Below are 136,440 nucleotides of genomic sequence, written 5' to 3'. Positions count from 1 at the left end.
AGGACGTTCGCCAGGAGGAGGAGTCCAACAAGCCACCTCCATGCCGACCTGCCTCCAGCCTTGTCCATACATCAGCGCATCACACGGTCCCTGTGCACCGAGAGCCACCAACCTCAGACTCATCCTGCAGGTCACAGCTACCCAGTGCATCGGAAAACCATAAAGGCTCCATTTTTCCAGGCAAACCCCATTTTTTTCCCTCTAGCGGCCCCGGTGAGCTCTGCTGCCGGCACCCATGGGGCTGCGGGCCCGCGGGAGGGGCGATGCGGAGCCCGGGGCAGCGGGACGCGGGGTGAGGGATGGAGAAAGGGATGTGTCGGCACTGGAGGCCGCTGTTGCTCCGCCTGAGCTGGTGCCGGAGCCTATCCCTCAGCTGGAGCTCGCAGCTGGAGGGAGCCGCGGCTGGGGCAGGCGGGAAGCGGCGCGGAGGGATGCGGGGGCTGCCCCTTCCAGCCCTGCAGCGATCCAAGAGCCGCTGCGAAGGGTTAGCGGAGGTGCTCAACTCAAACCCAGCCTGGGACAGAGCGGCCGGGACTGGGGGTTGAACACTGTTGGGGTCCCCATGAATTACAGCCCTCAAGTAAATGGCTATTCATGCTTTCGAACAAACCAAATCCTTAGCAAATGCTGAACTTCGCTGTGGTTAGAAAGATGTGTTTGAGTTCTCTTTATGTTCCTTGAAGAAGGGGCTGAAACACATAAGCCTGCGGGATCAGCCTGAGAGAAAGCTCTAGCGCTCGCTTGAAATTTCAAATGCAACCAGCTGCAGCGGGGAGGGAGGGCAGCACCGGCTCCACATCCCAGATCTGCCAACAAGTCTGGCTGCGGTCGAGGGAGAGAGGAAAAACGACTCACTTTGCCCATATGTAAAATTAATGCACTGAAGGTGGTAGCCCCAAATAGGCTTGAGACTGTAAATTGCCTTAACATCTTTGCATAAAGGGGATCCTGGAAGTATGCCTCCCGCAGCTGGGATATTTCTGATTCTGCTGCGTCATGAGAAACAGAGCATAGCTTTTAGCTGGAGAGGTCTCTGCAAGTGGGGCTGGCAGGAGGGGAGGCTGAGCATCCTCACACTGTTTGCTCACTGCTTTTGGACTTTGTGGCATGGCTAAACCCAGCTTAGCTCCAAACTCATCCAAGTTGGCTTCTTCCACTCAAAACACTGAAGAGAATGCACCGAGGCCAGCTTATGCCAAGCAAAACATCTTTCCTGTCTGTGCCATTTCTGGAAAACATCACCCTGCATTAGCCAAGAATATTTCTTTGATGAAGCAAGGTGCTGACCAAGCTTGCAAAGCAGCAGGTTGGTCACGTCAGTTGGATGGTTGAATGCAGACTGTATCTCCCCAGGCACTGCTCTGACAGAACTAGCATTCCTGCTAAATGTCAACCACATCCATTTAGCAGCAAGGTCCACATCAGGCTTGAGATTATGGGAGGCACCAGGTCAAGGGCCACCCTATAGTTACCACACAGCTGGGATGAATGAGGCAGAATCAGCAGCAGGTTTCCTGGAGAGTACAATTGCTGTCCATATTCCAGTTTTGGCTTGACCAAGTGCAAACCTGAGGAAGTTTTAACGGGTGCAAAGATGTTTTACCAACCCCTAGACCAGGTATAGTTTTATTTATAAGAGACTCATCCTCAAAAGCCAGTCTTCTGCCCCCATAAAGATTCTTCCCTGAAGCCAAGGAGAGAAGCACTTCATCTCAGCTGCTCTTCCACCATCTGATCACCAGCAGAGCCTGGAGCCATCCTGCTGGCAGCCAACATGACTTTTCTGAGACACCAGCTTGCTTCCCTGTACCTCCTGATGCTGTTCCCAGTGCTGGTGAGTTGACAGGGATAGAGCAAAAGGGAGAGTGACAGGAGGAAGGGTAACAGTTTCAGTTCTTTTCTTCATCTGTCTAAATAGCTGCAGCCTTTCAGGCCACGTTCCAAGGGCAGCACTTCTGGCAGTGGGTGTTTGGGAGAGCCATGAACACATTTCAAATGATGCAACTGGGGAAAAACAGGACTCACCAAAACACAGGAAGAGCTCAGCCATCCGCCTCCGTCCTCCTTCCCTTCTGGTTGCTGCCAGAGGGCTGACCCAGGCCAGTGGGAAAGGCCAAGGGGGTCACAGCCACACAGTGGATGAGAAGAACCCCAAAGGATGGTACTAACAGGAGGGTGTCAGCATTTATTGGCTGGGAAAGCGAGGGCACGGAGCAATGCAGCGTCAGCCCCACCACCACATTGCTCAGAATAACAACTGCTTGAATGGCAAAGTGGGAAAAACCAAAAATAACCATGCTGGTTGCAGCAACCGGGAATTCATGGAGCAAGATACTCATATGGCCTAGCCCCACACCAGCTCCCTGCCTGCCTGCCCTGGGGAGCACCAGCACATCTATGTAGAGGAGGAGCAGGTGGTTTGCACAAGCAATGCATCTCTTCCTCCTGCCATCCAGGGAACATCTCTCCAGCACTCCTTTGCCAGGATTTGTTGTTCAGGTGGAAGCTTTTCAAAGCAAGGTCACATCCTGCTCAATGCCTCTAAAGCAGCCCTGGATGCTGCCAAGCCTCAGGAATGTCACAAGAGTGATGAAAACCAGACAGCAAGGACAGATGGCCCAGGGGAGCATTTCCTGATCACAAAACCATGTTTCTTTAGAATTGAGACTTTTCTGCTGGTAAAAATTGCTGTGAAATTCAGCCAGGGAAATTCTTCCCCCTCTGCCTCCTGGAACACTCAACTGAAGCTCCTGTCTGGGAAGGAACATCTATGTCCGTTGAGGTGTATTTTGATTTGATAACGTCATGATAGCAAACTGAAGTCAGGATTAGAACTGGGCCAAGGGACCTTAGTGACATGCAAGGCCACAGCTAAGAAGCATCTCTGCATTTCTGATAGTTTTAAAACACTCCGATTTTCAGTCCTGTTTGGAAGAGGCAGCATTCGCACTTCCTTCACCCACTGCAGCCTTCCCTGACTTTTCTCCACTAAGAAAGCTTATATTTTAGCCACATTTTCAACATGAGGTTTGTTTTTCTAGTCTGAGAATAAGCAGAGGCTTCCTCAGATGTGCTGCAGTTGCCAGAGGGTACTTTCCATGGGCTGTGTCCAGTTCCAGGAGGCTTTTTTGGGAGGGAGGTGCATTAAGCCCAGTTTGGCCAGTTGGAAAAGAGGACTTCACACTGCAGACACCCTATGGGAACCTGTCAGTGAAAGGCTCTGTGTGTGCTGTCACGCACCACCTCCTGGATCTGGCCTTTTGCAAAGGGTACAGATAGCAGCATCCCCATGCCCAAAGCAGAGGTTCTGCTCTCCTTTGTGGCTCAGGTCTGCACAGACCTACCTAATCACTTCAGCTGCTGCTGTTGCCACAGCCTCAACTGAAGATGTCAGGAATGTCAGCAGACACAGTTTTGTCATTGTGGAGAGATGGCTGCCTGTCACAGTGCAGCAACACTGCTATGTGAGAGTGTTATGCTGCTGAGCTTGAGACCAGAGAAGGAAATACTAACTTGCTCCACCTGAGTAGGAAATGATGGTGTTAACTCTCTGCAAAGCAAAAGTCTCACCAAAATGGAAGGATGCTTTTAAACTGCAAATTTCCTTTCATCTAAACCACAGCTTAGGCTTCCGAGGTGAAAAGCTGTTCTTGATAAATGTATGGGAATGAGCTGGAAGTGGCTCTGTACCTATACAAACTGTCCATGGGGCTTAATATGGCTGTAGCAGCAGCATCACTAAAGAGTGGACACTTCTCACTGGTGGGCTGAAAACACCACAATTACCACAGACAACCACAGCCACAACTAGAGCTGCAAGTCTGAAGGAAGATCTCAGCCTGTCTCTCTGAGCTGTTACAGACAAATCAAATGACAGTAATAGTTTGTATTTTTATCAAAAGACAGCAAGCTTCCAGGAATGATGAGCATCTAAAGTGCTCTGCAACCAGTGCAGACATCAAGGCAGCCCTGCTAATGTTTCCACACCAGTTTTCTGGCCTTCATCCTGCATCAAGCACACTCCACTTACACCAGGGGACAGAGGGGCTGGAAGTGCCAGGTCCGCAGGGTGCTGGCACATGCAGCTGGATTCCTCACACTCTGCACACTGTCAGAGACCTCCCAGCACTGCAGTTGGCATTAGCACTGTGGGTAGATTCAATGCTGAGAAGTTCTGCTTCCTTCCATCTAAGCACAACTCCTGGAAAGCTCCCAGGCAGAGCTCCTGTCCTTCACTTATGCCAGAACAATAACCTGTTGTAGCATGGCTCAGCAGGGGCACATGGAAGGCTCTTCCCAAAAACTTGAGCACTTTGCTAGCCACAAAATGATGACACAAATAGAAAATCATGTGTGCAGTTTAAACCCCTATAGGGATTGCTGGCCCCTGGGAGAAGGTCACATCCTTCCTGTCCCATCCTGGCACAGAGCATGTGAAAATCCACCCCCACTCCTGCTCTGCAGGGTGCTGGGAAGCTCTCCTTTCCTGGCAGATGGTGCTAATGTGGCTTGAAGCCACAAAGACATTAGGTCAGTGCAAGTGTCCAGCTTGCAGGTGGACACTTTCAGGACACCAAGATGAGATGCATTAATCAGAGACCCCCTATCAGCTCTCTCTTCTGAGGTCAGTATACATACAGGGAAACATCAGCCTTCCCTATGCACCCTATCACACACTCTCGGGCACTCTGTCCCCCACCAATGCCCTCAAGGGCACAGACTCTGTTTAACTCCAGTGGTAGGATGCCAAATCCTGAAATCAAAAGCCAGGACACCACCAGCTGGGTTTATCAGGGGCTGGAACACAGTGGGGACTGAAGCAGTAGACAAGGCATGGCAGGAGAGAAGGACATTCCACACCCCTTGCACCGATGATCATGTGCTGGTTCGACAGCAGGGGATGAGTTAAATGGGGATTGAAAGGGGATGAGAAAGGGGCTGGCCAGATGTGACTCTCCCAGCCTCTGCAGGCCTTCCTCACTGGTCCAGGACACTGCATCTGCATCACTGCCAGCCAGCAGCAATGCAGCAAAACATCTGAACTAGGGCTCAGCTCCTCTCCTCCAACTGCCAGCAGAACCTAAGAGGATGTAGTGCAGGGCAGGAGGAAAGCATAGGTCTTGGCCTGCCATTGTGGACAGGATGAGAATGGTGCACACATTCACCCTATTTGGAAGGCTCCAGGGAGCATGAAAGACTGGACTATAATGTCATAAAGCAAACCAAGTTAAAACAGGCAGAGAGAGAGCCACTGCATTTCTGCCCTCTAAGCCTTCCCTGACTGCCCTAGTGCTGTTTGCTCAGCCACCCAATTCAACAAGAGCTTCTAATTTTGGTGCCTAGAAACAATCACTAACATGCCTGAGCTTTCCAGTCTGTCTGACAGTGCAAAAGAGATGAATATAGCAAATAAACTACGAATTCCAGGTCAAGGTGTTCTGGAAAAATTGTCTGAAAGATTAAGCATAAACTGATTCAGTCATAATGAGTGCTCTATTGTTTCTGCTGTTCCTTCTTACTTCAGAGCCACAAATATCCCCAAGTTCTTGGCAAAGGAAAGAAGCTATCTGGTTACGATTAGCTTCCCCAAAAGCCATTAAGAAAAATTCAGATCACCTCTGTAGACATCAGGGCAGACAAGTGTCTTCTGGTTCCAGCTCTGGCACATTTCCTATCCCAATCCAACTGCTTTTAGAAATAATTCCTGGAGTCAGCTATTGTCTGCAAAGGCATGGCCATGCTTTTCCAGGCAAAGTGCAGGCTTTGGCCTAAATAGGACATCTGGACAAGGAAACATATATTTAGAGCTGCATACTTGAACTGCCACTCTCGGAAATAAGGCTCATGAGAGCATAGTCACCCCCAGTAGCCAGCTCTGCCAGCAGAAGCCCTTTCCCATGCAAACAAGTTCCTGTTAACGGGGGCAGTAGATGGTATGTACAGCCTCCACAAGTGATGCAAGATGGCTTTTCAGGACCTTGCAGCTAATCTAGGTCCATGATTCTCACTTGCTCCTGGAAAACAGCGCTGGAAGGACCCACTAAAATATAAACAAAGGAAATGAGCTCCAGAGCTGGGTCTTCAAAGATTGCAGCTGGAGAATGCACATGCTGGAGACAGTGTGGTTACAATTCTGAAACCCATGAAGGCTTCTTCATCCAAAACCCTGACCCATATATATAATGCCTTCTAATAAACATGTAATGGCCAGAAAGGTCCTAATCAAAGTGGAAGATGGAAAATAGCACTTTTGTCACGTTATCCTCAGGTAGCCCTGCAAACCTGCTGCCATACACCTGCAGGTCATCATACCTGCTTCCACGCTCCTTTTCTGCTGCTGCTATTCAAAGCATTGAGCTCGAAGAATCCCTTGAGAGAGCCTTGGCTCCTGCTCACCAGCCTGACACCCACACTTTGTACAAAAGGGTCAGCACAACTCTGTGTCCCCACTTGCTTTGCACACATTTGACTGCACCACGAGAAACAACCCAGAAATCAGACCAGAGCACAGAGAGCAGACACACAGGCTGTTTTGTTTCAGCCAAGATAAGGCTGGAGACAAAAATGAACCTCAGAGAAAAACTAAAAATATCACTGCAAACTCGTAGCCTGGCAATACGCCTAATTGGGCATTGCCTGTATCAGGAGGAGATATTCCTGTGAAAACCTGATACTGGGAAACTCACTGGCCAGCCTGTAGATGGGATCTTGTGCTAACACCTGCCTCTGGAAAGCCAGGAGGGGAAATATAACAGGAAGCGGCAGGAGGTGTATAAATGTAATTTTCTCTTTCTCAGATGGAGCATGTTGAAGAATAGCTTGCCCATGTCAAGACAGAGTGTGAAAACCTCCTTGTCAATAGATAGAACTCATGAGGATGTTGCGCCAGTCAGGGCAAGAGGCTTTATTTCTAGACCACCAAGGGAGAAATAATTCTTTAGAAAAATCAATGAAATTTAAATGAGTACATAGGAATGGCTGTTCTAGCCCCAGAGGTCCATCTAGTCAAGTGCTATACTTCCAGCACGGTATGTCTTTCACCACAAGAACATACTTGTACAGTTCCCAGGGGCACCATGAACATGAAGAGACGTGTAGATATGTGAACTGCCACACAAGGGACTGCCATCCACTCTTATCTTCCCAGTCCCCTCTTAACGCCCCCACCATCTGACCTCAAAATTGGGCTGTTTGGGTAGATTTGCTGGCAGGTCTGGCAGCCTGGCAGTCCACTGTGTAGCTCCGGTCCCTGGCCAAGCTTGGTCCCTGTCCAAGGACTCAGACTACGTCCCCATCAGCAGAGTCAGGCAAGGAGTTAGGTTGGCAAGGAGCTGCTCCTTGAAGGAGGGGGTCCCATCCCCATCTCATGGCTGGGTACAGAGGATCTTAAACTGTCCCCAGAGACCATGTGGGTAATGTCAGCTGGGCTGGAGGCCTTGGTCACAATCTGCCACCCCTCCTTGAACCAGAAGTCACAAAAAACTGCATATGCCCGGCCACGTTGAAACCAGTGAAGTGTCTGGTTTCCCACGCATTTACAAGCAAGCTAATTAAATACTAGGAGATGCTTTTCTCTGTTCACAGCTTCCATCTGCTACTCAGCACTCAGCCACCAAGGTCTGTGGTCTCAGCTCAAGACTTTCCCCTCAGAGCTGGTTCTGGCAGTGTCCAACTCTGCAGCTTTGGAGTTGAATTTCTCTAACTTCATGGTGATAACCACATATTGATGCACTCATGAAAAATAAAGCTTGAAGAAGCCTAAAGGAGCTCAAATCACAACCAGATGTATCACGTGCCTTTCCAATTTCTTTTTTAAGACTTTCAATGACGGCTTTCTATAACTTTCTCAAGAAATCGTTTCCCAGATCTGTGTCTTTCGGGTTTGGCTTATGCTCATGGCATCTTCCCCTAGCCATGACAGAGAAAAAAGCCTTTTCTTTCTCTTTTCTGTAGCTTTCACACATTTGAAGTGCTTCTCATTTATTCTGTTTTGCTTCAGTCTTCAGTAAACAATTTTATTTCCATCTCTCCTGCTAGGTGAGATTTTCTCTCCTTCTCCCTGTTCCTACTGCTGTCTTCTATTCTTACCCTAATCCAAACCTGAAATCTATGGCTGATGCTAAGGGTAAGATCCACTGAGCCCTTTCTACCAGCCTTCCCACAGGAGTTATTGACCTGCAAAGACCATTCATTATTCAGGGCAGTTCTTTGGCATTTCTGCTTCACTGGCACACACAACACAACACTGATCATTTCACCTTTATAGCTCCCAGCAAAGCCTGTTAAACCTCAGCCCTGCTCACAACTACTACTTTAACATCCTGAAAGCATCCAGAGCTCCTCAAAGCCTTATGTTGAGACTGGTGACTTCTTGCTCATCCGGCCCTAACTATGTACGCTTCAACTTTTAAGACTAACAACATCGCTGCAAAGGAGAGGTGAGAATTTGCTTGCCCTCCTGCTCTTTAATTGCTGTCCTTTCCCCCTGCAGGTCTGTGAAGCCTCCATCCATCACAAAACCCTGCATTTCTCATGCCTGTAGATATTTTCTTAAATTATATTTTCTTCTAAAGACTTCAAAAACTGGGACAAAAAGAACAAGTGGGATATTTAAGAATCAGATCTGCCTTTGGCTTTTTTTGATCAAGGCAGCTTTTAATGGGCTCAGCTGTCAACATCAGGACAAACTTAATAATAAATGTCTGACATTTCAGTCATTCAGAGTTTTCATCCTTTCCCTCCCTCCAGTGCCTGTCTGTTTAAAGATTCATTCGTGCTGGTGTTGCCATTGTGGGCACAGGAGCTGAAACAGGCGCAAAGCTCCTTGTAAACACCCAGCAGCCTCTCCCAGTCAAGTCACTCATGAAGGTCAGATGGCAGCAAGTACAGAGGAGAAGAGGATGTCCAGGAAGGGCAGTGCTATGGGAACCTGCTAATAAACCCAGTGCAGCAATCATGGCTTGCTAAAGCCTGGGCTGGCTGCCACATGAGGATTAGTGCTAGCATGGTGCTCTATGGGAGGGTAAAGCGACAAGCTAGGCTTTGCTGGTGCAAGACCATTTGGATTTCTTCACTCTTTTGAGTTCCTACTTCACTGCACAGGCTGTTTACTGCTTCTTTTGGGCCTAAGGAGTGAGCCTGCTCTGCTGACAATCTCAAGCTCAAGAGCCATCTGGGGTTTAGCAGAGCCTGTCAGGGCCAGGGACCTGCAGGGACCTGCAACATCACTCCAGAGTGAGATAAGACAAGCAGGAGGGGACTGCTGCAGCCCCAGCACCTCTGCACCGTGAGTTATACCTGGAGGTGTCAAACCACAGGGACAGCCAGCACTAGGCCATTAGCTTTTATAAAGCACATAATAAATGTTCAGGTTGTTTAAACTTTCCTCTCTTACTAATAAGGTCCTGGCTCAATGCATTCTGTATTTTGGGGTTTTTTTTTCATGTTGTATATGGCAGCCTAATTACAGTCATTACATTGCCTCAAACTATTTAAAAGTAGTTGCTACATATAATTATGTGCATGTGAGAATAATGTCATGTCTAACACTGCGGGACTCCATCTACACTGGAAGAAGCAGTCCATGCTCTCCCCACAAGATACCTAAGAAACTTAATATCACAGCTTGCACCCAGGGCACAATGCAAGCTTCCAGCAGCATACCAGACCAGTTTGTCCATCATCTCCACTCCACGATACATGTGTCATGCCCTAGGTATTATTTGCTCTATTTAATAAAACTAAACTAAATGTCCCTGCAGGCAGTGCTAGCACATAATCACCCACCCCACCGGAGCCACTGCAGGCCAATCGCCAGCAAACCTGCACTGTGCATGTTATCCATTCAAGAGACGGTGAAGCGCTAAATTCCTGGAAGTGTTTATTTCAATTGGCTCATCTTGTCAATTCCACCATAGCCTAAACAGGATACCACCTTTTCTAATGAAAAGAAAATTAAGTTGCATGTTGGTGTAGCTCCCATCCGCTGCTTCCCAGGGGAGCCCACGTGGCTGGCAGCACCAGGCATTTGCAGAGACACGTTTCCCTAGGTTAGGCTGTCACAGCTAGCTCGCTGTAACTTCAGCTTATTTGGCTGATCGAGATCTGAAAACACCACATCAGGCTCTGGGTGTTCTTCAGTAATTACAGCACCACATCACACACCCAGGGCAGATACGGGTTTTCAGAAGGGGGTGCACAGCTTGCTTAAGGATGAGGATGATTGCATGCCCAGATCCATACATTTACTTCTGTGACCAAGATCTTTCTATGATGGAGACTTAAGCACCAAGGTCAGATCCTATTTTCACGGTCACGAGCACAGCCCCATCACCTTTTCACTCGGCTTCTCCATGTGGTCAACCAGCTGTGGCAGGGACTCACCACCTCCTCAGCTGGTCTGTTGCTGTTTGCCCTTCTGAAACTCTACCCTGTTTTGTTATGCAAAAGATTGTACAAAGAGTCCCTTCCATGCAGCAGCAACACAAACATTTCTAAATGAGACCAGCCAAACCCAGAGGCAGATACTGGTTCAGTCTATAGGGAGATGCAAATTCTTCCACCACATGCTTGACTGCCAGGAGTTTTGCAAATGCTTTAATGAAGCCTGGACTGCACTAAGGCAAGGATGTCAGAAATTAATTCCTGATGGTTTCCAGTACTGAAGAGGTTCTTCATCTCTTTTTCCACCCAACTTGTTTTGTTTTGCTTCTTTTCTCTTTAGGAAATAAGTGAATAAGTAATTACATGGACAGAAATAAAACCAGTAAAAAGTATGAGAGAAAATGCCTTCAGTCGACTGGTGGAAATTGAGGCAAGCAACTGCTGTAAGGAGGCAGCTGCCTCGCACAGCCAGGACTCCCAGGGCAGAGTTTGGACACTTAGAGCTTTACCACAGCAGACTGACTTAAAAATACATAAACCAGCTGGCCCTGAAACGTGTGTTCCGTATCTACCCGCTGCTGACAAACACCAGCCATTTTTACATAGCCTTAGGAAAGCTCATTCTCTGCAAATCATTAGTTTATGCAATTATGGTTTTCTCTGTTGAATGTCACATGTGCAAAGGTCATTGCTGGAGATAGGAAAGGCGCTTCTCTTCCTAGGCCAAATTCCACATTTGACCAGAATAGGAGATATGCTTGTCCTTTGGCTGGCAGAACACGTGTTCTCCCACACATCACCTGCCTTTGGCTGTCTGCTTTGCTGTGGCCCCTCTCCCAACAGCCATATGTTCTCCCGCTGGGGCTCACACTGGGACTTCAAGTGAGAAATGTGATTCTGTTAATAAAAGCTGCTAGCACGACTTATTCACATGCCTGGAAGGTGTGAATGGCATCTCAGCTCTAGTGGCCCAAGCATTAAGTAGCAGTCACTGAAAATGAGCAGGTCTCCCAGAACCTTAGGGGTCTTGGTAGCCTACTTTGGGACCAAAGGGTGAATGTACCTCCTCCAGCTCTATCAATAAGATACTTACACCAGACTGGGATTTAAATGTTTGAAAAATTAGGACAAAGGTCCTGCTCTGGAAAAAACACCAAAATCAACCAAGCAGTCAAAGATAAAAGCATAAGGACCACTCTTTGGGATCCTGTTTCTCTAGTTCATGGAAGGGCAGGTGAGAACGTGGCTGGACTCTAGGCTCAGAACACAGTGCCGAATCTTTCATCAATGTGGGACACTGAACAGGGTGAAGACCAAGATCAAGACCAACAGCCAAAGAAGAACTGAGCAGATACAGCTCCTTTAAAAGCTTTACCCAGTAAAATCTGGTGCTGGCCCATTCCTTGATGGTGTGTCCCACCCAGGCCATACCCCTTTTTTCTCTCATTTAGCACTGCCAATGCACAACAAACCAAGTAAACATCTTCCCGCACTGAGTGGTTTAAACAAGCTGTGCCTAATAGATCATCTATCTCATTGCTATTTGTTTTGGCATCTTTGACTATTTTAAATCCTACTTAAAGCTGTCTAACAACCAAGATTACACCAGTCACAACTTCCATACAAACATTTCTGTTGCTGTCTGTACACTGGGAACACCATGGGTTTTTTTCTCCTTTACTTTTGCTAGTACAACACCAGCAGCAAATCACACCAAGGTAGGAGGGTGGGGTGTGATGATAATTATGATGACAGAATCCACGGTACGACACCAACATCGCCTGCTGGTACCAGACACCGTGGAAGCCTGTGTAGGCTTGTAACACACAGGCATACTGAGTAGGATCCACAGGTATCCAGTTTAATAGCTATCGCTCAGCACTGCCATCCAATTCCCCTCTGAATAATCAGACAGGCTTGGCTGGTGCCAGGCATAACAGACATCGCCTCTCACATCAGACCCTGCTGAGAGCAGCTCCAGAGGCACCTGGCCTTCTATGGAAGGACAGGATTTGAGCTATGAAGCAAAGTGCCCAAAAGGATTTTGACAAAGTGACATTTAAATAAAGGTTGAAAATCCACCCAACCATGTTTCCTGGTTGCTGCCGGTCTCCAGCTGTTTCCAGTCTCCTGGATGCACAAACAAAGCTACCCCCAATCTCCAAAAAGAGCAAGGAGGGTTTTTGTGATGCAAAATTTAGGGCCGTGAGCCACGTGAGTTCGGTTGACATGTGTCAATGAAATCATCTCCTTGCAAGCATTCCTCTGCCTGCCTCACGCAGCCCTTCCCAGCAACTCCCCAGCTGCACAGCTTTTCACAGGAAAGGCTGCTCTGCAAAACAGAGGTTTTGTATAGAAATGCTTTGATTTTGATGAAATCTCCAGTTTATTTCTTCAGAAGTTTGTTTGTAAAAAATGAATTTCCCCCATCAGTTTTCCATTTCAAAATTATTCTGCCATGTATTTTACTAATCTTATAAATGAAAAGATTTAGCTTAGATTTAGATTAAAAGATTTATTTTTTTTTAAAAAGACCAAAAAAAAAACCACCACCAAAACTTCCCAGATTTCATTAAAGGAAGTAGCTCCTTTGAATCAGCATCTAGGATTTCTTTTTTAAAGAATTCCTAGGAAACTCTAAAATGGGACATTTCCTGCCATTTCACATCAGGCACACTTTGACCTCCCAGACTTCCAACCAGAAAGTGCTCCGGCCCCTCCCCTGTTTTACCACAATACAGTCCTCACAATTGCTCTGTTTCAAACTGTTTCAGGACACTCAAAGCATTTGCTCTGCATATGTGCGAATGCACAGAGATGCCTTGCAGAAAATTGCCAGCAGCCATCACATAAATGTCCCTACCTCCAGGCTGACATCCTCCTATGTGAAGGAACTCGGGGGACCACTGAAGAAGAGACTGGGGAAGGAGATGCACCCAAGGCTGCCCCTAGAGCATACATAGCAGCTGCCAGATACTCGCTTCCCAGCTTTTGCCACCAGCATCTGGCCTACAGCATATAGTTTTCCCAGGAACATGTGAATGTGGCCCAAAAACCCTCAAAATCACCACGTAAGGTCTTGTTAGCTTTGCCTTTACCAACAGCACAAGTCCAGACCTCAGGAGCCAGCATGTGGCTTACCGCACACCCAGGGCCCTTTTTTCCTTTTGAAAAGTTCCATCTCTTTGTGTCTCAACTTGGTTGCTTTGCTTTGTGATTGGGGTTTTTTTTCCCACCCAAAGTCAGGACAGAAATTCTATCAATCTCCCAGCAGTTTGCTTGGTACAAAATACAGAAGGAAACATTTATTTTTCCAAACTAGTACAGCACAAAACACCTTCTCAGTTTTACAGCAGACACAGCATGAGGTCAGGTTGGTTTAGACCCCTCCTTGTTCCTGGGGACAAGGACCAAATGTCGCAAATTCCCCCTGCCTGACAAATCCAGGCAGAAGCTGCCAGAACCTGCACAGTCACTTAGAAGCATTGAATCACAGAATAGTTAGGGTTGGAAAAGACTTTAAGATCATCCAGTTCCAACCCCCCTGCCATGGGCAGGGACACCTCACACTAAACCATATCACCCAAGGCTCTGTCCAGCCTGGCCTTGAACACTGCCAGGGATGGAGCATTCACAACTTCCCTGGGCAACCCATTCCAGTGCCTCACCACCCTAACAGTAAAGAATTTCTTCCTCATATCCAATCTAAACTTCCCCTGTTTAAGTTTTAACCTGTTACCCCTTGTCCTGTCACTACAGTCCCTAATGAAGAGTCCCTCCCCACCATCCCTGTAGGCCCCCTTCAGATACTGGAAGGCTGTTATGAGGTCTCCATGCAGCCTTCCCTTCTCCAGGCTGAAGAGCCCCAACTTTCTCAGCCTGTCTTCATACAGAAGGTGCTCCAGTCCCCTGAGAGCACTTCCCTGGTACAAGAACGGTTTGGGATGTAGAGGGTTAGTAATAAGGTCTGCACCACCCCAGTCAGCTGGAAAATGCAGCCCCTAGACACAGGATGAGGGCAACGTGGCTTGCCAGGAAGCACAGAAGCCCTCTCTGTGTTTCCAAATTAAGCCCATCTCTTCCAGGCACTGATGCAGTGTTTGATGAGCTATATGTGACTTCACCACCCGAAAAAAACACTGCTGTCCAAGAGCAGTTGGGAAGTAATATTGGGAATAATGAGCGGTCATGTCCATCACATTCAGGAGCGCTGTGCTGTCACCAGCAAACTATGTGCCAGGAGCATGGTCGTATCTCAAAGAATGTTTCCCCTTGAGCCCCCTGAGGAAGAACTCAGCTTTTCTCTAGAAAGTGAAGTTACCCCAATGCTCCTAGCCCTGCTGTCACAGGAAAGAAGTTTATTCTGTGTTAGTCTTAGATGTGACTAAATCCCTGCCCAGAGGCACACTCCTCTTTGCAAACCTCCCTTGGACCCTGAGATACACACCCGCCATTTGAAACCACTCACACCCCAGGGAGATGTTGCAACTGAAACAACACTGTGATCTCCCGGCCAGCTCGCAGGGACCAGAGTACCAGTCCTGTTGTATAGGTGCCTGCCACCCACCCTGCTCCATACACACAAATAGGACGCTATTCAGCCTCCAGCACAGACCAGTAGCATCACTTAGGTTAAGAGAGCGAGAGCAGGTTTCCCGGCCCACCTTCCTCACTTGTAATATCCATCAATGTCATGACTGCAGCTCAATCAGCAAAGAGCAGCTCACCAGCCTCACACCTACATCTTGCTGCAGCTTATTACCGCAGAGGCCTCTGGTGTTCATCTTACCCTCCTCTACTTCCCTGTTGTGGTTTAAACCCAGCCCACCCCTAGCACATATCCAAAGCCACAAAAACACTGCAGCAAACACTGTGGCCTATGCTCAAAAGCTCTTTCTTTTTTATGTATAGGGAGACTACGCCTCTCAGCTCAAGACACACGCAGAACAAAACCCTGCTTTGCAGTGACTGTCCAGGGCTGTGGGAGGGACAGGTTTTATTACTTTTCCCAGCTGTAGACGTTTGGTTTCTTTCCATAAGATGTTTCAATGAAGCATCTCTCAAAGCTCTCTCCCTCACAAGAATCCCACCTGCTCCTTGCTTTTATTTCTGTTAAGAAGGAAACAAGACCTGCTAACACAATCACTGTGCTTACTTGCTTTGACATCCACAGAATCAGAGGACATATGCCTGCACACAATGCCAGCACTACGCAAGAGCCATTTCCAAGTCATCTGCTTGGGTGCATATTCCAAAGTATGTTTGGTTTGGGGTTGGTTTTTTTTTTGAGGGGGCTTAGAGTACAGATGCTTTCAAAATATGCCCATGAATCCCTGTGGAGAAGGCTGCAGAGCAGGTTGTTCAGACACATTATAGAAACTGTAATCAAAGGTGTGGAAGAAAAGAGCCAGAATTAGGATCCTCAAGCCAAGAAATAGCAGAACCCCGTGGCACTGCTGCCTCAGTCTCTGCAAAGTCTTTACAACCCACCTCGTCCTACAGTGCAGTGAATGATGCTCATCATGCTGCTGTAAGGAGCCTATCTAATGCTGCAGCTCAGGCCAGCTCACACACAGGAAACCCAGTGTCTGTAAACAGAGCATTAGGATGAAGAGTACAGCACAAGATGCTCAAACACAAGGGCTGGAGCATCACAGCATATTTCTGATGACATGACCTCTGGACCAGGATCAGGGGAACCCAGGCCTTGCCATGGCAGATGGCTGAGGCATAGATGTTGAACAGTGATGAGCCCCTGAGCACCTCCTCTGCACAGCATCCGGCACCCCTGTGTCTTCACGGTCAGGATCTTTGGCCAATAAAAGGTTAAAAATCGACTTAAAAACCCCAAATGCCACAAGACAGTGAAAGTCTTGATGCACAACCCTCTTGTGCAAGAAGTACTCAAGGTTGAAAAACCTGAGGAAGAACCAAACCACAAAACAAACTACAGCAAAGCTTTCTTTTGTTTTTTTTTCATGAGCCTCTTCAAACATTCTTATCACAGTTTCTTTTGCCCATATATTTTGAGGAAACAACTTGTTGATTCTCTCACAAGCAGGAAAGGTCCCAACAGCAGGGGTAAGCAGCTCTTCAAAGCTGCATTTTTGACTATTAAACTGCCAGGCTAGGCTTACTCTCAGCAGCACACCTCAACCCCGTCCAGGCAGAAGCAGATCCTGCACTGAGATCCCTGCCAGACCTGCTGCAAAAAAAAAAGCCAAGAGAAAAATGTAATTTTGCAGCTGGGACTCTTGACTGTCTCCCAAAGCAGCATTAATCCACCTTACCTTCCTAAACTCCACTAGGAAATAGCTGTGAGGAAAGGGGAGGAGAAGGAAAGAGAACCACTTATGAAGCATCAGCTGCAGTCTAATTGGAGCTATTAGCAAGCTCTTAGTGGTGTTTATTAGCCTTTACCCAACGTTGCTGAATGAAGCAATCCTGACATCAGCCTTCTGGCTTGGAAAGCTGTGTTCCAACCTCAGCTCGAGGAAAAGAAGCATTCAGAAAGGTCAAACTGGTTATAATCACAGCTGTAGCTCTTCTAGCCAGCTCTGAGCTTGTTATGAGTTCACAGAAACCAATGTCCCATATACGGGGAACCACCCTGCATTGGGGAGGAACAGGATCTTCCAGTCAGAAGTCCATTATGGTACTTGTCAAGATGGAGGTCTCTTGCTCTGAGTTATGGCTATTGAGTCATTTTGAGTTGATGGCATCATGCTGCCTTTGTTCTTTTGGGAGCTGGGGATTGCCAACCACCTGCCCTGGTGATGGGGGTGAGATGCACTCAGAAGACAAGGTAGTAGCAAGCCATAAGCCTGGTTCATGGCAAGCTGGCCATGAGTCGAACAGGATTAAAATGAGATTTCCATCTTCTGATGCACAAAACACTCATCACTGGCTGCTGTTGGATGTCTTCAGCCTGCGAACAGTTTGTCTAACATGAGGTGTTTCTTAAACATGTCATGCCTTTCAAAGGACATGCAGTCAAAAGCTGCATGCCTCAAGCAGGGCTTATCTCCCTGGTGTCTCTTATAGTAACATATTTCAAAGAAGCTTATCATATAGAAGGGACATTCAAAAATATATGAATGCATGCTATAAATCAGCTGGGAAGGAGCAGGAGGGAGAAACCTGTGGGATTTAAGAAAACCTTAGAAATAATTCAATGTGAAGCAAATTTTTGTGGAGGAATCTTAGCTATGGGTTTGCCACAGCTAGTAATGTTTAGTATGAGTGGGGCCAAAAACCACACAATAATGAAAGCACTTGGTGAGTTTAGAACATCCTTAACCAGAGGAAAAACTGAACTCCTATATATCTTTCTTAAGTGCATACATAGTCAGGTAAGATATTCCATATCACTGTGCTGGATAAGCTTCCTTGCTTTTGTGGCCTAGCTACCACAATTCACAATGTATACAACCACGTCATTTCCAGATAAGCAGAAGCAGGTCTTTGTCATCTCTATAGATGGGTCTGTCTGACATGCCACAGATGGAGGAAACCCAACAGAAAGTCTTAACTCACCCAACATAAAGCCTTAACTTTTAGGGCTGACTGCCAGATCCATACTTGAAAAGCTGAGCTCTGACTCATTCCCAATGTGTGTAACAAACAACTACTCTGGTCACAAGGTTTTGTAAGACAAAGATGTAGTCTTCAAAGTTTGTAGCTACAAAGAATTGCAGTTTGCTTTTGCAATTGGTTTGCAGAATGGCGTTGGTGGAAGCTACCTCTGGGACCTGGCTGATGTGACCACCTACTGCAGGCTGTTGGCTGACTCATGCCTCAGCCACCCAAAACAACAAAACTTGCAGTGTTAGCAGCACAATTTCCCCTCTTGACAAGCAAACGTTGTGCACCATGAAGGTGTTGCCACGATCACAGCAACCTACAAGCAGCAGCAGCTCTTTTGGAAGACAGAATGTGGTGGAAGGAAACTTTGATTTTATCTTCCTCACAGCTCAGACTCATGGCTGTCAAAAAACAGTCATGTTCAGCAGAGAAAGTCTGTGTCCAAGCTTTGCTCTCACCATTTCCTTGCACATCCTTCAGGCTGCAGATGCTGTTATACATCAGGACACAGTGCTGGAAGGCGGATCCAGCCTGCTGGCTTATGCTCACCAAGCAGCCCTGCCAAGGACTGGTGGGAGGGAGAACCTGATACAACACTCCTGACCATGGCCCTTCTGCTGATCCACCCTGAGCATCTTGGAAGGGAGATGCCATATTCCCCACTTCAGGACCAAACATCACAGAGGTGCTGGGGAGGGTGATCCACCAGGAAGGAAAACGAGTTGTGAGGAAATCTTGCTCCCACCACCACCTCAGGTACCACTGCAGAGGCCTCAGACCACATCATCTCATCCAGCCCTGGGCACAGCAGCTCTCTGCCTGTTAACACTCCAGCCCTGTGCAAACCACCCTGCCCTGCAAGGAAGCACTGCTTGGTATCAAGGATGCCTGCAGGTGATGATGTGAAATGTGAATAAGGAAAGTAGTTTATGCAGAAAAGTAATGATCCCTTCGGGATCTTCCCAGTTTATATGCAATTATACCAAGCAGCTAAAAGGAGGAGTGCTCAGCAGAGAAGAGAGGCGGATAACCTGCTGGTGTAAAGCCCCGCAGCTCCCTGAAGCAGTAAGCAATGTAAACCAGAGCTGACATTTGAGGATGCACATGATCTTCTAGTTTCCGTGTGTCAGGACATCTGCTACCATGACCTCATACAGCTAAAACTATCTATCTTCACCTGCGGCTGCTGCTGGGTGTAGTGTAGAGTAACTCATTGAGCTGAGCCTCACGCAGGGGATTCCGCTCCTTCATGCCAATTTATAGCCAATTCAGGATTTAAGCAACTATTATTTATCACCAGGGCTCCCTGCTAACCGTTACCACATCAGTGAGGATTTACTCAATATGAGTTTCCAAATTAGCAACTCTGCATTCATTTCTTTTATGTTCGTTTCAGTTTATAAGGAATGTCAGCAAATCACAGGATCCCACTCAGGGTAAATTACCTGGGGATTTTATGCATGACGGTTCTGCTGAGCTGCAAAGGCGGTGTGGCAGCAAGCTTGTCATGCTCACAGTGCCTATGCCACCAGGGAGAAGGAGCCCAACTGCTTCCAAAGGATGAACAGGTTGGAAAGATGCTTAAAACATCTTGCAAGTATTGATGAGGCTTCCCCATGCAGACTAGATCATGCCCAGGCCATGCATCCATGTCCCAACTCCTGCAAGCAATTCCCCTCTTCCCAAATTTATCAGTACTGAACGAGAAAGGAAACAAGAGCCCACTGTCTTTCTGTCTGACTTTATTCTCCGAGACAGGAGCTTTTCTCCCTGGCAGAAAGCAAACTATGGTTTGTTTTGTTTAGAAGTGAAGAAATAGCAGGTCTTGACTCCATAGATTTCTGGCAACAGTTATGCCTTGGAAAAACACTTGTATTGGCAGAAAAGTGAAAGACTCCTGTCTGCTGCAGCAGCCTTTGGCCTCTGTGGATGTTTCTTCTGATCCCAGGCAGATGGAACAGATCTTCTACTCTGCACCACTCCATCAGTTTCTGCTTCTGGATCCCTGTGCCAAGTCACACTGGCCTCAGCAATGGGGCAAGAGTCAAAGCCACCAGTTCCCACGAAGAGAGCTGGGAACAGGAGCTAATGTGCAGGCAGCAGAGTCAAAGATGACAAGGGATGTCACTTCTCCTTGGAGAGGCGGAGGAACAGGATGGCCAAGATGTGATGACAAGGACCAGCTGCTCCATCATATCAGAGTGGCAGCACAACCATCAGGTTTCTCAGGATGCAGCTTGAAGGTGGTGGTCCCATGCAACAGCATGGGATATTTTCAAACTGGCCTTTGAAGGACAAGGGCTGTCTGGTAAGGTGGGAGACAATGCAGAAACACAAGGCAGAAAGACCAGAACTAGATGTTTGCTCCAGGTGACAAAGGTTAAAATGAAATTGTCCCTGGCCATGCCCAAAGCTGTAGATGAGGACATGGGACGGATGGAGCACCTCTCTGCTTTTCTTGCAGTCCTGGCTGGGATGTGATTTAGACTCCAGTCCAGAATGACAAGTGTCTCGCTGGTCATGAGCAGCCAGCCAGGACCTAACAAGTAGCTGAACTGGGCATTGCACAGCAGGGCACAAGCAGCTGCCCTGTAACAGCTTCCGCAGAAGAGGAGCCAGCATAGACACAGCCAGTGGGATGGATTTGGATGTAGGGAGGGAGGACAGTGCTGCTGGAAGAGCTCTGCAGCCCTCATCCTTCCCAAGGCAGAGATACTAATGATCTGGGTAGGACACAGCTCCAAATACCAAGACTGGCCTTCCCAAAACTCTGGTGGTTTTTGACAAAAGCTTTGGCCTTTCTTTTTTTCATTCCTTTTATTCTTTTTTCTTTCTTGTCATGTAGCCAACTAAACATACCCGTCCAGCTGCCTTCAGCCTTGTGTTACCATTCCTTCCCTAATGAATCTTTTGGGACACACAAGCCCCAAATCCTGCACAACTCTCATGCTCCCTTTCTGCCCTGCAAGATGGCTACAGCCAGTTTTTATGTTAGATTTCCCAGCTTGGAAACTCAGCAGCATGAGGAAGGGCAGGTGACATTTCTTTCCATATCCACCTTCAATGTAAAAGCAGGGCAAATCTTGCCGAGGGGCCGGAGTGGAACAGCCACCACGCTGAGGCTCTGAACATCGCTCAGTACATGGCTGTGCCCCAGAAACAGAAGAGTGCTGGAGACAAAAATAAATCACTAGGACTATTTCTCATCTTGATCCTTGGGAATGAGGAATTTTGTTCCCTGTGGTCCTTATTCCACCCTTGCGCTGCTGCTGGGGCCCTCAGTCCCAGCCCAACACCATGCTGTTGGCTGCACTCCTGATGGACTCTGTGTTCCTAAGTATAAAACCAGCTGCTTGGTGAGTCTGGAGACTTGTACACAGATGGCTTGGAGTCTCCTTTGGTGGTTTTGCACCTTTGATCTCTGGAACATGTATTTCAAGAGCAGAGAGGGATTTTGTGCTGGCCAAGGAAATCACTACATAAAAGGACAGAGAGAGCTGATAAGGAATGGGGTAAAAGGATTGCGCTGCAAAGGAAAAAGGCAGCCTACTCCCATGCCTCGAAACGCCCAAGACATAAAGTGAGAACTGGCAAGGGTCAGGCTGAATTGGCTTTTTCAGAGGATGGCAATAACAAGAGAAGTTTTAGCCATCTACATCAGAGGAAAAGGGAAGGAGAAATGAAGGTGCTGTACAGAAAGGATGGTGTATAGATCAAAGTTAGTCCAAGCATGATCCAAAACTAATTCATCCTTCTAATGTCCTGTTACTGTGCAGAGGACACAAGGATAACAGGAACAAGGAAATGGGCATGGAAATATCACATCCCTCCAGACAAAGAATCAGAGGGCTGCAGGCTCATGTCACAGGCACGGCTGGTTCCTATCCCCAAGTACTGAGCACCTGACACTGAAATCTCCCCATCAAAATATCCACAAAGCATAGGGAAAGAAGAGCAGAAAATTACTTAAAAGAGGGAAAAATGCCACTGCACCAACTACAGACCATTCAGGTGTCCTATGCCACATGACAGGCATAGAGCAAAGTCCAAGGAAAGGGGGAATTGGAGCTCAGAACATATCACCCTGTTTTCCACTCCCCCAAGGGTGCCAGATAGCCTGATAACACTCACAGACAAAATATTGCCACTGTAAATGGGAGAAATGGAGATCTAATCTATTTCAACAGCGTTTGCTATAGCACCACACCACTAAGTCCCCAAGAGCCTGGGGGAACAGGAACTAGGCTATGGGCTGTGGGATACCAGCACCCAGCTCCTGGATCAGGCTTGGACAGGTTTATGGATGATGTCAACCCAAGATCAAGTGGGCTTATGGTGTTTAGAGGCCTGAAATATCTCAGGTAAATGGAGAACCAGAAGCAAGAGTCTTCAAGCATTGATGTGGGAGTACCCCAGCTTCAGGACTTGGGACCACTTTTGGTCCTAACCAAAAATGCTTGGAGCAATGTCTCATTCTGTTCAACTCCTGCCTGCCTGCAGCATACACGTGAGTACTAATTCTCCTTCCCATAACTGAAGCACTTGACTTGCCACCTGATTTCTAGACATTTCTAGGAAAACCCCAGCTCTGCTAAGCAGAAAGTCGCAACTGCAATGTGCCTAATCAGAAATGCTAATCTAATGCTGCCGTGCAGAGCCAGCACACATAGCTCCCATTGCTAGAAGGCTCTTGCTGTATAGCCCAGCAGCAGCATCAGTTTGTTTATTTGGAGTGATTTACCCATGAATTTTTCACCCTCCTTCCAAGAAGGGGCACCCCCAAACACGAATTGCCCCACTGCACCTACCAGTGCCTCTCCAGGCTTTGGAGAGGGCTGGGAATCAGGCTGGGTGCGGGAGACTCAGCTTGCAGAGGGCCGCAGGGGAGTACTGGAACAACAGCAGCTCTAATTCAATTTCTACCCATTTTCCATTTTGCCTTCACTTCATTATAGATTATTATTTTGAAACTGAAGCAAACAGAGTCGATTCTGCTTCCAACTGAATTGCCCACAGGCTGGCTCCTCTTCTCCATCCAGCTGATAGAATCTTTACAGCAAGCTTCTTCTCAATGGACCTGCAGTCTTCAGGGAGCAATGCTTTGGTTGGGGACAATCTCACGTCTTTTACAGAAAGCAGCATTTCATTTCCAGTTACTGGCTGTTTCATGCAGCTTTTCAACCAGATAAAAAATGGCTTCCATGCACAGACTTAAAAGAGAGTAATTCCCAGCTTGAACTGGGACGAAAAGTTGGGATCTCCACATTCTTTGCAAGCAAGGGGGGTCGTTTCCTTTCTGTTTCCAGCCTTTTCTACAGCCCAGCATAATTGTTATGCTGCAGATGAGCACAAATTTCTAAATAAGTTGTTTCAAAGCAAAACCCAAACCATTCTCCTGCGAGAAGTGTCAATGTGAGACTTCACAAAGATTTCTAAATATAGATACTTCAAAAGAATAAGTGCAATAAGAAGCCTGGTCAAAACGTATCATTTTCTGCACAGACTGGCAGCTTTGAAGAACTTGTGCTTTCTGACTAAAAGATACTAAACTGCAAATGTTCCCTGGGCACGTGCACAACCCCAGCTCACCCACTGAGGCTGTTCATCCCAGCACAGGGGACTGTGCTTGTCCTGTCCCTCCACCAAGCAATGATGATGACAACCTGACAGCCTTTACCAGGCCCATCACTGTTCTCTTCCACTTTCTTCACTACCTGACTCACAGTTTGGGGTCCCACTGTGGAGTACATATAGGTTGGAACAAGGGGAGTGCTGAGCAAGTGCAGGACTTGGCTCAGCCGCCCGGCCAGGACCTCTTACAATTGCTCCATCCCTTGTTCCATCTCTTGTATAACCTAAACTCGATGGATCTTCCCAAAGGGCAGCAGACCACAGCTCTGATCCCATCACCTCCTGGAAGGCTGCAATGTTACTTTAGGTTCCCTTAAATCTCATCTGCTGCATCCCTTTGGACATCCCACATGGCACCTGTGAGAGCCCTGCAGGCAGGGTATCAGTGCCTGGGCAGCAGTCGGCAATGGGGACAGTCCTGCCTTTCCCAAGCAAGTCCAGTTGAATCTCACTAAAAGATTTATGAGTGGTTTTGTACTGATTTGAGCTGTTCAGGAGCACTCCCTGCAGACTCCAGCCAGGTTTCTTTGGAGGACATACTCTTCTGAGATGTTTCCTATTTTTGTCAGCATGTTGAGCATAGCCCCTAAATTAAAATCTTCTATTTCAAGTCTATTTTGATCAACTCCACTTCCTTCAGTTTAAAAGATACAATAAGAATAGATGAGCTCTTACAAATTAAAAGCCTCTCTTGCTTAACAAATTGTATCTTTGCAATAATTAATTGTCTGGAGAGAGATTCCAGCCCTACGTTTCTGGCCTCATTCCAGGCTCTGTAAGGGGAAAGAGAAAAAAAACATATATTTGGGAATCTGTTGCCTCACCATGCCTGCTCTCATGCTTCCCATAGAAAGCAGTATGGGTCTGACCAGTCCACATGGGATGAGCCCATCCTGGGCACAACAGTGTCTGCTCTCCTCCATCAGCACGGCTGTCACCAAGTGCCTGTCACAAGCCTCAGCTTGTGGTTTGCAAGGAGGAGGCTTCAGGCTCATTTCACTGCCTGCTTTGGTTTTTTTCCATAGGTGATTATTAAGACAGCGGGTTTTCTGCTGTGAGGTACTGCTGCTGTTCCCAAATTGATGGCTCCCAGAAGCTGATGGTGTGTAGGAGTTGTATATATGGAAGATGTGAAAGCAATGCATGGGTTCTGCAGTGGCTGCTGCTAGTGATGCCTCCTGCCAGCTGCTCCAGGACTCTGGGACTTTGTCTAACCTAAACTTCCTTAAGAAATTCCTTCCAGTGCATGAATATCCTTATGATAAGGAGGTCTAAACTAATCTTAGTTTTTGCAGGCTAAGTGTTCAGCTGCTATTTCTCCTGCCATAGGGAAGAGAGCTTCTACCTTCCTTCCCTATGGCAAAACTGGAAATACATGCAGGTTATGACATCTGATCCTTCAAAATCTTTTCAGTCTTTTCCCACAGGACCCGTCCTCCAGGCACCTATCTTGTGTCCTCCTCACCCTTGGAGCTTTTCAGCTAGAAAAGCCTCCCTGAAGAGGAAGGCTGTAGTTGGCTTTGCTCACCCTGACAAATGCTCCAGGTCCTCCTACACACAGGAGACAAGGGGGAAGCTGGTATCAGCCAGGACTGTAAGAAGTCCCACCTGCAGCAGAGGACCTTCACACTGTGGGTCAGGACAGGAAGATCCTCTATTTCTTTACCCCATTCCACATGCAGCTGCCAGGGAGCAGCATCCTACAGCCACAGCTCCCATTTTTATTTACCTGCAGTGGGACATGAGATGGAGATTGCAGCAGTCTGGCACAGAGCAGGGCAGGTTGCAGGCAGGGTGCCACAGTCTCTGTCCTGGCCTGGCTGGGCTTGCCCACACCACTGCAATGCTGCTCCCTCCCCAGGTGCCCTCACTGTCAGGATCTGCATGCAGGGACATGCTGGTGACATGCATCCACACTGGTGCCCAGGTCTTCATCTCGTGCTGGGAGCAGCTCAGCACTGCACTGGCTTCAAAGAATCATAGAATGTTTGGGCTGGAAGGGACCTCATCCAGTTCCATGCCAGGGACACCTTTCACTAGACCAGGCTGCTCAAATCCCCATCCAACCTGGGCTTGCACACTACCAGTGATGGGGCAGCCACTTCATGGTCCCATTTGTAACTCTTGGTCTTTGCAGGTCCTCCCCGTGCCCCGTCTGCCCACACTGGCAGGTCAGGCAGGATCCCAGCAGGGTCAGCTCAGGGCCTGGGCAGGGTGTGAGCTGGCAGCAGCAGCTAGCAGCCTGCCTGGGCAATGTCCATGTCCAGTCCATGCTCCGAGCTTTATGCTCCTTGCCAGCCCCATGGCGGTCCCGCTGCAGGGGAGCGTTTTGCTAATCCTTTCATTCCTGCCCCATGCCCAGCAGCACAGCCTCCTGCCAGCTTTGCAGGGAAATGCTTCAGAAGCACCTGGGGCTCAAGCAGGCAAACCTCCCTGTGAAGCAAAGGGGCAGGAGCTGGCTTCCAGCCCTCAGAAGTCCTAAACCACTGAACCAACATCAGAGCAGGAGCTTATATATGCAGACCAGAATCCACTGGCCCCAAGCTAAAACCTGACAGCTCATTCCTGCAAGCACTGGCAGACCTTCCTGACACAGGGCCAAAAAATGCCAGGAGGGGTGTGAGCAGAGCTGCATCCCAAGCATCCCATCTTCCCACTCTGCCCCTGGACTAAGAGTAACCCACGGCTCAGCCTCCTCCACACCCGGAGGGGGCATCAGCTTTAACCAGCCCCAGATTAACCTGCTGCCACAAGATACCACCCAGGCCACGATCCCAGCAGCATTTGGAAAAGGATTAAATATTTATCTGGAAAACAAGGACATGTACAATTGCATTTGGCAGGATTAGTGCTAAAGCCCATAAAAGACCCACTTATCGGAGCCATAACTGGTTGCTCCCTTCCTGGGGACACCTCATGCACACCAGTGGGTACATGCTACGCCAAGGTCCCCACTGCCCTCCCTGCCTCATGGCCTGGGGAGGATGGTTGTCACCTCTTCCCACAGACCTCAACCTTTCCTTTTTCCCCTTACGGTGCATCAGGGAGATGAAATCTCCTGCACTGGTGTTATACAAACTGCTCTCTCCCTATTCTAGGAGTTCCAATGAATTTAGTACCCTCCTTGGCCCTTGGACACGTTAGAAAACATGTGAATCCTCAACTGCCTGAAGCAGCAACGTGAGAGTGTGAAGCCAGCCAGCACCCTCCAGTCCTCGTTAGAGCTTGGAGAGCTTTGTACAGCAGAGATAGACTGACAACCTGGAAACAAACCTCTAACATCCTCCCTCTGCACTAGGAGAAGCTTAAGAAATATATGACAGACTGTGTCTATAGTCTAACACTGTATCACAGCAGATGGGGTCCTACTAAGCCTCCTTGGGATCAGCACTGCAGCAAACAGAGGAGTGGGAAAGGCCCAAGCCTCCTTTCCTTCTCCAGTACATGTGCCCCTGCCTTTGGAAAGAAACATTCCTAGAATAGCCAGGGTTTATGGCATGCCAAAAATACACACACAAGCAGGATGTTGCTCTGGACCTCAGCCACAGCACAGCGAGGGTCTCACATCACTGTGCGGAGCTGCTCAGTCTGCAGGCAGGAGTAGCTCCTTGCACGGTGCCAGGCTCCCATGTTGGACTCACTGGAGCTGTTTTACAGGTCCTTCCCTTGCAATATTTATTTCCCACAAGTGTGCTCTGGCTTACACAGCCCCGACAGGGAATGTCAGAGATTTCTGTCAGAATTCACCATTTGTCCAGGACAAGATTTCACTGGAAAGTATTTGTTTAAAAAAGAAGCAGCAGGTTAACACATTGGGAAGGTCATTTCCACCATGTATATAATCCACTGGAAATCAAAGCCTTCAGGTGATTTCAGTAAGATACTGGCCTCTCCCACCTGGCCAGAAAGGGCAGCAGTATTTCCATGGCTTTTTAGGTTGGATTTTTCCAGAAGAAACAACTCAGCACAGGTCCCAAAACCCAACCCTGGATCCTCTGCCAGAGTTCACATAAATGTCTCTGAAACCCAATGGGACACGTTGCCAGTGCCACTCAGCCTGCACTGCCCCAGGAGCAGCTCCACACCCAGGGGCTCTGTGTTTCAGGTACTTTCTGCTCCTCTTCCCCCTCCTCCTTTGGCCTTTCCAAACCCAGCCCCAAGCTGAAGAGAGCAGCACAGAGCACCTCCAAGGCCTGCTCAGAGCTGAACTGCCATATGTGATCTCCCAGGTCGGCCTTCACCTTCCAGGCATAACTTCCCCATCTGAAGCTTTTCAGGAGCTCCCATGTTTGCTAGATCTTGCATCCCTGTTCTAGGAGTCCTGGAATTTCCCTGTATGCTCTTGTACTTCCCCACCTTCCAGCATTGCTAAAGCCTTCAATAACTGCTGCTTCACACACACATAGGACATAGAAGACCTTCCCTTGCCATTTCCTGACTCCAGTTAACTGGAGTTACTCACTCCATGGCTCAGCACAGCCTGCCTGGGGAATTTCCCAGTTACAAGTGTCTGGTTGCTGCCCACTCCATGCAGCCCAGCAAGCCTGGCCAAGGTGGCCACACTGCCAGGGCATGCACTGTGATTTGGCCATCAGGGTTGATGGGTCTCAAGTGCCTCCTTCCTTTTGGAACCTGCCACCACCCACACTGTCCAGCCACAGCATACACAGGTATTACATCTGTCACTTCCCAGGTTGCTTCTGCAGATGTGCAGAGCAGAGTGGTCTGTGCCAGCAGGAATACTCTCACACAGCTCCTCTTGGCTCTAGGTCCAGGTGCTTTCCTGCACCTCACTGTGTGATCTATGCAGGCTGTCCTTCTCACACCTCCAGTGCTATGTTCTCCAGTTAACTCAGATCTAGCACACCAGGCCATACAGCCCCTCAGCAGCTCCACAGCCACCCAGCCATTGCACAAGGTCAGAGCCTGAGGACCTCCTGTGCTCAGGGGTTTCCAGAAGTGTTGGGTTCCCCCATGACCCAGACACCCCTGCATGCCTGAGGCTGCTATGTCACTGCACCCCCAGCACCCTGCATGCAGCATCCTTCTGCAGAGCTGGGACTAAGGATCCAGCCTGGGGACAGGCAACAGCAGCCTGGCCCCAGCACCAGCAACATCTCCAGCACCTTGGGGAGGCAGCAGGGACCTTTCAGTGGGAGGGATTAGGGCAAGGAGGCTGGAGAGAGGATCCTGCCCCAATAACCAGAGACCTTTATCCCTACAAGGCACTTCCCATCCTGACACTTCCAAACGTAAGATTGTTCCTAGAGTCAGAGCCAAGCAAGGGCGCCTGGAATAAATCAGCACCCCAGCAACTTGAGCTGACGCAGACATTCCTGAGCAGATTTCAGTCTTGTTTTGCACAAGGGATCCCTCTGCGGCCACACACTGCACACACCAGCCACTTAAGAAGCTCCCAGCAGCCAGTCCCCAGCTCTGGTACCCAGACACATCACAGGCTGCTGATCAAGGGGAAAACTCTCCAGCTCCAGCACATCATAAGCTTATTAAAGATAGATCCATGCTTTGGTCTGCAGAGATAAATACATCAAAAGCATTTTGGTCTGTGTGCCAGTGCCACCAGTATCCCCGTTTGGAAGAGACAGAGGCTGGGATATGCTTTCCATTCCCAGCATAGGGCCCTGGGGAAGCTCAGCCCAGCTAGCAGCGGAGCAGCAGGACCTGTCTCCTTCCAGTTTGAGGAGCCCAGGGCCACATCCAGGCAGTAATAATTCAGTCCCTCGCTATTTACTCTGAGGACACAGAAGTGGCTGGTGGGGACTGAAGCACCTCTCTCACAGTGCATCACTGTCAGCGCTGTTGTCCCCAGGCCATGCAGAGCCAGAGGGGTGGCTAAGCTTCGCTGGAGTTCTGCTGGCAGCCTGGGACCTGCTCGGCTCGAGGCAGAGAGCTAAAAGGGAAAGCAGGTCCTCACACAGCTGGCCCAGCAGCTGATATTCACACAGTGCTTTGAAACCTACAGATGAAAGATTTGAGAGACATGAAAGGCTGTCACTGCCTGTTTGTCATTTGGTTTCTTCCCTCCCTGCCATCACACACATTCAGGGGACAGTTTTCAGCAAAAGGAAATGCAAACATGTGGGAAAGATGCCCAGCCAGGAGCATCCCTGCCACTGATCCACCACAAGCTTCTCCCCACCGTGGCACAGAACCCCTGGCATGTTGGCATGGGCTCCTCCTGCCACCCTGAGTTGCACAAGAAACAAATTTACACAACTGCATTGACTGGGCTCCAGTTTCGTCCTTCTTTGCAGTTACACCCCCTTTTTCTTTCTCTCTCCCCAGTGCAACTCAGGAGCCTCAGTCCCCCCTGTGGCCTCTCAGCCATTTCCAAAGGTTTGGCTTTCTTGCTCTCAGGGTGCTCACATCAAATGCAAAGTCAGGTTTGCATTAGGAGCAAGTGATGGCATCAGGCCTCTGGCAGCAGGGAAGTTTGTGAGTCTGTACCTGCAGCCACACAGGAGGGAGGCTTTGCACACGGTAAAAGGGCCCTGAGACCTTAATGTTAGAGAGGAAGGTGATGGGCATCACCCAGGGAAGCAGCAGCGGGAGGCAGCAGGCATTCCCCCTGCTCTGTGCCTGGCACAGCGCAGTGGAGCCCGACACACTGCACACCCCGAGCACGGCTCACTTCCAGCATTTCAAATTTGCCGGATGATAACCTCAGTGTCTGAGTTCACAGCTCTGATCCCACCCACTTGTGGTCTGACTCATGTTGCAGTCACCGCGCTGCCTGGATATTGGTGAGAGGAGGGAGGGAGGAGGGAGGAGAGGAGAGGGAAGGAGGCAGCATCCCGCAGCACACGCTTCTGCCTTCACAAACTGAGCCACACACACCGGGGGAAAGTTGGAGGCAGCGCAGCCACCGAGGGCTCCACCGGCTCAGAGTGGTGGGGAAGCAGCATCTCTCCCAGGTAAATCTTTTGCCTTACTTTTCACTTGGTTGTTACAGTGGTAAATCACTTTCTAGGTGAGATCTCAGAGGGGTTGGTGGGTCCTCGCTGAGGTTGGGGTGTGCAATGGGACAGCCGGGTCAGAGCAAGAGGGTGTTGCTCATTGGACCCCTGTGCTACCATCATTCTGCTGTGCCTGGAGCAGAGCCCATTTTGGGGGCTTTTGCTGGCTGCTGCTGATGGGATCTCTGGAGCAGAGAACACCAGGGTCAGAGAGAGGACACGGGTGCAGTGTGCCCAGGCCCTGCCCTGTCCCAGCATCCATCAGTGTGCAGCATCCCTGCCGGAGCTGCCTCCCCACGAGGTTTACCGCTAAGACAACTTCTTACACAGAGCTGCCCAAGCCCTTTCTCTGGGCACCCCAGCCCCTCCATCCAGCCCTGCACACCCTGGCAGTTGGTGGGAATCTGCTGGAGCAGGGGTTGTCCTGTCCATGGGCAAGGCTGGCTCTGTGGGACAGGGTATCCCCAGGGCAGGGTACCCCCAAGCTGGGCTGTAACACAGGCACAGAGGGGTGGATAATCCTCAGGGGTGTGCAGTGCTCACCATTCCCTGGTCAGAATAAGCTTCAGCAGAGGCTGAACCCTGGGACTTCTGCTGGGAACTTGTGCAGCTCCAAGCACATCCATGAGCCCAGCACCTCTGTTTTCAGTTCTTATCTTTTCCAGGCACTCAGAGGGTGCCTGGAAAAGATAAAGTGCTCTCTGCAGATCAAACTTCCAAAATGCTGACTGCTCTGCTGGTTTCTACATACCCCTTCAGGTTTTCTGCTTTCAGGAGCCCCAGACTCCCTCTGACCCACTGTCCTGAGGAGCCCTTTTTCTCCTGGGAGAACAATGGAGGGTTGGTGGCTATGTTGGGAATTGTGCCCTGCCTCCCCCAGCCCCTCTGCTCATGTCAGAGACAGTAACTGGTGCCGTGTATCAGCCAGGGTTCAGGCTGGGATGGGGCAGGCAGAGCACCAGGCTCCAGCAGAGACCAAGGAATAGGGAGAAAAGTGGGGATGAAGCCAGGCAGGGCCCCCCTGTCCCCCCACAGTCCCAGAGGTGCAGAAAGGTTGCAAAAGGGGTCTGCAAATATGAGACTGCAACTGCCTGTGTGTACCTGTACGATCACAGGGTAAACTGTCTACAGACATGAATGAGGGCACAGGGTACCTTGAATGTGTGAGCATCCAGGAGCAGCACATCCAACAGCCCTGCCCCAGGGAGTGGAGGGCAGATGAGCAATTGCAAGAAAGATATGGAAACAAGGGAGCAAAAGCCTTCAAGCACAGAGACAGAGGCATGCTGAGGGATGCTGTGGGGTGAAGCACTACATGGGACGCATGGGGAGGAGCACAGCCCCTCCAGAAGGGCTGCTCTTAAGTAGAAATAACGCCACAACCTCACCAAAGCCCTCCACAGACAGCAGAGCAAGCTAGTTACCACATCACTCTCACGTTTGTCCCCTCTCACATTGCCTTCAAGCCCCAACTCTGGCAAATGCCGTCTTGTCCCATTGTGAGGCAGAGGATCAAGTCTGCCCTTTGCCAGGGTCCCTGCAGCTCCCGGTCCTGCCCGCTCCCCGCCAACGAACCCCAAACATCCTCTTTCAGACCAGGAGAAACCCCCACCCTCCTGCCCATCTCAGCCTTGCCTGAAGTACATCTCGCAGCATGCCCGGATGGTTAATCTCAGGAAGCACTTGGATATAATTTTAGTAAGGGCCATGATGCTCTGCTGCGAGCTCTGCAGGGCCAGGGAACGTGCTTCTCTCCTAAGTGACTCCTGCGAGCTCTTTGCTCAGAAAGAAGCTAAAGCAGAAGGCAAAGAAACACTTCAGGTCTGCCTGAGAGAACCATCCTGGACAGGCTTCATGCAGAGCCTCTCCTTAACCCACAACCATTGCTCTTGGTGCCCTTTAGGGAAGCAGGAAATGCTTTCCAAAGACAGGCTGCCACGTTCAGACACTTGCCGAGTGCTCCTTTCTGCCTATGTACCATGCTGATGTACCTAGGCTTTTAACACATTTTAAGCAACCCTATTTATTATAGAACCAGAACTAGAAGCACATGAATGGAGAGCAGCACATGTATTACCTGCGCTGCCAGAGCGGGTGCTGCATCCACAAAACGCACAAAGGGCTGAAATAAACAATGCTGGAGGAAAGGATGCTGAAAGATGAGGAGGAGGAATAAAAGGCTAAAATGCAACAGAAACATCCCATGGATAAATCACAGCCCCCTCCCCAGAGGAGATAATTGCCATTTCAAAAGGGAACACAGTGGATCAAATGTAACATGGGCTGCAACAGAGCAGAAAATGTCTACTCAGACAGGAGAAGGCAGGAATTACTATGAGAGTTATAAGGAGGCTAATGGGGAGACAATAGTATATTAAAATGGGAAGATCGTTAATGCTCTGAAGAAGGTTATTAACAGAGTTCTTTAAAAATCAGCCTAGAGATAAATTTTATTTAATGGTTTTTATTGGTGATCTTGGCTCAGAAAATGGGAGTTTCTCTAAGAAAATGCTTTGGTGGGAAACCTGGGAGAAGTTTTGAACAGGACAAGGGACTAAGTACTATAGGAGAAGAACCAGAGGATCCAAACAGCAACAGAAACACAACGGACTGGCATGAGTTCATATGCTTAGGGACTAAGAACAAAAATTGCTACTCTAAGCAGCTGAAAACACCATAGGAAAAAATATTTGGCTTTTAGGGAACCCCAGGATAACTGCAACAAAACAAATGCAACCTGACAAGTCCTCACAGCAGAGATAGCATCCATCAGAGCACCAGTGCTGTGGGAAAAAGCACTGGAAGATGACCCTGAAGCAACACCCTGCTCTGGTCCCCCAGTGCCAGGAGGGTGATTCTGAACCAGGAACAGGTCCAAGCTGTGATAATGAGGATAATCAGGTAAATGTAAAGGCTGCCTGGTGAGACAGGGCTAGAAGGATATCACTTATTCAGGCTATTGCCAGAAATCCTGCCATGGGAAACAGCTGCTCTGCTCATAGGAGCAGCTCATCAAGGAGGAAATGAACTTGCTCTGCCAAAATGCAACAGGAGCAGAGGGCACAGGACCTGGTATTAAACATGGTGACCTGGGCAGAAAACCAGGGGCAGATGTGGAGTCCGAGAGGGCTGATGCTCCAAGCAAGAGCCCCAAGCTGAGTGCATTGCTGCAGGGACTGTGCTCTGATGTCAGTGGGCTGAGCCACAGCCCCTGGCTACACCAGCCCTCCAGCCTACAAACCCATGTCCAGAGGCTCTGATCATTTAGGGGAATGCTTCCATAATTTCCCAAGGGACACAGGAAAGTGTCTCATACCCCCGCCACAGCTTGGGTTGCAACATCCCACATCCGGACTGGCAGCTCCAGCCCTGTCCCATGGAGGAGCAAAGTCCCAAGGGTTTGCAGGCAGCTAAGCTCTGAAGCCCACATTGTGCCTTGACAGCCAGTCCTCTGCAGGAATGGGGACACCTCTGTCCCCTTCATTTAGGAATCACTGCTCCTTCCTTCCACAGCTCAGCCCAGTGGCTCTGTATCTCACTCAGGAATGCTTTTTACTCCCTGCCCTGAATGGGGGAAGAAGTGCCCATTCCTTGCCCTGAGCTAACTAGAAAAAGTAGTAAGAAAGCTCTTTCTGGCCAGGTGCATGGCATAGGGCTGCCTCATAGCACTGCCTGCACCATGGCAGTGCCAGGTGTGCCGATGCATTCAGAGGTGGGAGCCACCAACAGAGCCCGGGCTGAGCTCTGGCATGTGAGCTGTGAGAGCCCATGTGAGCTGCAAGAGCTGGTGGCAGGAGCAGGTTGTTGATGTGTGGTGAAGCAGCCACGTAGGAGGCTGTGATCCACCCACAGCATTTTCTAAGTGTGCTACTCCCCCCTATAATTTATCCTGCCATTTCCACATGTTGGGAGCAACGAAAAAACATCCCTTTCACTTGGAAATACCGTTCTCCAAGAACAACCTGTTCTCAGCGTTGCCGTCAGTGGGCAGGCAGCACTCAGCTTGTTCCACACTGCTTTTGTGCAACGAACAAAGAGCTTTCCATGGCAAGAGCCTGCTCTGCAGCAGGAGGTGAGGAACTGCTCCGCATGCTGCTGCTGCAGCTGAAAGTATCACAGCCCTCTCCCAACAGCCTTTATCCCAGCACCCAAATTCAGAGGACACCCCCTGTCTGGTAATGAATTTGCTCTGCTCAGCAGAATGCTTCTCATGGGCCAATTCATCAATTGTCATTCACTTTCAGTTCCTTTAGAATCAGCAGGGTTGCAGGTATCATCTTTAATCTCACAGGTCCTCATCTCTCCACCACATGGCTCCTGGCAGTTGGTAGTTATTTACTCATGCAGTCTCCCTGGTATACTCTCTCCCTTGGCCCCCATGCCTTTAACCTTGAATCAAAGACATAAATCACCTGTTCCACATCCTTATCTTGTTCTTGCAAGGTGAGTTTCACTTTAAAATCTCACCCTGCCCTCTGCCAAGACTGGACCTATTCCTTCTTCTGTTTGCTCCACCGTTGTACCTTGTTGCACACTGTAGGGAATCAGTTCCACCTTCCTGCACAAGCCTGTGCACCACCACAGAGAGCTTCACCACCGCTCCATGGGCTATAGGAGCCTCAGGAGGGGGTCCTGCATCACCCATGGGGACCAGCACATCTCTTCCCCACCAGCACAGCAGGGAGGATGAGAAGGACCCATCCCCTTGACTAGGAGATCACAGCTGCAGCACGGGCAGCTCCATGGGGGTCCCAGCACAAGCAGTTGGACTCCTTCCTCAGCCTGCTCCCAGCCACTATTCCTCTTGTCCCTTCAGCTGCAAGGAACAGGACCTATGAAGCTGTTGGAGCTCTTTCCAGCCACCTCCTTCCCAGGACATTGCACCACTGACAAATGGGTTTCTTTTACCTCCAGGGACCTGAGGAGAGTGAGGATTTCCTCTCTGCGCTGCAGGAGCCAGCACAGTTGCTGATGGTAGGGACCAGCACAAGGCATGGACTGCTGCAAAGTGCAGATGCAAAAGCAAAGTTTAGCAAGGCTTACAGCCACACTTCAGGAATTACACAGTTGTGACTAACTTTGCTAGATTGCATAATAAAAGCACACTGCTTTCTCAGGAAAACTCTTTCTTCATCCTCCCAGTCTTCATTTTTGTCATAAGCTCGTAGAATCTTGGTGCCTCTAGAATCCCTGCATCCAAGGGAGGTGCAGGCATCCTATTACTAGAGGGGGTTGAGGGAGAGCTCAAATAACCTTCACCCACTGCAGCTCTATGTTGGTGCTTTCTTTGCAGGTTGTCCTCAGGAGGTGCCAAAGCTCTGTCCCTGCTGGAGCACTGTAGACCACTGCCACCAACCAAGCATGCAGAGCACATGAGACCCCTTGGTTGCTCAGAGGAAAGGAGAAGGCAGCAGAGGAAAAGGGAGCAGTTGAGACCCACCAGCAGCTGCCATGGGGGATTGACTCCAACATTGACCTCACAGATGGGGCCAACAAGCAAGTCATAGGGCCACATCTTCCCCTGAGTCATGTCACTCCTAGCATACAAGGAGCAACACTGAACATGTGAAGTGACTCTGCAATGTTCTACAAGGTCACTGTAGGCCCAAGGTCACTTTGGAAAGGGCTCCAGAACTGCCTTGTAGAGGCTCACACCAAGAAGCTTTGGAGCCAGTGAGAGCAGGACTGCTCCATCCATGCAACTGCACTATGGATCCTTGTTACAACCATACAAGCTCTCAAAAAAGGATGGACTTCCCCCTGCAGCTGCTGGTTGGGTCCTGCCTCACCATCCTCATCGTGATTACTCTCTGTGGTAACATCATCGTCTGCCTGGCCGTCACCCTGGACCGCCGGCTCCGCAGCCTGACGAACTGTATCATTGTCTCCTTGGCCATCACTGACCTGCTGCTGGGCCTCCTGGTGCTGCCGTTCTCTGCCTTCTATGAACTTGCCAAAGAATGGCCCTTCGGCAGCACCTTGTGCAACATCTACACCAGCCTGGATGTCATGCTGTGCACGGCTTCCATCCTCAACCTCTTCATGATCAGCCTGGATCGCTACTTTGCCGTCACCACCCCACTCCGCTACAGCCAGCTCGTCACTCCCTCCCGGGTGGCTGTGGGCTTGGCTGTTATTTGGACGGTTTCACTGATGGTTTCCTTCCTACCCATTCACCTGGGCTGGAACACCAATGGCACAGCAGTCCAAAACACAGTCCCCAACTGCAACAGGGAGTGCACGCTGGAGGTGAACCCCGTGTATGGGCTAGTGGATGCGTTGCTCACCTTCTACATCCCTCTGGTCATTATGTGCATTACCTACTACCGGATATTCAAGATAGCAAGGGAGCAAGCCAAGAGGATAAACCACACATGGTGCTGCAGCAGCAACACCCACATGCCGCCCATGGTGAGGGAGCACAAAGCCACCGTGACACTAGCAGTGGTGATGGGAGCATTCATCGTGTGTTGGTTCCCCTATTTTACAGTGTTCACATACCGGGGGATGTGGGGGGACAGCAGGGTGAAAGGCACACCCATGTCCATTGTCCTCTGGCTGGGCTACGCCAACTCAGCCCTGAACCCCATCCTCTATGGGACACTCAGCAGGGATTTCCGGGCGGCTTACCAGCACTTGCTGCACTGCTGGAGGACTGGGGGCCCCAGGAGCTCCGACCTGCCTCCCTCCCAGAAGGCCCATTCCAGGGGCAGGAACTGCAGGCAGAGCCAGGGCAGGCAGGAGGGTAAACCCCTGAGACTGGAGATGAGGAACGGGAAGGGGATCTTGCTGACCGATGGAGCCCTCAAGAGGTAAGAGCCTTCTCACATGCAGGGCTTTGAGGGCAGAGAGGAAGGCAGAGGTGGGGACCGCACATTGTCCATGAGCTTTTAAGCAACAAGCTGATGCCCCAGCAGGAAAACCCTTGCTCAGGCAGCTCTTGCTCTTTGCAGTCACTCAGAAATTCATCTAAGCATCATCATTCAGCACATCCCTCCATGCTGGCAGCACAGCTCCAGCTACTCCAGCTTCACATGTGGCTGGCTACTCCTGTGATCGTCACCCATTCACAAGGAACACAAAATGTCCCTGGCTTTGTTGGGTAATGAGGACAGTTTTGCCATCAGAATTAGCTCTACAGACTGGCCACAGCCATTAGCTGCATCTGCTCCCAAAAACTGGACAGGTCCCACTCTCTGCTGGTAGGCAGCCAGCAAAGCCTGGGCACACAGCAGAGCTTGGGAAAGTGACCGCCTGTCACAGGGGACCCACAGGGTGTTAGCCATAGGGCATAGGCTGCAAGTCCCTGCAGGAGCCAAGATCTGGGTCTTCAGCTCCCTGCTGAGCAGCTCAGCGGTTCCCTTCCCAGCAGAGCCACACACCCTTAGCATTTCGGCTGTCAGTTTGCATCAGCAGCATATTCAGCCAACAGCAAGTTCCATTCCCATCTCTGGAAAGGGGCAGAAACAGCCAAAATTAGGTTGGCAAATGATCTAAGAAATACAAATACCCATGTAAAGTTAGAGCCAAAAATTCCCTCAGCATCATCCCAAGCATGTCACAGGGGTCACAACCCGCAAGGCGGGTAAGCTCTGTGCCAGGCGGTAGCACCAGTGCCCTCCATGGGCACGTATGTCCCCATGGGGCTGAGCCACCCGCACACTACCTTGCTCAGGAGCATTCACCCATCTGAGCATAAGGAGCACAGAGGAGCCTGCCATCTGCCACAGTGCAAACTGCTGCTCCTGAGACTTTAATCGAACTCTGAGGGAGTGCCTGACAAGCAGCCCTGAAACTTTCCATCCATTGATAAGGAGCCCTTTGACTCCCTGTTTCCCATATACCAACAAAGGAGCCGTGCTTGTGCTCTCCTGCAGCACGTGCTCTTGATCTTGTCCCAGAAACACAGTCTCCAGCCACCGAAAGGAGAACGTAGGGAGGTGAACCAAAGGGCAGAGCCATCCAAAAGGCTCAGCCGGCATCATGCCTCCCCTGGGGCTCAGATTTGACTTTACCCAGGGCAGACAGGCAGCTTTAGATAGGGGAGTCTGCCCCAGGAGACACAGAGGGATGGATGAGTGTGAACAAATACAATAACACAGCTTCTGCAGCTGCCTCTTCAGTTTCTGGGAAACTAACAAAGGGTGGAAAGGTTTCGCATTTGGTAAATGTGGTAGCAGGTTGTATATAAAACATATGGAGAGCACGTGCCTGGCATGGTAGAGATACTTCTGCAGACAGAGACAAAGGAGGAGCTGTGCTGTCTACTCACACAGAAGTAGACACTCACACTCTCATGCATTGCTGCTCTGCAGCCAGCCAGGGAGAACTGCAATGGGGAATGGGGCAGTGGGACTTCCCTACACAGCCGTCAGGGACAAGAGAAGGGAAACATCAGTGACTTCTCAAAGAGCTGCCTTGCTACGATGGGAGAATATGAGACAGAAAGAAAGAAAAGGGGAAGAAAAATGGGTTTCCTCTTCCCCAGGTAGAGGTCAGGGTCACCTCCTCCAGGCTTTCCCAGTTAGACAAGGTGCCTGGTTCCCCAGAACCCTGGTTCCCCACAGGGCCTGATCCTGCTACAAAACTTGTATTCAAGGCTCATGCTGAGGTCAGCAGCAGCCATGGGACCTCCATCCCCAAGCTCTGAGCATGCAGTGCCTGGTGCCAGCAGAGCAAAACCCCCAGGGTAGAGACCCAGCATGTGGTTCCAGCCTGTCCTCACCCTGCAGGTGAAGCTCCCCCACTGCTCAACTCAGCCCCAATGAGCCTCCCAGCTGGGAGGAGATGCAGGAGGCTGGAGGGATGATGGTGAGCGGCAGCCAGAACCGCAAAGGTGCAGATACCCGAGGGATAGGGACCACAGGGAAGCGAAAGAGGAAGACCCAAGCATGGGGATGTTTTTTGACTGTTCTAAATCCAGAGATCTCCTTCCTGTCCCCAGCACCACTGCTGTGGTTTCTGCTCACAATCAGATTAAGAGTTGTTTGAGCACTGAATGATCAGTTACTGCTTTTAATTTATCTACTTCTCTTCTTAACCTGCTCACTTGCACAGAACTGATGCACAAAGGATCACATGGGGCCCTTTCCAACCCTTTTTTTCCATAGTCATATATACAAACATCTCCTGTTGGCAGATGATCTAGATCAACTAATACCATAGAAGACAGGTGGGCACAGGATTTACCTGTACACCAAAAGCCTGGCAGCCAGTTTCATCCCAAGCACAAAACAAGCTGGTTCCTCTCCCCCCTTTCCTTCTGCACAGTCTTTCCAGTCATCTGCTCTGGACGTGTTAACAGCAAAAGATGAAAATTAATCACTTCACAAACTCATAACCCCCCAGATAAGAAGGGCCAGAGTTAAGAAGAGCTCTACTCAGAGCAGCTACACAGGATCATTCAGTGGAAAGCACAACCAGCAGTATTTGAACCATTGCCCATAATAACAATGTTCTTCCCTGTTATGAGGCATAGAGAAAAGATCAGCAATCAGGAGTGGGAATACTGAAGAGCTGCAGCCAGTCTCAGGGGCATCAGGAGCAGAAGTAGAGTGAGAGTCATCACTGCTTTGGAAATCAAAAGGCCACAGGAGCACCACAGCCATTAAGGGGCTGGAGGCATTTCCATGGGTGAGAACCAAGCAGGGGTGCAAGAGAAAACAGCTGCTCCTATCTCCCCACCAGGCACTAAAAAATGCAAGGCAATTCACCTTACCCAAAACCAGTAAAGGAAAGCACTTCTTGCACACACACCACCTGATGGACCTCAAGAACCTGCTTCACTGCAGTGGGCCTGGACTCTGAGGAGGATGCTGAGCACTGGGCAGGACTGCAAGATGTGAGACCAGTCCCCAAGGTCCAGAGAGATCAAACGCCTGAAGGAAGGAGCATGCAGCACAAACAGGGAGGTATCAGGCAGAAAACACCAGAGCTGAGCAAGTGGCTCTGGATCACCCTCTTGCACATATCAACTGTGCTCAGGGGCAGGACAGTGCCCACAGTGAGAGATGGCAGTTTCCACAGGGAAGGACCAGTGTCCCAGCTGCAGCGTGCCTGCCCGGCCTGCCTGCTGGCCTCAGGGGGTCAGACATGAGGCAGGCAGTAGCTGGTGCTCCACAGAGCAAAGCCCGGCTCGACCAGGCTGGCACTGACCAACTGATCTCTTCTTTTTCTCTCTTTTCTTTCTGTCCCCATGTGGAATTTAACCCTTTCCAGTGCCAGAGTTTTCCCGTGATCCTTAGCCAGCCCCCTGCCCTGGGACCCACATCTCCCAGCCTTCAACTCCTGGCTGCCCTCTTCCAAAGTCCCATGAGGTTGAAAGGACAACACTAAGTTTTCCTCAGGGAGCAGCTCACAGCAGAAGCAAGAGCTGCAGGGTGAGTATGGGGCCGGGGTCACTGCATGCAAAGAAGGGGAAGAGGCAGCTCTCCCTGCTGTGGCACCCATTGCATTTTCCCTGATCCAGCCATCCCATTGCAACGGTACTTGACACAGAGGGTGATACCATCAGAGGTGCATCTTCACTCCTCATTCCAGCATCATTTGCTCTACAAGCCCAGCCGCAAGCCCAGGGTAGGTGCACAGGGCTGTGGAGGTGTGGGCTTACACAGCCACCCTGTGATGCCCTGGTAGATACCTGCACCCTGCCTGTCCCCCAACACACTGCAGAGCAGCTGTGTTCAGACCATGGATTTCCAGCACACTTCATTTTCATGCAAGCCTACATCAGCTCCACATAAATTGCAGCAGCTTTCACGGGGATGCTGGCAGAGCTCCCATGGTGAGGGGCTGATGCTGCTGCTCTCTCCCAGTGGTGCTGGGCTGGAGGATATGGCTGCTATGCATGGAGATGCCTCTCAGCTCCAGAGAGCCACTTAGTGCAGCTCTTCTCAGGGAAGAGCCAGGCAAGGTCACCCTGACCTCCATATCCTCTCCCTCCAGTGCTGCATGCTGATAACCTGGGCTCTCCTGTATTGACTGTGCCTTGGAGGGGGAAAATACAGCCACTCACGTGCTGAAAGCTAGGTACACTTGTCCTTGCTGCACACTGAGCACTTCTGACCTTATCCAAGGTCACGGTGATGGCGAGAGCTGATGCTGCCTGCCTGCACGTGCAGATGGGGCTGCAGCAGGAGAGCACAGGGTCCCCTGCCCTGGGGCACAGCATCAGCCTGCACCTCTCAGAGGGTCTCCCCATTAATTACCCTGGAAATGCCATCATCCGTCAATAGGAGAACCAGGGACTTAAGAGAGCAAGGAGCAGGGCAGCGAGATCTCCATGGCCCCATTAGGCCCTGCTAGGCTGCAAGTCCCACAGTGCCACATACCAAGGCACAAGCATCACTCAGCAGTGCAGTGGCTGCTCCCCAGGGTGGCATCAAGAAGGAGCAGTGTGAAACCACAAGCCTGGAGGGCACAGCAGCTCATAGAGAACCTGCCAGGCGGCAGACACGGTGCTCACCCCCCCAGCAGCGTATACACAAGGCAGAGTCATCTCTATTTGCTGTCATTTCCCAACAGCAGGGGCGGAGGGGATGCCAATTCCAGCTCTTCTGCTTCATGCTTTCCCTCTCTGTGCCGCACATATGTTCCGAAACACATTTAGTTTCTGCGAGGCAAAGGCAAAATACCAGCCATCCCCTGAGAGGCTGCTAATCTAATCAGCAGAGTAAAGCAAAGGCGGTCTAGGGGAGAGGTTTGCAGGAGATCTGAGGTCCCGGTGTGACCACAGATTTCCTCTCTGCACCACAGGGGTGGGGACAGGAAATGTCACCTTGCACAGGGCACCAGCCTGAAAAAGTCCCCAGCCCATCTACAGGGGCAGGGAGAAGGGCCATGAGGAAAGGAGCACCCAGGAGCACAGCACCAACCCCAGGACATCTACTTCTGTCAAGCTATTTGCAGAGCAAAAAAACCCCACCACAGCTGGGTGGCCCAAGCAGATGACAAAGAAAGCCACAAGGAAAAGTGATGTTACTCAGAGGGATGCCATTCAGTGGGTCCTGGAGTGACATGAGCCTGCTGAGCACTGCCCAAATGTCAGCACTTGGCATACGACTGTGCTCCGAGAACATCCTCACAGCATCGCACCACAGTCCCTCCCAGGCACAGAGTTCTTAATGCAGCATCCCTTATGGTGGGGAGCAGGAAAGAAGAGGGCAGGGAGAAGGACCCAACTGCACCCTGCGAAGCTATTGAACCCCCTCTCTGTTCCCTTGCAGGGTCCCTGCTCTGGCAAACAACATTTGCCCTGTCCCCAAACACTGCTGAAGAGCCTTCACCTGCCAAGGGGTTGTGCTTGAAGAGCTCTTGGAGGAGCTGCAGGAGACCCTCTCTCCTGCCCCCCTGGGGCCGTGACACCTCCAGTATCAAGCCCCATGCCAGCAGGCAGTGGTGCCCAAGGAGCTGGGTCAGCAGCCAACACATATCCGCAGCAGGGCTGGGCTGGGGGTGCCCTCCACAGACTCAAGGGCAGTGGGTCAGGCTGAGAGGGCACAGGAATGGGAAAGGGGCTGTGGTCTGTGATCAAGGTCCTGGTGTCAGAGACACCAACCTAGGACGGAGAAGGGGAGCACAGACACTGCCTTCCCGGGTACCTTGTCCAAGGGACAGACCCATCCCTCAGAGCAGACAGAGGTTCTGGCAGAAGTGGGGATGATGTAGCAGGAGGGCTAAGCGTGGTGAATGTCGGTAGCTGTGAGTACTGGATGTCCTGCAGCATCCATACTGGGGCAAGACTGCCCCCCATGCTGGGGAGGTTTTGACATGATTGGTGCTATTCCTGCTCTCTGTGACTGCTTTACACCCGCTGTTCCAGCCCCACTTCAAGAAGAGTGGCCCTGGAGCCTGCTGGGAGACATTAAGCAGCCAGGGTTTGTCCCTAGGCTTTAGCTTCCCCAGCACATCCAAACCAGGATGTTTCTGCACCGAGCCTGTGCAGAAGTAAGCAATGCCATAAAAATCTATTTAACACAGAGAGAAAATGGGAAAATTGATTTCTTTGGGCATGTTTTGTCCTGGGAAGATCTTGCCCACCTCTACCCCACTGTGCCACCTCCATCCCTCTGCTGAGAGAGCCTGGACACAGAGCACAAACTCCCAGGACACAGGTTGCAGCTGCCCCGGGAATGGCTGGCGCGCACACACACACACACACAGCATCTTGCCCTGTGGGACCAGTGAGAACACCCCCCACACACACCCATATACACACAAACCCCAATCCGTGAGCTCCTAGGAAGAAGGAGGCAACCGGCAGCGAGGACTGGGTAGGACTTGAACAAACAACGACGCACTGCTGTGCTGTAAGAGCTTTCCTCCTGGACCTGACCCACTCACCCCCAGGCACAGTGTGCTCGCTCCGCACCGCATGGCATCCCCAGAGCGCAGCGGGGGACACGCAGAGCCCTGTTTGCAGGGTGCCCCGGGAAGGGAGGCTGCTGACCCGGGGGGCGCAGGAAGGGGCTCCCTGCACGGCGCCAGGCAGGAACGGTCCCCGCTCCCTGAGTGTCCGGACCCGGATCCCCCCGCACCTCCCGGAGCGGCGCTCAGGGCTCGGCGCTGCGGCAGCGCAGGCTCGGAGCTCCCCCTGCTTGCTGCCGGGGACAAGCCTGCCCGCCCGGCCCGGGCACGGCGGAGCGGGGCCCCGAAGCACCCCAGGCTGGGGCACGGTTGCTCCCGAGCGCCGCTGCGGTCCCGCTCCCCTCCCCGAGCCCCAGCAGCAACCACAGCGTCCGGGTTCAGCGCCGAACAGGGATGCCCGGGAGCAAGGCGATGCAGTAGCAGGACACATCCCCTCCCCAGTACCCCCCATATGACCTCAGGTCAGGTTGCTACGAGTTCCCTGGGGAGAGGACCCCATCGCAGAAAGAGACATCACCTCATCAGCACTTTCCATTGCAAAAAGGCAGGAAACAAGTCGCTGCAGCAAAGCAGGCAGAGGACTCCTCTTCCCCAACCCAACCAGACAGGCACAGGCCCTGGCATCGCCTGTAGCATCCACGTTTCATTTCAGCTCAGGGAAGAAGAACTGGCAAACACACACCCAAACCCCTGCTACCTATGATAACAATTAGAGACTTATCTAATTGCAAAAATAATTGCAATTGAAGTGTTTAATTACCATAGTGAGCAGGAAGAGCCGCTCCTGACTGTTCCAGTAGCACTCCTGATCCATCAAACAAGGTTTGGGGCTTGTTTGGGTGTTGGGGTTTTTTTTGATTATTAGATTGCAGCCGTGGGGGATGAAGAGATTTGCTAATTAGGGTCTTGGAGAACAGCTACCAATTCACAAACACTTGCTTTTAATTTCAATACTAATGAGGCTGGAAAGGGGAGAAATCCAAAATGCAGAACATCTGTGGCAGTTGCTGTCTGCTGTCAGTGCCCCCAAGCCCCTCATGGGGCTGGCAGAGACCTGACACTGCTCAGTGAATGCACCAGTCTGGAGGCCATGGGGATGGGTTGGATCAGTGCTAGCACAGGCAGGGTGAAGCTGCTGCTCCAGGTCGATGCTGTCACTGCAGTCACCGTACAGGCTAATCCCAGCATTGATCATCTGTCTGATCCCCCCAGGGACCATCAACCACAGTAGCTTTCTCAGTGATGTGCTAATCCCCATCCTGGGGCAGCAGTTCCAGCCCCTGGGGGTGCAGCAGCAGGAACTTCTCCAGGTGACATTTGGTTTTGTTCTCCCTTAAACCAACAACAAAAGCGAATTTATTTTTCTCTCCAAGCAGCAGTTCTGGGAGGGAACAGAAACTGCTTAGGAAGCTCCTACCCAACATCTGCTTTCTCAGATAGGAAATATCCCCCTGCTAGCAGTGGGAGCACATACAGGGACAGCTGCCAAGAGCAAGGGAACATCCCATCCCCCTGTCCCTGCAGGGCACAACAGGAGCTCGCACTGTCCTGATATACAGGATCCCATCCTCACCCAGCTCCACCAGCCGCCCCAGGGAACCGCAGTGCCTGGCTGACCTTCTCTCACCAAACCACCTTTCCCGTCCTTGCCGCAGCTCTGGGTAGGGTCCAAAAACATGCAGAGAGGAGACACAAGGAAGGGGAGAGGCACATTTGAGACAGGAGCAGCCGCAGGGCATCCAGGTATCCCTTCCCAGCGGAGAGCAGCTGAGGAGCGGTGGCTGCTGTGGGCTGGAGGCAAAGGAGGGGTTTATTTATTTTAGATAAAAGGGAAACATCAGTAGAATGAGAAAAGTGTGTTGGGTTTTTTTCAGGCTGCCGTGTGTTTAACACAGAGCAGACAGGCAGCGGACAGCCCTGAGCAGTCAAAAAATGAGAAACTTTGTGTTAGAAAACTCAAGGTTTCATTTTTGGGATAAAATTAATTCTGGAGTCACTCACACAACAGTTTTAGAGGAGGATCCAAGCCTCTGGAAAAGGTTTTGGAATATCCACTGCCTCCCCCCAGATATAAATCTTTCCATGCCAAACCACCTTGAAATCAAGGAGAAGTACTCCCAGCCTGAGGAAGATGACCATGAAGACAACATCACATGGTGCCAAGGTGCCCTCCTGGCTGGTCCAAGTCCTTCTTGCCCATCACTGTCACCACCCATGAATGTCAAGGCTGACCCTGGCCACTGTGCGATGGTGGCCATGGGACAGGCGAGGGGACAAAGCCACTAAAGGGCAGAAGTATGATAGAAACAGCTCCTACATCAAGGGACTTCCTGCCCCTCCATGGCAGCAGTTCCAGTGGTCCCCAGAATCCCCCATCACCCCCCATCTCCAAAAAGCCCACCCTTAGCTTAGGGCCTGCTGGCCCAGGGCCCAGTGTCCCCCAGTGTCCCAACTGGGGCTGCACCTGGACACGGAGACATGTCCAGAGAGCATCATCCCAGACAGCCCAAGCCCCACAGCCCTGGATGATGGCAGCCCATGCTGCATGCAGGCCGTGCCTTCAGCATGGGGCACCCACCCAGCACCAGCCTGACCCTGCACACCAGCCAGCACCTTCTCACACCCAGAAAACAGACCCTCTCCCCACCAGCAACTCACTTTCTCCTGGTGGCCCAAGGCCCATTGCACAGGGCTGGCTGCAGAGCCAGGTCCCTCTGGCCAGGCAGTGAGATGCAGGTCCTGCAAAGGAGCATTTGGCCACCACCAAGAGCCATGTCCAACATCCTTCTGTCCTTTTCCTTTCTCCCCCAGAGCATCCTTCAGACAGGCACTCCCGTCCCTGTGCCTGAGGCGCTCCCATCCCTGTGCCTGCAGCCGTCACCACTTACATTAATGCTCCACCACCAAACCAAACACCATTTGTCAGACACATGCCAGAGCCAGCTCTGCTGGAACAGATGCCCCTGTGTGTCCCACATCAAACAAACATTGCAACATCCACCTTCCCAGTGTGTCGCACAGACACATGTGCACACATTGATGCTGCCAGTGGGGGATTGCTGTCCACAGTGCAGGATGGGGCACTTGATCACAGGCCACCATCTCCTAGGCTCTAGTCCTGCTCCCAGCCAAATGGGCACCCTGGGACTCCCCTGTGGGTGTCTGAGCTGCCCTCAGCACCAGGGTTGCCCTGTCACATCCCTGCCACCATCCCCAAGCAGGGCTAGCAAGGTGCTGCTGCCCCAGTAGTGTTTGTGCAGCTTGACTTCCAGCCTGATCTGCTCTCCCTGCTCCCAGCTCCCATTCCAACAACAGCAATAGATCTCCCTGTCGGCAGGAGCCCAGAGCCACTGGAGGCAGAGGCAGCAATGCCCTCTGACCCCAGGCACACAGGGGCTGATGCCGATTATATTCAATGCTGGCACTCATAATTAATTTCTCGGAGGATGAATTGCTCAGGAAAGCTCCAGAGCAAATGCTGTTCTTCCTACCACACTCTTCTCCTCTACTTGGGTTTATTAAAAACTCCCAGGAAAGGGGGAGGAAAGAGCATCCCCCAGTGAACACCCTACCTAGGCTTAGGGTGTCTGCCGGGGTCAGGATCTCTGCTGGAGCTGCTCCCTGGGGCCATGCAGATGCAGGCAGAGCAAGAGGATGCACTGGCACTGCCTGTGTCCCAGCACTCAGGAGACACCCAGCACCAGCTATAGTCATTGACCAAACCCCCTCCAGCAGCTCCGTATGCCTATGACTCAGCCCACATCATGGGGATCCCAATCTCCCTGTGGGACCTCCCATCAGACCATTGGGATCTGCCCACCACCCATAGGGTGGGTGAGGGATGCGGCTGTGGGGACAGAAGCTTGTCCCCTCCAGCCCCATCTATTACAGCAGCATGCGGCACATCTCCTCTGGGTGCTGGCACAAGGCTGAGTTGGATGCAAATTCAGAGTGAGAAACCCCTGCAGACAGCACTATTATGCAGGGCTCTCCATCCCTTTTGCTTAATGGGAGGTATTTTTCTGTTTCATTTCCCTTACCCTCGGAGCTGAAACAGCCTTTCTGCAGCAAAATGCGCCAAGCCAAAGAAATCCTTCTCTCTTTCCAGCTCAGAAACTCTCCTCCCTTCCTCCTCCACCAGCAGAAATGCCCAGCCCACAGGCCACCCCCTCCTTGGTGTATGTCACATTGCCAGAGGGATGAATGGTCCCCATCCTGTGTCCTCCTGTTGGCACCACATCCCCGGGCTGTATTTGAGTTATTCATCCTCATTCCCCAAGCTGAGATGTGCATCCATCCTGTTCTGCAGGAGAGCCAGATCCCCGGAACCCCACAAGCACAGCGGCGGGGCCAGAGTCCCTTTCCCCAAGCAAGGACCCATGAGCAGGATGATGGTGAGGATGCAGGACAGAGGTACCAAGGGGGCTGTGGGGTTTTGTTCTTTCCATGTATTAATCTTGCAGGTATTTGCATACACCACAGAATGCAAAGCATGCCCTCAGCTCACCTCCCCAGTCCCTCCCGCAGCACGCTTCACTTGCTTGGCCTGCTTCAAGGCTCAGCTAAGTCCACCATTCTTTACTGGGTAATTAAGCTCTTAATTAATAGCCCGGTTTCCCCTCAGAGCTCTGCCAGCATCCCTTGGTCCCTCTGGCAGTCACTCCCCGACAGGCCGGATGCTGTGGGGCTGGGGATGGCTCCCAGGCGTTTCTCCCACCTCCTCTGCACTCTTCCCCTGACAGCCTGGCCCTGGGGCACCACGACCCAGCCTGGAGGCAGGAGCCTGCTCTGAAAGTCGCCCGGGGCACAAGCGAGGCTGACACATGTCTGGGCTCAATGTGATACCCTGGAAGACAGTGGCAAACAGGGGTGAGACATTACAAACCTTTCCAACCTTGACTATTCTGTGGTTCCCACCACGAGTGATGCTAAAGCCTGGAAACTCCAAGACCGGAAAACATCCCAGCTTATAAAGGTTTTTAAAAAAATCAGTATTCAAGATGTTTCTGCCTAAAGGAAAATATTTCTCAGTAGCCTTTGCTACCAGCAGGTCCCCTCAGCCCTATTCCCCCTGCTCTGGGACTGAGCAGGGAGGGGAGGCAGCACTGCTGTGCCCCAAACCCAAGCTGGCTGAACCATTGGGGATGACACAGTGACCCTGCCCCAGGCTCCCCACCAGGCTCCCCAGCACAGAGAACCACAGCAAACCAGCAGTGATGAGCCCCTGTCCTTGGTGGTATGGCAGGGGTTGCCCTGCAGCACTCCAGCTTCTATGTGTTCATTACATGTCCCCTTAACCATGAAGAGAGGGTGATCCTCCTGCCGAGGCAGAGCTGCTGTCCCATCCATCCCAGAGGGGCTGGGGATGCAGGAGGATGGCACCAAGCAGTCCCTATCCCACCGCCAGGCCAGGGTGCCTGGGTGGATGGGGAGAGGCAATTTTGGTTTAATCCAAGTAGAAGCTAATTGTGTTTCATTGAGGTTTTATCTCTGCAACTGGCAATGTGCTCCTCCAGGAGATTTAGTGGGAAGTTGTCTGGTCCCTGCCAAGAAGGCTGATTTTTATTTTTTTTTCCCCAGAAAGCACATTATGCATCAAAGTTGAAATTCAAATCCCTTTTCCTCCATTCCCAGAGTATGTTTATGAAGCTCCAGATATTCCTCGGTGTGTTGTGGTTTGCAGGAAGCCCCCAGCCGCTGCAGAGCCCGGAACCAGCTCAAAGAGCTGCTCAACTTTTGTCGCTTTATGATTTTCCCATTTTTGCTTAAATTGTTGCTGGGTGAGTTGCTGGGGATCAGGGGCTGGCAGGGAAGAAGCTGCTGCCTGTACATGGCTCCCAGGCTGTGAACAGCCCCAGCAGCTCTCCCAGGGTTTTCCCACCTGGAGCTGCTTCTCTCCATCCCAGTACTGCTGCACTTTACACATCCCCCAGATCCCAAAGTCCCCCCATCCCCTAAACCAGCTGCAGCCTGGTGTCTGCTGTCACATCCTGGATAGGGTTGGCAGCAAATCCAGTGCTTTTCCCTGCAGATGTTCTGGTTCTGCTCCCTTTGGGGGGGGGTTCAGCAGGTTTCAAGAGCAGCCACGTCAGGAAGTGAATCAGCCCAGTCTGGAGCCTGCAACCCTGGGCAGGGATGGGCAAGGGGGGGGGAGGGCACCTGCAGGAGTGAAGAGGAGCAAGGCAGGACTGAAGCCTTCTCTCAGCCAGATCCCTTGGGATGTGCACCCACCCAGTTTGCTGCAGGCAGGTCAGGAGTGGAGGATATGGGAGGTTCCTTCTTCCCCCCTCTGAGATCCCATTTCAGTTCACCAGGACAGGCCCAGCATCTGCAGTGGCTGGAAAATCACACTCGGTTTCCAAAAGGGAATGTAAAGTGTAAATCTCTGCCTCTCAGACACCCATTTGCTTCTCTGCAGTGAGAAAAGTGGCGAAGCTTTAATTTCTGAGCTGGGAGGGAGAGAGACAATGATCCATCAGCAACAGAGGAGGAAAACAGCAATTCTGGGATTACACCAGCAGCCACCGAGATCTCTCCCTCCCTGGCAGAAACGCCGCAGGTTTCCCTGCCGGCCCCGCAGCTCTTACCTCCGCGCTGTGCTTGTGGGCAATTCGGAAGCCTTCACGGTGATGAGGATGGTTGTCGCAGGAGTGTTTGCCCGGAAGTGCTGGGCTGGGGGGGAGGCAGTGATTCCCCCCCTCCGGCTGGATTTCGCATGCAGAGCGGGCCGGCAGTGGCGCTCTGCTCTCCCCAGAGGTTCCTTTCATAAGAGGGAGTAAATTCCACTTATCTATCCAGGGAGATTTGCATTTTAAATATCCCAACTCCAAATGTCACCCAGTTTGATCCCCTAAGCTGAACAAATGCAATGGAGCAGGGAGGGGGCCGGAGGCGGCTCACTGCCATGGGCTGCCGGGAAGAAAGGAAAAACCCAAGGTTAAAAGCATGCATGGATGTTTAATTTGGGCTGAGGCTGAGGATGGGAGCAAACATAGCAGTGACCCTCCCTCTCTCTTTCTTCCAGCTTCTGTTGGGCAGGACACATGGGAACAGGTATCGGAGGTTTCAACCATTGAGGATTAGGGATTTCGTGTTTGAGATTTTGTTTACACAATAAGACTTCAGACTGCATGGAGTGTAGGTGGATTCTCCCTGATGCCTGCAGAGGGATTAGTGCCTATAAGGCAGCCAGAATGAGCTAAAAATTGGAGAGATCAAAGTGCGGAAAGAGGAATCCCACATTCTCAGTGATGGGAGCGGAGAAAGAGGCCAGAGACAATTGTGAAGCTGGCCCCGGGGAGCATAGGGAAAGGCACAGAGCGTCCCTCACCCTGCAGCCACAGGGATGCCAGGAGGCATCTCAGGGAGCAGATGGAGCCCGGGTGGTTTTCATCCACTTCTTGGGGCTGCAAAACCTCCTTCTCCAGCTCTAGCCCACAGGAGAGGCTTGACCCCAGCCCTTCCCGAGGTCCCCACTGCCATGGGACCATCTCGGCACAGCAGAAGAGGGATGTCCAGCCTGGACGCAACGCTGCAGTGCTGGGGCACAGAGGGAAACTCATCACCATGCCCTGCAGGGAGAGGGCCACCTACCAGGTTCCCTATAGCCCCCATGTCACACAAGGAGGGGATATGCTTGCCTGGATCCTGGAGGCTCTGCCAAAGCCCTGGACCCATAGTGCCCAATCAGCTCTCCTGCCTGCCTCCACTGCCCAGCCTAGTAAATGAGCCTTCTCTTCTTATTAAAGCCATGAGCTGATCCAATTAAAGCAGGGCACCAACCCTCATCCCCAGAAGGCAAATGGGATGAATGTTTAAGGCATGAAGTTTTCTTGTCCCCAGGGCCTTATTAGCCATTCCAGCGCCCTGCACACAGGGCACTGCACCCTCCCAGCTCCCTGCCATGAGCAGTAGCTGCCTGCAGCTGAGGACAGGTACATTCACCCAGGGTGCAAGGAGGATGTATCAGCCAGCCCTGCACAACTGCATCTTCACTCCAGGGACCAGGAGCTTCAGGGGTCTCTGGCCATAGCAGCCCACAGCAGCAGAGCTCACGTATCTGCAGGCAGCCCCTTTTCCTCCTTGGCATCTGCAATGACTGAGTTTGCTCCATCACTGTTTTCTGAGAGGCAGAAGGTGCGTGCACACATTCTGCATCCCTGAGCTTCTCCTGCACTCAGGCATGGGACACAAGTTTTACCCTCATTCCCATCTCAAAACCCACAGGCAGGCTGGCGCTCCTTCACTGCAAATGAGTCTGAAACGGTTCAGAGAAGGACTAATTCCCTCCCTCCTTAATGCACGGAAGCTTCTTACGCTAAATCTATACAGACACAATTAGCATTATTCATATTCCATATGCTCCGGTCCCTTGTGATGAATATTAATCTGTTCCCGCTCCCAGGCATTAGAGATAACGGCGTTGCACCATGCTGCGCTGCGGTGCAGAGGTGGTCTGAAAGAGGGGTGCTGCAGGTGAAGACAGTTTTATTCCCACATTGGGAAGGGGAGGCTTTGCCTCTTTTGTGAGTGGCTGGTTTATGGGGCTGAAGCAGGGCATCCTTTCTGCTCACACTCCAGGCTGAACTGATCCCCACTGGGGCTGCACCAGTCTTCCCTGGGCACATGGTGGGGCCAAACAACATGAAGCCCCAACTCTCATTGCACCTTCCAGCTCTCAACAGGTTTTGGAGGTGGGACAGGACTCAGCCAGACTGTCCTGCCTCTGCCAGGTCACATTCTGCAGACTTTCTGTGGCCGAGAAGTGGTCACGGGTGTTGCAGGATCTAAACCGCTCCTCTTGGTGTTCCCAAGAGCACAAGCAGCTCTGCCAGCAGCCCAGGGCATCCCTGTTGCAGCACCCTGGTCCCTGCCCCAGCCCTGCTCCCACCTCTCTGCACATCTCCCTTAGAAAAGGGTCACAGGGCAGCAACACTCACCAGTGCTGCAAAAGGAGCACTAGAAGAGGGGCAGAGGAGATGATGCAGGGAATGCAGCTCACCCATGCAGCCACTGCTATTTTGCAGGGACACATAGAGGGGGTAGAAATCGAGGAGCTTTTGCAAAGCAGGGGCCAACCTGCAGGCAGGCAGGGCTGCATGGACCATCGCCAGCCCCGTGTCCATCTGTCCATCCTTGCCCTTCACATGTGGCTCCAGGCCAGGCCGGGGGATGCTGTGAATTGAAATGCCATACGTGTGATGGGGGTGGAAAGGATACAGGCCAAGAGGCACTGCGTCGCTATACATCTATTTGCATGCTTAATCCGCTGCTGGGGAGTATAGCGTCAGGTCCCCCATCTGCTCCGCAGCTCGCATCATTAGCTGGCTGGTTTCCGAGGCGGCTCTGAGCAGAGGTAGGAGTGGAGCAGAGAGGGGAGAAGAGAGGCTGGTCCCAGTCCCACGCATTATCAGATGTTGGCAGCCTGGGGGGAACCGGCCCCTTGTTGAAGCTGGTGGGCAGCACATGGGGGCAAGGAGGGCTGTAAGTGGAGGGGGGTTGATTCCTATGGCTTCCGGGGTGTGGCTGGGCTCCAAGCTCCCCTGTGGGCAATGTGAAGGGGCAAAGCTTCTCCTCGCCTCTCATGGGTGCTGCCCACATTCCAGCTTTGCCCAGAGGGGTGCCCAGGGCAGCAGCAGTCCCCATGTCTGGTCCCTATCCAAAAGCAAGCCAGGCAACACCCACAGCCACCAGCCCACACACAAAGGAGAGCTCAGCTCCACCGCACGGATCCATCCACATCAACCATCCCCACCAACCTGGGGCGAGGACACTGGGACACAGCCCCTTTAAATCCATGCACTCACAGACCAGGCAGGACACTGTAAAGGGAAAAATAAGGGAAAAATTATTTTCTTCTCCCCGGCAAGCCTGGATTGCTGCCCGTTCCCGGCAGCACGCTGCCAGCACTCCCACACACCGCGTGGCACAGGACTGCAGAGGGCAGCGTGGGATGGGGGATGCCAGGGGGACCAGGGCGCAGAGAGTGCTCCCCATGCCGGACATCCCTGCTGGGATACCAGGGGTGTGGCAGGACCCACGGGGCCCCTCTCACCCTGGGGTTCACTGCACAGCCCTCTGCTCCATCACCTGCCCCATCTGCCCCATTCTCCAGTGCAATTCCCATCTCCGAGCTCTAAAAGGGCTCAAACTCAACCAAAATCCCTGCTCAGCTCCCCAGGCTGGGGCTGCAAGGAGCCAGTTGTGCTGAGCAAATTGGGGTTTCTCAGCAAGCAGCAATGAAGAGGGGGTCAGAGGGATGGAGGGGCTGGGGGTGGAAAGCCTTGCACCCCCCCAAAGCCACTCTCTGCCTCCGCTTTTACGCCTGGCTGGGTTCCTTCATTACTTACCCAAGCTGTAAATTGTCTCATTTGGAGCACACCATTTATCCCTGATGTGCACTTGAGCAGCCAGATTTTGTTTTCAGGTGTGTAATTAATTTTTTTAACGTGATTTCTCTCCTAGGAAACTGCAAACAAACAGTTCCGGCTTCCAGGGCTGGGCAGCTGGGGTGAGCGGCAGGGCAGGGAGCAGGCAGGCAAGGAGCTGAAGCAAGATCCTGCACGATGTGAGGAGCTGGGGTTTTGCGGAAGCTCCCCATGCTCTCTCTTTCCAGCTGGAGCCTCATCCTTCTGCACAGCCCTCTGCTTCCTCCATCACCACCACCCTGCCCGTGGGCACCAGCAAGGCCTTGCAAGAGGAAGCAACAACCGCTTTCCCTGTTCCCAACTCAATCTGCTGGGAATTACCATTTTTATTAAGACCTAACATGCCCTTGGCTGCTGGGAATGTGATTTGTTCCTGGAATGAGATTACAATGGTTCCTAAGGAGCCCATAGCAGCAGCTGCCCCACCATGATGATGCTTCCATTGCTGGCCAGAGGCACTTCTATTGCTGGATGCTTCCAGGCATCTCTGGTGCTGGGAGAGGCTGTGCTTGGGCATGGTGGATGCACCACCCCCACCTCCTTCCCCTCAGCTGGGATGTTTGCTGTTCAAGGATGATGCTGGGCTATTTTTGCATTGCCCATCACTTCTCACAGGGCAGACACGAGGGAGGAGGAAGGAGAAGCAGCAATTGAGGGTGAGTAACCTCTACCCTTGCTGCACACCCCTGTGCCCAGCTGGGTGTGGGATGGGGTGCCTGAGCACTGCTCTGTATCCCGAACCAGAGCAACCCTCTTCTGACAGGCAGCACAAAAAATCACCTGCTGTGAATGGCAAGCACATCTCTTCACCTCTCCTGCTGCCAGGGAAGTTGTGATATGATTTTTGTCAGTGGTTTTCCAGATGAAAGGAGGTGAAAATCACCTCCATTAGCTGGAAAGGTGGGAGAGTCTATGGAGAGTGCACTTTCAGGGCTGACTACATGCAGGTCCCAACCCTCTGCCCTGCAAGACCCCTTGGGCAAGGGGTGGCAGTTTGGGCACATGTGAGATGTTGCTGTGCCACCCCCATGTGGGGATGCAGCCAGGGAAGATGCTGCAGGAGATTAGGGGTGGCTGGTGCGAAGCAGCTTTATGGCTCTGCACCAGCCACCCTCAGGCTCCTGCAGCATCAGTCCCAAAGATGCTCTGCTGTGTGCAGGCTCAAACACAAGCAAGGCAGAGGGGGCTACAGCTGGAGACTCCACTGGGATGGATCCCCTGCATTTCTCTGCTTGCTGTTCCACCAGCCGCAGCAGGTCCTAATGGGAGCAACTGCCTCCAAAATAAAGACATACTGAACCCCCCCCCCAAGAATGATGCTCCAATAGATCCCCCCTGAGCAGCAGATGCCACCATTGCCACCATGAAACAATGACCTCCTGAGAGGAGATTCCACTGCCAAGACCCTCCAGACCTGGAATCCTTGTGGACATTTTTCCCGCATGTTTAAGTCTCTATTGTGACTTTCAGGAAGAGAGGATGCTGTCCTGGGGGCCATAGGAGGGGGCTGAGCACGCTGCTCCCGCGTCCTGCTGCCCTTTGTGCTTTCAGACTGCCTTCCGATGAGCTGCTTAGCATTCGGAGCAGGCGCCCGCGCTGTGTCAGGGCAAAAAACTCTCGTTTGCCTTCAAAAACACATCGATCTTCTGCAGTCGGCCATGAAGGGCATCATCTGCCCTCCAAAACAGGACAGAGGGCATATGGGGGCCTGGCTTGGCTTTCCCAAACACAGACAGGATGAAAAGATGCCCGTCCACACTCCATCCTGCAGCAGCACCCCACCATCACATCAGAGTCCCTCACCCATCACCGCCTGGCTCTGCCAGCCCCTGGGTTCAAAGGGAAAGGCATCAAAGCCCTGATTTCTTTGATTTCCCTTTGCTCCTTTTTTCCCCCCTCTCCTCCTCTGGAGGAGTTCAGCTCCAGGTGCTGCACACACAGAAGCAGAAAACACCCAGGAATTCCTGCTGTCCCTTGGAAATTCCTGGCGGGGGTCCCTGCTGCTGAGCTGGGTCACTCACTGCCCCGAGTTTGGTGGCTGGCAGGACCATGGGGAGGCTCCATCCTGGCTGTCCCCAGCATCCCCTCCATCACCTTCTCACCAGGAGCCAGCACCTTTTCCCACAAGGTCTGGTGCCATGTGAGGTTTATAATCTTATCTGCCTAACAGGAATGGTTGATTATCTGCCTTCTCTCTTCTGATAAGGGCCTGGCTGCAGGCTCACCATGCGGAGGAGGTAATACTTAAATAGCTTCTTTTCTTATACTTCATATGGGGATTATTATGCCTGTCTTGAGTCCCCCTCCTCTGCTGCCAGCATGGGAAAAATCCCCGCAGTGGCACCATCTGCAGCACTGCCATCGGGCAGGATGGGCCCATGTCCTCTGGCACCATGCGATTTCTTCCCATACCCATGCACAGTGGATGTGTCCTCCCGGTCACCTGCAGTGGCACAGGTAGAGCCACGGTGTTGAGCATCTCCTCCTGCATTGCACACACCAACACAGCCACTGCTGACTGCCATGAGGGTGACACGTGTCACCACAGGGACAAGTTCCTGCACACCATGAATGAGCCCAGGGACCTTTGCTCCAAAGTGTCTGCTTGCATCTAATCACAGCTACTCCAGCACCAACATCCCCAGCCAGGGACTGGTGTCTGCTGCCCCTGCAGCCTCGGCAGAGCTCCTGCCTCCCCGGTGCCTGGTTGGAAAGCTCCAGGCTTCTATATGAAAAGTTCCAGGCTCCAAATGCAAAGGAGAAATGGTTCCTGTTCCAATCTGCCCATGGCCAGCTCCTCCTGGCCACTTCAGGGAAATGACAAAGCCGGTGGCTCCCATTAGCCCTGTGAAAGCTGGGGAGAAATACAACTATTGATCAGCCCTCTGAGTTCAGCAGCGAGGCACACACAGCCCACAGCTGCGATCGATAGTGCCAGGGAGGCATTTGCTCTTGCTCTCACTGTTGTTTATGTGTCCGTTCAGGGCTCCGGGACAAAGCCTGTTCCGTGTCACCACTCAACACAGCTCCTGCATGGTCCTCTCTGGTCCATTCTCTGCCAGGCTCTACAAGCCTGTATTTATACCCACAGGAGGCAGGAGAGCAGGGATGCTCCCTCGTGCATGGCAGGGGTGAGCAGGCAAAACAGGTTTCCCATGGTTGGAGCCTCTCCATACACTTGGCTCCCATGCTAGTGGCATGGAAATAGCCCCAGGGACCCTCTGCCAAAGGACAGGGTGACAGGCACAGCTCCCTTGGTGTCAGAGCCTTGTGGGTTCCCTTCTCAGCCAAGGATGCTCTGTGCACACAGGCTCCTATCAGATCCATGCTCCTGACCCCCATGCCCAGAGCTGGCTTTTCTGGAACCTCATGGGACACCCAGAGTTGGCGCAGGGAGAGGAATGGGGTGAAAATCCAAGATTTCCATCTCTCCAGAGGAGGATGTCCGCAGGGAAGGCAGAACTACACTTCCCAGCGTGCCCTGCCAGCCGCCGGGGGGAAGGCTGAGACCCAGCCACCAGCTCCTCCCTGCTGCTAAATTATTCTCCTTATTATTTATTTGTGGTTTTTCTGCACTTAACTGTCTGCCTCGTCCACTTAATTGGGGATTATTGCCGCTACCTGCCCGGCCGCCAGAGCCCAACTCATTACTGGGCCTTATTTATTAGCAGTGAGGCAGAAGAAACGCACCCTGCAGCTCCTTTCACGCAGGCAGCTGGAGGCGATGGAGGAAAGCGAGCAGGGGCCAGGACACAGTGGGCATGGGCACCGTTTGGCCAGGACCATGTCAAAACCAGCCTCTGTCAGGCATGGAGGCTTCACAGCAGCCTCCTTCAGCACCTGGCAGCAGCCTGGGACACCACAGCTCTTGGCAAAGCATGGAAGGAGCAGCCAGAGCCTGGCTGCTCTTTAAAAGTGCTCCCGAGCTCAGGAGAGGTCATTTGCACAGCACTGTCCTTCTGCTCGCAGCGAGGGACCTGGTCTCCTCAGCACAGTGGTGGCTGAGTGACAGGCACATGGAGGGCGATACCAAGGGCTAATGGAAATCCACCACGGGGAGTCGAAGGGGATGGTGCCCCCCAAGCCAGCAGCACCTCACGGCTCCTCTCCGAACCGCTGCTCCCATTTCCAGACAGAATCCAGGAAGAATGTGGGACAGCAGGAGGGAGCCTGCATATTGAGTGCTTTGATAAATAAAACATGGCGAGAAGGCAATTGGAGCTGCCCACTTGGCTGCAGGCAGCTCTGTCTGCAGCGGCTGCATGGGGGGAATTCACAAGCGGTGCCACCCCGGCCGTCAGGACGCCAGCCCCGACGCTGCTCCTCCGCTCACATCCAAGTTTTGCTGCCTCAGCACTGAGGGGGATTGATTTATTCATCAGCCTCTCCATCCCGCAGCAGCCCTGCAAGGAGTGGTGCAGTGAGCTGCTGTGTGATGTGACGTGTACGGCAGGGAGCAGGGAGGGCTGACCCCAGAGGTGGCTCCCTGCTGACCCACATCCTACCTGCCACGATGCTTGGATGAGGAGGGATTCCCTAGGGTGTGAAATGAGAGCAGCACCTCCCTGGGGGCACACTGCTGAACCCTCCCCAGGCACTAAGTCACAGTGGCCCTGCTCGCCGTTATCAGGGCAGAGAGATAGGACTCCAGTTTTCAGAGGACAAGTGAGATCCCAATGGCCAAACCAACAGCAAAGACAAGTTGCAACATGAGAAGCCAGTCCCAGAAAGCACCAACCCCAGAGCAACCCCAGGGCTTGGCAGGAGCTGTTCTGTGCACCCACAAACCCAGAGGAAACACAGGGAACTGAGAGCTTTGCCTGCCTGCCAGGGAAGAGAGGGCAGCAGCTTGTGGAGAGACGCTGGGCAGGGAGAGAATGAGTCCCAATAGGGTCTCAGGAGCCCTCTTGACCACGCTCTGCACCAAGGATCAGGCCCTGAGCCAGAGTTTTGACCTGTCTGTGAGCCCTGTGGACCCCAGTGGGCTCCCAGCTCATCATCACCCCCATCCTCAGGATGTCCTGCAACAGAGCATGAGCAAAACCTTCTTCAGGTGCAATGGAAGTCTCCGATTTGGGTAACACCACTGGCACACCAAGACCTACAGAGCTGCCCTGTTTAGAGACTCCTCCTCTGCGGGGATTGTCAGTGCCATGGTTGGGGAATCACTGACTCTGGGGGAGAGAAATGCTGGCTCCCAATGGGGAGGATGAGAATGGGAGGGCACTGCTGAATGGCAGCGGCCAGTGGCCACACGGGCTGGTACGGCGGGGTGGGTGCCACAGGTACCGAAGGTGCAACCGCTGGGGCCCAGAGGCATAGCCAGGTACAAGGAGGATGCCTGTGTACGGAGGAGTAATTGCTGGGTGCTGGAGGCAGAGACAGGTAGCGGGAGAAGGATGGTCAGATAGCAGGGGGGCAGAGAGAAGCGGGGCTTCGAGACGGGCGGCCAAGTACCGGGGGAGCGATTATGAGGAACTGAGGGGACCTGCGGGGCAATCGCCGGGTACCGGATGGGAATTGCCGGCTGCAGGGCCGGGGGCTGCCGGTGGGGCGGGCCGGAGGCGGGCACGGAGCCGGCCCCGCCCGGGAGGCCGTGCGGCGGAGGGGGAGCCAGCACCGGGGCCCCCCCCGTACCGCTACCGCTCCCGCCTCCCTTCCGGCGGCGGCTCCTTCCCTGCGCCGGGGGCGGACGGGGCGCACCGGAGCCGCGCCGAGCGCAGCCAGGTGGGTGCGGGGCCGGGCCCGCGGTGCCGCAGAGCCGGGGGGGGGGCCGGGCACCGGGATCGGCCCCGACGAGCCTCCCGGGGCCGCCGGCTTATGTAACGGGGCGGCGGCCGCGGAGATGCGGGATGCGGCATGCGGAGCGGGATGCGGGGAAGGATGCAGGTGCGGGATGCGGGGCTGAGCGGCGCGCCAGGACTGCCCCTCTGCAGGGATCGGGAAGTGGGGGACGCCGATGTGGAGGGAATGGCATTAGAAGGGCTGTCACCCCCGGACTATGCTTTGCAACCCCCTCGTTCCAGCCCGTCCGTGCCTGGCCATCCCCTGCAGAGCAGGGAGAGGAGGGGACCGCCTTCCCCCAAACCCCCTGCCTGAAGCCAGGGAGGCTCCACACAGCCTTCTGCTGTGGGGAGCTCCTGGTACCCACTGGGCTCTTCCCACGCCTCCCCATCACCGGCTTCCTCTTCCATCCTGCTCGCAGCGGCTAAGTCCAGCCACTCGTGGAGCATTCCAGCTGCACAGTGTCCAGTCCCCGGGGCTCCAACCCCCTCTCCCTGCTGCACTGTCCCTACGAGGTCCCTCCCTTAACCCACTCTCCAGCCCTTCTCCCTGCCGTGGCCCCAGCACCGTGGCTGCAGCACATGGGGCAGGTGGCTGCTCTGACCCAGGCCTGGCAGCACGCAGTGGCACTGCCACCCACATGGCACGAGAATGACCGGGCAGCCGCTGCCCGAGGCAGGCAGAGCGGTGAGTCAGAGCAGTAAAGCAAGGCTGGTACCTTTGCTCAGGACAGGGCTGATGGCTCAGGGCTTCTCCGTGCAACCAGACGGGCTCTGTGCACGGTGGCAGCTGCTGCATGAGGTTGGTGAAGGAGCCAGAGTGATTCAAGCCAAGCTGAGGTGCTGGGTTTGGCAAACAGAGGATGAGGAAGCATGGGCCAGGCTCAGGGTGCAGAGAGGTGTCCTCCCTGCCAAACCTGCCCTCGTCCCTCCACAAGGCTGCAGGACCTTGAAGGTTGTCAGGACAAGCTCCAGCGTGGCCAGGGAAAGCAGAGAGCTCAGCCTGTGGCTGGCAGCACCACTCTGGGTGTCCAACCCTGGGGAAACTGGAGAGAGCTCAGCTGAGACAAACTGGCACAGCACAGAAAAATGTCTAAAGTTTTCCTTGGCCATGGGCTGAGTGTTTGTTTCTTTGGTATCCTGAGGTGATAATGTCAGTATTGAAATGACCCCAGCAGACAGAGCTGTGAACACCTGCAGCACTGGAGGATGGCTGCGGTTTGCATCTTGGCTCTTCCCTGCAGCCTGACAGGCCCGGTATTGCTTGCTGGGAGCCGAGGGGATCCCTGTTGGTTTGCCCAGCACAGTTTAAACACTGGAACTGAGACATCCCAGCGGAGGTCAGGCACTGCAGGGAAACCCTGTGGGGAACAGATGGTGACCACTGGCACAGCTCCATCCCCACCACTGGGCCCCACCACATGCTCCCATGGCCCAGAGCTCTAGCAGTCTGGTCTGGTAGTGGTCATGGTCACTGCATCCCAGGCTGCCACCTTTCCCACCAGCACAGAGCCAAAGCCCTTGGGCATCATGTGCTGCCCAGACACGCAGGGCTGGACCCCCCTGCCTGGAGCAGGACCTTCCCAGTGACCAGAGGATCCCTGCTCTCGCCTGCAGCCTCAGCATGTTCCTGCCCAGACCTCCCCATTTGTTCTTATGCCAGCATCATCCTCGAGTTTAAATGATCCTTCTCCCTCCCCGGTGTTTACTCGCCGGGTGTATTTATAGAGAGCAATCAGGCCTGCTCAGCCAGGGTAAACAAGCTGCGCTCCTGCGGGCTGCTCTCGCGTGAGCACTCTCTGCTCACTCATCCCAGGAGCTTTCCCTTCCGCCTCTCCCAGCTCCACAGAGCTTTCCTGGCCATGGAGACCTGGACCATCTGACCCATCCAGCCATGGGCTTCCTGGGCCATGCCTCCAGGCTCCAGTGTCTCACAAGGCCACCCAGTGCCTTGCCAGGAGCCACAGCCATACCAAGATTTGTATCTTAAAACTTGTAAGTACATGTCACCTTTTCTGTGCTGTTCTGCACCACAGGTACCTGCTTCTCCTACAAGCAGCCAGGTAGCAGGTCCACCCCTCCTTAGCTGGTGCCACCAGCTCCTGCTGTAGCACTCACCAGAGGTTTAGCAGCATTTCATATCTCTGCCAAATCCTAGAGCCCAGTGATGCTGTGACCCAGACCTGCCCCGGCCCATGGCAAGATGAATTCTGCATTAAGATTTTTGAGACTGAGGGTCTGCTTTTTGAAGGCAAGGCCGTTTGGGTCAGGTACAGAATCCCAACTGGGAAATGCCTCTGGGGGCTGCCCAGTGCAGCATGGCACCCCAATCCCTTTGCATCCCTGTGTGAGAGCCAGGACAGTGCACTGCCAGTGCTGCATCCAGTTTGCAGATACTCCCCCCAGGCATCATGGCTCTGAGCCTTTCTTCTCACCCCAGTGCTCAGACACGGAGGTGATGGCAACCCCAAGATGTCTAAGGGAGAACATCTCCCTTACGTAGAAGCGCTTTGAGATGTGGCCCAGAGTCTCCCAGCCCCTGCATCCTACTGCTCCCCTTCCCCAGCCCACCCTCCTCCACAGACATTTGCACCAGCTCAGCTAGCAAAGCAGGGTGCCAAGAGCTGGAGATGCCAAAGCAGAGCTGTGGACTTGCTAATGCTCTCATCTCGAACATCAAGTTTTCACTGAATGCTGTGTCTTTTGTCCAGACCTCAGCTGGATAAAAGCATCCCTGCCAGCGCCTGGGGACACAACAGTCCCTGGAGCTGGGGGGTCCTGGCACTGTCACCCTGCTCTGTTCTTCCCTGTCCTCTGCTCTGGCTGCAGTTTGGTTGCCTGGACAGACAGACTGAGCTGTCCAGGTGGGATGCACATTCATGGTAGTGGCAGGCTCTGCCCATTGCAAAGGCAAGGAAAAAAACACTTTGGTCCTGCTAAGATAAAAAATACCCTGCAGGGATCAGAGCAGGACCCCCTGGCCCCTCTGCATCCTCTCAGGTCCCTGTGCAGGGGGTCCCTGTTCCACCTTCTGCAAAGGGTGGGATGGGCAAAGAACGGCTGATGCACACCCCAGGCCGTGGCTGGCGAGGCGAGGGACTGGTCCTGTCCCAGCCCAGCTGTCTGCTTGGCACGGAGCTGCCTGGAATGCAGCCACCCCCCGGCACACATCCCTGCAGCACTCTGCAGACCGTCTTACCCCGCTCCGTAGCCTTCCCACAGACTGAAGGAGGCAGCAGTTGTCCCCAGCAAAGGTCACCTTCATGCTGCTGCTGAGCCCTCCCCAGGCTGAGCTGGTGGCTGCATTTCCCAGGCAACAGTCACCGTTTTGTGGTCTCCTCGGGGGTCCCTCTGCCCCTTCCCTGCAGCCCCCAGACCTCGGGGTCCCTGGGGTGAGCCCTGCCAAACCCAGCGCTGTGCCTGGGGGCTGGGACCAGGCATCCCTGCTCTGTAATGCCTTTATAAGTCAGGCTTCATCCATCCATCCATCCGTCCATCTGTCCATCCCAGTCCCAGCTCCTCCAGTGTCACTGTTTGCCTGTATTTTCCCCACCTCCCCTGGGTCATATATTTATCTCCAATTTGCCAAAGCCTCCCTCCTTCCCTAGGGTGGAGGAAAAGCCTTTGCTCGAAGTCAGGATGAGTTTGAAACTTCCCCAGGAACCTGCTCCTAAAGTCACACAACACAAATCACACTCATGGCACCATCCGTCACAGTGGCACTGGCAGCACTGTGGGGATGAATCACCCCAGAAACTCCAGCATGGTACCCAGGACCCTGTACCTGGGTGTCTGCACAGCCCCTGCCCAGGCCAGCATCCCCTGGAGCACCCCTGCATCCCCCTAAGCATCTCAGGATTCCAGGAAGGGACAAGATCCCAGGGCAGAAGCTTCCTGAGGTCCAGCCGCAGTGGGGAGCCCAGAGCAAGCCCAGCCTTTCTTATGCTGCAAAGTCTGAGCAAAGTCTTTTGTTCGGCGGCTTGTTTTATCTTGCCATTATGTTCCCTGAAGAAGGAATTCATCATCTGCAAGCTGAGGAAGGCAGAGTTAATGTGAAATTTTAAAACCCTCGAATAGTTGAGAGCCCTCTCAATATTTAATGAGAGCACCAAACTCCCGGGTGCCTGCAGAGATGGCCAGGAGCCCTCTGCCAGCAGTGGAGATGGTGTCCGTGATCCAGGAGAGGGCCAAAGAACCTGATGGGCTGCCACCTCCTGCAGACTGCCCCTCTAGGCTCCCACTTGGGTGACAGTGCCTCCTGGCAGCAAGTTGCTCCCATTCTTGGAGGTGGGATGTGGGAAGTGCACAGACACACAGTGGGAGGGTGAGTGCTGCAGGCAGTGGTACACTGTGTCGATCACCCATCGAGTGTTTCTGCTTTGTTCACCCCATCCCATCCTTGGCCCCACCATGGAGCTGATCCTGTCACTGTTGGTGTCTCCTGCAGGCCCTGTCTCCCTGCGATGCTCAGCCGCCCCTGCGAGGTCCTCGTCCCCCTGCATTAGGTGCGGAGCCTGCAGACGCCTGGCACTGCACACACCAAGGTAGGCAGCACTGCCCCGGCTCTTGGGTGGAGTGCACCTGCTCCGTGGGGTGTAGTGCAGCCGGGGGGGGTACAGAGCCAGTTGGGTCCCACAAGGATGGGGAGGTCAATCATGGGCATCCTGGGGAGACCCTGTTGCAGGGCGAGAGGCGTCTGAACCATGAGCTAAGCCCATGGGAGTGTGAAAGAGCTCAGGCTCTGGGGCGGATGCTGGGCACATGGGGCCCGTAGCAGGTGATGGTGACTGTGGGGCTGACACAGGGCCAGGGTTTTTTTCTTTCTCTTTTCTTTGCTTTTGAAAGCCCCCAGATGGGAAAGGTATGAGCCAAACCCCACTGCGAGCAGCCAAGAATGAATTTCCTGGCCAGAGCCCCAGCAGCTCTTGGAACAGCGCCGGGCCCGTCCAGCGTCATGCCGCAGCGGAACCCCCGAGTGCAGGCAGGCAGGGGCAGGTCTCAGCTGGGGTGGGCAGTGAGACCCCAACCCCTCCCCACTGCCCCCCACTGCTGGGGTCTCACCCTTCCAGCACCCCGAGTTAGGGCAGTGTGGGCTCATCCTGCTCCCAGCAAGCTGCAGCCTGGATGGAGCCCAGTCACCCAGATGTCCCCCCCACGCTGCCACAGGGCACCCCACCATGCAGCCATCTGCTGCCATTGAAGGGCAGGGTGTCCCCGGAGCTGTGGCCTTCGGACGGCTCTGTTGCCCGTGGCATGGGGCATATTGGCTCCCAAACCTCCCCTCTCATGTAATGCAATGGATCCTTCTTACCTGGGAAGGCAGATGCTCTCCCAGGGCTGGACCGGGAGTTTGGGTAGAGCACAACCACCGATCACAGTGTCCCCACTCCTCTTCCTCCCAGTCCCCAGCCTCAGCAGTGCAGGGGGTGTTAAAGCACCTCAGGCTCTCTGCTCTCATCTCAGGAGCCCCAGAGAGCTCGCAGGATCTTTGTAAAACCAGCACCTCTATCAGCACAACAGGGAGCAGCACCCAGGGGCTCATTTTTGAGGGTGTCTTGGCTGGAGGGGGGACAGGCAGGGATTGACGCTGCTCTACTATGATCTGGATGCCCAGTCTTGAGCTGACCATGCCCTTGTCATTCATGCCTTTACCCTGCCAGTAAAATGAGGGTGGGTATAACCCCTCCAAGGCTTTCTGCAGGGAATGGGTGCCCAAATCCCATCCTGACACAGGGCCTAGAGGGGAGCTTTGGGCACCTGCTCCCTGCACAGTCCCAACCACCTCCATCACCTGCACAGGCCCTGCAGGGGATCCCAGGGCAGCAGGGATGGAAATGACTGTGTGCACAGCCTGACTCCTTCCCTACAGGCGATGGCTGGGGCAATGGGGAGGGACAGGGAGTCAGTGGAGGGGTTGGGGGGGCTTTTGTGTGCTCCCCAAGAAGTGCCTGGTGTGCTGCACCCAGCTCCGCACCGGTCCCTGCAGAGCTGTGCGGGTGTGCGTGCTTGCTATAAATATTGATGGGGTGGACTCAGCGCAAGGGTGTCTTTATATACAGTGATTGGGATGTAAATGCTGGAAGTACCTGCTGTGTGGGCAGGAGAAAGCGGTGTAGGTAATAGCACCGAGGCTGAATGCACAGTGGCTTTTTTACAGGGAAGTGGGATCTATCCTGTAGAGGTTGGGGAGGTGGGAAGAGCACGGGTGAGTAACCCCTGGGGTCATAAACCTGTTTGGGAAGTCAGCCAGGCCCGCAGCAATCCTAAATCTTCCATGTGAGACTGCGGTGAGCCACCGTGGCTCCCACAGCCCGCTCCCCGCACAGCCACACCAGGATAAACAGCGAGGGGCTGCAGTGCCTCTGTTTAATAATGCATGGCACAGAGGCACCGGACGCTTGCTGAGAGTCAGGAGCTGCAGGGATAAGGAATCACCACTGCAGCACTCAAATGGTGGGCTCCATCCCGGCATCCCCTGGATGTGGACACCTCGGGGCTCTGGGTGGCCCTTAAACGGGGGCTGGGGGAGCAGAGCTCCCCATCACAGGAAACAGAGCAGCAGCAGCAAAGCCGAGGCACTTGGTCATGCAGTAGCTGATATCCCACCACACTGGATGTTTCTTATGTGGAGCCTGGAGCTGGTCCCTGTCCCCTTGGGGACTCTCGCTGGGAGATTCAGCCCCTCTGTCACCCTCTCACACAGATGTAGGTGTAGATGATCTTTTTGGGTAGCTCTGGGAGCATCTCTCCCTCTCAGGCACCCTGCTGGGAACAGCTGGAAGCCAAGGGCTCAGTGTCCTCCTCGCCCCATCCCTCCTCGGCCACAGCCACTGCGGCTCACACACTGGCTGTGGTGCCCAGGATGAGCATGCTGGGCCCTGCAGGCACCAGTTCACAACCAGCTCCTGCAAATGGCCCCTCCGGGGGATGAACACATCCCTCACTGCGCACAGTGCCATGATCCAGCCCCACCAACCATCTGCTGCAGCAGCTCCCTGGCACCCACTGCCCGGCCCACACTGCACCCCACAGCACTGAGATGGGCAGGGATGGGCTGAGGGATCCCCACAGGCAGGAGCAGACAGATGGGTCTATGGGTCTGCAATAGTGGTGGTGATGGGGTTATGGTATTAATGCAGATGGACCTGTGATAGTGATGCAGAAGACCACAAAAAACCACAGCATCAGCCCTAATCCAGACAGCAAAGCCTATAGCCAGGGAGACCCTCAGGGCATGTGGCCAACAGAAGTTATCCCTTGAGGGTGGCTCCAGAGGTGATTTTGGCTCATTTTCTCCATCCCTCTCTTGCAATGCTGCTCCCATGTTGGGCAGAGCATCGTGGCAGAGGCAGGGTCAAGCCATGGCACCAGCCACCTCCCTGCCCACCATCCCCTGGGCTCACGGCTCACTCCTGTGCCAACCCCACAGTAAGACCTGCATTCACACCCATGCCTGTCATGGGGGGATAACAGGGAAACAGGTGCTGTGAGGGCTGTGACTTGCTGCAGGGCAGAGTAGTGGCTCTGGCACCCCAGGGGCTGGACATAGGCAGGTCTGAGCACCTCGTGCTCACCCTGACCACAGCATAACAGTGACCCCAGGTCCCCATCGCAGCAGCAGGAGGGACAGAGTGCTGCCCCTGCAGCCTGTGCTCAGCCGCTGTGCTGGAGGGTCCAGCTCCAGACTGATGCTGTAGCACAGTGCTGCCTGCCCCCCATCCCTGTCCCCACCGGTGCCAGCCCCCAGCGGCCAGGGCTGCTCTTCAGAGGTGCAGCTGCTGCATGTTCTGTGCTGCCTCTTCCCCTTCTCCCCGCTGCTGTTTTTGTTTTGTTTAAGAGGCTGGGTTACGAATTTTAAACAGCCTCCTGAAAAACCCAATTACCTACAGAAGACAACCTGATAAAAGCTGCCTAAGTGGCACTGTGGAAATCGCCTTGTGCAGCAGTGGAGGGAAAACCAACATAATAAAGCCTTTGGAAATGGAGTTAACCACTTTTAATCCCTTGGTGCAATGAGAAGGACCAATAATTATTTTCTGCAGAGATGGGGGGGGGATAACTGAAATAACTGCCCTGTGCTAATGGGTGGCAGCAGGCTGGGCTGGCAGTGCTGCAGGGATGGGTGCAGGTATTTAGGGACCCGCTTCCTCCTGCTATGGAGCTTTGCAAGGGCCTACAGAGGCTGTGACCTTGCAGGGTGCCCATGTGGCTGCAGGGGCTGGGGGTGATGCTTGGGGCAGGCGGGTGGTGGATGCAGTGGGTGATGTGGCAGCCAGCTTTGTGTCTTCTCACCAGGTGGGGAGCAGAGCAAGGTGCTGCTGGGGCCCTGGTACCCCTGATGGGTTGGTCCGTGCCGTGGTGCCCCCATGACTTAGCAGCACTGTGAGCTTCCTCCTCCACCTGCCCACAGCTGCCCCTGATCCCTCCCATTCCACCTCTCCCATCCCTTCCTGCCTCTCCAGGCAGCCACCCTGCAAGTGATGCTGCCCAGGATGATGGCAGGGATCAGCTGTGCCCAATATGTGCCCATGCTGGGCACAAGTGATCTCCTATCACCAGGAGCATCCTCCAAACACCAGCCAGAGCCAGCTCAGCTCTGGGGCTGCAGTGGTCCTTATGTCCCATCCAGGGAGCAGGGATGTTAGCAGGGGTTGCAGGGCAGGAGGATGGAGGTGATGCCCAGGGCTAGTGATGAGCCTTTGGCTGCCCTTCCCGTGGGATCCCAGCCAAGCAGGGCAGACTTGGACACCCGCCAGCCCGTCGGCTGCAGTTGTGTGCCGGCACCAGGGCAGTTTGGCCACAGCTCACATGAGATTCATGCTTCCCACAGGAGCAGGGATGGGGCTGCTTCACCCACCCTGCACCCCACCTGGGGTCCCATGCTTGGGGATAGCATTCCAGGCCACCACATCCCATGGAGGGCAAGCCCAGCTCAGCGCTGCACACCAGCACAAGCGGCCCTGCCAGCTTGTCCACAGCTCATACTGGGAGCAGTTCGTGGGCAAGCTGGGAGCTACTGGGGGAGGATGTGCTTAATGAGCCGAGGCATCTCCAAAGATTGAAAGACTCAAGGACCCATCCCAGGAACAAAAGGAGGCGTTTGTCAGGCGCGGAGAGACGGACGCGTTAATTCCTGCTGGCTGTCACACTTATCTGTAATGAATTTGTGCTCCGCTGTATTATTTTTAATACAATAGGAGCCTTGCCGCCCGCCCACCGCCCGGCTGCTGGGAGCGCTGACGTCAGCGCCCGGAGCAGGGCTGCCGCAGGACGGATGGACAGACGGACGGACAAAGCCTGTCTCGACACCCACCATCCCACCTCGCTGCCCACACACGGGGCACGAGGCCTTTATTCCATGGAGGCGGAGAAAGGAGTTTGTGGTCAATGAAGGAAAGGGAGGAAGGAGGCTGAGGGCTCAGGACTGGTGGAGATGGAGTGTGCCAGGGGGTGTTTTGGGGAGCGGTGAAGGGGTGAGGAAGAGGGACGTGTCCTTGATGTGTTGTCCCCATGCTGAGACCTGTCCACAGCAGTGGACAGCCGTCAGGGCTGGAGCTGTCAGTGCATGCACGTACAGTCGGTGCTGTGTCCCTGTGCAGGATTTGGGCTGGCTCTTGGGTGCTGATTGTGCCCTCCTCTTCCCCAGCAGCAGGATGGCTCTCCACTGCTGCCCCACATGCTGCATCGCTCCCATCCCCCCTGCACCAGCATTGCCAGGTTTTGGGGGGCATCTGCAGCCTGTCCCAGCCCCTGCAGGCTCCCACACACAGAGGTTGGGGTCCCTGAAATGAACCCACACCCAGACAGTCTCCAGCACTCCCCTGGGCTGTAGTTACATGATTCCCCGAAGGGCTGCTCCTCCAGAGCCTCACCATTAAACACCAGCGATCCCTAAAGCCCAGCTCTGAGCACCACTAATCTGATTTGCAAGAGGCTCATCTCATTTCTAATAACTCAGGGCTGGATTAATTAGGAGGCGCCGGCTGCCCCTGTACGTGGTGGCAGGGCTGGTGGTGGGACACGCGCCTGTCCTCGGGGTATCTCCATGCATTAGGATGAGGGTGGGAGGCTCAGGAGAGCCCTGTCCCAAAGGCGGGGAGTGGCTGAAAGAGCCCCTCTCTCTTTGGGCAGGCACAGAGGGCCCGGTCAAGGTGATGCCCCCCGTTTCCTGCCTGAGAACACCCCTACTGAAGGGGGTCCTGAGCTCTCTGGGCATCACAGTTTTGATGCCACTGTGCTCCCCAGCAGCATCCCCTACCTGAGCATCCCCCACCAGCCATAAGACAACCCGGGCAGCACCAAAAATCCAAAGCTGGGGCCTCTGAGCGGTGGCTGCTGCTGGGGGTGAGATGGTTCATCAGGGACTTTCAACTCCCGCAGCCGCCCTGCCCCGCTGCAGAGGGGACGAGGTGCAGGGGAGCAGAGGGGTGCGGGACTGGCAGGGGGCAGCTCCCCGGTGGCTCCGGCTGATGAATGGATTCATGCCTCGTTTCGCCCATTAACTGCCGCGGAGGTGAATCATTAACCCCGCGCAGGACGCGCTCCCCCATCCCTTTCGCATGGAGGGGAGCGGTGCGGGGCTCCGGGGGCCGCGCAGCGTGAACTGAGGGGGGGGTCCCGCCCCCCCTCCCGCACGGGGTCGGGTTGCGCGGTGACGGGGGGTGTCGCCCCGGGCGGGCCCACGCGTGCCGCCGGGGGCGGGCGGGGGCCGGGCCGCGGCGGGGCGGGGCCGGGAGGGCGGAGCGGCGGCAGCGGAGAGCGGCGGCGGAGCCGGTGAGTGCCGGTGCTGAAGGGACAGCGCCGCCGCTGCGGCACCGGGCGGCCCCGGGCGGCGGGCGGGGCCCCGCGCCGCATCCAGCGGGGCGGGAGGGGGGGGAAAGGGGGGGGGGGTCCCCGCGGCACCGCGTCCCCTGCGCGACCCCCTCCCATCCGCGGCTTCCGCCCCCACCCCGCGTCCCCTGCGCCCCCCGGTGCGTGTCCCCCGTCCAGGGTCCGTCCCGCGTCCTCCGTGTGCTTCCGCACCCCCCCCCCCGCTGTGTACCCCCGGGGTCCGCAACCCCTGCGGTGCCGGTGTTCCCCGCATGCTGGGTGTCTCCTACGTCCCGTGTCCCCGCTGTCCCCCCTGCCTCCCGGGGCCCCCCCGTGTTCCCTGCGTCGCTGCAGTCCGTGCTGCCCTGATATCCCGGCTCCTGCCGGTGTCCCCCGCTTCTTCTGTGTGTCCTCCCTCGTTGCCCGTGTCCCTGCACCCCCCGGTGTCCTCCACCGTACCCCGGTGCCGCTGTGCCCCCCTCATGCAGCCCCGGTATTCCAGTGCTCTCGATGTCCCAATGGCCCCCGGGTTTCCTTTGCACCTTCCCTGCAGCCCCGATGCCCCAGCGCCCCCCGGTGTTCTCGCGGCCCCAGTGTCCCCCGACCTCCCCGTGCAGCCCCAGGGATAAGCACGGTACTGCCTGCAGGAGCCCCCGTCCCTGGTGCTGGGAACAACAAACTTCCCTGGTTCCCGGTTTGTGGAGCCCCTCAGCCCACCGCGGGGTCCCGGAGTGGGGGGGACCTTCAAGGCTGCGGCACCCATTGGGACGTGCACACACACACACGCACACACTGCAAACTGCACCCCCAGACTGCAAGCACAGCCCTGCAGCCCCCCCAAGCACAGAGGGCATGCGGGGGACACGGGCACATACCCTCCTAACACCCCCCCCACTGCCTGCAGCCCCCTACACACACACACACACAGAGCATGCAAACAGCCTGCAACACCCCCACATGTACACACAGTCTGCAAACTGGTGTGCACCCCCCCTACAGCCTGCAAACCCACGGCCCGGCACACGCAGCCCCACACACACACACACACTAACACAGCCCACAACCCCCCCACGCAATGTGCAAACACACGCAGGCAGCACAAACACATACCCAGAGCTCAGCCTGTAACCCGTGTGCTCACACTCACCCGCACGAACCCTCACATGCTCATCCGCAGAGCTCGCGAACCCCGAAACTCATGGGTGCACAGGCTCAGAGCTTGCAAACAGGCTGCCAGCCCGCACACCGTGTGGGCACACGCAGCTTGCAGCCCCCCAAGCTTACACACACACATACAAGCATGCACACCCCCTGTGTGCAAACCTGCAAGCACCTCTTGACCAAACGCATGCAAAGCGCCATCCTGCACACACAGTGCCTCGCACACTGTCACCCATCCCCAGCACCCGCAGGGATCACACACACAGGCACAGGCTGCTGACTGCAACCCCTACAGCCCCCAAACACCCTCACAACCTGACAACAGCCTCTTCACCATCCCTCTGCAGAGCACATGCACTGCGATAGACACACACGCACATGCAGCACCCCGTGTCCTGCTCTGCTGCGCTGGCAGCCCCAGGCAGGGTCTGACACCCCATACACCAAAGCTGGGCTTGCAGTGGGTGATGATTCCCCATCTCTCCAGCCCCCAGCAGCACCCCAGGGCTCCTGCTGCCGCACTGAGGGCAGTGCTGAGGTGGAAAGTCCCTCCACAGGTCCCCAAAGCCAGTGGGGATGCAGGGAGAGGGCTGAGGGAGCAGGCAGAGCCAGCAGGCAAATCTGCCCGTGCTGGGGCTGGAGACGCAGAGGGTTATGTCATGCCTGGGCAGGGTCCCAACCATGTCCCTCTCTGCCCATGCAGGTGGCCCAGGTCAGCAAGCCCGGACAGCAGTGGATGAGCGCTGGGCACTGGCCTAGCCGCACACACGCACCGGCACCATGGACTTTGTCATGAAGCAAGCACTGGGCGGTGAGTGGCTGCTGTCCCCTCGTAGGGTCCCTCCTCCAAGAGTGATGCTGGCTCAGCACCCCGGAGAACGGGGGGGGCGGGGGGGGAGGACATAGAGGGGGGACGGAGCCATGGGGAGATCCAGCAGCAGTGAGGAGCTGCCGGTGGAACCCTCAGGACTCCCATTCCCAGCGCCGGCAGTGCCAGGCTGGGAAATCCCAGCTCTCCTGCCGCTAAGTGGGATTCCCCGGTGGGTCCCCTGGGTGCCAGCACCAAAGGAGCTGCTGGCATCTCCCCCAGCTGATGTTGAACTAGGACAGCACAGGCAGCCCATGGCAGTCCCCATCCCCAGAGCCTCCAGGGCCTGTCTGCAGCTGGCTCCAGAGCCGGTGGCCCTGGGAATGTCCCAGGTTGTCCTTGACCAGGGGGGTGGCTCCATGTCCTTCCTGCCTATACAGGGGCTTCTGCAGCCAACACCAGGCTGCAGCCCCCTTGGGGACCAGCCGATGGTCTTGTGCTGTGCAGGGGCCACCAAGGACATGGGGAAGATGCTGGGGGGTGAGGAGGAGAAGGACCCCGATGCGCAGAAGAAGGAGGAGGAGAGGCAGGAGGCCCTGCGCCAGCAGGAGGAGGAGCGGAAAGCCAAGCACGCCCGCATGGAAGCTGAGCGGGAGAAAGTCCGGCAGCAGATCCGCGACAAGGTGGGCACTCACCTCCCCTGCACCCACACCGGGATGGGGCTGGGGGGGGCGGCCTGAGGCGGTGGTGATGGGTACAGGGCAGTGTGGGCAGCACCCACCGCCTGTCCTGCTGAGGGCCTGTGTCCTCACAGTATGGGCTGAAGAAGAAGGAGGAGAAGGAGGCGGAGGAGAAAGCTGCACTGGAGCAGCCGTGCGAGGGAAGCCTGACGCGCCCCAAGAAGGCGATCCCGGCGGGCTGTGGGGATGAGGAGGAGGAGGAAGAGGAGAGCATCCTGGACACCGTCCTCAAGTACCTGCCTGGCCCACTGCAGGATATGTTCAAGAAGTAACAGCACCACCAACCCTGCCATGGGGTGCTGGGGCACAGGCGCACGATCCCCTCCCACCCCTCCATCAGCTCCCTTGACCCGGGGGGGGGAGGGGGTGTTCCCACACTCCCTCTTCATCCCCTCCTGCCCTCTTCCCTGGACCAGACCAAACACCCGCCCTGTCCCGTCCAGGCAGGGCCCCCTCCCCCACGCCAAAGGGGATCGGCCCTGGCTGGACAAGGCGAACTGGGACCAAATGCACTGACGTAACCTCGCGGCAGGCTGGGGGCACTCCAGGCCCTACCAGCCCCCGGGGTGGCTCTCCATGCCCCTAGCCCTGCCCTTCCTGCCCTTCCAGGGGACCCCGGCAGGCCACTGCTCGCCTGCCCTTGTCCCCAGCACTGCCATCCCCCTGCCCCATCCCGCCTTGGGCCATGCCCGAAGCACAAAGCCAGGCGCCCTGCCCGCAGCTCCCCCCATCCCTGGTCCCCAGGCACGGGGATCCCCTGGGGCTGCCCGGTGTGTCCCAGCATCGGGGGGTTGGAGGGGACCCCCCACACCCCTCCCTGCATCTCTGGCCCCATAGTTAAAGCCATATCAGTTAGACTGCAATACTTCAGCACCGGCAGGAGCGGGCATCACGCTCCGCCAACCGTGTACAAAGGCACGTGTGGGGCAGGGACCCCCCCTGCCTCGTCCCCCCCCCAGCCCTGTCCCTGCTGTCCCCACCGCTCGCTCGTCCGTGTCTCGTCCCTGCTGACCCCTGTTCTCGCGTTGGTGTCTCTGTGCCAGGGTGCACCCCGTCACTCCATGCGTCCTCGTGTCCGCTGCCCACACTCCCACCCCCCGAGTCCCCCCCTGTTCCCGGGGCCACCCGCAGCGCTGAGCCGAGAGCCCCCCACTGCGCTGCCGGGGCCCCCCCGCTCTGCCCTCTGCGATAAAGCCAGCGAGGGGCTGAGGGCTGCTGGACCAAGAGAGCCCGGCTGTCCCCAACCCAATGCTGGACACACAGGTCCCCTGGGCCTGGGAAGGGATCCCTGGGCAAGCATCCTGGGTACATCCCAGGATCTGCTGCTTGCACCCCAACAGAGGGATGTGGGGGAACAGCCTCAGCCCAGCCCAGCCCTTGCCGCACCATGCTCTGCTCTCCCCATGCTTCCTCTGCCACAGCCCCCAGTTGCTCACCAGGGCGCTCCCCGGGAGGAGGCGGGCAGCTCGGGGCTCCACAGACATGCTGTGACCATCCTGCTCGAACTAGTCTTTGACAAAATAATATAATAAAAGGATTTGTACATTGCTTCTTTTCAGTCATTGCTCCCCTGAGGTCCTGCAGCAGCTCCCTCTCCCCTTCATTCCCCTGCAGCTGAGACCTGTCAGCTCATCACGTTCGGAGAGGCCACAGGGCCCCAGCAAGGCCATAGATGAAGAGAGAAGCCATATACAGCCCCCAGCTGCCTCTCTACACCCCATCCGCTTTGCAGGCAATTCTCCAGGGTTGGGGACAAGGCAAAAGGGATGGGTGCTGATGGGCCACCACCCCACAGACATGGCAGGGAGCTTGTGCCCCTTCTCCCTGATTCTGGGACTCCCCTCACAGAATGACTGGGGATACCCCCAGGGTACATGGGCTGGTTTTGGTGGGTCACAGCCTTCTGCCCCCCCATGACCAGGGCACAAGGCTACAGGCAGATCCTGGGCAACAGGGCATGCTGTGCCCCCCCAGGACCCCTGGCAGTACCAGGAGGCCTCCATGCAGAGCCAGCCTCAGCTTTGACTGATTTGCCATCATTTACCAGCAAAGAGCTCAGCTGTTACGCAGGCGGCATCACCAGAGTAGTCACCTGGAAAAGCTTCTGTCAGAAAAAAATATGAGGGTAGGAAATGATAGAGATCTTGCAGGCAAGGTCTCCATCGCAGGCAGGCTGCACCCACTCCTCTGCGGTCACTGCCTGTGCACCAGCACAGGGGGAAGACAAGCCCCAAAGAACAGCGGCTCCCTGTCCTGGGGAGCAGGGACAGGGGCACATCACTTATCACCCCCGGCAGGGGCGCAGGGAAGCGCTCTGCCCACAGCTGGTGGCGGTGGCGTGGGGCAGGCAGCACCTTCTGCAGGGGCCTCAGCCCCGCTCCATCCCACGCTGCCCGAGGCACAAGGATACGGAACTGGACAAGCCCCTGTGGCTGCTCCCATCCTGGCCGTGCCGCTGGTGTCGTTTGCCCCCAGCGTGGGGGCGCAGCGCCCTCTGGTGGGCTGAGAGCGCAGGACGGGAGCCAGCAAGAGGGGACAAGGACAACGGGGACAGCTCTGCCACACAGACCCCTCAGGCGCGCCCTGCCATGGCCAGGGACAAGAAGGCAAAGAAAGAGAGAAGCTCAGCACCCGCTTCTGCCCCCAGAGCAGCCACAGCCACAGGCACCTTCGTTATTGAAGAGGATTTATCAAAATTAGAAAAACCAACCACATAATTTAAAAAAAACACAAAAGAAACAAACAAAAAAGCCCCAGATGGGGAAACATCCCCCAGTTCACATCCCCCCACCCTCCCCTTGCTGCCTCAGTGCAGGGAGGCAACACAGGACATGCGGGAGGTGAAGGGACAGGCTATGCTCCCCAGACTTTGGGACCAAGGGGACATCACGTAGCTGAGCACTGCTGGGGAGCCTGGCCTGTGCAGGTCTCCTCTCATGGGAGGCTCCTCAGCAGTCACCTCCAGTGACACAATTTCTTTGGCCACCTGCCTTCGAAGCAAACTCACACCCCCCCCCCCCCCATGTCCCAGAGAGGAGGCAGCAGTCCTCAGAGGGCAAGGGAGGCCCTGCTCGTACCCCCCATCCTCCCCAGCACGAGCTGCTTTTTCACCGATGCTCCTGAGAACAGAATGCGCAGAGCTGAGCCTGAGGTCCCAGCACTGCCAAGCAGGTAGAAGAGGGGAGCCACTTCCTGACCCTGACCTACACTAATTAAGCACCCCCCCATCAAGAGGGCAAGCAAGCACTGGCTCCCCCAGTACAGATTCATTAGGAATCATTGGGGAGCCCAAAGAGCTTGACAGTTCCTGCCTCCCTGCTGCTGTCGTATTTGCCATCTTTGTCGTCACAGGCGAAGGCCAACAGTGGCCTCTTCGGGTGCCAGGCCACTGTGAAGGTGGGGGACTCGCACTGCACCTCCCAGAGCTTCTCTCCTGCATGGAAAAAGGCCCGTATCAGCCTGGAGAGCCCGAGCCCTCTGCTGCCCTGCAACACACACCAGAGCCAGGCACCTGCTGCTTCCCTGCTGTGCAGGGCAGAGGAGGAACAAATGCTGCTTCAGTGCCTTTTAATCACCTGGTAACAAGGCACAGACATGACATGCATGTCTGCCACCGACTAACAAGGTAGAGGCTCCCCCTCATGGAGCTCTGCTCTGCACAGCAACACTCTCAGACTGATTATCCCGGTGCCCTCCCAGCTCCACCAGCACTTCTCCCTCCTTGATGCTTCCCAAAAAGAAACCATTACCTGTCTCCACCTCTGCAATGTCAATGAAGTGATCTTCTGATGCCGACGCCAGCATCTTCCCATCATGGCTAAAGCTCAGCGTTCGCACGGGCCAGTCAAGCCTGCAGCCACAGAGCAAAGCAGACAGCAAGCCTGTGGCATCATCTCCTGCACAGGCACCAGGGAGGGAAGGCAAACAGCTCTGAGACAGCACTACCTACCGTGAGAAGCACCTCACACACACAAGTTCATCCACGTCCCAGAGGCTGACCAACGCATCGGCACTGCCCGTGGCAAAGTATTTCCCCATGGGATCAAACTTGATACAGATGCAGTTTGAAGGATGGGCATTGATGGACTGAATGGGTTTCAGCTCCGGGTAGCTGTGGAGATAGAGAGGGCAGGAAGCAGTGAGAGAAGTGTAGAGAGAATATAAGCAGGGCAGGCATGAGGCACACTGGGACTGTGAGCAAACCACCAGTGCACGGCCATGCTCTTGGAAACGTTGTGAGAATGAGACAAAGCATTAGGGTTACTCTCAGATAGCCCAGCTGAGAACTGGAGCAACCTCAGCTCCAGGCAAGTTCATTCCTACCCCAGAGGGCTGGGAATCACTGGAGTGTGGAACTCAGGTTCCTCAAAAAGCAGCAAAGGGGCTTGCAGACTGGTATCTGCCACAGCACCTACCTGAGAATGTTGATGCAACCATTCCCATTAGTGAGGAAGAACATGTTGTTATCATTGTTCCAAGAGATCTCATTGACCTCAAACTTGAACTGTTCCTCAGCTTTAGAGCGATGAGTCTTGGCATCAATGAAGGTGACCACGTCATCCTTGTTCCCTACTGCAATGGTCTGTCCATCAGGGCTCCAACAGATGTTGATGTTCTCCCCTGGAAGGACAGAAAGGCAGCAGGTCCCATTGCCACCCAATAATTCACAGCAGCCATGCATCAAGCAGACAGACAGCTTTTATTCCTGATCCAAGGCCACAATCTGCTCCACTAACTCCAAACCACTCCCAAATGGGAAAGAGTGCCAGACCTGCAGGGAACACACGTACAGCAGCTGTCGAGCAAATAGTTATTGAGAACTAAACTTAAGAGGACTGCAGCTTCAAGCTGACATGACTACATCACGACCTTTCCCACTTCATACAAAATGGTACCACAGCAACCTCCAAACAAGGTCAACTCAAAGATTCTCAGAATCCAGTGATCCTTGAGATCCAGAAAACAGTAAGCCAACAATAAATACCTAGGTCTTTGTTGTTAACAAGGGTAACAACAAGGCAGGTTGCAGTTACGCCATCTCACCATGTCATTTCCAGCCCCAACAACTCAAAACTGAAGCTTTCCAAGGGTGTTTGGGTTAACCAGCACATGAATTCAAACAACTGGGGTTTTCTGAATCCACAAAAACTTTTACTTCCACCATGGCTCTCTGCAACTTTGCCTTTCCCCAATCTCAGCCTGGCAGCCCAGACTCCAGAGACAAGTACACAGGACGTTTTCATAGCCAGCAGTGAAATTCAGTAGTTTCTCCAATCCAGACATCAGAGTACATCAGCCCTCACGTTCACTGCTGCTCCTTCCAAATGAGTGCAACAACACTCAGCAAAGACACCCCAACCGCCAATACCCACAAGAAGGGTCCAAAGCACTGTGCCACTGCTGAGGGGTCTGCCACAGAGGAGGTCCTGCTCGGAAGGCAGAGCCTCACCTTTGGTATTGACGGTAGCAATGCACTTGGTGGTGCGGACATCCCAGATGCGGATGGTTTTGTCCCCGGATGCTGTGACAAAGAGGTCAGGGTTGCTGGGGTGCCAGCAGAGCTGGTCCACGCTGTCCCCATGGCCCCGGTAGTTGTTCTCCTTCACCTGGAGAGAAAGAACAGCCAAAGACAGAGTGAGCCTGGTTCAGTCCCTCTCCTATCCCAGGATGCTGCACTCAGTTACCGGATGGGGCGGGAGTCCAACCCAGAGCCCCACCACAGTGTCAGTGACACCCTGCGTCCAAGGCCGGCCGGCAAGGAGCAGCGCTCCCTAGCCCAACACCAGCTCCAGCCCTTGGCGACGCTCCCCAACCCGTACAGCCCCGAGCACCTGCCTCGAAGCCTGGTACCGACCGCCGGGACGACCCCACCACGCCAAAGCGGAGGGTGTCCGAGCGGCCGGGACTGGAGGAAGGGCTCCATGCTACCGGCCCGAATCACCATTCCCAGCCTAGCGGCTCCCGGGATGCCCCGGCACCGATCCAGGTGCCCGCTCCAGGTGCCCCGCCGGTGCCGGCCCGCCGCCCGCCCGCTGCCGGGGAGCTCACCAGCCGGTCCTTCTCGAGCAGGAAGACGCTGGCGGTCTTGTCGAAGGAGCCGGACGCGAGGCGGCGGCCGCAGCAGCTCCAGGCAACCGAATGCACCTTGGCTCCGTGCGCCGGGAACTCGCGGCTCCGCGTGTTGGCGCGGAACAGCTCCTGCATGGCCTGTACGTAAGGCGACAGCGCCATGGCGCGACCGCCGCCGCCCCGCCCCGCGGCCGCCGCCACTGACGCAGCTTCCGCCGCCCCCCGGTGCCCGGCCGCGGTGCCGCCGCCGAGATGGCCGACAGCGTCGTCCTCATAAGCGACCAGGACTCGGAGGGCAGCCGCTCGCCGCCGCCCCGGCGCCGCGCCCGCCGCCCATCGCGGCCCGTGCTGCCGCCCCCCGCGGTGAGTCCGCGGCTGCCGGCGCGGGGCCTCCCGCCGCTTGCCCTCACAAAGATGGCGGCGCTTCCGCCGCGGCCAGAGGCGCAGGCCGGGTACGGGAGCCGCGCGGGGACATGAAGCCCCACGGGCCGCCAGCGCGGCCGGAGGCCCTCGGCGCCGTCCCTCACAGGACAGCCGGGCCGCATCCTCAGCCTCCCCAGGAGAGATCGGGTCCTCTCGGCCTCCTCCCGCCAGCCCAGGCCTGGTCCCCAAGTGTGTCCCCGCGAGGTCCAAGGCCCCTTGGCCGTGTGTCCCCAGGAGGACCCCGGTCCCCAGCCTCGGTCCCCTCAGCTGCACCTCAAGGAGGGGTCCAGCCCCCGCCGTGGCACCCACCCCACAGGCTGCCCTTTCCCCTCAGACGGGCAGTGGGGTCTTTGCCTCTGGTTTCTCTTACTGGGCTGCTGCCACTGTGACCCTCTCACCCCTTGAGCTCGGGTGTCAGTGCCGCAGTGCAGAGGTCCCTGGCAGAGGAGGACAATAACAGCGCTGGCTCCTCTATCTCCACAGGAGATCATTGATCTGACCTGCGAGGACATGAGCACAGACCCGGCGCCATGGACGAGCTTCACCATCATCGACCTGACGGAGGACACGTGGAGCCCTCCCCACAGCACCAGCCAGGCTGACCAGGACCCTGGGCCGGCACCTGCTTCCCCGGCAGCACACACATTCCACCCCCGGCTCTTCTCCACCCTAAAGCAAGAAACAGAGGCAGGATCGAGCCCTGCAGCGCCCTGTCCCAGCGCTCCCATGGGGTCCAGTGCCACCACAGACACAGCAGAAAGCACAAACTATAGCTGCATCTCTCCCACCCCCAGCTCCTCCAGCAGCCCGGAGCAGAACTGCAGCACTACCACTTTTAACAGTGACTTGGGCTCCTTGGCCAGCATGCAGCTGGACTCAGACCTGCTGTCCTTGTCCCCCTCCAGCCTGGACAGCAGCAGTGGTCCAGAAGAAGAGACTCCCCATCTCTGCCAGCAAAGGGAGCTCCCCCCAAGGCTGAGCCCTGTCCCAGCCATCCCCACAATGCCAGGGAAGGCCCAAGGGCCTTTGCTGGAAGCAAGTGATTTACAGCCACACAAAGCAATCCCACACATTGTCCCAGCCAGGGCCAAGGCTGAAAACAAGGTCTGGCTGAACAAACTGCATTATTTCAGGAGGAGCGGAGTCCAGCACCTTTTCCTCCAAGGTGTAACACCCAACAGGGAAACACAGCAGGTAAATGATGTTCAGGGTAGCTGCTACCAAGCCCAGTTGGAGCCTCCTTAGAGCAGCCCTGGTGATAGAGGATGGAGGAGGGGCAGCCCCAGCTCTGCTTCTCCTCTTGGGAGAAGGTTTGCCAGGCCCCTGGAATCTCTGGTTGTTGCAGTTCCCTTTGTGGTTGGCCCCAGGTCACAGCTGGGTTCCCCTGTGTCAGGGGGAGCTGGCTTTCACCCATTGCCTTGCCTTGTATGCAGCAGAAATCTCAGCTCATGCCCAGCGGGAAGCTGAGCATGGTCCACAACACCATGGAGGAGAACTTCGTGGAGGCCACCTTGCATTTCCTGAATGAGTTCGTCTCCTACCAGCACTGTCCCCCAAAAGAAATCATCTCCTACTTGATCAGACAGATCCTATTGAACAACCACAGAAGAGAGATCCTGAAGGACACCTACATGCTGCTGATGAAGATCCAAATGTACGTATTCCCTTTGCCACAGTGCCCTCGGGCTAGCTAGGTTATTCTCTGTGATCCTCGCACAGAACAGGGGGTGAGTTTTCTATAATCCAGGATGATCTTGTTACAAGCACAGGCACATCCCAGGCTGTCTGAGGGTGGGTCAGGGACAGCCTGTGACACCAGAAGACAGGAGTGCGTTTGCCTTCTTCCTGAAGTGCAGATCTCATTCTTCACTGCTGTGACATGGCAGAAATGCCTTCCCTGAGCTGCAGCAGGGGCATGGCTGGAGCGGTTCCCTCTGTTGCCTTCAGGGATCCCACATAGAAGCACAATGTTTTGTGAGGCCACAGGGCCAGGAGGCCTGGGACTCCCCATAGAGTGCAGCCCCAGTCAGGTGCTTCCAGAAAGTGAATGTGGTCTGGGGAAGAGGAAGGGAGAGGGCAAAGCTGGAGAAGAGAAAGCATGGCAGGCCCCTGAGGAAGCAGGGCTGGGAAGGGCCAGGGGCTGCTGGTGCCTCCTGGCAAGAGGTTGGGCAGTTCAGCCCAAATGGACACTGCTGTGTTTGCAGGCTTCATCCAGCCAATGCCACCACAGTCGGATGGGACTGGATGCTGCTGAAGTACATAATGGAGGACAAGGTACTTGGCACATGTCGCACTGAGCAGGGATCATCCAGCATAGAGTGCCTGAGGGTAAGTATTGCCCCAGGGCTTCACATGGCAATCCTCTGCTCCAGATTGGTTTGCAGCTGCTAAGGGCAGCGACTACCAGTTGGGTATCCCACATTTATCTCATTTAGTGCTCCCCAACCTGCTGGACAGCTTTCAGCTGCAGAAGGCACAGCAACAAACAAAGCTTTTCTAGTCACAGACCTAGTGCAACTGTAGAACAGGTCCAGCAAGGCCCCTAGGGCATTTCCTGAGGCAGGCAGCCCCTCCTGGAGCTACTCCTCATCCACATGCATCAGCCCATTCCCAGGACAGACAAATACCCTAGTGCTTCTCACCCCACAGCTCCACCAGGCTCATACTTTCTCCATCTGCCCTCAGGAGAAGCCCCATGGTCAGCTCCTCTTCCTGCAGTACGTGGTGCAGACCCTGGAGGATGACTTCCAGCAGAACCTGAGGTTGCGCCTGCTGCAGAAGTCAATTGCCAAGAAAGTGCTTTCATGTGACATGTGCTTCAATAACGTCAAGTAAGGGACACATCCTCCTCCCCGTGCTCTAACCAGATGCGAAGAGGCAGAGCTCAGGGAAAAACCTGTTGAGACTCCAGATCAGACTTTCCAGGAAGCAGAGGGAGATGGGGGGTATAGGGCCCAAACACAAAGAATAGGAGCAGGCTTACAAAAGCAAACCACCAGAGATACTGAGAGGCATTTCCAGCTGCAATCTCACAGGCTTTTCCCAGGAATGGGCTCAAATTTACATTGCTCAGGACAGAACTGAGATGGAGGCAGTCCTGTTGACAAGCACATAAATCCTCTGCTCAACAGAGCTACTCCCTAACCTGTCCAATCATATTCTTCATTCTTGGGGTCTTTGCTCAAGGTCCAAATATATCTAGAGGTCAGAATACAACCAAACTGGGCCCATCCCCACTAAAATTCCTGTTTCTGTTCCAGGGAGGTGGTTGAATGGTTGGTCGCAACAATCACAGGAATCTATTTGTCACAGCCCCAGGAACAACCACAAGAAACTACATCTTTAGCAGAAGCAAGGGCCAAACACAGCTCATCTGCACCATGGTTGGCCAGCACTAACCAGGCAGAGGTGGCTCCACCACCTTTCTTCACTCAGAAGTAAGCCCCAAAGTCCTGACTCCCTGCTGGCATGGTCATGGGGCTCAAGCCCAGGAGAAACCAGTGTCTCTCTGTCAGGGCAGGGAAGCCAGGCGGTACCTGGGACCAGTTTTGGTGGTTCTCCTTTGGGTAGACATAGACTGGGCAAGCAAACACTTCCTCATGTGGTCAGTAACTGGCTCAATAAGCAACCTTCTCTTGCATGCAGCGTAAGGCTGGAGCTAGATGCCATCCCCACTGCTTTACTTTGCAAGCCAAGGGGCAGCATCTCCTAGTGTTAACTGTTTCTTTGACTCAGGATGACACTCCTGCTCCAGCGGATGTTGTCCATCGCAGTGGAAGTGGACAAATCTCCCAACTGCAGCTCCTGTAAGATCGCAGATGTGATATTCCCATTTATACTGAATATTCCCCTGAGGAGCCAAAGGTGAGACAAATGTTCACACAGGCAGATGCTGCCTTGCACAATAGGCTTATTCCTAATTTGCATCCAAGGCTGGATGCATAAAGTACCACAGTGTAAAGGTAGACAGGCTCATTTATGACTGAGCCAGCTAAAGCATGAATCTCCCATGGAGATACACCACCACCAGCTGTACGCATCTACCCAGCTCATGTGTTGCTGAGGACAGCTGATTCTCACTTGCTGAAGTTGCAGGACCTTAAAACTGTAAAGAGGGTCTGAAAAGCAGCACTTTGCATCAACACAGCAAAGTACTGGCAGACACATTGCTGATTCCCAGAGGCAGCTGGGTAGCTCATCAGAAATAAGAGTTCCTACAGCTTTGCCTTGGCATCCTTTTGATTGCTTCTCTAAGAAATGCAGTATCTGAAGCCAAAGTACAAGGGCCCAACAGGCTCTGTGTAGACAAGACACCGCTAAACTTGCAGACACTTCAAACCCATGCCTGTAACCCCCAGTAAGCAGAACTCTCTCAGAGTGCACAACAGGTCTAACCAAGCCAAACTGACTAACCAAGCTGTCATTCCACCCAGGTCAGATGTCCTAGATCTGGCTGGCCACATCTCACTTGCTTGGCTGTGCTCCCTGCAAGTCAGCAGGAATGGGCAACTGCTGCATGGGCTGCTGGGCAAGGTGAAGTGAAGCGGCTAAGCTGCTTGACAGACCATGCCAACCTGCAGTGGCCACACGTCAGACCTAAGGATGTAAACATAGCAAAGGTCTTTTATCACATCTGGCAGTTTTCCTTCCACTGCACTGGTGTGCAGCCCCTGCAGTCACCCCACATCTGCACCAGATCAGCACCAGCGTGACACCATGCTGGAACAGTTTTTTTCTGATCAGGCTGTGCTGTCTCCCCTAAAGTGAATCCCTTTTGTCTTCCAGGGAAGCTTTCCTAAATACCATGGGGAGCCAACTCCTGCGTTGCAAACTGCTAGAGCTGTTGTTCCAACATAGCTGTGATGTGCCTACAACCTTGCCTTTGTCTCTGGCCAAGATCCTTTATTTCCTTAGCCACTCCTCTGTGCTGCTGCAATACCAGGTATTTAGTCTGACCTTTCCCTTTTGTCCTAAGAAATCCTCTTCTTAATAACCAAATACTGTCATCTGTCATAGGATGAAACAGCAACATGGCAAAAATGGGATGAGATGTTGGAGTACTTGAGCTTGCTGCTGCTGAGTTACCAAAATGTAATACTGGGTAAGCAGCCTGTTTTGGCAATAACAAACATGATCTTATCAAGAGGCTGCAGTAGAACAACCAAAGTACCCTTTTTCTCCTCATTTCTTACCATTCTTGAACTCTTGAACATGGTTACTGAGTATTAGAAAGATAATGTGCTTCCATTCCCCAGGACCCTAAAACAGGTCAGGCAACCCATTGTGTTATCTCTTCCCTACCAGCATTTCCTCTTGCAGAACACTTACGAAGCTCACTCACTGAGCGGATGGATTTGATCATTCAGAAGGCCAAGCCCAAGCTCCAGGACAGCGACGACATCAGCCACCTGGACATCCATCTGAAGATAGAGGACTTCATCAGCCGAATGCAGCAGCTCCTGGGAGAGCCTTTTCCTCTGCAGATCATGGAGAAACTGAACATGCTTCGGGAGTTGTTCCTCATTATCACTGCTACCTGATGGAGACATTCACTGCAGCAGGGGGGCACAAAGAACTTCATGTTTCCTCTATAAACCCCCATCAAAACCCCCATCTCGTGCTGCAGTGTTAAGTGTTGCATATCAGGAGTTTGGTTATACATTTCTTTGGGAAAGAACAAATGTCTGGTTTACATGGTCTCAGTTTCCTTGCAAATTTGCCTCATTCCACGGTTTTACCAAGCACTCTGTACACTTTAAAAATAAATTATTTTTGTTATGTGCTGAGACTTTTCTCTTGGTGCCAGCCCTGCTCAAAGGAAGCACAGACTTCTGTCAACTGTGCCTGGGGATAGCATTAGACTAATGCAGGCATAACTGACAACAGTTTGCACAGCAAGCAAAATGCCAAAATACCATTCAATATTTAGGAAAATATGATATTCCAGAAAATACCAAGCATGGGCTGCAGTGAGGGCATTCCCAGGGCAGGGATCCCCAAGCCACACTAGTCAGACATTAATAGAGGAACATTTCTGCTCCAAACCAACCTCCATGAATTTGCCCAAGGGGATCAGCATGTCAACAGGGAGGACTGGATAGCAGCATCAACTGAAAAACACTTGGACTCTTCCAGACCACCAAAGTGTCTGCAGTGGAGGCAAGCGTGCGTGTGATGAAGATGAATATTGAATTCAAATCCACTGCCATCAACTCAAATCACAGCTGAAGTCAGAGAGCAATGAGGCATTTCTGTAGGCATTCAAAGGCCATTCAGAGGCAACAGAGGTTGGGAGTGGAACTCTGGTAGAGCAGCTGGACCTTCATTCACAAGGATTTTATTTTTCTTGTAAGAAAAAAACAAACAAAAAAAACACAAAAAAAAAACCCATACACATTAGAGACATGAATAGACAACAAATAAATTAATGTCAAATGAGACTGATTGCCAAGGTGCAAATGAGTGGTGACAGCGACAACTGCTTGGTTGGCTGGGAGACTTGGAACACAACACATCATCAGTAGTGCTGCTGAAGCTTGAGAGAAATCAGAGCCACAAAACGTGCTTCTTCAGAGCAGACAGCAGCCAAGTGAGCCATCTCTGCCTCACCCTCCAGGAAGAAGGTTTGGTTTAAGGAGGCAGAATCCACAGAACTCAGCAGTTACCAGCTGTTAAGTAACCTCTATAAAATGTCCAGAATCCTCCAGTACCAGATGCAAGGCTGTTGCTGCCACTTCACCACTACAGAAAGCCTGCTGCTGACTGAGGCAGCTTGCACATAATCATGAGATCAAGAGGAGACCCATTTGATACTGGACAGGTGAAGATTAAACCAACACTACCTCTAATGCTTAAGGAATTAGACGGTAGCCAGGAGTTCCTGCCACTTCTCAGGAAAGCAAGCACTGACTGTTCCCAGTAACTGGTGCTGACTAGACCAAAATTTACATACAGCAGTACCACAGCAGGGAGGAATGTTTAGCCTTGATCTGCTCCCCCAGCCCTGCAAAATGCATTTAATGCCGATAAAACAAAAAGCCTGAGAAGTGTCACAGACCTACACAATTCAGGTAAAATGCTGGGGGGGGGGGGGGGGGGGAAACACAGCAAACAAATCAAGCAGCAGCCAGATTGCAGAACATATGCAGGTCTGTTGTCTAGGGCAGGACAGTGTTGTTTCACAGAAAGAAAAGAGGAAGATTACTCAGTTCAAGCCAAACCAGCTCTGGTCATTTCCACCTTTTTGGAAGAACATGAAGAGCCAGAAGAGAAGCAATTCTTCCTCATTTTTGCCAAGCCCCATTAGATTCTGCTCCTTGTCTTTCTAGTAATTGCATCTTAGAATGGTCACTATTCCTCTTTTCCTTAAAGAAAATACAATCCAAGGACAAGGAATTACAAGGTGTCAAACTGTTAAGGTGACATTGGATAGTAAAGGGAGCACCACATCTAAAACTGACCCTCCACATTCTCAGAGCAACTTCCTCCTGGCAGTTAATGGTCCAGTTTTTAGTCTTTGATTGTTTCCATCATTTTCTGCTGGTGTTCTGCACATGCCACACAGAACCAAAGTCCTCCCGAGGGTACTTCAGCACTGAGCAGGACAAGACAATCAGACTACATGTAGCCAAGCCAGCCTGCTTGCACACCACATGCAGGACTGTCCTACAATACATTATTCCAGGTTCTAATGCAGTCTAGTGTACCAGGAAGCACAGCTAGTGCAGCCTAGCAGACCAAACTGGTGCAGTACAACAGACAGGATGGTTTACACTGGTTTTGTACTAGTGCAGGGGTATTTCCAAGACTGGCTTTAGAAAGACATTCACAACTGTGCCCTCTTCTGAAATGAAGAGCTGGAAGGGAGATTTTCCTATTTTACTGCAGCACAATGGGACAAGGAAGCAGAGCCTAAGACACCCTGTTAGATGCTAAAGACACCAGAAGCATTCTTCCTAGAATCCAGTGGGAGCCAGCACATTCAGATCCCGAGGTTTGATATTATGGGACCGTGGAGATTGTTTCCTCCCTTCTGTGACTGAAGTGTCCATTTTGGGTGGCTTGAAGGTGACTGGATCCTCTGACATCCTAGTGGCCTGAGCACGCATCAGCTCCATTGGGGACGGCTTCTGGGCACCCTTATAGGACTGGATGGTAAATCCTCCTGATAAAGAAAATAAACCACAGCAAATTAAGAGCTAGGAAAACCATCCAAGTCCTTTTTTCCCACTGCTGCCAGGAGTGAACAGTATCACTGATGCTCAACACTGTAGAAAACCTATGCAAGACCCAGCAGCTTCAGGTCATCTAAAGCTTATCCCACGCTGACACTTCCAGTTCTGGTTCCACCAGACAGAATAAAAAGCTGCCACCTTCACACACTGCCCTTCCACTGCAGCTCAGTGCAAGTTATTTCTGCTTTCAGGTAAAACCTATACCCAGTATCTAACTGCCTTATACATACACACAGAAATGACATGAATAGCATATTCACAAAGTGGTCTAGAAAGTAGCAAGACAAGCAGGATAAGGCTCCAGAAACAGACAGTGTTTGTGTGTGACAGTCCTCCCCCCACTCTTGCAATGTGGGAGATTTTAGAGGACATACCTGGATCATTGGTGGATTTCTGGATGGTTTTGGGTCCAAAAAAGCTCCATCTTTCAGATGGCAATTTATCCCCACCAGTTTCCATGGCAAAGTCTAGACCAGTTAGAGAAGTAGAGGATCCCTGCCTAAACCAACTCCTAGGGAAAAATCATTGAGATGTATAAAACACAAGAATACTTCAAGTGGCCCCACTGTACCAGAAACTTTACAGACAGTTATCTTAATAGCTCTGTTACCACCCCAGGACAAAGATAGACATGTGCAAGTTCAGCAAGCTTTCAGATCTATCCAACACAAATCCCCAGCAGGCTCTGAATTTCACGCTTTAGTCCCTCACTGGACAAGGTTATTTGTAGCAGCTCCCACCGCAGCAGCCTTCAGGAAACCAAAGGAGGCAGTGGTCTGCCGGGAAGAGAGTACCTGGTTTTATGCCTGGGAGAAGACTGGGGAGTGCTGCTTGGAGTGGACTGAGCAGAAGAACTCTGCTTGTCATCTTTTGTCATCTCTCCATTCTGCATTTTTAGCTTCTGTTCAGAGAAATGCAGAAGGAACAGAGCTTAAACACAACACATAAGGAATAATTTTATTGTCAAAATGAGCAGCTGTTTGTATCACATGTGATTAAGGATTTGTCATTTCACCCAAAGTCACACCCACTAACTGCAAACACCCCTTAAGCTTCTTTCCACACAAGATCTAAGCATTTTGGAAGTCCACTACACTCAAAACACATCCTCCAGGCTAGAGGAAGCAAGACAACACCCTACAGTTCACTCCAGTTCAGAGGCGACAGCAGTAATGCACTGCTTCAATACCAGCATAACAGGGAAGCTGCAGACATAGCAGACCTGGCTTCATCCCATCAGCTCAGCTCCCTGGTAGCAAGTCAAAATATCACAGCAATCATCTGTCTCCTGGATTTTTCAGAGCAACAAAGCTTTCAGTCCCACAAGTTCTCTAACAAAGGTGACACCAGACCTTGTACAGAACATAGAAGGTGTAGAAGCACTAAACCCTAAGAAGTAAACCCCATACAAGAGGATGGAAACACTGCTCTAGAACACTGCAATTAACTGCATTTGAAGAGCACAGGAAAAATAAACAGGAACTAGGTGTACACAAACCAGGTTATTGCAAGTACTACAGTACAAACTGAACTTTGAAGAAGTCACTTGTAGGGCAGTTATAGTTCACCAACCACACGGGCACCTTCTCAGGACGTTTCCCGTGCCTATCCAAGCCACACTAATGCAGTTCAACACTGTTGCTGTAACTTTGACCTTGTGAGAGTACACTAGAACAGTTCACTATTAAACTGCAACTGCAAGATTATTGTGGGTAACTGAGCTCATCAGAAACATGTTCATTCGAGCCCTTTGTCTTTATTTGCAGTCACAAACAAGCCTCATTTCATTTGCTGACTTCCACCTCAGAAACACAGGGTTTACAAGTTCTCTTGGGACAAACAGTTCAACAGTCAACTGAAGGGCACCAAAGGCACAGCAAGAGATTCTGTGTAAGGATGTCCCCGCTTGAAAGATGACTGTGCTAGTCTGACGTATTTGTGGAATACAACTATCTCAAAGTTTCAAAGCTATAAAGGCTAATGCTAACTTTAAAATAAAAGTGGGTAACCTTTTCTACACAATCAGCTAAAAGCCTTCAGAGGAAGCAGTTTAAGGAGAGCAACATACCCCAACAGTTCCACCACCAAGCATGTGTTAAGGTAGTACACAACCCACACAGAAAAAAACAACGCAAAACAAGCCTTACATGGACTGCCTCAGCCACTCGATGATACTTGGTTTCCTCAGTAGTGAGGCCTTTGTGAGGGGTGTAGCCAGCTTCCCTCAGCCCTGCCTGCTGCTCGAAGCGCTGGATGCTCTCTTGAGTCTGCTCTGGAACAGACAAAAGCACATATTCAAACACAAATGCCACAACAAACAGTTCTAACAAATAAAGGCAGCTTCAGCAACCAAATGCAGGACTTTTCATCATTTGTACCTACACATTGTGATGAGTTGATAGAGGCAGCAAGATGAAACTTGTGAGATTTTGACTTGAAAATTACCCTGAGTCATAAGGCTAAGTCAGATGATTTGTCCCAGATCACCAGCTGTACTACAAATGCAACACCTGTAATTATATCCATCTTGCCCAAGAAGCTGCATCACTCCCAATCACAACTTCCTAAATCCAGGAGACCCCAGTAAGCTGGTCATCTGAAGTGGCCCTTTAGAGTCAAGGGATTTTTTTTGACAAAAAAGATGAAGTCTTCTGAAAGTCTGCCCACATGAGCTAACTGACAATCACTGCCTTGCAGAACAGCTGGGAAGGAGTCATAGGGGTTCTAGATTAGGTAAAATAAACTATTTCAGCCAAATACAGAGCCAGCATCCAATAAAGTGATATCAACTAAGAAAAAAGTCAGAAAGAATTCAAGCACAAAGATGACTGGAGAAGCCCAGGGTCTCCTTTAAAACAGGCAACACTTCCGATGTTAATGTTAGTTATTTACAGGGACAGTGCACTGCATATGAGGAATCTAGAGGGCTTTATTTCCAATTTGTGATTGAAGTTAGCACCTGGAAGGTGTAGGCTGGGGCTTCTGACTTCTCACTACAAAAGAATATTTTTAGGCCATTATTGTTTTAGCCAGATTAGCATTTTAGCAGTAGACTAAAAGAGAAGTTGCTTTCCAGGAGGAAGGCCATATTCCTGGGTGTTATTTTCTGATGTGGGGGTTACTTTTGAGCCAAGACTTAAAGAAGTGCAGATGTACAGCTATTCCAAAATGCTGGTCTGAAAAGCCTAGAAGTCCTTGGAAGAAAAGATGAAGCTGAGATCCCAGCTGCTAGAAGAAGAGGCAGTGACAGATTAACTCTTGAATAATTCCTCTTGTTGCAAACTGACCCAATTTCATTTTAAAGCATCTTTATTTATGAGTTTGGGGGCTTTTTAAAGCAAGACAGCAGCTGCTGCTATTAACTACCAGAAATGCCAGCAAGTGCCTCATTAGCACAGCATGTCAGCTCTCCACACCACTTTGGTTAATTTTAAAGCTCTACCTGTCATCCAAAAATAACAAATTAATAAGCAAACAGCAAGTAGCAGCAGCAGCCACCTCAGCAACAAGATGGCATTGACTGCAGTGTCCTATCAGCAGATAACATACCCTGCACCCCTCCCTTATCACCCACCGCCACCACCTGGAAACAGAGGCAGTAAAAGTGTGGCTTATTCCCTAGTTCCTTCTAGAAGCACCCTCCAAAAACCCTCATACAGCTCAAGGGCACAGTCTGTTTGAACCCACCAGCTGTCCAGGAATGCTGGTGGTTACCTTGAGGCATTACCAAGCTCATCAAGTGCTCATTAGCCACCACATTAGAGGTGAGAGTTCTTACTTGTAATGAGAGAGTTCATGATGATGTGAGTAGCCTTGGCCTTCACCACAGGCACCTTGTTCACGCTTTCAGTGGATGATGAAGGAGTTATGACAGATGCATTCATGTTAGCATCCCCCTCCTCGATCTGTGGGGAAGCAGTAGGGTACAGTTTAAGATGAGAAAGTATCTCAGCACCTTTCCAAGACACATCTCTAACTACTGAAATGAAGTACAAGGCCAAGCTCCTCTAGCAGCAAGCCTTCATCCCTTGCAATAAACCCATACACTGTTCTCACTACAGCTGGGAAACGTTTAGAGCTTGAACCTTACAGTTCTTAGCAATGAACAAGAACTTGCATCCAGTATTTGGAAATATACAGGGCTCAGAGCCAAAAGGTTGTTAGTCTAAGCACAAAAGGTCAACAGGAAAGAAACCATAACATATCTGCTTCCATTCCCATAACTGCAAATTGGACAAGGTCAATTGGGCAAGAGCACCCTTCCAGAGACAGCTCAGAAACCAGCTATTTACAGAACAGCAGGCACACAGATTAGAGGCTGGTGTTTAGACCTTGTTTTCCACCTCATTCCTTGTATCAGTTCCCTATCAGTGTATGCAGCAGTCATAGATCTACCACTGACCACAAAACACAGGCAACAAAGACAAGACAATGAATGCTACAAGAAATCCCATGAAATACAGAAATCCTCCTCTTAGCACAGGAGTCACCATTCCCTAACTGGACAATTTGCTTTTTGTGCCAAACCACAACTTCAGGTTTTGTTCCATGAGATTTTTTTTGTTTGTTTTTTCAAATGATGTGAAAATCCAAGGTTAAGCTCTAAGGGATACAAAGTTATTTGCTTCTATTCAACCACAGTCAGCGCCACCTCAAACTGGGAAAACAGCCTCTAAAGGTAAAAGAGCTAGTCCTGTACTCAAAGCCCTCCCACAGTCATTTGGTACAACAGCTTGGGCTGGAAGGCACCTTCAATTATTGTCTGGTTTAGCCCCCACTGCAGGCTGGGACATCTTTCATTAGATCAGGCTGCTCAAAGCAAAGCCCCACCTCACTTTTAACACTTCCAGGGATGGGGCATCCACAGCTTCTCTGGACAGCCTGTCCCAGTGCCTCACCACCCTCACATAAAGAATTTACAGCCAGCCCACATCTACCCCTTCGCCCTGATTTCAACTCACAGCTTTAAACCCACAAACACTTCCCATAGCGAGGGGACTCCCCAGACAGGCCCATCCCCACCGTACCGCAGTGCTCTCATAACAGAGACAGGCCGCAAAGCCGGGTTCCTGTCCCCAGCGCCTCCGGGTCTCTGCTGCGGAGGGGGAGGGCAGCTCCCCCGGGACGGTGATACACACCGGGAGGGCTGCCAAGGGCACCGCAGCAACCGCCCGCCCTGTACCTTCGAGAGCTCCTGATACTTGCGCTCGGGAATGACCGGCTGCTTCCAGAGGACGCTGGCGCACAGGTCGGCGGGCGGCGGTGTCATGGGCGCCGTGTCCTCCAGGCCCTCGTCGTAGCTGAAGGCCCTCCGCGGCACGCCAACAGGCAGCGACATCTTCACCGGCCGGGGGCCGCCGCCCTGCTCCAGCGCTGCGGACAGAGAGGGCAGCGCTCAGCGCCGCGGAGGCCTGCCCGGCCCGGCGGGGAGTGCTCTGGGGGAGGCTTACCGGGAGCGTCCGGCTGCCGCGCACTCATGACGGCGGCTCTGCTTAGGCTAGCGAGGCTCGGTGGGGTGCGGTCGGACAGGAACCGGCGGCGACATGGCAGAGCCGGCGGGGAAAGCACCGGCAGGACACCGACGCTGCGCCGGTACCACAGCGGCACCGGAACGGAGGGACCGCCCCGCGGGAGAGCTCGAAGAGCTGCAAATCTCGCGAGTTCTGGCGGCTGGGCGCGGAGCACGCTGGGAGATGTAGTTCGGGATGAGCGGGGCAGGGCGGGGCTGTGCTGACGGGGCGGGGCCGAGGATTCTGCGCAGCCTGACCCTGCCCGACCCTAACCAGGTCCCGGCCCCTAACCCGGTCCCAGCCCCTAACCCGGTCCCTGCCCCTAACCCGGTCCCTGTCCCTAACCCTGTCCCAGCCCCTAACCCGGTCCCTGTCCCTAACCCGGTCCCAGCCCCTAACCCGGTCCCAGCCCCTAACCCGGTCCCTGTCCCTAACCCTGTCCCAGCCCCTAACCCGGTGCCTGCCCGACCACGCTCCAGCTCCGCCAGTGGAGCAGCTCACGGAGGCTCCAGGGAAGGGCCAGCAGCCGTGGGTCTGGCCTGGCGCGGGGGTGGGTTGCGCCAGCGGGGTGGATTGAGGACATGCGAGTCCTGTGGGCAGCGGGCACATGGCACCGGGCGGGTGTGAGGTCTTGGGGCTGCTCATGTCAGAGACCTGCCCCCCCCCGCCCATTGTCCCATCTCCCTGATACCATTCCCTCCATCCCCACCACACATCCATCCATTCATCCCTCTATCCACCCATCCATTCTCCCTCCATCCCTCCCTCCATTCCTCCATCCATCAATCCATCCATTACTCCCTCCCTCCACCCCTCCATCCATCCATCCATCCATCCATCCATCCGCTTGCGGTCGGAGCGGCCCCTTTAAGCGCGGCGGTGACGTCAGAGGTGGGCACATCTGGCGCGCTGCCCGCGGGCACATCTGGCTGGGGTCACACCGTCGCAGCCGCGCACTGTTGGTACCTCATGACTCTGTCCCGCACCCTCCGGGCCCTGGCGCTGACGGTCGGGACCGCCGTGTTCGCCCTCTGTTCCCTCCTCTACATCGCCTGGAAGATCTACTTCAGAGACACCAACAGTGGCACCGACTGGGACGGATGGTGGGAGCAGGACCTGTGGGAGCAAGCCCCCCACAAAGACGCTGTAAGGAGGGGACGGACCACCGCCGGCACCCCCGGCCCATCGCGGGCGAGAAGGGCTCAGGGTCCGGATCTTCCGGGCATCCCCTAAACCGGGATCCCCTCACCAGGATCTCTCCTAGGGGGCAGGGCATTGGGATCCCTCCTGGTTCCTCACTTCTCCCCCGGGACCGTGAAGCTGGGGAAGGGGCAGGGTCGGGGCTACCCCTGTGCTCCCCAGGCTGGGGAAGGTTCTGGATTGCCAGCAGAATCCACACAGGGCTTGGGAAGGGGGCCCAGGGCCAGGATTCCCACTGGGATCTCGCACTGTCATCCCCTGGAGCCGGTCAGACTGGATTCCCCAGGGTATTCTTGGGGTACATCCCGTGGGGTACACTCCTGCAGCACGTCCTGCCAGGGGAGGGGTCCCCAGCTTGAACAGCCAGTGGAGCCCACCAGGATAGAAAGGAGAGTGAGGGGCCAGCAGGACCCCTTGCTCTGGGCTCATTGCTCAACTATCCCATAACCATGCTGCTGCAGGTACTGGGACCTGCTCCCACTCACAGAACACCCTCCTGTACCCCCTCAGCTGGAGTGGCAGCAAGTGCTGGTGCTGGGGCTGGATGGGGCAGGGAAGAGCAGCGTCCTGCACTACATCTGCAACCAGACGGCCAGGAAGCACTTCACACCCACCCAGGGCTTCAGCTGCACCCAGCTTTCTGTTGAGGGGCTAGAGATGGAGCTGCTGGAGGGTAAGGCTGCCCTGGCCCTGCATGGCCTGGAGTATGACCCCCACCTGGAGCATTCCCCCTGCCGACACCAGGCTGGGGGTAAAGAGCATCCTGGGTGACGGGAGGTCTGGTTGATCCCCACACTGGTGCCTGATTCTCTCCATCTCCCACAGTGGGTGGCAGCAAGAACCTGCGAGCGTACTGGCCCGACTACATGAGCCATGCCCACGTGCTGGTGTTCGTGGTAGACTCGGTGGACAGGTCACGCCTGGTGACAGCACGCCAGGAGCTGCACACACTGCTGGCCATAGAGCCCCAGCTGCCCCTGGTGGTGCTGGCCAATAAGCAGGTTGGTATCCATCTGTCTGTCCCCAGATGCCTTTGGGCATGTTTCCAGTGAAATCCCTCCCCAGGGCCCCGAGGGGAAATCCTGATAACCCAAATCCACCAACTCTTGCAAAATCTGATCTCTTGGGACAGTCTCCTCCAGTTTTCATCGGGAGGGACGGCTGCAGTTGCCAGTGCCTGGCTAATGAGTTTCAGGAGAACACCCAGGCAGCACACGCCAAATCCTGGATGGGGAATATATTTCCAGGCAGTTGACCAGGCGCATGCATCATGCTGCTCCCCATTAGCTTGTGCCAAAGTGACTCCAATGCAAGAGACAGCCCTGCCCGCACATGATTCCTGCCAGGACCAGGCTGCTGCCAGCTCTGGGCAACTGCTCCCCTCCTGAGCAGCCTCTTCTTTCCTCACAGGACAAGAGTGATGCCCTGAGCACAGCAGAGCTGTGGGAGGAGCTGGCCCTACACACGCTCAGCGAGCAGCGGGAGGTCTTCCTGCTGCCCACCAGCGCCACCTGGGACAGCCTGAACACTGCCAACAGCATCCTCCACGTGAAGAGCCTGCTGGTGACGCTGCTCTCCCAGACCCTGAGCACTCTGCCGCAGGGGGAGGGCAGCCAACCCCCATCAGTTCAAGGATGAACTCACCCTTGGGATGGAATCATGAGCTCCTAGTGAGCAGGAACATGCAGCACAGGGCAGCGCCCCACACCTTCACAGCAGCCCTGCAGGATATTCAATGAATGGGGCTGGTGAAGGAGTGCTGCCAGTGCAGTGCACACCGGCAGGAATCACCAGCTCAGGCTGTTCCTTGCCAGTGCTGAGCACAGCTCTCAATTCCCCCAACTCTGTAATTAAAGCCCTGTTGAGGAGAGATGAAGGCAGGTATTGGGCAGCCCTTCATCCTGAACAGGGGCAAAGACGGGCTGTTTGGTAGGTGCTGTGCCCAGCGGGCATTTGCCCCCCTGCCTGATCTCCCTCCCTCTCAGCTTCACCAGGTAACAGGGGATGAAGGAAGCCCTGCCTGCAGGCAGGAGGCTGCTGGGTCAGGCCACAGGGTGCTGGGTCCTGGAAACCCAATCATGGAAGCTGGAGAGCACCCTGGGAGAAGGGAATACGCTCAGCTGACCTCTGCTGTTAAACCTTTTGTACTGTCACTCCTTCCTTTTGTCAATAAAAGAGATTGACCACTGCACTGCCCTCCAGCTCCTTGGCAGTGAAGGGCTCTTCCAGCCTGCAGGCAGGAAGGTCACTTGCAGGGGAAGGAAGCAGCACATGATCCTGCTTCAACTTCTGCTGCCTACAGGGAAGTCAGCAGAGGTTCTAGTGCTGCCTGCACCCATTGCTGCAGAGGGTGCCATGTGCCCAATGCCCATGTCCCACCATGGCACTGGGAGCTCTCAAAGCAGGGCTGTGCCAAGCAGGAACCCATAAGTAAGACACCGACATCACCTTGGAAAAGCAGTTTATTTTAACAAGGCAACAAGAGCACTGGCTGCCACGCACAGGGAGTGGCACAGCACACTCAGTCCCAATGCCACAACCCACAGACAAAAAACTTTCACACCTGATTATATCTGTTTAATGAAGGTCCTTCCTCCATCACCAGGTGCTTTGCGTAGCTCGGCTTGCAGGCACCTGTCAGTCTGTGCTCAGCATAGAAAACAGTTGTGTCAAACCTGCACTTGCAGGCAAACCTGAGGGAAAAGAGCAGTCACTGCACCTCCATCTTCTCCTGCTTGAGGGATGCAACAAATTCCTTGTACTCCTCAGGATAGAAATTCTTGTACACGTTGATCTTTCTCTTGATCTGCTTGGGAGTATCCTGGTAGTAGTTCTTCTCATCTCGAGCCATTTCCTGAGACAAAGGAAAGCATAAATCAGAGGGCTGTCCCCAGGAGCAAACATCAAATCCGCCCAGCCACACTCCAAAGATCCACCCAGGCCGGCTGTGATCACTGCCTGACTCAGACAGGAACCTGGCCAAGGTTCCCTTAACAGCTCACTGCAACATGGGAGCCAGGACAGAGAGGATCATTGGTTCCCATTCTGTAGAAGATCCAGGAGCAAGCTGCTCTGGGTGCTGCTCGCTCTGGGACAGCCAGTACTGACCTTGTAGTTCTCCCCGTGGTTCTGTATCATGTACCGCACATAGTCAATGAGATCTCGTGAGAGTGTGTTCGACTTCTTCTCGGGCAAACTGGCCTCATATTCCATCTCTAGGCAGAGAACAGAGACACCATGAAGCAGGGGAGGGAAGCAAGCAGCATCTCAGAAGTCCCCAGCCTCTTCCCAAGATCAAGTCCTGCTGCAGAAAGGAGGTGGCTTCCCAGCACCATCATGGAGGAAAACAACAGTCCTCAGCACAATGTGCAGCATCCTGCTTGCAGCACAAGAGGAACATTTCTGCTCAGGCTGCAGTGTGACTGTTCAGAGCTGCCCAGTCCGCCACCGAAACACGCAGGATACTGCAGCCTCAGTTTGTCACCCTGGTGCCACAAACCAGCCCGTTTCTGAGCCACAAGAGCCCTCTTAGGGCTGCAGGTAGAAATACTGCAAAGAAGGCAGCACAGGAGGGAAAAGGAAACTCCTGAGCCAGAGGACACACAGGAATGGCAGAGCTGCTGTCCTGGCTCCCACTCAGCTCCAGCCTGGCTGGGAATCTCCAGCCAGCTGTTGCCAGGGGGGTTGCTCCTCTACAAGCCTGGAGGAGAAGTAACACTCTTAGGGCATAGCACAAAGATGAGAGATAAAATAACCCAGAGGGCCTTGGGAGAACCCCAAAAGCAACAGCAGCAGTTGCCTTTGTGGCTCAGCAGGAAACCGCCAGGGCTGGAGGTGCTCCCTGGGGCGGGCAGCAGCAGCACTGACCGTTCAGCACATAGGGCTTCCGCACTAGTTGCTTTCCTTGGTCTTGTCCATTGCTTTCCATTTCCATCCCCTGTGTTGAACGAGAGAAAAAGCAACTCAAGAAGAGCCCATTTGGAAGAGAGCCGTGTCCTGATACATTGTTCCCAGAACTCCAAACTGCTTACCCAATGGCTGCAAGGACAGAGAAATCTCAGCTGGCTTAAGAAAAGCTGTTATTTGCGCCATCAAGCTAGCTCGAGGGCAACCTTGTCACAGTGTGGACACAGACAAATGGCAAACAAGGTCACTCCTGTTTATTTTTCACGAGTGTGACGTTTTGTGGGGCCACCTTTTGCCTGGAAGTGTTGCCCACTGGCGCAGGCAGGCCAGCCTGGTGCTACTGTACATACAAAAGCTTTGCTATTAGGAGCAACTCGGCTGCTGTGTTCCCAACCCCACCTCTCCCTGGCAAGTCTCAAGGAGATTGACTGACATAATTTCTAGTGAAGCCCATGATTTATTCTACAGTTCATTATCTCTCTGTGACACTGGAGCTTGTTCCCACACCAGGTTCTTGGCAAGAAAACGATATCCACGGATAACAAACCCATCCACCTACAGAGACCGACCCAGAGCCACCTGACCCGTGCCCAGGGCAGGCTGCTCTTCCCCATCCTGGCTGCGTGTCCTGGGGGAGGCATCACCTTCCATCAGCCACAACGGAGCAGCCGATCCCTCCCGCTCACACACTCACCAGCCGCTTCTTCTTGGGGATGGGGACGGCCTTGTTGGGATCGCCGGCCAGGCCCATCTCGGCCAGGTTCTGCGCCACCGACTTGGTAGGGTCCCATGCTTGGCGGATGTGCGAGCTGCGCGGGGACAGGCACCGGCATCACGGCCTGCGCTCCGCTCCCCGCACACAAGCGTCCCCCCGGCACCCCCCGAGACCTGCAGCAGCTCCCCCCCCCATGCCGCGGCCCTCACCATGCGATGCGCGGGGCGGCGCGGCGGCGGGCGCTGCGGTACAGCCGCTTGCGGTTGAGGTTGTACGAGTACTTGTGCCGCCGGTTCTTCCCTTTCGCCTTCGGCATGGCTGCTCCACGCTGCTGCCAGCGCCGCGCCGGGATGGGCCGCGGGGCACCACGGGAAATGTAGTCCCGAGCCTGCAGCGCCGCTTGTCGGGATCGTCTGGCTGCGGACTACAACCCCCATCATACCCCGCGGACAGAGCGCTCTCTGTAACGCTTCCTGGCTACGGCGGCCGAGGAGGGTCCCGGTGGTCACCTTCCTGCTGCCGCAGCCATGGCGGCCGAGCCTCCTCCGCCGCTGGAGCCCATCGTGCTGCCGGTGTTCAGGGAGGAGGGCTTCGGCGACAAGTTCCTGCGCAAGACCCGCGAGAACCCGCTGGTGCCCCTGGGTGAGGGGAGGGCGGGGGGGCGGTGTGGGGCTGAGGGCAGGGCCGGCTGGCAGTGGGGCTGGTCTGGGGGTGCTCCACGGGCCGGCAGCGCTCAGGTGCGGGGGAGGCGTGAGCTGTTCCTCAGAGCCCCTGCCCGCCGAGCATCCCCCATCCTTCCCTCCGCAGGCTGCCTCTGCACCCTCGGCGTCCTGACCTACGGGCTGATCAACTTCAAGAGGGGCGACACCCGCAAGTCCCAGCTGATGATGCGGGCACGTATCCTGGCCCAGGGCTTAACCTTCGCGGCCCTCCTCGGGGGCATGGCAGTCACAGCCATGAAGTCCAGAAAGTGAAGTCAGGCGAGAAGGGAGCTGCGGGTGTGCCCCCACCAGCCTGTGCCGAGCTGGATTCTGGCTGCGGACGGAGTTTCTGGGAAACAGTTGTGATGTCCTGGTGGAGAAGGTGCTGGAGAGGCTCCGTGTTCCAGAGCTCTGGAAACTGGCTAATACAACTCTGTAAATAACCTGATACTTGGGCCGTGGCGTTTTTTGATCCCCTGAGAGCTTGTTCTCCTGCAGCACTGGAGGCTGTGTCTCACAGAGCCCTGTCAGAGCTCTCATCCCTGCTTGGTGCCGTCATGCTGTTAAAATTGTGCCCTGGGGTCCAGTTGTGTTTTTGTTCAGGTGGTGCACCAGCATTTGAGAAATGAGCAGTCCAAGTAGGAAGTTCTGTTTGTGGCCTGGTCCTAAAGGACAAAGTTCATAAGCAGCAGGTGAATTATCTGGGGAGAATAAGTAAGCTGTTGGTTTGCAACCAGTGAGTAATAAAGTGAATTGCAGCGAGATTCTGACTGATACTGGGTGGCAGAGCATTGAGAGGCCAGAGAGTAAACAGTGTAGGAAGGAAAGGGAGCAGGCAGAGCTGCCTCACAGCTGCAGTGATGCAAGCAGGACACGAGATGCAACTCCTGATGAAAACAAGGTGGGAACTCACATTTCCAAAATGGGGACCTGCTGCTGCTTTTGCTAGGGAGTCAGTTCCTGCATGGCTCAGTGCTTCACATGGGCTGGAAGCTGAGCTAAAGGGAACTGCACTCCCTGCATCGTGACAGACTGTGTAGATCATACCAGGGGGGTCTGTTGAGCAACAAGACTTTGCTCTCCCGTGTCGGGGCTGCAGGGCTGGGAGGACATGGAGCTGTTGGCTCTGTTTGCTCCTTCTCTGCAGCAGCTCATACCTGCAGGGGAAAGGGGCACAAACACCACTAATGTGCTGTGGTGTCTCCTACATTGAGCTGCCTGGGGCATTTCCAGGCACTGGGTGTCTGCATGTTGGTGCCTGTGCCCTGGCCCTCCCTGTCCTGTGGCGCCTTTGCAGTTTGTGGAGCCCACTGTGCCTTCAAGAGCTTCTCTAGAGGAGAACCCTACCTCTGGGTGAGGGGGAACCCATTTCTGCCTGCAAACAAGCAGGGACAGAGGGGAAGGCTCTTGCCCACCATAGCCAACTTATGAGGTGTGAGGGTGTGCAAATGAGCTACTGCCAGCACTGAGCAGGGTGAGCCCCACCAGGGAGCCCTGCACTTTGCTTGCTTAGCATGTCTTCCCCAGAAGCCGTGTTTGGCTGGCTCACTGGCACCGGCACTCACCAACCCAACCAGCTTGGGGCAGGGCTGTGGGAGGCAGTGGGTGGTCAGATCTGTGAAAACAATCCCTTGACAACCTGGATAGGGTAGGCTGCCACTGCTTCTGCCCCAGCCCAGCACAAACCATCTGGTCCTTTCCCCTTGCTCCTGTTTCTTCCTGTAGGATGTGGTTTTCCCCCACCTCTCCTTTCCACAGGAGGCTTCTGTGGGGCTGTGTTCTCTCCTAAGCACACACGTGTTGCTGAAGCAGAAAGATGACAGTGCCCTGTAGGACTGGAGATGTGGGTTTATTGTAACAGGTAATTCGAACAGTCACAGATACCAAAGCCAGGGGGATGTAGAAGAGCTGTGGGCATGGCTCCCCGGGAGCTGGCTGTCCTGCCTGACAGGGGGCACAGTTGTCAGGAGGGCTAGTGGGACAGAGCACGGTGGGGTGACTGCTTCACTTCCCTCTGCTCTGCAGTGAGAGGCAGAAGCAGCCAGCCAGCCCCCAGGATACCCTGTACCAGTGTCCATCCTGCACCACAGCAGAGCTGCCTATGCTTGCTGGAGCACAGTGGGACAGAGTAGGAGCAATAGCCCTATGGACAAGGGGCACAATCCCAGCACATAATGACACCCAAGTGACTCCCAACACACCCATTCCCCTTCCCAGCTCACTGCTGAGCCTGTGCCCCTGAGCCAGGGGTGCCTGGTCACCCCTAAAGAGGTGACCTTCCTGACTCCATAGCTGCAGGGCAGGAGAGCTTTGTGTACTTGCTGTTTGACTGACAGGGCTCTGCAGTGATGCTCAAGCAAATGTTTAGTGGGCTCTGCTCCATGTCACGGGTCTGTCCCTCTCCTGCTAGCCCGGAGTTGTGCAGGTTTCCAGAGCTGGGCCTCCAAGCTGGAGGGGCTGATGCTGGCCCTGCCAAGCAGAGGAGAGAAACTGGGTGTTCAGGCCAGAAAGTGTCTTGTGGGGTGGGGAGTGGGACTGAGGCATCTCCCCATGCTGCCTTAGGTATATAAATCCAGCAGGGACCAAAGAGAATCCACAGAGCAGCTGCACACAGATGTGCAGGTTGTTCTCCAAGTACAGTACAAGCCCCAGCACCAGAACTCTGCCCAGTCCTGCTCTGGGTCCCTGGATTAGGGAAGTGGGGGTTCAACCTTCCTACCTCCTTCCCTGCAACCACACAGCCTCCATCTCCCATCCCAGTATCAGGGGAAGGAGCAGAGCCAAGGGTCCCAAAGCCTGGCACCCACATTCCCAACTGCTAGTTGCTTTGCTGGAGGGACAGAAAACATCCCATACACTCACCCCATGGCCTTATCCCAGTGTCCTGCACCACCTCAAACAACCCCACAGGATGGATGGGACACGGACACTGCAACTACTGCTTGGAGCCCCACTAGCTTTTTGGGACACAGAGCCAGGCTGGGGAGAGTTCTGCTGGGCTTGGGGCCTTCTCAGCCCAGCCTGGCTGCCTGTACTCACATTCCTCGGCCCAGCAGCATCATGCTGCAGCCATGCTCCTGCAGACTTAGCAGTGCAGAGCTGAGGAAGGGCTGTTCCTCTTCCTTCCCACACCAGCTCTGCTCTAAACCCCTGGGAAAGGCAGGTGACAACCCCAGGGTCCCGCTGGGATCACTGCCTGGGTCCCAGCATCAGACATACGGCTGCCATGCCTGTAGCTGCTCCAGGAGAGCCGCAGGTGGGTTTATTCCCAGTGCAGGGGTGAGGAGGGGAACACCAGGGGGATGTTCCCCCTCTCACTCAGCCAGGCCTCTGGGCACAAACTCAGCCCAGGCTGCGGGCTCCCCTGCTGTAACTCAGCTCTGCCACCCAGTGTCGCTTCCCGGGGAAATGCCACAGTGTAATAAATAGGTGTAAAAAGAGACCGATGCACCTTTTAAGCAAAGGAAAACCATGGGGAGAGTTATAACCAGTGACTCAAGCACAGCAGAGGTGCACAGCCGGGAGCAGGCAGGATGAGGCCCCTCTCTGGGCTCGGTGAGCTCAGCCCTGCCTGGCTGTGCTCCAGCTGTGCCAGGCAGCAGCTAACGGGACAGGGGTGTCTGTTTGAGGGAGATGAGCACCGAGCGCATCCGCGAGACATCCTTGCTCTGCTTGCTGCTCTTGGGATTGAAATCACAGAGCTGAGCCACCTTCTCCCATTCGGAGCCAGGGGTTTCCTCCTTGGACTCCTTCAGGAATGCTTCCTCCGAGGCCCTGCAGAGACATGGAGGGTTGTTACTGGCAGAACCCTTTCAAAGGAGACCCTCCCCTCTGTCTGGGAACCCCTCATGTCCCTGCTTCCTGTCCCCTTGCTCCAGCTGATGAGCTCAGCATCCTCTGGGATCCAGAGACACATGATGCTCAAGGCTGTTGTTAGCTGCACTCACCCAAGACATCATTCATCCAGGAGCACTGGAGTGTCTGCCTGCTCCCAAGACTTCTCCACTCCCAGAGCCATCCCCCAAAAGGCACAAGACCCCAAGCTTTGCCTCTTCAACAGCCCTCACAGAGGCATTTCCAGGAGCTCCACTTGCCTCCTAAGACTCCACCATCTGGAGACAAGGAGACACTCAGCTGCACTGTCCTCCCTATCGGACCTCACCATGGCCCAGTACCTCCCAGCATCCCCCCTTCCCTTGGCTGGGCAGCCCCAGGACCCCCAGACCCCGCGGGGCAGGATATGGTCCGTAAGAGGCACATACACATAACCGATCACATCGGCGTCCGGCTGCTGGTAAAAGGCTTTGTCAGCGATCCTATAGCCCCCGAGGCAGAGACAAGAGAGAGAGCGTAGAGCAGACAGGCAGGCAGAGGGTTAGAGAGAGAGAAACACACAGGGGGTTAATGTCCTCCCAGAGAGCGTGACCCACTCACCACAGTTCACACAGCACCAGGACAACCTGCAGACACAGTGCCCCAACCCTGCCCCAGGGTGAGGCCCATGCAGGGGGAAGGATGTGCCAAGATCCCAGTGTGGTCCCAGCCAGAGCAGCTCTGCACAGCCACTGGAGCCACTCAGCCCCTTGCCTGGCAAAGCTCCATCCCTGCAGGGCTGGGCTCCACTGTGGGGAAGGAGGCCCCCAGACATCCCAGATCTGGCTGCACAGCAGCTCCCATTGCAGCCCTTGTGGCCATGCTGACCCCAACATACCTGTTGTTTGCTCGGTTCTTCTCCATCTGCTCATTCTGACGCAGGTTCCATTCCTCCAGGTCCTTCTTGGCCTTCTCACGCCATTCCTGCTCAGTCACCTTCGATGCTGCATCTAAGGCCAGAGCAAGACAAGCCCCATTGGCCAGACTGCCATGCACTCATTCTGCTGGGCAGCTCTCCAGCCTTGTCCCCAGTCCCTAGTACTGTCTGAAAGACATCACTGCCCCAAGGATAGCAGACCTTGGGCAGGGGCACCCACACAGTGTGGGCCACAAGACACCTCTCTGGGGTGCAGCTGAATCACCTCCAGGTGAGGGATACCATGGGACCCAACTGCCATGAGCATGGCCACACATGGCCTCAGGTCTCACCCAGCTCCTCCAGGCGCTTCTTCTGCTCCTCCCTCCACTTGCGGATGCTCTCAGGTTCCTGGGTCAGCCGGTCAGCCTTGGCTATGGCTGCATAGGCATCGGTGGGGCCATTGGACTCCTGTAGGACAAGAGCACCTCACCATCAGCACTAGCTCTTTCCACAGCCACCTCAAAGGGCACTCAGACAAAACAAGATAGGGGGGAAGGAGGGTGACAGCCTCAGACATGTGGGACAGAGTCCCCAAAGTGCTCAAGCTGCTGTCCCAGCTCCCAGGCCTGTCACACAGAAACACTTCCCAGCCTTTCCCTCCCTGACTTGCTCCTCTCACAACCCCTGAGCAGCCACCAGCTTTGTGACATGCTCCTATCAGCACCAGGCTCCCCTGACCCTGACTTGAGCTGAAGCGGCCCCAGGACTGAGCATTGTTACAGCTTGCCCAGAGCAGACCGGGAGAGGCTGATGCCTGGACACCATCCCACAGGGAAGAGCCTCTCTAGCTCCTCTGAGCCCAGCTCCCACCTGTCCCAGCACCATGCTGGCTCAGTACCTCTCCTAACACCTTGTGCTGGCCAGGATTCCCAGCCTGACAACAAGCTCAGCCATGGGATTACATCTTTACTCCAAGATCCCCAATCTAATTAAGCCTGCCCAGTGCCTGATGTGATTATCACCCCCTAATCTAGGCACGGGCAATGCACATGCCACGCTGCTGGGCACTGAGTGGGGTGAAGGGCTTGTCAAGTGCTGGCACAGCTCCTCCTGCAGCCACCAAAGCTGGGCTTGGGGCTCCCCAAGAGAGCTAAGACCCCAGTGGGTAGCCTCCACTAAAAATCCTTGGCCATAGGGCAAGTGGGTTTAACAGGAGACGCTACTGAGTCAACAAAGCAAGTGTCCTATAGCAGCCCTGCCCTGGCTCTGGCCTCTCCAAGAGAGGCTTCTGGCTGCCTCCAGGAGCTATCAAGGCCAGAGACATGGGGCACTCCTTAACGGCACAGGCCACCTGCAAAGAGATTTGGGGCAGGTCATGGCAGACAGAACCAATCTTCTCTTCAAAGAGGGATGAGAATGGAGCTGCCAGGACACCCCAGGAGACACACACCTTTTCAGAGTGATTCTGCATTTGGGTAGCAAACTGGGAGCAGAGCAGCAGTGTTTGCCCCATACCCACCCAATCTCCCTTAGCACCACTGGGCAAGAGGCTGAGCTCTCACCTGGAAGACATCTCCATTGACAGTGGTTCCTCCATTCTGGAAACCAGCTAGGAAAAAGGGAAGAAAGACAATTACAACTACAGCAGCTGTAGATGATCGCAGGTGGCCCCAGCTGAAACAAATCTGTTCCTGGGAGTTTGTTTGTACCATTCCCAGCCCAGCATACCTATCCACAACAGCCCCACTGTTTTTTGTCCTTGGTGGGATTCAGCCAGCAAGCATCTCTATCTTCCAGACAAACCATTCTGGGTATTTATGTCTTTACAGTGTTTTCACTAGTGTTTTATCTTATCTGAAGATTAGAGAAGCTGTTCCAGGCACAAGGCTGGACACAGGCAGGTGCTTTGACTGTGGAAAGACAACATCACCAACCCCCAGCTGCACGCAGCTAGGCAGAGGCTGCCAATGGACGGTTGAGTGCCCAGCAGTGAAGGGCTGTGAAGGGACAGCAGTTCTGTGAGGGACAGAGCCCACAGAGACACTGCAGCATGGTCCCCCAGCAGAGGAGGGCATGCATGCATGCTGAGGCCCTTGAGAGCCCACTTTGGGTGATGCCCTTGGGACAAGTTGCTGGGAATGAGGCACCTCCGACACCCACAGTTGGGGTACACCCCCATGTGCCTCCCAGCCCCAGAGAACACTGAGAGCTGCACACCAGGATCACAACACCAGCCCCATGCAGGGGTCTCACTGCTGGGAGAGAAGAGGCTTTAAGCTCCAGACCTTGAGCTCTCCCCAGTGACAACCACAGGCTTCTACCAGCAAGCACAGGCAGCCACATGCAGCTCAGACAAGCACCATCCCGACAGTGTTCGCCCCCATGGTGCAGCTCTGGCTACACCCAGCTCCAGCCTGTCTGACTGCATTTATCACCGCGGCTGTCAACAGCTCCCCAGGCCCAGATCTGCCCCCACAGCCCTGTCTGTGGAAAGGTGAAACACAGCACAAGGAGGCCCTGTGGGCCTTGCTAAGGGGAAGAAGCCAGAGTACTGTGGCAGCAGTGTCCATGCAGACAACAGACCGCCGAGCCTCTGCAGACTAGAGGTAAGAGATCAGGATTAGCACCTTTTACCTGCAGGGCCTGGGACCACGATGTTCCCAATGAAAATGCCTTCCATTCTGCAACCCAAAGGGCTCTCCTCTCTGTGGGGACAGTGGCAGGGCTGTCATAGCTCCTTACCTTCACCTAGATGCCTCTCACATTGCCCTAGCTGGGGCCACTGAGACAAGGAGATAGGTCCAGCCAAGGAGACAGTCCATCCAACACAAGCAACCCAGCCTCAGCATATGGGGGAGAAATCACCCCATAGCCTTCAAGTCCCAGCTCAGGACTCACCCCACATCCTCAGTTTTGAGAGGGAACCACAACATCAAACACAGGCCCCAGACAGCCCTTGCTGGGATGCAGGCCTGGCCACTGGGGAGCCCATTCACCCACCGGGGACGCTGGGCATCCTGCGGGGAACACAGTCCCAAGGGGTGGGGGGTGCAGAAGGAGACATCCCCCTGCCCTCCACAGTTCTCCTTTACGCCCTCCATGCCCACACCCAGGCGGCCCCTGCTCCGCGGCGCTCACCCGGTTCCGGCTGGGCCGCCTGCCCGGTCGGGGGGGTGGCCGACTCGCCGTCGGTCGGCCCGAAGCCCTCGTCGTTCTCGATGCCCGCGATCTCGCTCTCCTGTTGGGCCAGGAAAGCGGCGGCCGGGTCCTCCTCGGCGCCGGCCGCCTCAGATGAGGAAAAGAAGCCGAAGTCGTCGGCCATGGCAGGTCCGCCCCGCTCCCGCTGCGCGGCTCGGCTGGGCAGGGCCTGACGGGCACCGGGCGGAGCTGTCACTGCGGCGGCGGGCGGGCCGGCCCTGTGACATCAAGGGGGGCCGGGCCTGCCTCCCGGAGAGCAGCTTCCTGCAGCGCCGCTGGCCGGAGCTGGCGCGGTCCCGCTGCGGGCATGGGGGGGCGGAGCAGCCCGGTCCCTTCTCCCCACGCTCGCAGGACCGCGGTCCCAGGGCGCCCTCACCACCCAGGCGCGCACCCGTAGCTCTGCGGGGCGGGAGCTGGCCGCCCCTCACAGCCACCATCTTGACTGGCGGCCGCCATCTTGGGTGGAGCTGCCGCCGCTAGAACCGGCGGCGGGGCGGGGGGTGTCCGGGCAGGCCCCGCCGGGTGGCCGGCAAGCCGCCGCGGTGACAGGCAGCGTTCGGGGGGCTCCAGCCTGCATCCCCCCCAACCCCGTTGGGCTCTAGGCTCCACTAGCAGGACCCGCTCCCACGGCTAAAGGCAGCCACCCCCATCCCGGCCGGCTCCGGAAACGCCTGAACGGCTTTCGGCACGTTTCAGAACTCTTCGTGCGCCCATCGGGAACACCCGAGCGCGGCCCAGCCCCGTTGATGAGGTTCGGGTATTTCCGGATAGGCCTGAGAACGCCTCGGGTGTCTCCGGAGCGCGGTCAGCATTTCCGGTTACGACAGATAAAACGCCTTTGGCTTCGTAACGGCACTGAGTGCTCGCGCGCTCTCTAGAGCCGGGGCGGAAGTACGGGCGGTGGAGACGTCAGTTCCGGAGAGTGACGGAGCGGCGGGTCAGAGGCGGCAGCAAAATGGCGGCGCCTGAGGAGCGGGAGCTGACGGCGGAGCAGACCGAGAAGCTGTTGCAGTTCCAGGTGCCGGCTGGCGGGAGCGGAGCAGGCGGTGCCGGACCCGTCCCACCGGCGCTGGGGGTCTGCCGGCCTCCGCCGGGCTGGGGGAGCGGCGTTCACTGGGAGCTGGGGCAGGCCCAGCACGGAGCTGAGCGCGGGGTTGTCGCGCCGGGCCTGGGTGAGGGGCGAGAGGAGAGCGTCCCACGGTCCCTGTCTTGACGAGGGCGAGCGGAGCTCTTGTGTCGGGCTCTGCCGGGCTGGGGCTTCACTGAGGTGCGGCCGGTGCTATGCGTGCCCCGGGTGCTTCGTTAGGGATGGTTCTGTCATCGCTAACTGGGAAGGCAGGAAGTGACTGCTGAATAATAAACCTCATTAACTCCACACGGGAAAAATGCCTTGGTAAATCCCGGCCATTTTATTTAAGTAGTCTGAAAAATTCCCTTTCCTGTCGTCACTGGTGAATGGAGGAGCTTTTTGTGGAGCCGTGAGAGGCTCAGCCAGAGAGTTTCTGTGCGCTGTGGTTTCTCAGAAAATTGTTTTTATCCCTCATGGTTGGGTAATGCCTCTGCTGGGGGGAGGCCACTGAGGATTCTAATGATCTAATCTTGCTGTCTGCTGCATTAACGTGGGCTGGGTTGCTTAACCTTTGGCTTGCCAAGGATTCAGGGCTGTTCAGTAGCAGAGTAATTAAAACAACCAATCTGTAGATGTGGTTTAGTGTGGAGAAAACAGTGCTGTGGAGTTGGAAAACTTCAGGCTGCTCAGTGAGAAGTGATTAAACATGTGAGTAATGAAAATGATCTTCAGGTGTCTGGGGTTCTGAATTGTAGGGCATCCTGGTGTTCCTTGGGTTGCAGAGTTCTTTTACAAACACAGTGCTGACTTTCAGGAGTGTTTTGTCTCATTTTGTAGCTTCATATTATTTTTTTAAAGACTAATCTGCAGTGTTTTGGTGGGATGTGACTGTAGAAATACAGGGCTTAAAGGGATTCAAGAGGCGTCCAGTCCCGCTGCCCTCAGCTGAGGTAGGTGCAGGTTTCTCAATTCCAGACAGATCTTGCCAAGCCTTTACCTCCAAGCCACGGGGATTCAGCAATGTCTGGAAGGAGCCAGTGTGCTGCAGTGTTCTTTTGTGACTGTAGCTGTGAGGAAACTTTTTCTTATGGATATAGCCTCTAAATCTTTACTGCAAATTAAGCTTTTTGGGCAATCTTAACTTGCAGACTAAGGAGGCAGAGCAATGTTAACATTGCTTTCAGTGTGCTGCCTTTTCCCTGGTATGTACAGGAGGTTTGAGCTTATGCTGCGCATCTCTGCAAAAGCTGTCCTCCAGCTCCCATTCTCTTGCTGTAAGGTATCAGTGCTCATTAATCTCCTGAATGTGGATGGATGGGACCAGCTGCACTCATCAGGGTCCCTGTTGCTATTTTCAAAACTCTGTGGGCAGCTGTGAAACTGAAGAATCCTGTTTTCGTGTGTTACCTGGTGTTGCCATGGGCAGCAGGCTGCAGGGGAAGCAGGAGTCAGGAGGAGAGATTCATGTTCTAGTCCAGCTCCTCTTGAACCCTGGTTTGAAGTGGAGGGAAATGCTCCTTAGACCACAAAGGGAAGAAAATCTTCAGTTAGAAGACAGGTGTCATCCACAGCCTGATGTAAAAGATCAAGTCCAGAAGGTGTTTGATCCTTGGATCCTCATTCCTCTGTCTTGTGGTGTATATGAGATTAGCTTTTCACCAGGGCTGTGCTAATGATAGGCTGCACTTGTGATTCCTTCTCCTTTGGCACTTCCTTTCAGTCAGGTGTGGGCTCAGTCCTGCTTGTTTCTTTGAGATAGAATAAATCAGCCCACCTGCAAAAGATTTCTTATTTCATTTAGGTGGATTCTGCTAAAAAACATTTGCTGTTTGGAGGGGGTGGCTAAGGCTCACTAAAATCCTTTGTACATTGCTGTTGCTGCAAAACACTGCTTCAGGTGGCTTGTAAACCTTTCAAAGGTTCCTGTTGCCTTTACAGTGAGCACTTAAAGTATTTCTCAAAGATAACTTTACGTATTTGTTGTGCTGCACTATCATATGTGATTTGTACAATACCCTGTGGTGGCAAAGCCTAGTACTTCTGCAGAAGGTGGCATGTCACTGCTGTGTGAATAAAGGAGGAGAGAGGACTAAGAGAAGGGAGTGGGGATAAATAACAAAGATGAGGTGAGCCATTGCAGAAGGCTCTCAGCAGTGCTATACTTAAATGGGAAGCCTTGAGCAAGAGCTGTAGACTGCCATCCACCCAGCAAACAGCTGTTCTGGATGAAAATCCTGTTGCCTTACACTGTTTATCCTAGTTCTGCTGGAATTACTCTTCCCAAGGCAGAGAGGTGGATGCCTGCTGGCCTGTCTGTTGCCAGAGCTTTTGGGGTTACAGTTTGAATACCTGCTTTTCATGAATCCCACTGATGTTTGCTCGATGTGCGTTGGTAGTGCTCATGTAAGCAGCTCTGCTGGCAGAAGGGTGAAAGCAGCAACTTGCTCTTCCTGTGCATGGGGCTGGATTAGGGCAATTGTCTGCCACCCTGTGATGGCAGGTTAATGGAGGGGGGAAAATGTAGCTCTATGGAGAGATAATTGGGCTAAAAGTGAAATAAAAGCAGCAGAGCGCACTCACTCTTGCCCGCTTTCAGCCTCCCATTTGCTGCCAAAGCTTTGACTAATGTAAAGGAATAAAAGCATCTAAATTTTTTATCTGCCAAGATTTGTCTATGTTGACATCTGTAGAGAGAAACTTGATGTGAACAGCTCAAGAAAGCTGTGGAGAATCCAGCTCCATTTGGGAGATGGAGGAAAGGGCAGAGCAGCTTTTGTAGGATCTTGTTATTGATCTGCGCCCATTACACTTGGGCTGGTGTCTGATGTTCTAATATGCTAATATAAAGTAATGGAGTGTTGTTCACAAAGGCAAAGTTAGCACTCATGATACCATCTCTGACTTCAACTGGGGAAAACTAAAAGCTCAGCACTGAAAAAATCTCTAAATTGAAGAGAAAGGAGGGGACAAACTCCAGGCATCTTTCCTATTCAGTGTATTGTGTATCGATCAAAACCCTCACAAAAGCATTGGCTGTAATACACAAGGAGAAATTCCCTCCATAAAGGCTTTCTCCTGCTTGAAGTCAGATGTTCTTTACCCTGGAAACACAATTCTTTGGAATTTGGCAGTGGGTTGGGAATTAAGAGCGGTGCCAGTTACTGTCCTGTGGATTTGCATCTCGGTGTTTCAACATAGGAGTGTATCTGCAGAGGGAAATTTCCTAAGTCCAGTTTACAACCTTTGTCCACTTTGTGTGCTTTTGAAGCACATGGAGTTTTGTTTTCCACTACGTTATTGAGAAGATTGCAGCATTCTCAGCAGTCTCAAAGGTGAGAGATGCATTTATTACATTCAGCAGCAGCTTCAGTATGTTTTAAGGTAGTATTCTGCTTTCAGAGGTGCTTGAGATGGCAGTGTTGAACTTTCCTGGCATTTGTGGTGCTTAATATCTTGTTTTTGGAATATTATCCATTTTCTTGAGCTCGCATCTTAATTTATTTGAAGACGTGAGGCTGCTAGCTTAATGGGATTAATTTTACCCAAGGGGGGGCTTATCTTTTTCTTGCTTACTATGTCTAAGAGATACAGTCTTTAAGATACACTCTTTAATGAGAGATTACAGTCAGTAGGAAACCAGTAGCTACTGATTTGAAGATACTGTTTAGTCCCCTAGCATTAATGGTACTAAGGAAATGCTCCTTTGTCTAATGTGAATAATGCAGTTTGCAGCTACCGCCAGAAATGCTGTAACTGGTGCAGTGGAAGTGATGTGGTGTTTCAAGTCTCTGATCTGTGTCTGTGGTTAAGGTGAAGCAGTGGCTGTAGAAGGTGCTGAGATAACGGGGTACAAAAGGAGGATAAGGAGCAGTATCAGTGCTTCCCAGCAAGTGTTGTTCAACTGACAGTTGAACAGTCTTTCTGCAGTTCCTTATGTTGGGTGCAAGTCATTCTGAACCCATATGTGTCTTCCAGAACAGGCTGGAACTGTAGTGTGTCTTATGATGCATGTCAAAGTAACATTCAAAAAGGTGTTCAGTTTAAGATGCCTTTACAAAGGCAGGTTTTTCTTTGCAGTGTTTGATTGTGCAGCTTCATTGATCAGGAGAGGCAGAAGCATAAGGCATGGTGCTGCTGGGCTGGTTCTGTCTCTTCTATTCCTTGTTGAGAGCAACTGTATTGAGATGCTAAGGGGAAAAAAAGAGTAGATTCCCCTCTATAGAGACCTGCCATTGTCCAGCTAACCAGCAGTGTTCCCGTTGCTGTAATGATGATGGGAAAGGGGTGAAGTTTGCTGCCTTGTGCTCTGTCTCGGACCTACTGAGCAAATGCTGCAGTGCTTTGGTCCTCATTAGGTGCATGTTGATAGTTCTGCCTGGCTGTTGCTTTGGTGCTGCTTTCTGACCTAAAACTGCTAAAACATTTGCATAATATAAAAAGGAGAGAATGTTCAGCCATGAAGCTCTGTTAGTTTAGAAACAATGGTGCAAATGAGTTTCTGGAGCTTGTTGTGATTTAGACCCAGCTGGCAGCTAAGTACCGTGAGCTGCTCACTCCTTCCTCCCCTAGTGGGATGGGGAGGAGAGTCAGAAAAAAGTAAAACCTAGGGGTTGAGATAAGAGCAGTTTAATAATTGAAATAAACTAAAATATAATAATTGTAGTGAAAAGGGAGACAACAGAAATTGGGCAATAAAACCCAAGAAAGACAAGTGACGCACAACACAGTTGCCCACCCTCTGCTGACTGATGCCCAACCTGTCCCCAGGCAGTGACTGGTGGCTCCCAGCCAACTCCCCTCAATTCCTATACTGGGCATGGTGGTCTATGGTACAGAATATCCCTTGGGGTAGTTTGGCTCAGCTTCCTGACTGTGCCTCCCGGCTTCTTGTGCCTCTGCTCAGTGGCAGAGCATGGGAATCTGAAATGTCCTTGATCAGTGTAAGCACTTCATAACAACATCTAAAACATCCATGTGTTACCAGTGTGATTCTCACACTAAAGCCACAGCAAAGTGCTGCACCAGCTACTAGGAGGAAAATTAACTCTACTCCAGCTGAAACCAGGACACTTAGAAATCCTGCAGACACCAGCAGAATTTCCAGGATGTTCAGGAATGTTGATCAGAGACTTTCCAAGCTTCAAAAAACTTAAGACTGTGACTTGTAGAATCAAATAATTGAGTAAATTGTAGGTGCCTTTTAAGATGCCCTTCTACCAGAACGATGGAGTGCTTCTGTTAGAGTTTGGGGTAAAAAAGTCAGAACACGAAGTCTAAATTTTACTCGGTGAAGCACATCTTGAAAGAAAAACAGTTAAACTAAAGCACTAAATCATGAAGCTGAGCAATAAATGAAGGTGTTCTGGCAGCAACAGCTGAGTGCCTGAGCTTTATTTCTTTTGTGAAATTTACTTGCGAGGTGCTCCCTTGCAAGGACTTACGTTTTAATACATTTTTATATACCACCGGGCAATGACTTGAAGTGCATTTTTCTGAGCAGCTCCAATAGCATAGTGAATGTCAGCAATGCTTTGAACAGTCCAGTTCTGTACAGCAGAATGAAACAATGGTGTTTGCCCAGTAGGTTGGGTGAAAGGTAGAAATCTGTGGAGACTTCATGAAAAAGAAGCCAAGAAATGCTCAGAAGTTTGAACTGAGCCCAGAGATTGAATAGGCCATTTGTCCACTGCATTACTTGGGTGGAAATAGCATGTGGAATGTATGAATGGGGGTAGGGAAGGGAATAGATGCAGCATCCTTCTCCAGTAGAAAAAACAATTCAGTGCATTCTGAAATGGTCAGTTTGTCCAGACTGCCCCGGGGGCTTTTGAATGGAGCAAGGAATGAGGCAGATACAGAGCAGAATTTAATAGGTTTGCTATTGCTGTCTCTTCTTGAGCCGTCTAGGGAGCTGCAGCCTCTGTAGGGTTACACCAGCTGCCTGGGATGGTGTCTGGAGAGAAATCTGCCAGGTGAGAACATGGAGCATTAAGAATCTGTGGAGTTCTCCTGTCAAAAACAACCTTGCTGGAGAAATGGTCACATTTCAGCACTCTCCTTCCATCACCGGCACGTTTTTGTGTTGAATGTTACGCTGCTTGTGACAATTATTGTCATTGGTTGTGCCATCTGAATAGCTGTTTCTGAGGAGAGTGCTGTTTCCTTGGCTTTCTGTAGCCCAGTTTAAAAAAGAAACCAAAACTTAGTTTAATTTAAAATAAAAGCAGTTTTCTTCAAAATTGCAGCACTCTTAATGGTGTCATCTGTAATGAGCTTTCACTGATGGGTTCAGAGGATTATTAAAAGGGTGGCATCACATTTGTGGCTTTCTCATGGAAGTGCTTTGGCTCTGTGGCAAGAGGTGAGGTTTACAGATCTGAAATGTCTGTTCAAACACCTCATAGCAAGTGGTGTGGGGAGAGATGTGTTGCTGTGGCACAGTGACAGAGATGTTCACTGCAGCAGGGATTTGTCTCCATTCAAGGGGTGCTGACATGGCTTCCTGTAATAACAAACACTGTTGTTTGATCTCTTGCACAGAAGTTCTGATTGGCATGGGGTTAAAATGCATCTCCCCAAACACTGGTGTGAGAGCCCAGTGTCTCTGAGGTCTGTCAGTGTATCTGGGCTGTGTATTCTGCTTTGGATCCTGTCTGTGCTGGACTGGATTTAAATGTTTTTACTACAGCATGCCCTGTGATGTGGGAAAACTCCTTCATTGGTGTCTCATTTTGGGTTTAGTCTCTGTTTGTGCTTGTAGTGAGTGAAGTAATGGTCATCTTGTGTTTTCAGAAATGCTCTGCCTGCCTTTTATGTTGATGCTTTGTGATGGTGTTTGAGGGCATATCCTTTCAGAGTGAAACTTGTGGGCAATGTTAGGTTAGACTGGGCTGAGTGCATTTGTAGTAACAGACCTTGGGTATTGCTAACAATTGACTAATGCTGGAAGAGTGCAAAGGCCTGTTTGAGGTCTCTTGTGTGCTTATGGATTTGGGTTGGCTCAGGTTGCTCTGCTCATAAACTGAGAGCAGAGCACTTTAGAGTATTGTGGCAATGTGTTGCAGTAACTCCTGTCTGTGCTCATGTGTTGGAAAGAACAGTAAAAATACAGCACTTCCCTGGCACTCGCCTTAGAAAATGGAATTGTTTAGGTTGGAATAGACCTTTAAGATCATTGAGTCCAGCTATAAACACTACCATGGCCACCACTAAACCTGCTTTTATTCTCCTCCTTTAGGACCTAACTGGCATAGAGTCCATGGACCAGTGTCGTCACACATTGGAACAGCACAACTGGAACATAGAGGTACCTCCTCAGAGAATCTGTAGCAGTTTCCAAGTCCTTGGGTTAAGTGGAGAATGCTTTGGGGAGGGGGAGCCCTACTGGTAAGCTTTAATTTGCCAAACCCTAAATTTACACTAATAGCTCTTTATAACAGTATCTTGATGCTGGTTGCAGGAACACACACACAGCAGAGTTATGGCTGTGAACAGTCACTTGACTGGCACATGTTCTGTAGCATTGTACAGGCTGCCATGGAGAGGGGTTTCTGTCCAGGGGAGAGTATCGGTGGTTATAGTTTGTAATGAGTTGAGCTTATGCAGTGCTTTGAGGCTATGGACAAATTGTACTTGCTGTTAGTGTCCAGAGTATAAAAAAAAAACCATATTTTCTGCCATGCTTAAATGTCTAAAGCCTCCTTTTGCTCTTTTTGTGTCAAAGGCAGCTGTACAGGACCGACTAAATGAACAAGAAGGTGTCCCAAGTGTCTTTAATCCTCCTCCATCCCGGCCGTTGCAGGTCAATACAGCTGACCACAGGATCTACAGCTATGTTGTCTCAAGGCCACAACCAAGGGCAAGTTATCTTACAGTGGATTTTGTCCAGATTCTTGAGTGACTCTGTGAACAACAGAACTTGCAAGCAGGGAAAGGAGTTGTTTTCATTGTATGCTGTTATCTCCTTTCTAAATATGTTACCTTCTGAAAACAAAATGTAGAGCTTCAGCCTCTATTACTGCTGTGGGCACTTTCTCTGTGGTGTGATTCACACTATGAAACAACATCCTTTGTGTCATAGAATGACTTGCTGTGCTGTAGTCAAGCTTTTTGATCAGTTCAGTTGGAACAAAAGATTGTCTGCTTCATATGGTAGAGTGATAATAGGTTTTTTATCTTATAGAGCCCCCTAAAATGTATATTAACTTCAATACAGTATCAGTGACTTGCATTAGTGTTTCACAAACAGATTTGCATGAATACCTCTTAGACTCAGTGCTGTTAATCCCTTTGTACAGTTAAGAAAATTAGTGCAGAGCAAAAGCATTGCTGCTTGAATAGTGATGCTGGTTTTTAGACATCTCACGTTAAATTCTGTATGAACCAGGTCTGTCACTTACATGTGACTTGGTGTGTCTGAAGCCATAAATATTGCTGAGCTTCTTTGCAGTGGTTGGAGCACTGGTGTTCCCATGTGTGCTTGATGCTGGGGGACAGCTTTAACAGGTCTGTTCCTGGGGTGGAGACTGTTCTGATCCTTTGTTTGTAATTGCAGGGCCTGTTAGGATGGGGTTACTACTTCATAATGCTTCCATTCCGATTCACCTATTACACATTACTTGATATATTTAGGTAAGTAATTTTTGTGCTGACTCATGTGCTGACTGCATCAAGACACACAAGCTTGGATTTGGCTGCACCTCTGTGACTTGGATGTTTAATGGCAAATTTTTCCATTTATTTACTCAGTTGGCTTTATCTGTAGCCTTGTAATGTTTCCACACCATTTTGTAAGAAATAATCTTTATTGTAGAGAAAAAGAGCATTTTGCAGCTCTGTAAATTAAATATTGAATTGGAATTGTAACTCCATATGGCTTTACAGTTAGAGTGCCATGCAAAGGAAATGCAAAACAGGATCAAACTGTCCAGTGTTCTTGGACAAACAGCTTGATCAGAATGATGTCCCATTGGGCTGGGCTGCAGGTTAGCCTGCCCTAATCCATGTGTTTGATAAAACCCAGACTGTAAATACCTCTGGCTTTCCCTTCAGTGTGTATTGCATCTTCCCCATTTACTGCCCTGAAGGGCAAGTTCATCCTCACAGCGTTGGAGAGAAAAGGGAATGCTGACATGTAAATATCAAGCCGTCCCAGTCCTGCCATCTGCATTGGTTTTGCCATTTCCTCTGGTGCATTACTTATTTTTTGCCTTAAGGACTTTTCCAAAGTTCAGTGTAATTTCTGCACATCAATAGAACCAGGTAACATTGATACATCGCTTGCAATGAAGCTTTTTCCAGCCTTGGAGGAATGGCTGTTGCTTCTGTGTGCATTGGACTCCTGGTGTAATGTTCTCTGTCTGCAGCTCTTTGCATTCTGGAATTGTTAGTCTTGGAATAGAAGAAATGTAGTTTTCAAAGTTACCTGGACAAAACTGTGTGGCTTTTAACAGCCCAGCTTCGGCTAAATTCTTCAAACCTCGTAGTGTTGGCATGGCTTCTGCCTGATGCTTCAGAGGAAGTCAAAATTGTCAGTCACACAGAATTCAGATATACACTGATGGCATGAGATGATATTTGTCTGTGGGATGGTTTTTGTAGCAGTGGTATCAGTTTGCAGCAGGTGGCAGTTTAGGTTATGATTATAAATGTTCAAGGGTCTCAGCTGTGACTTTTTTCCTCCCTTATGAATACCAGTGGCTCTGTGGAAAAGAAAACCTATTCTTCAGAAAGTCATTAAGCTGAATTCAGTGTCCTTTGCTTCTTTCCTAGGTTTGCTCTGCGTTTTATACGCCCTGATCCTCGTAGTCGGGTCACTGACCCAGTGGGGGACATTATTTCGTTTATTCATATGTTTGAGGAAAAATATGGGAGGATACACCCTGTCTTCTACCAGGGAACTTACAGCCAGGTCAGTGTCACACGTTGGTGCATAGATCTTGTGGAGATGGAGAGTGGGGATTTTGCCAGACAGTATCAGGGCCTACCTGGCAAAATCACTTTTTATCTAAAAGCTTAGTGTTTGTCCCCAGACTTTAACAGGGTACTGGAGAGCTAGGGAGCAAGTGTATTGAAAAAACAGTGTCTGCCAGGCTTGATGGTATGCCGAGTCTGCAGAGTTGGAAAGCAAAGCTGCTCTGAGTGTTCCTCAACCGTCTGTACAGCCCTATAGCTGACAGCTATTCTTTGTAATGCTGCCTTTGTTTTTATAAACTGTGGTATGCCAGAGCCTGTCCTTCTGTTCACCAAATTGGGATTGACTGCCTGGGCTTGTATTACAAAGCAACTCCAGAATCTGGAGTAGAACCTCAAAACTGTGAGAGGGAGCCCCCATGGGCAATGAGAGTTCTGCATGTTAGACCTGGACTCATGGTGCCCTCTGTAAAAGAGGGATGCTCAGTGGATGCTGCCTCTTCTGCAGCTTCTCTCAGCCTGGCTGAGGGAAGGACCTCCTGCAGCAGTGCATCCCCGCAGACAGTTGGATCAGCACTGCTTCCTGCATGCTAGGGAGGAATGTGGAGTCTGTATCTGCTCTGCACTGCACAGTGATGGAGCATGATGCCTCCGCAGCTCTTCTGGCTCCTCTGTCTTGCCTGGAATCCAAACTTCAATAGCCATGGAATGGTTAGGCTACCAAAACTCAGTGCCAGTAAAACAGGGAGCTTATTGTGCACTTATCCTGAGTTCCCATTAAGAAATGGTCTAGTTCAGAAATGGGTTTGTGGAATCCAGAAACAGTAGATGCAAAAAGGGGTTTTCTTTTGTTTGCCTTTTGCTCTGTTGGGGACTGCAGTGTTATTAAGTTATCTTTTTTTAGTAGCATATTCATCTGATGTTGTCTGAAGATTGTGTTCTATATGGGCTCAAGTGGAAAGCTCATCCCTGGCTGCTGGGAGACTGAGATGGAGGGTTCTTCACTGCAGCTGGTCTGGCAGGGCGGGGGGGTGGTTTTGCTCCGAGTTCAGTGTTCTCCAAAGGCACCTCCTGAAAGGATTGGGAGGGAACACCACTGTAGCCCTCTTAAATGAGGGTTTAGTCAGAAGGGCTGACCCGTTCATCCTCCACTGTTGCTTCATTAAAGCCATGCTAATGGCAGAGTAATGGCCCAGGTAAATGTTGTGGAGCTATGTCCCACATTGTGGATGCTGCTTTCCCCTTGCCTAGAGCTCCTGTAATGTCCCCTATAACGTTACCTTCTCTGCTCTTCTGCCAAGGCACTGAATGATGCCAAGCGGGAGCTGCGCTTCCTGTTGGTTTATCTTCATGGAGATGACCACCAAGACACGGATGAATTCTGCCGGTAGGTAGGAAAATGTTAGAACCAAAAGGTTATCTTGCCACTTTAAATGCAGCTTCGCTCACACAGTCTCTTCTCATCCCTTAGCAATACACTGTGCGTACCTGAGGTGATCACCCTCATAAACACCAGAATGCTCTTCTGGGCTTGTTCAACCAACAAACCAGAGGGATACAGAGGTGAGTGTTTCCCTCTTGGGCTTTACCTGTCCCCTCCTGACAAGTCAAATGCTCTTTTCCACCAAAATGTGTGCTAAATGCACGGTTGGTTTTTGTGCAAGCAGACAAGAGCTTCCAGGGTTGCACGGGGAAATACATGCTTGGATGCCAGGAAAATACCTTCTGCTCTTTGCCTCCACTGTCTGTATGTTTCTGAGCAGCCCTGGTGCTGTGCTCTCTGTTGTGGGCCTTCAGGCTGCTTTCAGTGCCTTGTTAATGGGAGTTAGTGGGTGTGTGCTGAGGATTAAACTGATGCAGAAACAAGTATCTGACAAGCTGTGCCCTTAACACTGGCTGGTGTTATGCCTGAAGCCAGGAGTGACTTGTTAGGTGCATTCTTCCCTTTCTGAGACAGACATGTTTACTCCACACCCAGTCTCTCTGTCTCCTCAGAAGTCCTCAGTGAGGTCCTTTTACGTACTCTTTCAGAGCTGTTGCTGCCTGGCCTGCCAGTGTTCTGGTAGGGTTTTGCTGCAGATGGAGCCTTTCCCAAGTTCTGTTCATGTCTCCTGTGTTGCTTGTCTCCTGCTGTGAAACAGGAAGGGTCAGGCCAGGAGTTCTGGAGCACTAAATCTGGGTCATTCTCAGCTTCATAGTTCAGCTACCAGCTAAGGACTCCTTGAAAGAGTGGCTTTCTAAGGAGAGATTCTTTTACTTACTGCTGGTTCATTGCTGCAATGCTTTGGAGTCACAGCCTAGAAAACAGAGCTGGAAGGGATTGTGGCCTTTCATTTAATCCATGGGGTGCTCTGGTTTCATTTGAAGGGCTCCACTGGTAATCATTGCTCCAAGCTGCATGTTGTGCTGTGCTTTTTTTGAGGAGCAGATGATCAGCAGCTATAGGTGAACAGTACCTTAAACGCCCCTGAACTGCTTCATTCCCTGCCCCAAGACAGAGCCCACTTCCGGCAAGACCAACTTGGATTTGTTCAGAAACGTCCAGGATGGGCACTGTCATCTGCCCACGATGGTGTTTTCCAGAGTCTGGCCACCCTTAATCATCTCAGCAAGTGTTTCCCTGTGCTTGACCAGTGTTTCTTTTCCTGCAGTTGAAGGCCGGGGCTTTTTGTTCTGTTCTGAATGGACATTCAGAGCAGTTTACTTCCTTCCTGCTTGAATCCAAGAACCTTTATGGTCACTTGAAAGCTTATTTTTCCCCCTTCGGTCTCTATGCTCCAAGCCACTTCCTCCCTTTGCTGGTTTATAGGTTTTAGTTTGACAAAATGGAGGCTGAGGCCTCCTGTGCCTTGATAAGAGATGGTGGCTGTGGAAGCTGCATTGGTGATGGGAAATGTTTGTGCTGTTCCCCTCGCTGGCCCTTCTGGATGGGGCAGTGATGGTCGTGCCTGTTCCTCAGTCTCCCAGGCTCTGCGAGAGAACACATACCCATTCCTGGCTGTGATCATGCTGAAGGATCGCAGGATGACAGTAGTTGGGCGGCTGGAAGGCCTTATCCAGGCTGATGACCTCATTAATCAACTGATGTTCATCATGGATGCCAACCAGACATACCTGGTGTCTGAACGCCTGGAAAGGTATGATGGGACTTGAGCTCCAGTTATGCATGCCTTGTGGAGGCAGGATCAGATCTGCTCTGTTCTGCCCTCCCTCCAGACACTATTTGTAGGCAAACAGCTTGTTATCTCCTGTTCTGTAACATATCCCATTGGCTCCCCTCTTCCCAGTGGGATCACTGGTGCATAAATATAGATCACCCTATAGCCAGGGAGCTGGATGTGTTGCCCACAACTGAAAGGTGGCTGTGAGTGCTCTGCTGTTCTCTGCAGCTGGAGCAGACCCTTAGCATGCTGGAGCTTTGGAGGTAAAGCTCAGATGATGGTAGAAGCCAAGCTGGAGCGAAGTACTGCAGCCAGTTGGTGAGCAAGAGCTGCTGCCTGGGATGGCTGTCCTGAATTCTGACTGTGTTTCTGGTAGTGCCTCACAAGCAGGAGCTCCAGCCCGTGATAACTCTGTGGGATCTGTAGACTGTGTCCAAAGTAGGGTGCTGCCTTATAGTCTTCTGCCTGCCCCTCCTCTGCCCCATGCTTTCTGTGGGGACCCAGTAGTGTTTTGATGCTTCTGGCTTCTGAATTGTGCAAAGAATTGGCTTGAGGAGGTAAAACCATGAAGAGCCTCAAGTATGAGGCAGAAATCCTGGGCACTGTTATGTGCTGTCCGCTCTGTCATGCTGCAGTGGGTGAGGAATTGTCTGTGTTCAGCTCATGTCCACTCAGCTGAGGGGACACAGTCTGTGTGCTGGGAATGTGGAAACCCTGCTTCCCTTTCCAGAGCTTGTGGTGCTCCTGAGGCATTACCTGATGTGTGTGCTCCTATGAGCTTGAGGCTGTACTTGGCACCCTCAGGTCTGCCCTGACCCTGCTAGCCCTGACTGCTCCCTGCTCATGTCTGCAGGGAAGAGAGAAACCAAACCCAAGTCTTGAGGCAGCAGCAGGATGAGGCATATCTTGCATCCTTACGTGCGGACCAGGAAAAGGAGCGCAAGAAGAAGGAGGAACGGGAGATGAAGAAGAGGAAGGAGGAGGAAGTGCAGCAGCAAAAACTAGCAGAGGAGAGGCGGCGGCAGGTGAGAGTGGGAGTGCTGGAGGGCCTGCTGTGCCCTGTGGGGTACGGGGTACTCATGCTGTGTAGGAGCAGTGCCTGCAGTAGGGTTTGTCTTGGAGCTGCTTGTCTTGATCAGGGCTTGAGTGTCCTCAAAGCCCCCTGGATTGGCTGTGCTGCAAGGGACAAGCACAGAGGCCAGTTCACTGCCCCTGCTCTCCCCTTTGCAGACACTGCAGGAGGAGAAGGAGCGCAAGTCGGAATGCCTTCCCCCTGAGCCACATCCTGATGACCCAGACAGTGTCAAGATCATTTTCAAGCTGCCTAATGATTCCAGAGTGGAGCGGCGATTCCACTTCACACAGTCCTTGACGGTGAGCTTGGGGGCAGAGCTGATGGGCTTCTCAGGGTATGAGGGTCAAGAGATTCTCCAGGTGACTCAGCAAAGCTTTGGTTCCATTGGACTTTGCCAAATGGTGACTTTTGCCAAGACCCTCAGCAGGCAGAGTTGTTCCTGGATAGGGGAGGGTACTGTGGGCCCTGGACCCACCAGCTTAGAAGAGATTAGAGGGGAAATGGGAGAAACTTCTCCTGGGCCTCTAGTGGTTCTTTATTAAATAATGGTGTAGGGAGAGCCAGAAACAATGTCCAGACTCCATAGGTGCTCTGACATGTCCCGTTTCATGCACGCTAAGAAAATGGCTGTCTCATGTCTGCAGTGCAGTGATGGTGCAAATTTGGTACCATTCCCCCATGAGATGCCATGGCTGCAGCCTGGCTGTGTCATTGCTCCCCTCGCTGGCAGTTATTCCTGTGCTTCTTTCCCAGGTGATCCACGACTTCCTGTTCTCCTTGAAAGAAAGCCCTGAAAAGTTCCAGATTGAGGCCAACTTCCCTCGCCGGGTCCTGCCCTGCCTCCCCACAGAGGAGTGGCCCAACCCCCCCACATTGCAGGAGGCCGGACTGAGCCACACGGAAGTCCTCTTTGTGCAGGACCTCACGGACGATTGACGCTTCTTTCCAGCAGCCACACCATGGAAAGAGAAATTCATATTATTATTATAATACAATATTTTTTTTAAATGACTGCGTACAAAAAGAGGGATCAGAGACCACGTGGGCCTGTGCTGAGTGTGTGTGCACGGGCGAGAGGAAGGCTGTGTGTGTGCGTGGCCTCACACACCCCCGTGCACAGCCATCCCCTACACTTGGAGGGCAGAGAGGGAGGGGAGCTGGTGTTGCCCCTCCATCCTCCCTGGGGCGGACCAGGCATGGCAGCTCTTGGGAATTCTTGCTTTTATTGATGACAGTAATAATAAAACCCCAACAACCTGAACATCTCGTGAAGATTTTGATACTGCTGCTCCTGCCAGCTGGAACACCGGGCACGTGAATGTGCTGGGAGTGGGGTGGGAAGGGCTGGACAGAATCTCTTCAGCTTCCCTCTGTGTATAAATAACTTTCCTTTTAATATTTCTCTTGCTTTGTAATGACCAAAGGAGAAGGGGGTTGACTATATTATTAACTTTTTTGATAAAGAGCTGGTTCGATTCTTACCCGTGTGGGGTCTTGTCCAGGGTTCTTAGCCTGCGTAGTGTAATAAACTCTGCCTCTAGCATGTCTGTGCCAATGCTGTCTGCCTATGCCCCCTGCCCCAGCTGGGCACCAGGGAAGGGGGTTCCAGCTGCTGCACCTCAGCTGTTGGCCTTGGAACTGGTCCTTTTGTGTGAGACAGGAGCGTGCACAGTACAGGGGTACTAGTGCTGGCCTGTGGCAATGAGCTCTGGGCTGAGACTGGGGAGGAGGGAAATGGCCCTTTCTCTGCTCCTAGGGCTGGGTAAACCCTTCGCATTCAAGTTTGAGGTGAAAAGATAACATGCAAAGTTGGTGTAAGCCTGTTGCCCCTGGGCCTTCGTCAGGGCTGAGAAATGGTGCTGTCAGCTCCTGCCCAAAGGGAGAGGGGTGGCAGCATGTCCCTTTCCTACCTGCTGGTCACCCTTCTGAACAGGCAGCCATGTGCTTGTGCCAGCATGAAGCACAGAAGGGAGAAGGGAGCTCTCTCCATCCCACCATTTCTGCAAGCTGTAAAGCATCCCTACTTCCCTGCTGGCTACAGGCTCTTTTAACAAGAAGGGACCTTTCATTTTCCTCCCAAAGAGGTCTTCACCCTTTCTGGCCTTCTGGAGCAGCTCAGTTTGGGGAGTAGCAGCCTTGCTCTCATCCTTGGGGAGCTGTTGCAGGTGTGGTGGATGTTTCTGTTCCCTCTGCTTGAAGTGCCATCTTGGGGCTGCTGAGGTTGCTGGGGCCAGCCTGGCTGTGCTGGTTCCATACCCAGCCACAGTGTGCAGGGATCACCTTGGCTGCTGCTAGAGCCACCCAGGAGGATGCCCTGTCCCATGGTGGCAGCTTTAAAGGATCTCCATGTGAGAATGAGTGGGGTCCTTTGTGCTGCTGGATCAAGATCCTTCTTTTGATCTAGCAGCAAAGGGGACACAGCACAAAAGGGAGGTGGGGCTGTTGGGAGTGAGTCCAGAGGAGGGCAATGAAGATAATCCAAGGGTTGGAGCACCTCTGCTCTGGAGCCAGGCTGAGAGAGCTGGGATTGTTCATTCTGGAGAAGGCTTTGGGGTGACCTTATGGCAGCTCCCAGTGCATGAAGGGGCTACAGGAAACCTAGAGAGGGGCCTTGGACAAGAGGGAATGGCTTTAACCTGCCAGAGGGGAGACATGAGATGAGCTCTTAGGCAGAAGCTCTTCCCTGGGAGGGTGCTGAGGCGCTGGCACAGGGTGCCCAGAGAAGCTGTGGCTGCCCCATCCCTGGCAGTGTTCAAGGCCAGGTTGGACACAGGGGCTTGGAGCAGCTGCTCCCGTGGAAGGTGTCCCTGCCCGTGGCAGGGGTTGGAGCTGGACGAGCTTTAAGGTCCCTTCCAACACAACCCATTCCATCATTCTATGACCCAGCCAACTCATGCTTCCACCCTTGTCTCTCCAGGCCTCTCCTCCAAACCCACTCTCTGGGGCTCTTCTCCCTGCTAAGTGATGGCCTGGGGACCCCCATCCCTGAACAGAGCATAAGCCCAGCCTCAGCCCTCCAGCGCACACAGAGACGAGGAGGGGCGCAGCGTGTTGGTATACATCATACATTTATTAGTGAATATCCCTCTCAAAATCAGCCACAACATTAAAAAAAATAATGATTGCACTACTTGGTCAAGCAGAACTAGCAACTTTCATTTTAAAAAAAGTACAAATCTGTTAAAAATTTCAATCAGTATAATACACATATATATAATACAACATACTAGTTATGTTAAATGCTACAAAACCAATATGATTCCAATGGAATGGAAAAAAAACAAACACTTTTAGAGCTTTTAAGAACCTTTTTTTTCTATATATTAGCCTTTTTTCAAATACATACATGGGAAAAATGAGGTAACTGTAAAATGTGCAAGTAACAGAGCAAAAAAAATTATATATATATATTTATATATATATATATATATATAAAAACTTTCTAACACAGAACACACGTCCTAGCACCTTCCGGGGAGCCGCGGGGGCCGCGGGGGTCCCACCGGAGGGCCCGGGGACTGGTATAATAGAACAGTAAACAGTCCACTATCCCACCACAGGAAATCATTGGTAAACAGTGGTATCTACAGCGCAGTCAGCAATCACAAACACCCTAAATAATTGTTTTTTAGTATTTTTTTTGTCATTTTTTCTTTTTGTTATTTTTTTTTTCTTAAATGATACTTTTAGCTGCTCATTGGAATAAATTCTGCAGCACACGAGCTGTGAGCTTTCGAGTCGCCGTCAAAGGACCGTAAGGCTTTCCTGGCTCCCTGGGCACCGCGAGGGCGGGAGGGGAGGAATGGGGGGGGACGGGACACGGGGCGTCTCCGGGGGGCACGGGGACTCCTTTGGTTATCAGTCACTGAGTGAGGGACGGGGAGGGGGCCGGGGTCCTGCCCAAGGGGCACCGAGCCCAGCGGTGCCAGTGCCCGCGGTGGAGCTCATGGCGCCAGGACGGGGCCATCGGCCTCGACGCTCCGCACATGGGGACCGCCAAGGCTGGGGAAGGGAGGCAAGGGGGAGCTGGCCAATAGCGACACACCGCCTGCCGCCCCCCCCGCACCCGATTGGCTGAGCGGAGACCTGCTGATTGGCGAGAGGCCCCCCCGGACCAATGGCGTGGCAGCGCGGGCAGCGCGGTCCCGTTCCCCTCCATGTGCCCCCGGCCTCGCACCCAGCCGCTGCCCGGGGCCAGCCCCGCCACTGGCCCCCGGCCCGCGGGGAGCGGCCCCCGCCACCCTCCCCCCCGTCCCCTTGCACATGCCGCCGCCTCCCGCTCGGAGGGGCGCAGACCCCGCGGGGACGGCCCTGAAAAGTCTCACGGTCCTGCTGTGGCGTTGCGGACATGTGCAGTACAGTGCATGGCAGTATCAGCTGAGCACAAAAACCCCTCTCCCCACCCCCCTCACCCCACAGCCGGCTACACGTAGCCAAGACCACGTTCCAAGCTGGTCAGACATGCATGCATATTTGTGAACATTTACATAGGGCTGGCGTCCGCTCGGAGGCTCCCAGGCCGCGAGGGGAGGGCGGCCCTCACGCCACCCCCCGCCTGTCACCCTCCTCACTAAGGAATCATGCAAAACCACGGCCACGCGGGATGGCTGGAGCCGGGCAGCGGCATCTCCCCTGGCCCCACACCGCCCGGCCCCACACGGTTATGGGGGAAGATATGGCAGCGGGGGGATGCTCACAGCTGCCCCCCACACCAGCTGGGGCAGGGCCGGGGGTAGCACTGAAAATACACTACGAGGTTATGGATAAACCCCGCCCCGTGGCCCCTGGCCGGGCTCCCCTGCACCAGCCGCCCAGCCAGCAGGACGGGGCACGGGGCTATTCCAATCTATGGCAGCGGGATAGAGAAAACGGCAGCAGGAGCTGCAGGCCAGGCGGACACCTCGTGCCCGTGGCTGCAAGGATGGGGCCGGGTCTCCCCCTTCAGGCATCATAGGACGCCATGGCCCAGCCCCAGGAGCTCTGCTGGGAATGGGAGAATGATCAGGGAGAGGGGCCAGGGCTGTGCCAGCACCATCCTCCCACTGGCTAAGACCCCAAACAGCCACAACACTCCAGGGCTCCGCTGGGCAGTCGAGGTGGGAGAGGGGCTGTGTGCGGAGCAGGGATGGAGGCGATCCTGCCCCGGCCACACCGCGAGGCTGCTGGTGTCCGACCTCGGCCACCTCCTGCGGCTGCCCCCGGCCTGGCACTGCGGCTCGGGATGCATCAATCCGCGGCGCTCCCTTCTCCCTCCTCCCCGCGTCCTCCATGAGCAACGCCAAGGGGAGGAGCCGCTGGGGCAAACGGCCACGGAACCAAAAACGCGACAGAAAAAGGAACCAGGGGAGGGGGGAAACAAACTACCATTAAAAAAAAAAGGTGACAAAGGGAAAAACGCTAATTCCCTAACGGAGTACAAAGACCTGGAAAGTGATGGAGCAACAATAGCGTCTTTGGAGCGCGGAGGGCACGGCCACGCGCCTCCTGCCTCCAGCACAACACGATTCGGGCCCCGGGAGCGCAGCCGAGTCCGTGCCCGGCAGGGAGGAGGAGGGCTGGCCGGGAGCCCGTACTGCTCAATGCTCACCACATCCGAGGAGAGGCTTTGGGGAGGGGGGGTAAGCACAGGGTCAGGCCCTAGCAGTGGGCAGCGGCCCCCACCCCTGGCCCGGCGTGCTCGTCCTCTAACGAATTGTGCGGCTCAGCACCCGCCTGCCTCAGTCCGCATCCCGCTGCACCTCTGACGCGTCCGCCCGGCAGATCGGGCATGTGCGGTTTGCCTGCGGGCACGGAGAGAACAGGGCTGAGTGAATGGACACCCCAGAGCACCAGCAGCACCCAGGACCCCCCCCCAGCACCACCACCACAGGCTGGAAACACCCCACAGGGTGCCACCTCCCGAGACTGCCTGATCCACCCTGCCACTGCTCCCAGTACAGAGGCCACCTACAAGGCAGCGCCCTGCACCCCCAGCACCCTGACAAGGCACAGGCAGTACCTTTAACCATTTGTCGACACACTTGGCGTGGAACTCGTGGTTGCAGGGCAGGACGCGGAGAAGCTGCCGGGCCTCGAAGTCACTGAAGCACACGACGCACCTGGGGGAGGCGGCCATGAGTGCGACCCCAGCATGGTAACACAGCCCCCAGCCAACACCAGGCAACCCCGTTCCCCCACAGCAGGCTCCCCGCCAGGCTCACTCACAGGGTCTGCTCGGACTGGTGGCTCTCAGGGTTGAAGCGGTAGGACGGGAGGTGCTCGATGTCTGCTTTGGTGAGTCCCCGCGGCTTGGCCTCCCCCAGCCGCTCAGCCAGGTTCAGCAGCGCCTGGAGGGATACGCAGAGACTGGCTCAGCTGGGCTCATGCCCCGGCACAGCACCCCTCCAGGCTCTATCCCCACCCTGGCAGTGCGATCCCCACACACCCCCCCAGTTCTCCATCCCACTGTCCCACGGAGAGGATGGTGGGAATGTGTGGTAGGAGACAGGGAGCTGCTGCATGGCACATGCCTGCCAACGCACCTCGTAATTCTCCATCTCCACATCGTCCACGTCCAGGTCCAGGCTGATCGTGGGTCCCACGGCTGTCGGCGACACAGGAAGCATAGAGCTGGGGTGGGCAGGACAGGGTGGTCAGTGTGGAGCCACAAACCCCAAGCTCCACTCTGGCATGCCCAGAGCCACCTGTGCCAATGCCATGGCACTGTGCCCCCCATCTTGACCCCCGTGCCCCCTTGCATCTCCCCCAGTACTCACAGGAAATAGGGCAGGAAGCTCGGGTAGTACGGGGGGGGCGGCGGAGGAGGCGGTGGGGGGGGGCAGCGCCTGCTGCAGCCGGTACCGCTGGGTGTTCAGCCGCCGGGGCATCATGTGGGGGTATGGCTGCAGAGAGATGGGATGCTCAGAGCCGTGCCAGCCCCACAGCGTCCCCCCACCCCTCCACAGGACAGGCACTCACCACGCCAAATGGCAATTCTTGGTGCAGTGGGTCGTGGGGGAGGTAATGCAGCGGCACGGAGGGGGACAGCGTGGGAGCATGATGGGACGGGGGGTACGTGAAGCCCGCAATGGGGTGCTGCTCCCCTCGCAGGTCCACGTCATTGTCTATCCTCTGCAGAGGCTGTGGGGAAAACAGTTATGATGGGGGAAGTGTCCCAAATACACTGCCCCGTCATTAGCAGCAAGGAGGCACCACGGACATCCCACCCATCCCCCCAACTCAGACCCATGGGGGCTGCAGAAGGACAAGCCCCCCCCGGTGGTCTTTGTTGGGCCACGGGGTGCAGTGTGTCCCCAGCCCATACCCACACCCCAACTCACCATACGCGGATGCTGGGCTTGGAGAGGTACAAACTGCCCCAGGGGGGCCATGTGGGGTGGCTGGTGGGGGGGCACTGGCGGTGGTGGGGGGTGCAGGATGTAATGGTCGCTGGAGATGATGGGGGGGAACGTCTGGTAGGAAACGGGAAGCTGTTGCATGGCACATGCTTGGATCAGCTGAGGGGGGGAAGAGAAAAACAGAGGTCAGACACCACCGTGAGCATGGCTGCCCCCTCCCCAGAGCCTCCAGCAGACCCCGTGCCCCCAGAGCCTTGCACTCCAGTGGGGTTGGGTCCCCACATGACCTCTGGGCACCCACAGCCCAGGCTGTCCCCTGCGGGTGACCCCACTGTCACTCACCGGGGGTGGGAGGCAGCAGAGCGGGTAGTGCTGTCCACTGAACATCACTGAGCATGCTGGGAGCTGCTGGGTGCTGCACCCAGGGATGTGCTGGCCAGCGTGGATGGGGAAGCCTTGTGTCGTGACGGTGGTAACCGTGTAGGAGAGAGGGACAGGTCCCTGGTGCACCTGAGGACAAAGGGCATGGTCAGGGTACAGCCATAGGATACTGAGCACCTGGCACTAGGACACAACCACCCAGCACCGCTGTCCCAGTGGTGTGCCCAGAGAAGGGGCACTCACTGCAGCCTGCTTTCAAGGTGGGTTTTGTACCCCTCTTTGCTCCCCATGGCTTCCAACCCAGCACTGCCACCATGGATGATGGTGACAGTTGTGACATGAACAGTATGAGAGGACAGCCCCCAGCCCAAAGGAGCAGGGACCAGCCTGGGTACACCCAACCTGGCAGAGGGACCCCAAGGTTTAAGTGCTTGCAAGACACTTGGCAGCTTCAGAGCTGGGTGCCCCCAGCAGCAACCGACCATCCCGATGGGACCCAGGGACCTTATCTGAGGACCACTGCCCCAGGGCCACCAGAGGGTCACCTTTGGGACTGGGGGCTGCAGCACGTACCTGGTCATGCAGATCCACCATGAATGGGTTCTGGTGGGGCGGGTGAGCGGCCGGGTGAAGCATTCGTGGCGGCGTGCTGGGGAGAGCGTATGCGCGGGGCTCATCTACAGGGCCGTGCGGCTGCTGGGGGAAGGCAGGGTGCAGCTGGGGCTCATCCTGGCCCAGCAGGGCTGCCAGAGGTCGCTCGCGTCGTCCCCACTGACGCCTGGCAGGGGGGCTGCGGGGCCAGCGCAGGAGAGAAACAGAGCAGGAGTGACCCCCTGGGCCAGGGCGGCCGCAGGCGGGTCAGTGACAGCTCAGCTCCCAGGGTGAGGTGCGGAGGGCATCGAGCTCCACAACCAGCTCATCCACTCACCCTGCACGTGTCCGCAGCACAAAGGGGATCACTGCTCCCCAGGGCCAGGAGGATGATTCCCTGTCACAGTCTCCCCACCAAGACCCCCAGGAACCGGTGCCTTGCCCCAGCAGATGCACAGAACCATCCCCGTGTCCCCACACACAGGGGTGACAGGGCCCCGCACCCCGTACCTTCGCCGGAGGTGGTCGGGGCTGCTGCAGGGTCCCCCCGAGAAACGGCGCTGGTTAAAAGGGGCAGAGGGTGGCCGCCTATTCACTGCCAGTTCCCATGGTCGCATTGGTGACGTCGGGAAGCGGATGGGCACGCAGGACCTCAGGCTCCAGGCAGGGTGAGACACCAGCACCTTGGATCCTGCGAGAAGGACACTGGGTCACCCCAACACTAGGGCTGTAAGAGCCCCATATCCTCCCCAGGCCTGGGCACTGCAGCCCACTCCCCACTGCTTGCTTTGGGAAAGGGAAGGGAGGAGAGGCCGGGGCAGTGGGATGGTGGCATAGATGTGCTGGAGCTGCAGCTCGCCCGGCTCCTGCCTGTGCCACCTCCACACTGGGAGCCAGGAATCCTTCCTGTGCCCAGCACTGCCACCTGCACAAGTGACTCTGGGGTACTCCAGTGTCACTGTCCGTGCATGGCTCGGCCTGATGTTTCCTGCAGCAGGGATAGCAATGCCAATGAAAGCTTCTGCTGCTTGGGCACCTAGACCTGCACCCACCCTATCTCCTGGGGCTGGATGCCACCCTTAAGGGTGTTAGGAACAGCCTGCCTACCCCCCCCCCATTTACTATCTTTCCCAGTGCAAGGCCAAAGCCACCCCCCATGCAAGCCACAGACACTGAATGAGAAACACTGTTTTACACAAGCAATGAAGGGCGCTGGGGCTGCAGCAGCATCCCAGGCTGCTCACCGGCCCACAGTGAACCTGAACCATGGCAGCAGTTGGGGTCCAGCATATGCTTGGCCAAGCCAGGCTCCAGTGCTGCTCTAGGGGCTGCTCTCCCTTGCTGGGCTCCAGAGTTTGCTGGTCCAGACTGATGCTGCTACCCCAGCGACAGGCACAGGGCACAGCAGGGCTCACAGCTCTGCTCTGGCCCAGTCTGTCCATGGCAACTCTGCTGCATCCAGGGCACAACCACACATGGCCATGGAGGGGGCACAGGGACAGGCTGCAGCTACAGCCGGCCAGGCAGCCCTGCTCCCCTGCCAGCCCCACCGGCAGGGGTCAGTGGGCACACAGCCCCAGGCCCTGACCCACCGCCCCACGTGTCCACACCCCCCCCAAGCCATCCTCCTGCTGCTCCCCTGCCAGCACCCCTTGAGCTCCACAGCCATGGCCTTGGCACTGGAATCCACACACCCCTAAACCCTGCTCTCCTGCAGGCTGCTGGTGCCTTCCCAAAGCAGATCCTTCAGTTCCACATCCTCTTCCTCAGTGCACATGGCAGAGGCACATCAGGGCCAGGAAGGGCACCCTGAGCCCGGGGAGCACTGCTCAGCTCCAGGAGGAGGCAGGGGGGTCTCAGCCCAGCAGGGAGAAGCCACAGCATCACATCTGGGTGACATGCATCACACCAAGCATGGCAGGAAGTCACCGGAGTGAGCCTTGTGCCACACAGAGGGGTCTCAACCTCACACCCACCTACCAAACCACGCTAAAAGCAGAAAACAGACTATTCTCTCTGTTATTTTGGAGGGGAACCCCAAAATCCACACCCTGAGCCCCCGTGGAGCCTGCCTGGCATGCTGCTAGGGAAGGGGCCACACTCAGGGATGGGGTTTGTCCCACAGGTGCTTTATTCTGCCCCCAAACTCCTGTCCATGTGCCCCGTGCCAGCAGCTGGGGCCGAGCTGTTAAAGTGGTGCTCCAGGGTTAATCCCACTCCCCAGGAGCCTCCGAGGTGTTGCCGCTTCAGTTCCACATCCTCACTCCCGGCGCACACGGTACCAGGGCACCTTCCAGAACGATGGGCTCGGGGATGGAAAGTGCCTCTCTCCCCCCAGGGCACATTAAAGCCATGCGGGAGGTCCCGGCCCGGCACCCCGAGCACACGTTCCCCGCCGGCGGTGGCTGCGCCCCGTCCTGCCCCAACCCGCACCCACATGGCGCACCCCCGGCTCCTGCCCTGCACCCGCAGCCACCGCGGGCAGCGGCACCGCGAGCCCGGAGCCATGGGGACCGCTCGGTGCGGCGGGGGGCGAGGCGGCTCCCGGGCCCTGCCGAGAACAAAGTTAGCAGCGCGCCAGCGCTCACGCCCGGTACCATCTGCTCGGGCAGCACCGGGCTCCGGGGGAGCCGCCCGCCCGCCGCCGCCTCCCCGAGAGCCCTGCCGCCCGGTAACCGCCGCCGCCGGCTCCGTCCGTGCACCCCGGGCTCCCCGGCACCTCCTTTCCCCGTCAGTACCGCCGGGGTCTCCGCTGGCCCCGCTGCCCCGAGCCCAGCCGCGGTCCCCGGGACGGCGGCACATCCCGGAGCCCCCCGACGGGCGCAGCACCGCAGCGCTCAGCCCCACCGCGGGTGCAGCGCCCGGCCGGCTGCCCGCGCCCCCCGCCGGTGCCGGGCCGGGAGCTGTGGCTTTAAGAGCGGCCGCTCCGGGGCCATGTGCTCGGCGCCAAACAAAAGCAATAACAAAGGCGGCCGCCGGGCCCCGCTGCCGCCGCCCGGGGCAGGTGCCGCCGGGGCTCCGAGGGCAGGTCCCCGCCGCGCTCCCGCCGCCGCCCGCACCTACCTGCACCGACGGCCTGGGCCGCAGCTCCGGTGCCGCTGCGGCGCCCCCGCCCCCTCTCGCCGCTCTTTGTTCACCGACGCCGGGCCCGGGCCTGCCCCCCCCCCCGCCGCCGGCCCTCCCTCCCCTCCCACCCGCCCGCCTCCCGCCGGGCCGGCCCCCTCCCCGCCGCCGCTGTTTCCGGTGCCTCTTTGTTTTCCGCGGCCGGGCCACGGTGGCGGGGCCGGGGCAGGCGAGGAGGGCCCGGGGGTCGCGGGGGTGACTGTCCCTTTAAGAACCGGCGGCGGGAGCGGAACGCACCGGACCGAGTCACAACACTCGGAGGCCCCGGGGGCGCGCGCGCGGCTGGCGGGGGGGGGGGGGTGAGGATGCGGGGGGTTGGGGGTGTGGGGGGAAGGCGGTGCGCGCGCTCCCCACGTGACCAGGCGTGTCACGCTCCGCAGCCATCTTGGAAGCGCGGGGCCGGGCCGCCACGCGGGGCAGCGCCGGGCTCCCCCCCCCCCCCCGCCCCGGGGGGCGGTGTCTTAGCAACGGTCTCCATGGAGAGGGGGGCCCGTAGCAACGGGGCCGGCCCCGCAGGACCGAACCCCCCACACACACCCCCCCCGCCGCAAGCGGGAGCACCGCGCACCGGCCCCGGTACCGGGCGCGTCCCCTCACCCCGCTGGGACGGGCACGGCGGGGGCACCTTACCTGCGGTCTGTCCCGCCGCTGCCATCGCTCCCGGCCCACTAGGTCTCAACAGCTTCGTGAGCCCGGTGGGCCCCGGGGACAGCAGCACCGTGTGCCCGGGCAGCCCATGCCGTGCTCCTGCTGCCAGGTGGGTGGCAAAGCCGGGGCAAGGGGCAAGGTGAAGGCAGGAGCTCGGCTCCTCACGGCCATGGCAGCATGGAGAAGCTGTCCCCATCCCACCCAGCACACTGAGACCTCGCCTGCACCCACCGCCTGCCGGGCACACGCAGCTCTCCCACGGTATCTCCACACAGTTCAAGCCTCCAGGCACCAGAAAAGCCCCTTTTGCTTCAGAAAAGCCTCCCGCTCTCTCCCCTCGACTAAACAAAGAGCAGGAACCCCTCAGAGCATCCCCTGCAAGCGAGCAGAGCAAAGCCGAGAGCTGCACACCGAGGCCGTGCCCCCGGCAGCACCGCTCATCCCCAGTCCAACCCCTGCGCGGAGGAGAGCACATCGCAGCAGCTCTGCCGGGAGCCAGATGCTGCATCCAAGGCAAACTTCCCCGTGTTAAAACGCACACTTAGAAATTCCCAGGTAGGCGAGCGAGCCAGGCGGCAGCCCTGATGTAATGCTTCTAAACCAGCCCTCCCCTGACAGCTGGGCTTTAAAGTGCTAACAACCGAAAGGGAGCTAATTAATTTGTAACATCACCCCTTTCAAAGAAAACCTCAGATCCCTGGCAACAATTTAATGATTCAGCAGGCTCATCATTGCCATGAGCAGTTGGAGTCTGGTTTGCCCCATCCCAACCCGGTGCCCAGCTCCT

General features: G+C 54.1%; 11 protein-coding genes across 13 annotated transcripts; 6 read left to right on the top strand and 5 right to left on the bottom strand.

Annotated features, from left to right (window-relative positions):
* Positions 1–36,254: 36,254 nt before the first annotated feature.
* On the top strand, positions 36,255–37,391 carry HRH2 (histamine receptor H2). The gene has a single exon (XM_005147373.3). It carries the CDS (start codon positions 36,285–36,287, stop codon positions 37,389–37,391), a length of 1,107 nt encoding a protein of 368 aa, XP_005147430.1. The 5' UTR covers positions 36,255–36,284.
* Positions 37,392–60,039: 22,648 nt separating this feature from the next.
* Positions 60,040–75,172, top strand: CPLX2 (complexin 2). The gene is made up of 5 exons (XM_034066997.1): positions 60,040–60,094; positions 64,598–64,694; positions 72,824–72,931; positions 73,436–73,611; positions 73,743–75,172. The coding sequence occupies exons 3-5, from the start codon at positions 72,901–72,903 to the stop codon at positions 73,938–73,940; spliced, it is 405 nt and encodes a 134-aa protein (XP_033922888.1). The 5' UTR covers positions 60,040–60,094; positions 64,598–64,694; positions 72,824–72,900; the 3' UTR covers positions 73,941–75,172.
* A 1,165-nt stretch (positions 75,173–76,337) lies between these two features.
* THOC3 (THO complex subunit 3) lies at positions 76,338–79,939 on the bottom strand. Its single transcript, XM_034067087.1, has 6 exons — positions 79,717–79,939; positions 79,118–79,274; positions 78,084–78,288; positions 77,618–77,779; positions 77,418–77,518; positions 76,338–77,101 (listed from the first exon to the last, which is right to left on the bottom strand). The coding sequence occupies exons 1-6, from the start codon at positions 79,897–79,899 to the stop codon at positions 76,938–76,940; spliced, it is 972 nt and encodes a 323-aa protein (XP_033922978.1). The 5' UTR covers positions 79,900–79,939; the 3' UTR covers positions 76,338–76,937.
* Positions 79,940–79,950: 11 nt separating this feature from the next.
* SIMC1 (SUMO interacting motifs containing 1) lies at positions 79,951–85,938 on the top strand. 3 transcript variants are annotated; one of them, XM_034067085.1, is made up of 10 exons: positions 79,951–80,100; positions 80,644–81,354; positions 81,597–81,814; positions 82,365–82,488; positions 82,846–82,991; positions 83,421–83,597; positions 83,896–84,024; positions 84,946–85,102; positions 85,177–85,261; positions 85,480–85,938. In XM_034067085.1, the coding sequence occupies exons 1-10, from the start codon at positions 79,990–79,992 to the stop codon at positions 85,698–85,700; spliced, it is 2,079 nt and encodes a 692-aa protein (XP_033922976.1). In that variant the 5' UTR covers positions 79,951–79,989; the 3' UTR covers positions 85,701–85,938. The 3 variants fall into 3 exon arrangements, with proteins under 3 accessions (XP_033922976.1, XP_033922977.1, XP_033922975.1); XM_034067086.1 differs by having other exon boundaries at positions 81,594–81,814; positions 82,365–82,434; XM_034067084.1 differs by having other exon boundaries at positions 81,594–81,814.
* Positions 85,939–86,481: 543 nt separating this feature from the next.
* KIAA1191 (KIAA1191 ortholog) lies at positions 86,482–94,026 on the bottom strand. The gene is made up of 7 exons (XM_005147322.3): positions 93,845–94,026; positions 93,577–93,767; positions 92,173–92,299; positions 90,542–90,666; positions 89,189–89,295; positions 88,769–88,905; positions 86,482–88,324 (listed from the first exon to the last, which is right to left on the bottom strand). Exons 1-7 carry the CDS (start codon positions 93,870–93,872, stop codon positions 88,116–88,118), a joined length of 924 nt encoding a protein of 307 aa, XP_005147379.1. The 5' UTR covers positions 93,873–94,026; the 3' UTR covers positions 86,482–88,115.
* Positions 94,027–94,738: 712 nt separating this feature from the next.
* ARL10 (ARF like GTPase 10) lies at positions 94,739–97,250 on the top strand. Its single transcript, XM_034066741.1, has 4 exons — positions 94,739–95,050; positions 95,615–95,777; positions 95,930–96,105; positions 96,515–97,250. The coding sequence occupies exons 1-4, from the start codon at positions 94,874–94,876 to the stop codon at positions 96,740–96,742; spliced, it is 744 nt and encodes a 247-aa protein (XP_033922632.1). The 5' UTR covers positions 94,739–94,873; the 3' UTR covers positions 96,743–97,250.
* Positions 97,251–97,548: 298 nt separating this feature from the next.
* Positions 97,549–100,094, bottom strand: NOP16 (NOP16 nucleolar protein). The gene is made up of 5 exons (XM_005147323.4): positions 99,935–100,094; positions 99,705–99,819; positions 98,972–99,041; positions 98,213–98,319; positions 97,549–97,958 (listed from the first exon to the last, which is right to left on the bottom strand). Exons 1-5 carry the CDS (start codon positions 100,039–100,041, stop codon positions 97,815–97,817), a joined length of 543 nt encoding a protein of 180 aa, XP_005147380.2. The 5' UTR covers positions 100,042–100,094; the 3' UTR covers positions 97,549–97,814.
* A 110-nt stretch (positions 100,095–100,204) lies between these two features.
* On the top strand, positions 100,205–100,874 carry HIGD2A (HIG1 hypoxia inducible domain family member 2A). Its single transcript, XM_005147324.3, has 2 exons — positions 100,205–100,367; positions 100,533–100,874. Exons 1-2 carry the CDS (start codon positions 100,253–100,255, stop codon positions 100,697–100,699), a joined length of 282 nt encoding a protein of 93 aa, XP_005147381.1. The 5' UTR covers positions 100,205–100,252; the 3' UTR covers positions 100,700–100,874.
* Positions 100,875–102,256: 1,382 nt separating this feature from the next.
* Positions 102,257–108,564, bottom strand: CLTB (clathrin light chain B). Its single transcript, XM_031047468.2, has 5 exons — positions 108,297–108,564; positions 106,721–106,767; positions 105,509–105,626; positions 105,138–105,249; positions 102,257–104,200 (listed from the first exon to the last, which is right to left on the bottom strand). The coding sequence occupies exons 1-5, from the start codon at positions 108,478–108,480 to the stop codon at positions 104,029–104,031; spliced, it is 633 nt and encodes a 210-aa protein (XP_030903328.2). The 5' UTR covers positions 108,481–108,564; the 3' UTR covers positions 102,257–104,028.
* Positions 108,565–108,616: 52 nt separating this feature from the next.
* On the top strand, positions 108,617–125,116 carry FAF2 (Fas associated factor family member 2). The gene is made up of 11 exons (XM_034067281.1): positions 108,617–109,374; positions 116,663–116,731; positions 117,149–117,283; positions 117,980–118,056; positions 119,197–119,335; positions 120,639–120,724; positions 120,809–120,900; positions 122,297–122,474; positions 123,352–123,523; positions 123,729–123,872; positions 124,327–125,116. The coding sequence occupies exons 1-11, from the start codon at positions 109,312–109,314 to the stop codon at positions 124,507–124,509; spliced, it is 1,338 nt and encodes a 445-aa protein (XP_033923172.1). The 5' UTR covers positions 108,617–109,311; the 3' UTR covers positions 124,510–125,116.
* Positions 125,117–127,967: 2,851 nt separating this feature from the next.
* Positions 127,968–135,013, bottom strand: RNF44 (ring finger protein 44). Its single transcript, XM_034066831.1, is given in 12 exon segments — positions 127,968–129,353; positions 129,572–129,671; positions 129,778–129,899; positions 130,095–130,182; positions 130,329–130,396; positions 130,398–130,454; positions 130,531–130,692; positions 130,893–131,069; positions 131,253–131,420; positions 131,865–132,081; positions 132,393–132,573; positions 134,946–135,013. Coding segments are annotated over 11 exon segments (1,329 nt in total). The 5' UTR covers positions 132,500–132,573; positions 134,946–135,013; the 3' UTR covers positions 127,968–129,290.
* Positions 135,014–136,440: the final 1,427 nt, after the last annotated feature.

The sequence above is a fragment of the Melopsittacus undulatus genome, chromosome 10 (genome assembly GCF_012275295.1).
Source record: "Melopsittacus undulatus isolate bMelUnd1 chromosome 10, bMelUnd1.mat.Z, whole genome shotgun sequence".
NCBI classification, from domain to species: Eukaryota; Metazoa; Chordata; class Aves; order Psittaciformes; family Psittaculidae; genus Melopsittacus; species Melopsittacus undulatus.
This window is presented reverse-complemented; position numbering and strand designations above follow the sequence as displayed.

Bases quoted from the DNA above. Each gene is read 5' to 3' on its own strand.
- NOP16 (XM_005147323.4), bottom strand. From the start codon at position 100,041: ATGCCGAAGGCGAAAGGGAAGAACCGGCGGCACAAGTACTCGTACAAC. The intron at 99,820-99,934 runs GTGAGGGCCGCG...GTCCCCGCGCAG, and splicing joins GCCGCCCCGCGCATCGCATG to CTCGCACATCCGCCAAGCAT. The intron at 99,042-99,704 runs GTGAGTGTGTGA...CGTTCAACACAG, and splicing joins TCCCCAAGAAGAAGCGGCTG to GGGATGGAAATGGAAAGCAA.
- FAF2 (XM_034067281.1), top strand. From the start codon at position 109,312: ATGGCGGCGCCTGAGGAGCGGGAGCTGACGGCGGAGCAGACCGAGAAG. The intron at 120,901-122,296 runs GTGAGTGTTTCC...CCTGTTCCTCAG, and splicing joins CAAACCAGAGGGATACAGAG to TCTCCCAGGCTCTGCGAGAG. The intron at 123,873-124,326 runs GTGAGCTTGGGG...CTTCTTTCCCAG, and splicing joins ACTTCACACAGTCCTTGACG to GTGATCCACGACTTCCTGTT.
- SIMC1 (XM_034067084.1), top strand. From the start codon at position 79,990: ATGGCCGACAGCGTCGTCCTCATAAGCGACCAGGACTCGGAGGGCAGC. The intron at 83,598-83,895 runs GTAAGCCCCAAA...TCTTTGACTCAG, and splicing joins CCACCTTTCTTCACTCAGAA to GATGACACTCCTGCTCCAGC. The intron at 85,103-85,176 runs GTATTTAGTCTG...CATCTGTCATAG, and splicing joins CTGTGCTGCTGCAATACCAG to GATGAAACAGCAACATGGCA.
- CLTB (XM_031047468.2), bottom strand. From the start codon at position 108,480: ATGGCCGACGACTTCGGCTTCTTTTCCTCATCTGAGGCGGCCGGCGCC. The intron at 105,627-106,720 runs GTGAGAGCTCAG...CTTGTCCTACAG, and splicing joins TCAATGGAGATGTCTTCCAG to GAGTCCAATGGCCCCACCGA. The intron at 105,250-105,508 runs GTGAGACCTGAG...CTCTGGCCTTAG, and splicing joins GAAGCGCCTGGAGGAGCTGG to ATGCAGCATCGAAGGTGACT.
- HIGD2A (XM_005147324.3), top strand. From the start codon at position 100,253: ATGGCGGCCGAGCCTCCTCCGCCGCTGGAGCCCATCGTGCTGCCGGTG. The intron at 100,368-100,532 runs GTGAGGGGAGGG...TTCCCTCCGCAG, and splicing joins GAACCCGCTGGTGCCCCTGG to GCTGCCTCTGCACCCTCGGC.
- HRH2 (XM_005147373.3), top strand. From the start codon at position 36,285: ATGGATCCTTGTTACAACCATACAAGCTCTCAAAAAAGGATGGACTTC.
- KIAA1191 (XM_005147322.3), bottom strand. From the start codon at position 93,872: ATGAGTGCGCGGCAGCCGGACGCTCCCG. The intron at 92,300-93,576 runs GTACAGGGCGGG...GCTTCCCCACAG, and splicing joins AGTATCAGGAGCTCTCGAAG to ATCGAGGAGGGGGATGCTAA. The intron at 88,906-89,188 runs GTACTCTCTTCC...ATTTTTCCCTAG, and splicing joins TCTCCCAGGCATAAAACCAG to GAGTTGGTTTAGGCAGGGAT.
- THOC3 (XM_034067087.1), bottom strand. From the start codon at position 79,899: ATGGCGCTGTCGCCTTACGTACAGGCCATGCAGGAGCTGTTCCGCGCC. The intron at 79,275-79,716 runs GTGAGCTCCCCG...CTTTCTCTCCAG, and splicing joins TGCTCGAGAAGGACCGGCTG to GTGAAGGAGAACAACTACCG. The intron at 77,102-77,417 runs GTAATGGTTTCT...TTTTCCATGCAG, and splicing joins CATTGCAGAGGTGGAGACAG to GAGAGAAGCTCTGGGAGGTG.
- ARL10 (XM_034066741.1), top strand. From the start codon at position 94,874: ATGACTCTGTCCCGCACCCTCCGGGCCCTGGCGCTGACGGTCGGGACC. The intron at 95,778-95,929 runs GTAAGGCTGCCC...CATCTCCCACAG, and splicing joins AGAGATGGAGCTGCTGGAGG to TGGGTGGCAGCAAGAACCTG. The intron at 96,106-96,514 runs GTTGGTATCCAT...CTTTCCTCACAG, and splicing joins TGGTGCTGGCCAATAAGCAG to GACAAGAGTGATGCCCTGAG.
- CPLX2 (XM_034066997.1), top strand. From the start codon at position 72,901: ATGGACTTTGTCATGAAGCAAGCACTGGGCG. The intron at 72,932-73,435 runs GTGAGTGGCTGC...TGTGCTGTGCAG, and splicing joins CATGAAGCAAGCACTGGGCG to GGGCCACCAAGGACATGGGG. The intron at 73,612-73,742 runs GTGGGCACTCAC...GTGTCCTCACAG, and splicing joins GGCAGCAGATCCGCGACAAG to TATGGGCTGAAGAAGAAGGA.